Source organism: Solanum verrucosum, unplaced genomic scaffold (assembly GCF_900185275.1).
Source record: "Solanum verrucosum unplaced genomic scaffold, falcon-dt-bn FXZP01000115.1, whole genome shotgun sequence".
In the NCBI taxonomy this organism is placed as follows: Eukaryota; Viridiplantae; Streptophyta; class Magnoliopsida; order Solanales; family Solanaceae; genus Solanum; species Solanum verrucosum.
This window is the reverse complement of record NW_026020680.1, coordinates 2,409,970-2,530,527: the sequence shown is the minus strand read 5'-3', so window position 1 is coordinate 2,530,527 and position 120,558 is coordinate 2,409,970. Positions and strand designations below refer to the sequence as shown.

At 34.5% G+C, this 120,558-nt stretch overlaps 4 protein-coding genes and 1 non-coding gene across 5 annotated transcripts; all 5 read right to left on the bottom strand.

Annotated features, from left to right (window-relative positions):
• Nucleotides 1-845: 845 nt before the first annotated feature.
• Nucleotides 846-7,109, bottom strand: LOC125812306 (uncharacterized). The gene is made up of 9 exons (XM_049491817.1): nt 6,981-7,109; nt 6,678-6,799; nt 5,818-6,309; nt 2,871-5,161; nt 2,520-2,789; nt 2,367-2,447; nt 1,465-1,576; nt 1,301-1,367; nt 846-1,070 (listed from the first exon to the last, which is right to left on the bottom strand). Exons 2-9 carry the CDS (start codon nt 6,787-6,789, stop codon nt 974-976), a joined length of 3,522 nt encoding a protein of 1,173 aa, XP_049347774.1. The 5' UTR covers nt 6,790-6,799; nt 6,981-7,109; the 3' UTR covers nt 846-973.
• Nucleotides 7,110-12,850: 5,741 nt separating this feature from the next.
• Nucleotides 12,851-12,922, bottom strand: TRNAP-UGG (transfer RNA proline (anticodon UGG)). The gene has a single exon. It is a non-coding gene; the product is annotated as a tRNA-Pro (tRNA).
• A 3,074-nt stretch (nt 12,923-15,996) lies between these two features.
• Nucleotides 15,997-18,865, bottom strand: LOC125812271 (uncharacterized). Its single transcript, XM_049491784.1, has 5 exons — nt 18,832-18,865; nt 17,549-18,735; nt 17,363-17,459; nt 16,677-17,314; nt 15,997-16,452 (listed from the first exon to the last, which is right to left on the bottom strand). Exons 1-5 carry the CDS (start codon nt 18,863-18,865, stop codon nt 15,997-15,999), a joined length of 2,412 nt encoding a protein of 803 aa, XP_049347741.1.
• Nucleotides 18,866-23,591: 4,726 nt separating this feature from the next.
• LOC125812296 (uncharacterized) lies at nt 23,592-30,721 on the bottom strand. The gene is made up of 2 exons (XM_049491806.1): nt 30,613-30,721; nt 23,592-26,472 (listed from the first exon to the last, which is right to left on the bottom strand). The coding sequence occupies exon 2, from the start codon at nt 26,346-26,348 to the stop codon at nt 23,595-23,597; it is 2,754 nt and encodes a 917-aa protein (XP_049347763.1). The 5' UTR covers nt 26,349-26,472; nt 30,613-30,721; the 3' UTR covers nt 23,592-23,594.
• A 24,939-nt stretch (nt 30,722-55,660) lies between these two features.
• LOC125812270 (uncharacterized) lies at nt 55,661-57,421 on the bottom strand. Its single transcript, XM_049491783.1, has one exon. It carries the CDS (start codon nt 57,419-57,421, stop codon nt 55,661-55,663), a length of 1,761 nt encoding a protein of 586 aa, XP_049347740.1.
• Between the last annotated feature and the right edge of the window lie 63,137 nt (nt 57,422-120,558).

The window sequence follows — 120,558 nt, the reverse complement described above, 5'->3', positions numbered from 1 at the left end:
AGCATCCCGTTTGTTGATTATGCCCTTCTTGGTGATGATATCCTAATCACCGACAAGAAGGTGGCCAATGAATTTTATGCATAAATGTCATAGGATTTTCAATAGAAGTCATTATCTTTCTTATGATTTTCTCCGGTGAATCCTCTTGCGAGTTTGAGTAAAAATCATGAACTTTAAGTTAAAATTATTAACTTTTCGGTGGAAGTCAACATCTTCCCCGCTACTTTTTATTTCTTTTTAGATTTCCTCTGTGAGGGTAGAGTACTAGATATGCTTCCATGAGAATAAATTGAAGAAATCATCAATGGTGACAAATGACAGTGAATTGTCGAAGAACTCAAAATGAAAAATGTAAAAGCTTTAAAAAAAATTGGAGCCACTAATAAAAAGGTAAAAATAATTTTTTTTGACATAATTAATATATTAGAAATTATAATACTTAATTATATAATAACCAATAAAATAGTGTCATGTGTTCAAATTTGTCATTTTAATATATATTCTCTTCTTCTCACACGCCTTAAAAAAGGTGAAGACACTTTCTCTACCATGCCACCTTCTAAGAAGGTAATAATATCACTTTGAATAAAATTAGGTGTAATAGGTCACTGCAATAGTTTAAACATGTGATTTGAATAGCTTGCAATGCTGGTCATTATCAGAGCACACTGAATATGCCCAAACTCCTAAGCAACAAACTAGTGATCGAATGGCATTTGAATCAAAGTGGATGAAAAATCATCTGACTAGAATTCTCTTTTTGGATGTTTCATTATTAGTCTGATTCTGACGACAGTTTTCAAGATCCAACAGAACTTTTGGGTGGGGAGGGGGGGGGGGGGGGTGAGGATCCTAGATTAAACTTGATCACTATACATTAGAGACAAACTATATTTACAGATACCTACACTTATAATACACATGCCCCTAAAACGAATTAGTAGGCAACAACACTCTAAGAGGCAACTAAACCTCATTTGCATTTTGCAACAGCAAGGTATTGATTGTTATTTTTCTTCACCCATATTGTTGAACGAGTTCTCTTAACATGATCTGCGAAAAGATGGTACCTGCAACAAAAATATAGCCGGTTACAAAAGGATAAGTGGGATCAGATGGTGCAATATTATGACGGACCACTTATAAGAAGATTAGATTAGAATTTACGAGTCTCGTTTTGATCTTATGCAAATGGTAATCAGATTTTAGAATGAACTTTTCATACATTCACATCCCAAAATACAAGGACTTGTCATTAGTATCATAAGAAGTGTAGATGCTGTTGAAATTAAGAAACCACCTGTCAAAATCTAGTCTCTGAGTGACTATGCCATTCAGCAGCAGTTCCGAACTATACACTGTTGATCCTGTAAATGTAACGAGGGATTTGCATGATTATTCAAATTTAATACTACTATAACTTCTTGTTAAGAACTATACTAGGCAAAAGAATAAGAAATTCACCTTTCTCAAGGAAGGGGATGCAAACTTCATAGTCTTCTTCACACGATAAAACTAGAAGATTGTCAGGAATAACTTCCTCTTTCATAGCAGATCTACAAAGTCGTTCAACTGCCTGAAAAACATTTCGAACAGGTGTTAACAAGGAGGGAAAAAATATCAATCAAACACATACAATTATGGAGAGAGGTCTGCCTGCAAATTTACAGATTGATTATGAAATTCTTACATGGATGATGTTATAACAAGAAAGACAAGACATGCTGGTAAACACTAACTTCAATTTATTGGATGCCCAAGATGTTTGGTGTACTTCTACAAATAACCATACGGTAAGAGTTTCAAGAATTCAAATCCATCCAACTTTAGTTTGGATTATACTCCTAACCATTTGTTTTCCCTATAAAGAAACTTTCAACAAAATTGGTCATAGGTATTTGCTTCAGCTACTGTAAGTCAAACTAATGATTTTTATATTCAAAAAGGTCCAACTAATGATCATCACATCGACATTTATCACCTTACCATGGACATCATCTTGAGCACACCTCACATATATATGATATCCAACATATTTATTGAAGCTGGTCCTGATCTATCATAACTAAGCATGTTGCATTTAGAGCAGATTCCTAGTCTATCATATCCTCCTTACCATTCTAATAAAAATTAGTTCTATATCAGGTATTCACAAAGGTACAAATCTATGAGAACACAGACTGAACATTTTAAATCACTTGCTTTGGACTTGACTCAGACCATTTTTTATTTCAAAGAGGAACTCGGTATACTACCAAATTCCAGCATCAAAGATCATTCAGGTTAGTGGATGAGTATATAGAATGCCTTGTCTAAAATGGCTGAATCACAAAGTGAAATGAGTGGTAAAGAGTAGAGGTACTCACCAAACCATGAACTGCCTTAACCAAACTTGCCAATATTTCTTTACCAGGCTTTGTATTCGGAGTGATAAAAACTTTATATCCCTGAAAACAAGTACTATGAGAAAAACAAGCATTACAGCTGCATCTAATAGCCACCAAAGGCTGCATCTTTACCTGTAAAATGGGATGTTGGCATGCTCGTGCTAATGAAACTGGCATGCTGAAGCCAAACTCTTTTTCTTTTCTTGCATCTCTCAGTATATAATTTTTCTCATCGATAAGACAGCTCGCTTGTCCACAACACTCAAGCCATAGATGTGTCACCACAGATTTCCCTGCAGCAATAGCTTCTAGCATATTTCTAGTGCGAACAAATTCATCAGCCATAAAATGAGTGGCATCGGACATAGATGACGCACTTGAGGCCCCTAACCGTGCTAATATCTGGAGAAAGAGATGACAAGGTGATTCCAGTTGAAAACATAGAATTTTAGCACAAACAAGGTAAATTCATATCCAAATTACCTTTTTTTGCTGTTTGATTATATCTGGATCAAGGTGCTGACTGAACAAGACTCGAACATTAGTCATTTCTCGCCTCTTCCTGGAATCTTTTAAGGTGGAGTCAACTTGCGTTCCAGTAGTATGTAAGGAAATTATTTCTCTCAAAAGAGCGGACCTTGACATATTCTTCCTGCACGATTGCTTTTGATACTCATCACCCATACATATAGGTGACACAGAACTCTTCAGGATTTTTGAATTGGTGGGAGTGGTGCATGCTGAAGCTGGCGCTTTACACTGGTCTCCTGTTGAAGATTCTGCTCCATGTGCTTCATCTACAGATTGTTTTGTCCCTACATCAGCTTTCCTATTAGAATCTTCTGGCGACTTATATCGAAGTGCTTTTGTATTTCCATCAGCAAAAGCATCATTAATGTTGGTACCCTCCGGATGTCCTTTATTTATGCCTTCATTTGATAGCTTCTTCTGAGACCCTCTTCCTGAGGATGCAATACCAGAGGGAGTTTCAGGTGAACACTTTCTCTTTTTTGCACTGACATCAATTGAAGTACTTGTCTGGTCACCACTTAATCTTTTTGACCTTCTACAAGATTGAGTAGTGGCCTCTTGCCCCATGGCAGGTATCTTTCGATGACTTCTTTTTCCTTTGGGATGGTCTACAGCACAAAGGTCGCCCCACATTGATTTCATATTTTGGAGATTGGCAGTATGACTGGCAACGAATGTACCATGATCCATCAAAGTCTCACAAGCATCTCCATCAGTCCCACTTCTATTTGAAGTGGCAGCAGCAGACAGACGACTTTTTGGTTGACTTTCTGCCCGGTTGTGCCTAGTTCGATGAGCTACAGGTGTAAATGAGCCATGCTGCTGTTGCAAATGACAATTCTTGACAGACATGGAACCTCTGCTTTCTTTTGGTGGTCTTTCTTCTTGTCCCAACTCTTCTTCTTTTCCCCTTGAAGCATGGGATTTCGTCATATTTGCCTTGATCATTCTCAATCTGGCTCCTTGTTCATCATTGCCTTGCTTCTTGCTACTTTTCTGTTGCTTCACTGTTTCTCTACAGTGCACTTCAACTAATTTGGCATCCTTCTGCACCGACAATCGTGTAGCAGGTCGAGTGTCAGAAGATCGTACTTTTTTCTTGGAGGACCTTTGCTTTAACAGACTCTCATCATCAACTCGACCTTTGCAGAAACTGTTCCTCAATGTCTTATCACCTTTCTTCTCATTGCTACAATCATTTTCCAGCACAGGAACTCCGAAGCATAATGTTTCCATAGCTTCAGCAGCCATTTGAGTATCTAAACCAACATTTAGCAAGTCTGGAACATTGTCTCCATTACCATTATCAACCATTCCATCACCAGCCCCCACAGTGAATTGTTCATCCAGCTCCTCAACAAACTTCTTTCTAGATCTAGACTTTAATAGCTCACTTTTAACTCTCGCTTTACTTGACATGAACTTTGAATCAGAACAGGGGGAACCCTTAAACTTTTTGCTGTTCAACAGATGCTTTTCCTTTTCTCCACAACTTTTATCTCCCCGTCTTAAGGGGACAAGTGAACCACGCTTCAGAGGTTCAGTAGCAGGTGTCCTGCCAAAAAGAAGTTCCTTTTTCTTCTGAAAAAACTCTCCACCTCCTTCATCTTCGCGATTGTCATCCCAATCAAAAATCCCACCTTCTGCATCAGCTATTCCAGCTGCTCTCCGAGCTAAATGTTTTGCCCCGTTTGCAGCAGAGACACATTTTGATTTTCCACTGGAGGACTTCCCAAAGTCAATATGTTGATCAAAATCAAAAGGATTGAGGTTAAGAAACTTGTCAACAGCTTCTAGTGCATTGGCCTGAGTTTCCTCTCCGGGTTCTTGAGAATCTAGATAACTTAAACCTGCCAATACATTATCAGAGTCCAACTGAGGCAAGACCTCTGTCTTCTGAATATCATACTTTCCATCTTCTGGCGTTTTTTCAATAAGTATCTCATCTCTGAAAAGTTTCCTCGCAGCTGAACTACCAACCTTACACCGGTTTTCATTACCTACTTCCTTCAATTGTTCATCGTACTCCTCACAAGCATTCAGGTTAAGCTCTTTCCTGACTTCAGATTGAGGTCCAACCACGGATGTTCCATTATGGTCTGCACCTTCCTGCTCCAGAGGATTGTCACTCTTAATAGACCATGTACTTCCTTTTGTCCCTTTACGGCTCATGTCATAAGCAGCCAAACCAGAAGCCCTGATAGATGCAGCACGGATTGAAGTAAACCCTCTTTGCAAAGATCCTGAAAAAATACATAAATGTCAGAGATCCAAAATTCTGAAGCAAATTTGTTCTATAACGAATATGGACAGAATATAAAAGTTGAGAACAGAAAAGGAATCCATCAACCACCTAAAAGTACTAACAATGAAGAGTATATTAAGCACTTCCATGTAGCGAATAGGAGAAGAGAAATCTAGAGTCTACAACATAAAGCAGCGAAAGTGAAGCCAAGCCTCTCTTTCAATAGCAAAACTTTTTCTGGACAAAGCAGAAATGACCAACTGTAGTCGCATAGTATAAAAACCAAAGTCAGCAATGTCATACTAACAGTGATATCAAAATGCAAGATTGTTGATACACTGGCAAAGGTTATACAGATCAGGCAAAGTGAAGAGGCCTATTTACTGTGAATTCTAAAAACTGGATGACGCAAAATGTCTCGTCCAACTTTACACTTGTAGAAGAAGATTTGGATTAGTTGCTTAAATTAAGGTATGGATAAAGAAAGGAAAACCTTTTGCTCAGGTATTGTTCCATTTAGATCCTAGATACTTAAAAAGGAAAAAAAGAAGCTAATATGATAACTTTAGCCTACATGTATAGCATTGGAACTTAATCAAAATCAATCATCTCGTGATAGTAAAACCAATTCACCTGAAAGATGCTTATCATTACTCTGAACATCTGATTGTGCAATTGAACTCCTCTCACTTGTGTTGGAGTTGCTGCTTTTAGGCAACTTCATCTGGTCAATTGAGCTGTAGCTGTGTTCCATTGAATCATCATCTGATAACTCTTGAGTATCACACAAGACCTCAGTTCCATCACTTCCTTCAGTATCACTATCTACGGCAACTTCGATATTGCAATTTTCAAAAGTCTGGATGCGTTTACTTTGTAGACCATCATGATCATCAACCAATTGGGTTTCACCAACTAAATCCACCTGTTGAGTTTCACCACCTAAATCCACCTGTTGAGTTTCAGCACCGAAATCCACAAGTTGTGTTTCAGCACCGAAATCCACCACTTGTGTTTCACCACCAATATCCAAAATCTGGTTTTCACCGCAGAGATTTACTAATTGGGTCTCAAAGGCATCATTGAAGAAAAGATCGTCATCAGCAAGAGCCATATTTTGGTCATTGTACAACTCATCATCCTCACCTTTAAATATAAAACAAATTGTATTGTTAGGGAGAGAAAATTCCAATCTCATTTAGTGGTCTTGCTTGAAAATTCCCTCTGAAGAATGGTATCACAGTGTTAACAGTACACTTAAATAAAATAACTTTTTTCAATGAAGTAAAAATCCAAACTTGAGCATAAGTCCTCTTTCATTCTTTAGCAGTTAACTAAACACTGACCATAACAATCAAGGCAACTGAGTGAGAGCAATTTAGACAGCCTATAAACGTTCCTTTTCGCAGTGTGATATTTTTCGTTAGTAAAAGACTCAAACTTCTCTTTTTCCTAAACAAGTTAACTTCAAAGTGAAACTCTTACACTACCAAAATCCAAAAAAAAAAACTTGCCTGGTAATGTCTCGGGTGAAATTTGAGTGTCCACTGTCTGTGTATCGTCAAAAATTGAAGTATCCTTTTCCGGGTAACACTTGTTCGCGTTCTTTCTACCGCCGCCAACCATTTTAATTCATCTGCAATAACATTACAATAATCACAACAATGTCATAATACACAATGAAATTAAGAGCAAGCCGAATCAAAACGTTGATGATTTTGAATCTGAAAGTAAAAAGATTATGCCTTTAAAGCACAGTACAGCAATAGGATAAAAACTTTTCCGACGCAAATAAAAAAATGTGAAAAAATACTAACAGCATCGAATCGAATCAGAACGTCAGAGAAAGCCGTCGGAGAAAGCCGCCGGAGAAGGTGAGCGCGTGGGGTTAAGGGGGGGCGAGTATAGGGTTACAGTTTAAAGGAGGGAAAGTAGGGAGATGTGGAAAATACCTTTTGATTTGGAGGGAAATTTTAGCCCATTTTTATATTTTCTACTCGAGAATGTCTACTCTTTTTATAAAAAAATCAAATTGTATAAAATAATATAGCATTTTATTTAGAAATTATTATTTGTACTACATATGAGTATGTGCAAGTACAAATCCAATATATGCTATTTTATTTGTTTCAATTTTATATGACACGGATAAAATCAGAAGAGTAAATTATTTTTTTTATATAATTTTAAAATATTTTAAGTTGTTAATTATTGTGATCCCTTCTACAAGATTATTTATATAATTTTAAACTAATATATGTTACTCTTTTTATCTCAATTTATATGATACATGTAAAATTCTGAAAGTCAAATCAAAATTTTAATATATTATAACTATTAATTATCATCAACTCACCTAAACCTGCTCACATTTTCTTCTCTATTAATATATATGTAACTTCCTTTGTCTCAATTTTATAGTTGTACATCTGAAATTTCGAAAAAGTCAATATCAATCTTAATATGTTTAAAAATATTTAAACTTGTTAATTATTATAATTTATAGTTGAATTTTTAAAATATAGAACATACTAAAAAGGAAAATAATACAAATAAATTAAAATAGAAAAATTACTAAATATAAATAGAGAAAGTTGAAGTAGAAGGGAAAATTGATTAATTGATTGACTGATCTTAAGTTGCTCAACATTGGCTTCTCTATATAAGTGTAACTCTCTATGTTTCAATTTATGTGACATAACTAAAATTTCGAAAGTCAAACAAAATTTTAATATATTTTAAAACTATTTTAAGTTATTAATTATTATACTTTACAATACTATCTTTTTAATAATTTTTAAATACATAATATACTAAAAAGTAAAGTAAGGAAAATAAATTAAAGCAGAGAAAATACTAAATATAAATTTAAAAAAAATGAAATAGAAGGACAAATCGATCAATTGACCGTTTGACTTTGACCTAAGCTGTAGCATTCGCTCTTCTAATATAGAAAATAGAGTAATAACTTTTTATTATTTTTTCTACCTCAATTTATAAGTAATAGTAGTTCAAAATTTTAGGATTAAATTTTATTTTAATATTTTTTTAAAATTAAAATATTTATCATATATATATATAAATTACAATAAAATATGTGTTTTAACTCTTCAAATCCGAATATCACTATATGAATTGGGACGAACTGTGTTGCCTCAACTCAAGGAAAAGCATTTGGTAAAAACATTGTTTTGAGGGAGGTATGTTTGGTAGAAAGAAAAATATTATTCACGAAAAATGATTATTGAAAAGCAAAATGGATTTCTTACTTATATTTTAATGTTTGGTAAGTAAGCATAAAAATATTATTCTATAGATATTTATATCTTATCTAGCAAAATTAAATGGAAGTGGTGAGGTGGGGAGTGGGCATTCGGAGTGGCAGATTTGGGATCGTCAAAGGGTGTGGGTTGGGGGAATTGAGTGACTGGGAGGAGTTGAAAGCTTACTTATGTAACTTGTTTTCACTATATTTATTAGAGAAGTCATTTTCTTCATTTTTAAAGAACTTATTTTTCTATAAAGATCATATTTTTAAGACATTCTGACCAACCAAACATAAAAAAGAAGGGAGAAATTTTTTATTTTTCATATAAAATCAGTAAAATTTACATATTTGAAATTGTACTAATATAATGTATACCCTGACTTTCTTTTAAGAAAAAAAAAGGAGCTGGAAATGCACGCATTATTATAAGTATCTTTATTGCGGCCAATAAAGTGAGAAAATATTGCTGGATTTTCTTTTTAGTTAGAAGTTTATAAAATAGGCAAGTGAATATTAATGTGAAAGGAAAATCAATAATCGTACACAATTACTGCCTCTTAGTGGTTCACTTTCTCTTTTATATCATCCTTATGAAATTAAAATGGAGTTTTACAAATTTACCCATTAAGAAATTTTTTTTGAAACTTTGTAAACTTGTTACATTTTTAGAGAATTAATATAAGAATAAATATGAACATGTAATTAATTCTAGCTTGATTTTATAAATTGACAAGTAACTTAGGATAACTATTTTTAGTAATGTAGACCAATACTTGGGGTGCAAGTTAAGTAAGGTGATGTATGAGGATGACGTGGAAGTGAGACTTGATACACAAATTATTCAAAAGAAAGATAGTTTCAAGTATCTTGGATCAATTATAGATCTAGGAAAAATGGATAGATAGACAAGGATGTCTGTTAGCGTATTGGTGTAGCGTTGATGAAATAGCGGTTCGCATCCGAAGTCTTGTGTGATAGGAAGGTACCCTATAAACATAAAGACAAGTTCTACAAGTGGTGGATAGTCAGCTATATTGTATGAAGCAAAATGTGTTGCCAATTAAAACTCCTTGAGTGTTTAAACCAATCCCCAATCTCCCAGTATCAATATTATTTCGGCTGCTTAAGCCAATATAGGTACAAAAGTGGCTACAACAGAGCACCTTACTCCTGAGGTAGATTTATCGATTAAATTGGATTTACCCGACTTTTCACCCGTTTCCTTAATTTTGAAATTGAAGTTATATATAAAATGAATTGACAAAAGTGTATGTTCACCAAAGAATGTTGTAGTTTTCGTAATTGCAAGAATTCTCCATGGTTGAGTTAGTGTGAAGTCTACCGCTTCTCTAGCCTACACATTTAGAAGATGAAGGTGTTAGAGATGAGGATATTTGTGATGGATGTGTATATTTTCTAGGAGAGAGAAAAAATGAGGATATCCAAGACAAGGTGAAAGTGACTTCGGTGGAAGATAAGATGCAGGAAGCAAGGTTGAGATGACTCAAGCATGTGATGAGGAGATGCATGTATGACCTAGTGTGGATGAATTCATAAAAAGCAGGGGGGAGAGAAGAAGAATTGGAGAGAGGTGATTAGACAGAACATGATGCAGTTGCATCTAACCGAGGACATGGCCTTAGATAGGTATGTGTGGAGGATGTGATTATGTTAGAAGGTTAGTAAGTTTGAGTGCATTCATGCTAGTAGGTAGGAGTATATTGTCTAGTTTCCTTTACTCGACGTGCTACGCTTGTAGTCACTTGTTTTTCAATTTTTGTTGATATTTGTGGTCTCATGTTGTTCAATTGTAGTAATATTTTATTGTAGTGTTGTTATGTTACTACATGTTGTTTTGTCTCTACCTATTATCTCTTATACCCCATTACACTTTTCTCTGATTTGTTTTGTCTTGATTTAATGATTTATCGAAAATAATATTTTTACCTCACCTTTGAGGTAGAGGCTGTAAAGTATGTGTATATTCTAGTCTTTCAGATCCCACATTATGAGAATACAATGCGTATGCTATTGTTAATTTTTAATAATGTAAACAACTACTATGGAATCGAGGAAGTAATAGTTTAATAGAAGTAGGGTGTCCAAAATCATGCAAAGAAATTAGGCATGTTAAAACTTCTCACCTCACTTTGTGGGGAATACACTGATATATTATTCTTGTCGATTTTTTTTAGTAGCGTAGATAACTAATATGAAATTGAGGGAGTAATCTATGGAGGCGTTTGATCATAATTTTTTTTCACTTTTTTTTAGAGTTGAACTTCGAAAATCACATTTGGCCATAAAAATTTGGTTCAACTTCATTCATGTATTCAACCTGAAGTTGACTTCCAAATTTTTCAAGAATTCGAAAAACAACAAAATATGTTTGTAGACATTAAAATTTTGTGGGACTCTACAAGACACGTTCAATTCTAGTTGAGACTCTACAAGATGTATTTGATTCCAGTTAAGATTATTGAAGGCTACTCAACCCTAAACCCTAACTCATGTCTATATAAAAGGTAATATATTCCCTTGAAGAGACATCTCGAATATTCCGAAAATTCATGAAATATTCACAAAGAGAGATCAAATTCAAATCATCCTAGTTCGAAAGATACGCCACTAACAGTCGCGGAATGATGGATAAATCTTAAGAGAGAAGAATCAAGGGAGAAACAAAATTAAATCCATATTGATTTATCACTAAAATATTCTTGTTTCTTCAGATTTCGCTTGTGATTGATTTATTTTTCATACGTTTATAATTTGTTGCAAACAGTGTTTTAACTCCAAATTACTCATATAAAATCTAAAATAACTTCAATTTATATCCGTGGGCACACACATATTAATCACAAAATAATTGAAAATTTTACATAAATACACAATTTAAGATATCATAATCTCTAAAATTTCCTACCATTTAAATAAATTACAAAAATCCTTTTTTCCTTCTCTCTCTCTCTCACACTCCCTCTCACTCCCTCATAATCTCAGATACATCCCTCTAATTATGAATCATGTTCATAGTTATGTATCTGATACACAATTATGACAAATTTCATTATATTTTAGTACCCAATACATACACCTACTGTTATTTATCTGAAAGGCTATGTATCTAGAGACCAATGTGTCCAACAACAGAGTAGAGACCAATGTATCCGATAATAGAGAAATGTATCTGACGCAACAAAATCTTAAGCAATGTATCATTTGCAATGTATCTGACAATAGAGGAATGTATCCGCGAGCGATGAAAAATAAGGTATTTTTTTAATTGAGCAAACTTTCAGAATAAGATGTAATTAGCCTCAAATATATGAAAATTTTGAACTTTGCCCAAAATAATTAAGGGAAAATCACTTACGTGTACACTTTTTAAAAAATATTTACGACATTTGTCAACATTATTCTTTTAACCATATATAACAATTTGGCTGAATGACAATATTGCTAAAAGTTGCGAATGACAACACTTTTTGTTAAGTTTAAAGGAACAAAATTATTTTAAGTAAGTATTGCTAAAAGTTGACAAAAATAGTAATAAATTAAAAGTATACTTAAAAGTGATAATTATTAAATAAAAGACGTTTAGTTATGTAATTTTTCCAATAATGATCAACCAAGAAGAAGTGTTTTCGGCTAGAGCCTACAACCATAAGCCCATAACCATGCCAAATTTTCAAATATGTCATTTGAAATGTAAAAATTAATAGTAGTATTTATATTTATAATGAAATATATAGGAGAAATATCCCACTATTAAACAACCTATGCATTTGAAATTTGTAAAATATATTCTTATTCAATAGGTGAATAAAGGCTTTTTTTTTAATTAAAACGCCACAGCTTTTACATGTTCACCCAAATGAGTTATGAATAAAGGTTTGTTTTAATAAAACATAAACATATATTTCTTTTCATAAACTTATATTGTAGGTCCAAAATCCTGCAAAGAAATAAGGTTTTTAGTAGGGAGGGCAATGAGGCGGTGCGGTGTGGGGTGAGACGAATTGAGTTTAACCTGCAAATTTTTTAATTCATCCTGGTCCACCTTGCATAAAAAAAATTTCATTTTCAACTTGCCCCGCATAGTTTTTTAATATTTTCTTTCTAGTTAAGTTTGATACTAAAAATAAAATTCATAAAATAAATTTATTTTATATTAAGTTGTATTAATTTAATAGATAATGACTTAAAAATTTATTTTTTAGAGGTCAATTGAGAAACATGTAAGAGATTGTATTATTTTTTATTGAAGCATTTTCATTTACTATCTTAAATATTTTAGTAGATTTATCACTCTTATAAAATATAAAAAATTAAAATTAAGTTTAAACCCACATAAAATTTGCCCCGCCCCTCATCCACCCCATTGCCATCCCTAGCTTTTAGTGAGGGCGACAAAAAGGGGCATTCCGAGAATCGAACTCGGGACCTCTCGCACCCAAAGCGAGAATCATACCACTAGACCAAATGCCCAATTTGTTTACTAAATTACTATTTTGTAGTTTAGTTGTCTAAAAAAGTATTTGAACTTCACATCTTGTTTTGTGGTTGGTCACAATATCTTTCAAGGTTGTCAGGATGAATTAGAAAACATAATGTATGTATTAATTTTGTGTATTATTAATACCTTATTTGATATATTTGTTATTATATTATGTACAACTAATACATGACATTAACATGGTTAAAGACACAATTATTGCTTAAAACTTTTTCCATGAGATAAGAATCATAACATTCTCATTTGTTAACAAGATTTTTTATAGAATATAACATGTTAAAATCTCCTGTCCACTCACCACCATGGATCATTGGAATGAATGGAATGGACACAATTCCCATACACTTGAAGCAAATTAATTCTCTTAATATATCCTTCAATGTGGTGATAATGGATGATTAATTCTTTGCCTCATCTTCATATTTTACCTCTCCATAAATAAGCTTGATGTCCTTTCTACCCTTTGTTGTGTAGATATATAAATAATATTTGAAATTTGGTTGGATGAGTTTGTTGGTTGTATCATGTATGTTTAAATTCATTATTTGTAAATTATTAGCTTCATAAGATATTTTAGTTAAATTTCAGCGAAATATATAAGAAATTTTAAAATCGAGAAAGGTAACATGACACTTTTCCTTTGGCAAGAATATAATTATTTTTGAGCTTTTTATCCTTATACAACCAAAATAATTATTACTCTAAACATAATTGTTTGCATGACGTTTCAATTATAAATTCTTCGTTATAAGGTTTAGAAAGATGAAAGCAAACTTTAATGGGAGAAGGGACGGATTTACCCCCGAACTTTAATAAATGGTACATATATACCCTCCGTTATACTTTGCGTCCACATAAGCCCCTTCCGTCCAATTATAGGTACACATATACCCCTCTCACTAACGGACCCCTAATTGCTTACACGTGTCTTATTCCTATTGAATTACCTGTTTGACCCTTTTTTTTTAACCCATAACCCAACTATCCACCCCATAACCCAATACCCACCCAATTTCCTCTAAAAGGAATCTTAATTAAAACACCCAAATTCGTCCCTTTTCCTTAGTCGGAGGTCACCGCGTATCTCACACACCAAAACCCTAGTCCTCGCCCGTATCCAACTATCCGCCGCGATTCCAGTTTGTCTTCGTCGATTCTACCTTGTCTTCGTCGAATCTGTTGTGTGTTCTTCAATATTTTTGTAGTCAATTTTTCATCTATCTGTCGTCTCCCTCAAATCAGACCTAAAACCATGTCTGAAAGTTCTTGTGATTCAATTAGTAACTCCATGATAATGACTTGTTTTTGTGGTGAATTGGCTCGTTGTTTCACTTCAAGGACTTCATTGAACCCCGGAAGAAGATTTTATAGATGTTCAAAACCTAAGGTACATTTTTCGCTAAATGTAAATTAATATGATTTGTGCTTGTATTTTGGTGATTATGAGTTCTTCTCTGTTATTTTTATTAGATTGAAAATTGTAAATTTTGAAGGTGGGAAGACAGTTCTTCAGAAAATTCTTCTATTGAAGTTAATTTATTGAAGTCTAAATTGGAAGTTGCTACGTTGAAAATGGAGAATTTGAGAGAGTTGTTAAATGAGATTGAAAGAGACAATTTGAGGAAAAAATTGGAGAATTTAGAGAGTTTAAACTACTTCGAGGTGAATAAATCAAGAAATTTGGAAGCTAAAGTGTTGAAATTGAACATGTTGTGTATATTGTCATTTACTATGTTTGTGGTATTTGTTGTTGCAATTTTCAAGTGATTAACTGGAAGCATGAGGAATATATGTTGTTGAATTGTAGTTTCAAGGGTTAGTTATTTCAAGTATTTGTAGTTTCAAGTGTTAGTTATTTCAAGTATTTGTAGTTTCAAGTGTTAGTTATTTCAACTGTTCCTATGTATTAGTGAATCTTATGTTTGAATGTTGGTCATTATTTAGTGTAGCTATTGCTTCAAACGTATTGTGAATTTCAAGTGTTGGCTTTGAACATTATTTTGTGTCTTTTGCCTTAAAGTTTGTAGTATTTATTTGTGTTATATTAGTCATTATGTTGAAGATGGATAAATTTTCTGGTATTGCCATTATGTTTTCCTTGAATTTAGAGAATCTGAAAATGAAATGAAAGCTTGTCTTACCATTGTTTATGAAACGTGTTTTCAGGTTTTATTAAACTTGCACAAAGACACTATTAAACTGTCAACATGAAAATCACTAACTAACTTTTTTTTTTAAGAGAAAAAAAATTCCATTACTTATCAGACAACATCAGAAACTCGGTTTAACATCATCCATGAAGTCTTAAATTTAAAAATCGTGCTTTGCTTGCTGTGACTGCTTGGTGATTCTTCAACTCACAACACCAGCTCTGTGACTGCCATTAGCTCTAATAAATCTAGGACTTGGAAAGCCATTCAACATGGATGGCAATATTGCCAAATTGGACTTCTTTGGAAACCTGCAAACAGCATACACATTAATTTCTGGAATGCCTCTTGGATTCGATCAAATACCCCTCTTAAATCACCATCATCATCTTATCGCAACAGTCAATAAATTTACCTTTGAGTAAATCATCATCTACTTATCAGTTCAATATAGAACCAAAAGGAAAAGAAATTTACCACAACAGTCGACCATTGACAGAGAAAATGGTCTCAAAAAATGTATACCACATCAAAATACTATTGTACATCAACAAAACCCAACAGATACAAGACACTATATATAACATTCACTTGGTCATATATAAACAAAACGACAGTTAGTTTTAGCTGATACACTCAACCTATACAAATAATAGAAGTAAAATAGAGTACCAAAACTACAATTTTAACCTTAAAGGCATCAGCCTATAGTACAACCAAAACATCACAAAAACATCATTTAAGGCACCAGCCTACACAAAATATACCAAAAAAAATAAGTTTAGCCTTAACATCATTTAAGGCACCAGCCTATACAAAACATAGCAAAAATATAAGTTTAGCCTTAACATCAATATAGGCACCAGCATATACAAAACAGTACCAACACAATAGCATCATCCCCTTCTTGGCCTCAACTTTTGTAGCTGGTTTGTAGTAACTGCACCTTGTCCATTCCAAGTTAAGACAGTCGGTCCTATGGGAAGATTTGTAGGTTCACTAACACCAAATTTGTCACCTCTGAAGCCTATTACTCTACTTCCAATTGGTTCTTGTGGATTCTGTTTCTTTTTCAATCTTGTTAGAAAAACTTCTTCTGAGATTGTTCTTGGCCTTAGCCTAGGGTCTTCATCATCATCCTCAGCTACTGGAAAATAGCTGCTAGAAGAAACATATCCAAACTGACTTTCTTGTGTTGGTTGTGGGGCTATGCAGTTGATGTCTTCCTCAGAAGCTTCATCTTCATCAACTAAACCTCTCCTAAGCTGCCTCTTTTTCCCCCTGCCAGATTCTTTTCCTTGCTTAGCAAGTTGCTTCCCCTGCTTCTTAGTAAGTTGTTTCCCCTGCTTTGCCTTATTAATCATAATAAAAGATATAGAATTAAATAGTAAAATAGAATAATTATTTGATGAAATTAAAGATTAAATGAAAATTACCTTTTCACATCCTCTTGCATTATGATTTTGTTCTCCACAATTACTACATATCATCACTTTTCCTTTTCTTGTTTGCTTCCATACTCCTTGCCTCTTAACAACTTCATCCTTTTCTCTTTCCCTCATAAGCTTAGATCTACCAACAAGCTTGACCAATTCAGGTGGTTCAATGGCATGTAAAGGATCACATTTTCAGAATGGTTCTCCCCTAACAGGTTGTAACTTGTGTTTGTAAACTGCCAATGTTGCCTCCTTACTAAATACCAATGAATTTCTTTCATTGGTATCATTTTCTTGTGCTCCATGGCCTTAATTACATGTGGACATGGAATTCCAGTCAGATCCCATGTTTTGCATGTGCATTTTTTCTCTCTTAAATTGACAATGTGTCTATCTGCACCTTCAATAACCTCATAGCCATTATCCCCATTGCCACTCACCTTACAAACCTTGGAAATCTTCAAATACTCAATAAACAACAACTCACTTTTGGGACTAAATCCATCATCTTTCCACTTCCTCACAGCAACCTCTTTTGCTGCCAACCTCTCCATTATTTTGACCCTGATGTCTTCCAACATTCCAATAATTGGCTTGTACCTTGCTTCAAGTATCCAGGCATTGAATGATTCAGTAAAGTTATTGTCAACAGCCTGATTTTTGCACACTGTATCTAAATAGGCTCTGCACCATGCTTTGGGAGGATACTTGTCTATTAAATCTTGTCCAGCCTCTCCATTAACTTCCTTGATCTCTTGAAGTTGGTCCTCAAACTCCTCTGTAAATGATGACCATGCAGCCTACCATAGCAACTTTTTTAGCTCACCTTTACCCCATCTTTTGCACCAATTTGCCTCAATATACCTTGCACAATATCTCTGATGTGCTTCAGGTAAGATTGTCCTTATTGCTTCAAGCAACCCCTAAGTATCAAATTAAAACAACTAAAATTAATAAAAGAAACAGTATCAAGCAAAGGTAAATAAATTACAAATTAGTAGTATAATATTACCTTCTGCATATCTGATATAAATGTCAGTCTTTCACCATTTTGAAGTTCAAGTGAATGTTGCAAATGTTGCATAAACCATGTCCAAGTCCTCTTAGTCTCTTTATCTACCACAGCCCAAGCTAGAGGGTAGAAATAGTTATTACTGTCTTGACCAACAGCACACAATACCTGTCCCTTAGTTTTTCCTTTAAGGAATGTACCATCTAACCCAATAAGTGGTCTTAACCCAGACTTAAAACCCAACTTCATTGCCTTGAAGCAGATATACATCCTAAGAAATTTTCTCTTACCATTAGATAGTGCCTTTTTAGACAAATCTATCACAATGTCAGACCCTGTATTACACCTTCTCAATTCAGTAGCATAACCCTCTAATTTGTTGTAAGAGTCTACAAATCTACCTTCTAAACTCTCCAGTATCTCCTTTTTGGCTCTCTTGCACTTTGCTTCACTTACATTTAGCTCAAAAACTCTATGTAAATCAGCCTTCATTTCTTTGACTTTGTACTTGGGGTCACTTTGCAATTTGTCCTTGAAATACAAGGCTATTGTTAAGTAATCTACTAAAGAGTTATCATATGCTATTCCACACTCTATATGATCTACAAGTGTTTTGACACTAACTCCAGGAGTGGTCAAATCCCCAGAAATAAGAAGTAAAAATGGACAGCCATCAGCAACACATGTATACCTCAATCTTTTCTTATCACTCTTCAACACAACTAGTTCTACCTTCTTAGCTAGAGCATAAAGTTTACAAAACTGTTTTGTTTCAGGTATGTCCTTGAAGGCCATACCCTTAGCAATCTCCTTATAATCTTGCAAACCATCAATTATATTCCTCTTTTTTTTAGTAACAAAATTTTCTAATTCATCTGTATCATAATCTGAGCAACTAAACACCATTCCATTATTATTGTCATCTTCACTTTCACTACAGTCTGTGCCCTCATTAACAATTGGTGAAAGTAGAAATGACCCATCATGCATGACAATATCAATTACATCAACAGACAATTCACAATCTTCAGTAGCAAACAAGTGAATAAATTTATACTCAGTAGAGATAAAAGATGTTAAGGTCCTAACTCCCTCATCACCTATTATTTCAAAATATTTCCCAGTTGGAGCAAGTACAATAAGTTCTTGCACACCAGCAAAACCTAACTTATTAATGTACTCATTCACTAAGTCAATAAAAGATATTAGGTCAGGATCATACCCTTTCCAATAAGTCACACATCCTCTATCATAATGTGGTTCTGGACTGGTTAGTCACTCACCACCATGATGAAAGTATATGGTAACTTCAACCATGTTAATGACCTACAAAGAGTTATGAAATAACATAAGTAACAGTGAGTATAAGTCACATTAGTAAATAAGTCACATTGAGTCACATTGAGTTAAGAAAGTCAATTAATAAGCATAACTAAGTAAGTTAATTAGTAAATAAGTAACATTGAGTATAAGTAATAGTGAGTATAAGTCACATTAGTAAATAAGTCACATTGAGTTGAGAAAGTCAATTAATAAGCACAAATAAGTAAGTTAATTAGTAAATAAGTAACAGTGAGTATAAGTCACATTAGGATTAAAGTAAGTAAGTTAGTTAATTAAGTCACATTGAGTAAGTTAAGAAAGTCATAATAGTTAAGTAAGTCACATTTGGATTAGTAAGCACATTAGGATTAAGTAAGTCAATTACTTAAGCAAGTCACATTTGGATTAAGTAAGTTAGTCACTTAAAGTAAGTTAGTCACATTAGGATTAAAGTAGGTAAGTTAGTTAATTAAGTCACATTGAGTAAGTTAAGAAAGTCATATTAGTTAAGTAAGTCACAGTTGGATTAGTAAGCACATTAAGATTAAGTAAGTCAATTAGTTAAGTAAGTCACATTTGGATTAAGTAAGTTGTCCACATAAAGTAAGTTAGTCACATTAGTATTAAAGTAGGTAAGTTAGTTAATTAAGTCACATTGAGTTAAGAATTTCAATTAGTAACATTGAGTATTATCTCTTATTAACTCAAAGTGGTCCACAATTAACAATTAAAGAAGCATTATCTCTTATTAACTCAAAGTGGTCCACAACATAAAGGCATGAATACAAACAAAAAATCCCAACAAAAAATAAAGTAGTGGAATAAAGTAGACAAAGTCGAGGGAATCTGAAACTACACTTTTCTAAACCAACAAATCATAAACTAAAGGTCCACAACAAAAAGGCATGAATACAAACAAACAAAAACATTTCTTTAACACAAAAACTGGAACGTGAACTTCATTTTCTGGTAGTGAAACCCTATAAAGTGTACTTCATTTTCACTCTAAAACAAAAAAAAAAAACATATCTTTAATCCAATAACTAGAAAGTGAACCCTAGAAAGATTTTCACTATAAAATGCATATCTTACACAATAAATAAAGAAACAACAAGAAAACTACCGAAAAACAGCAACAACAAATTTATTTACTGTATATGAAAGCAAATCGAAAACAACAAAACAAGAAAACTATGAAATCGAATGGGATATTTGGGTACCTTTGATGAACACAAGTCGAATCGAAGAACACATGATAGATTCGACGAAGACAAGGTGGAATCGATGAAGACAAATTGGAATCGCGGCGGATAGTTGGATACGGGCGACGACTAGGGTTTTGGTGTGTGAGATACACGGTGACCTCCGACTAGGGAAAAGGGACGAATTTGGGTGTTTTAATTAGGATTCCTTTTAGAGGAAATTGAGTGGGTATTGGGTTATGGGGTGGATAGTTGGGTTATGGGTTAAAAAAAGGGTTAAACGGGTAGTTCAATAGGAATAAGACACGTGTAAGCAATTAGGGGTCCGTTAGTGAGAAGGGTATATGTGTACCTATAATTGGACGGAAGGGGCTTATGTGGACACAAAGTATAACGAAGGGCATATAATTACCATTTATTAAAGTTCGGGGGTAAATCCGTCCCTTTTCCCAACTTTAATATATCCCATCAATATTCAGGTAAAAACATTTTCTTCATTTCACTTATTTCATGACATTTTTGTATACACATTTTAATTTTAACTCACGTATCTTTAATTACTTCGGTGATTTTTTTCTTCCCAGCATTTTACTTATATAGAAAAGACAGTTTTGAGCAGTTTCGACATGGCTGTTTTTTGCCATTTTTATAAAAGAATAAGGGTCTTTTGGTCATTTACACTACCAAACTGATCAGTAAAGGCTGCATACGTCTTAATACTGCTTTGGAAGAGACACGTAGCAATGTTGTCAAACTGATGTGTATTTAAGACATTCTATGAGAGTTGATGCTCTGTCTCTCTTCTTCTTTATTTTGCAAAGCAAAAAAAATCAAGTTTTTCTGCATGTGTTGTTGTTGTATGGGTAAATGATTATATTGTATTATTATTAAGAAATGTGCAGTTTTTTGTTATCTTTTTATGCTTTTTGGTTATATTTTTGGGTTGTGGTTTTGAAATTTCTCTCCATTTTCCATAAATTTTAATGAAAATCAAGACCCAATTTGATTCTTCTGTTTTAGATCTGTAGGGTTACCGGTTGGACTATAAGAATTGCGTCTTTGTTAAATTCAAAAATTTGAGATGCTCTTTGCTTCTCTGTTTCGCCTCAAATTTGTCTTCGATGTTGCCGTTGATTTTTAATAAAAACAAGTGAACACCGTAAGTGATTGCATATACACTATTAGTTAGTCTAATCAATAAACTTGCACCATGAAAAGGTTAATTACTTCCTTTCATCATTATATGTTTTATTTTTGTATTCTATTGGGGTAAAAGGAGAGTTGAGAATTGCGGATGAATACAATAAGCCTATCATTGTTGTACTTGCGTATAATTAAGTAGCAATATCATTCCTTTTAACTTATTGATTCTAAGCTCTTGGGATCTCCCACACAATTTTTTTTCCGTTGTTCAAGTTAGATTTGAAAAGAGGTAAAACAGGTTAAAGTGTTTGACACCTTCAAGACATAGTTCAACAACGGTTCAATGTAAGTTTTTTTTTTTTGAACTCTTGAATGTATCATTTGAAGCGATTCTCGGTATGTGCAGGGTGTCTTTACTTTGGGCAGTATAATCTATTCCTCAAAAGGCCTTCGGTTAAAAGAGCACAAAACTATGATAAAAGACTATAAATCTTAAGCCACAATTGAAGTCACAAAACTAGACTATTCCATTATAGTACAAAAAATCTTCCATTTTATAGATTTTGCTGGGGCCATATTTATATATATATCTTGGCCCTTGTGTAGTTGTGATTGATAGTTTGTTGCATTTACTTATATTACTAGCAGTGGAAGTAGTTTGATTATTGTGATCAATATATTGCCTTAGAGCTCATATAGTTTTTGAGAGTATTATGATAAATGAGTGACTTGAATTGTGTAAAACAACTACGTTTGTCCTTTTCATTTATTAATCGATGCATTGGAGATAGTTTTCTGTATAGTCAATCACTTCTTAGTTTAGCAATAAAGAGGTGAATGATGAAGGAACTTGAAATCAAAGTAGTGCCAGTCTGCGGTCATTTTCCTAGATGAACCACAAGAAGATTTGTGCTTGTGTTTTCTTTGTGTACTTAAAGAATAAACTCGATAACTTTACTTGTATTTGTATTTATGAATTTGTCTCTGTTGTGGCCGACCTCGGAAACAATAGCTATCTACCTAGCCTTATATATATATCAGCCTTGCACTTGGTTCTTAAGTCATTATATTAAAGTATTTGTACACTTGCTTTCATGTATGTACATACCTCCTATATATTTCAAGCAACTGTGATTTGGTTCTTTTTCCAATCTTGTAATTTATGAATAATAATTTTTCTTCTTCTCTCATATGTATCAGGTCTTAATCTTTCAATCAAAGATCAAAACAACTCAATCTGCATCTCACCTAACTTTCTATACAATGTATCACATTTTGTTATTATGTAAAATAAGTGTACATAACTATCTTGTAAAACTTAGTTCCTTAAAATATCAACAAACGATTAATATGTAAGGTTATCTTACGGTACATACTTGTAATCCAACTTTTAATTGATATCAAGTTATGATATTTATTATAGAAATCATTTCTTCATTTCAAAAGAAAAAAAATATTATTTTCTAGAGAAAATATGTCAAAAATTTTAGCTCATCAAATATAGAAAATTAACATTTTACAGAATACACCGATAGATTCATCAATTTTTTTTCTCCAATTTCACGTAAAAACAAATTTAACAAAAAAAAAGGAATAATACATAATAATATTGGGCCCGTGCTGGCACGGGCCATTACTTTCTAGTTTTTTTAGAGGTACTAGTTCATCCTTGAAGATTATATATTATAATAATTGATTTGTAAAATTTAATTTGGGTTGAAAAGATTAGTTTAACAAGAGAAAAGAATTTGTAAGTTATTAATCTAATAAACTCATTTCCTTATTTCATAGTAACATTTTTATGTTAATTTACTCTTACTTTGAAGTGTTCTTATGCAAATTTACACATGCAGATTTTTATATTCAACATACAATGTTTTCACAAATTCTTTCCGTCAAATAGTTTATACATAAGTTTAACTTATGAGTTCGATCATATTTTAAAAGAAAATTCTATAACCGTGCTTCGTGTGGACAAGTACTAGTGTCAAATAAGTTAATGTTTTTAAAGATAACTTTGAATAGAATGCAATTAGTCTGAAACAGAGAGTTCAAAGTAGTTTTGTTTTTCCAAAAATAAGAACTCCACATTTATAAACTATCAGTACACAATAACTTAAAAAGGAAAAAAGAAAGATGTTAAAAAAAAGCATTATCAGAGAGAAGAAAGTATATATAGTTTAGATCTTTATATTAGCTAGTTTCTAGTTATGAAAAGCATAACTCATATCCATAATGTACAAAAAGCTTCAAATACTGGGATAGGAAATAAACTAAGAAAATATATCATAATTGGCATGGCCATGATGTACAAAAGCTCTTCACAGTTTGGTCAACAAAAGAAAACTTGGATGCTTCTTCAGGTTGCCTGCCTCTGTTCAATCTGTGCACAGTAAATAAAGAGGCATTGCTGCTGGATCAAGCTCCCAGAAACCTCGAAGGCTACCACCTCTCTCTTCTGTCAGGCGAAAAGCAGGGATTCGATGAGAGAACTTGAGATGCTCGGATACAGATATTTTCTCTGTTCTGTGAGCCTCTTCTTCTTCCACTCGAGGCTTGTAGACAGACTTGAAGCCGTTTACCCACACTAAGAACTTCACTTCTACATAACTATCGGAAACATCCACTATTTCAACAATCTCATATTCACAATCTTCTAGTTTCTTACCTTTTATCTGAGCACTCCAGTTTTTGTATACTGCCCAAACTTCACCTTTTCTGGGGAAGATCTTGTATACACCCTTCTTCAAAGGTTCTGCTGCTACTTCATGTGAAAAGGTGTCGGTTCCAGTATATGGGTTCAGCTTAGTGTTTCGAAACTTAAACAGTCCACAACCAATTGGCATTGTTTTATCATGCCACTGTATTGTACCTTTAGGGGGTGGACAGGCATACAACCATGCCACATGCAACACAAAATCAGGGAGAAGATCTATCTTCTTTATCTGCCCATAGTACCTGGGTAAGGCATCTTCATCACTGTACATCGCCCAACATTGACCAATTTGAAACTTCTCCGGTGATCTCTCAGCATCAAAGCTGTAGAATTCGGGTTCAGGAACCTGATTAGATGCTGATTCAACACAGTTTTCTGCAGAATTTACAGAATCCATGTGATTGTATGCCATGAAATTAGCTCTCTTCCTCTGGTCTATGGATGAAGCAGAAATACCTACTTGGTCAGTAGGTAAGGAAGCAGGGTCTAGTTCAAAAGATCCTTCAGGAACATCATTCCTCTCCATCCCTGTCATCTTAAAAGAAGGAATCCTATGAGAGAATCTAAGCATCTCCTTTGCAGGAACTAGAAATGGGTCTCCTGCTCGATGGAAAAGACAAGTGAAGCCTTTTGCTTTAACCAAGTATGCAACATGCACACCAATAGCATCAGCATAGTCTGACAAGACCTCAACAAATTCATAGTTGAACTTCTTCTTGCTTTCAAGACGAGAACACCAGTTCATATCCCAATCTTTAAAGATGGCCCAAGTTTCTCCTTCCAGTGGAAATATCTTTATGGCACCATAGTTATTTCTATTTATTGCACATACCAAATGTGAGAACATAGGAATGTCTTCAATGTCTTCTAAGTTTCCCAGTCTGAACCTACCACAAGAAGCTGGAAGGCCCTCAGATAGCCATTTGGTTTCATCTTCATTCAGCGGATCCGGCTCTAACCAAGTTATGCACAACTTAAATGCAGGAGATAAAATCTTCCTGATGACTGCATAGAATCTAGGCATGGCATCTAGAGTATCATAAACAGCCCATACTTGCCCAACCTTAAAGCAAGATTCTTCCTTGTCCTTGTCAAAATCACTAAAATCTGGATCAGCACATTCAAATGTTTTTGGCTCAGTCACAGTAGAAGGCCCTACATCTGAGGGAAGATCAACACTTCCTTTTAAAGGTACATCCACTCTTTCATTTGCAGTCTCAGCTTCCTGCTCTGTGTTCTGCAAGCCCTCTTCAGAGGACAAACTGTCCTTCAATTTCTTCTCCTTCCCCTTGGGAATTGCTGCATGAGACAAATGCTGAACCTCGGATTCCTTAGTAGGAGAGGGATATCCAACCCCCTTAGATCGCTTAGAAGGACCTTCTTCTTCATCTTCATCAATTAGATTATCACCGTAAGTGACACGCTGTCTACACCGCCTAGATCTTCGCCGGTTTTCCTCACTGAGACATTGAGATTTCTGCCCAGGCAGATGAGTGCCCACTTCAAAATTTGTATCTTCTTCAGAGTCTATGCTTGTTGATAAATCACATTTTTCACTATATTCTGTTGATGTCTTCTTTCTCTCTGTGTTTTTCTTTTTATATTTCCCTGATAATCCCTCCTTATTCATTTTTCTATATGCATTTTCCGAGTTTCCATTTCTATTAGACTCCTGACTAACTTCTGAGGGAAACTCTGGCTGTATAAATGGATTCCTGGCTAGGGTCTCATCAGCACCTTTCTTCTGACTGGAAGTAGGCTGACTCCTACTGGATCCGGGTGTTGCATCTGAATCTTTCAGTTCATGACCTGTGTACGACTTTTTACAACTGTGGCACCACAAAATTTTATTTAGCACGGTCTTATAATACTTGTACTTAACAGAACAGTATGGGCAGGCAGTCCAAAAGGTTGGTTGGCTTCCTGGAGCTCCTGATTGAGTACCTTGTACCCAAGGATGTGTCCTGGTATCTGGCTGGCAGCTTTTATGCTGCATTGGTACTTGAAATCTTCCTGAAGGAATGTGTCTACTGTTGTACAACATACGTTTAGGTCGATCCGAAAGCACCGATAGAGCTTCACCAATCAGTGAAAAGGCATCAGCTGCACCAGGGAACTTGTTCTTATCAGGATGTAGCATGAGAGCAAACTTGCGATATTGCTTCCTGATAAGAGCATCATCAGCTGTTGGCTCTACTTTAAGAATACCATACCAATCTTTTTCATTTCCAAAAGACTTATTCTCTGCAGAGCAATGCACTTCACAAACCAAAACCATCTGTGTAATGTTCTCCAGATCAGGAAAGAGCTTCTGGGCTTTAGATGCAAACTTTTTAGCTCCAACGAAATCTCTATTTCCCATCATCACTTCAGCAATCCCTCTAGCCTTAATGGCCTCTTCTTTGTTGCAGTCCATCACTAGTCTAGAATTTGATGGCCCCACTTTTATGTTTACCCTAGGCTTCAGATGGTAGATTCCAGTAGAAAGCAAAGATTTAAGAAACTGTAGTATTCACCTCAGCTGTTCAAGTTCATGTACCCTGAAAAGGATCAGCATCTCAGATTAACTAAGAAAGAGAAAACTAAAATGATTATTTGTTGAATATTGACGTTCATGCAGCTACACATTTCCTTTTTAAGAAAAAAAATAATGAGAACAGGCAAGGGTAACACTCTAAGCAGTTTAAATCGTAAAGGATTAGCATTTGGCAGTGGAAAGGACATTGGAAGGGATTGCCAAGAATGGATTAGGTTTGATATCATAATAAATGATTGTATCATTTTATCTAATGAAAACACAATTCAACCCCAAAGTGATCAACAACAACAACATATCCACTATAATCCCACAAGTGGGGTATGGGGAGGGTAGAGTGTACGTAGACCTTAACCCTACCATGGGAGGTAGAGGGGTTGTTTCCGATAAATCGTTGGCTCAAGAAAAGCAAAACAAAGCAGTCCAGAAAAAGAAATAACGGAAGTGAAGAAGCCATCATAAAGTGCTATATAACGCATAATAAATCAATATGAAAAAAAGGGAACAATAATTATCACAAAATTGTATGATAATAGAAGTACAAGAAACACCATATAATAACACAAATAGAAGGACAAGAATATACTTGAAATTACTACATCACATCTAATCTGGAAGCTTTATTCTATTCAATTATCTCTTCACACACATTGCCAAGTTAATAATTTTCATTAGCAAAATATTGTCGCACTAAAATAGATACTCATCCTCTTTCCAACTTTCCTCGATACCCAACAAAGCCTACGATTTAACTCAAGGAGCTGTTAATTTCAATAATTGCAGCATCTGAAATATATTCTCTACATCTCAAATTTGTGATAGAGAACTTTTCGATCTTAGATACTCAATTTAAACAGTTGACACACTTTTTACTGAAAAAGTGAATACATCAAGCACAAAATTGCTTTTTACTAAAAAAAGAGTATGCATCAAGCTCATTTGACCTACCTACATAATACACACATGTAAATATGTGTGTGTACACATACATATGCGACATCATTATCATAATAATAGCTGCAGGAAGTAGTATATCAAGTATTAACCAGCTTTGTCAATCCCGTCCACATATTATCTTGTAATTATTTGGATATAGTATCAGTTAACCGGCTATATAGAGGAAAGACGAGTTGAAACCTGATCCAGAGGGATGTCTATGATTGAAGTCTAGCCATAAAGTTAGAAAAGCATTTTACTTCTATACTCTTGGTATCAAAAGGAATGTCCATGTTTGTTCTTGTTAGAATAAAAATAGGTTTATACAATCATATTAGAATAGGAATAGGTTTACACAATCCTATTAGAATAGGAATAGGTTTATACAATCCTATTTAGAATAGGAATAGGAATACAAATAAGAACAGGAATAGTAAATAGTATCCTACTTAGTAAAGGATTGTATTCTAGTGTCTATAAATAGGATCTCAATGTAATAATGTAGACAACAACAACAATTCAATAATATTCTTCTCCTATATTTCTCACATGGTATCAGAGCCTCTACGATCTTGGTAAACAATCAAAGAGCTTCCACTGCCGACGGGTGGCTATTATCCATATATGTCGCCCGTCCGGCCAATGATTATGTTAGCAAAAGTTGGGTCACTGTGTATCTTTCTGGTGACTATTTTCTCATATCTAATCTGTGTAGCACTGTCATCCTTCCGATGACTACCTCTTTTTGTATATCTTATTTGCGTAGTACCGTACATCTCTCCGGACTACTTTTCATATTTAATTTGTGTAGTACCGTGGATTTTTCCGAACTACTTTCTCATATCTGAGTTGCATATTTGAGTTGTGTCTTTTCAGTGACTCCTCAGATTTGATTTGCATAGTTCCATTCGTCTTTCCGGTGACTCCTCAAATCTGATTTGCGTAGGGTTGTGCTATCATTCCAACCCTACCCATATAATTTTTCTTTTTCAGTAGGGTCGTGCCATCATTCCGATCCTACCCATATTATTTCTTTTTCAATGGGGTCGTTCCATCAATTCGAACTATCCTATATAATTTTTAATTTCTAGTTAGATCGTGACATCATTCCGACCCTACCCATATAATATTATTTGTTAGATTGTAACTACTTTTAGCCATCAAATCTAATACTCTGGTGTATGAGCATGTTCCGGCCAATTTCGATGACTTTCTTGTCTAATATCAACTCGCCTATTGATTCCAACATGATCCATATACTTTATACTAGATTTTGAGCACTTACAACGACCGCTGCAGTGTGAAGAAGTCTATATGGAGCAACCACCTAATTTTGTTGCTCAGGGGGAGTTTAATAGCCTTGTATGTTGATTATGTAAGTCACTATATGGTTTGAATCAGTCTTTGCAAGCTTGGTTTGGGAAGTTCCAACACTGTGTTTTTTCGGCATTATGCATCAAATTCAGTATTTCATGAGAAGACTAAGCACATTGAGATTGATTGTCAATTTTGTGAAGTCGGTTGATCAACTTGCAGATATCTCACCAAGCCCCTCATCGGTCCTCGTGTTAATTACATTTGTAACAAGCTAGGTACATGAATTGTATGCACTAGCTTGAGGGGGAGTGTTAGAATAAAAATAGGTTTATACAATCATATTAGAATAGGAATAGGTTTACACAATCCTATTAGAATAGGAATAGGTTTATACAATCCTATTTAGAATAGGAATAGGAATACAAATAAGAACAGGAATAGTAAATAGTATCCTACTTAGTAAAGGATTGTATTCTAGTCTCTATAAATAGGATCTCAATGTAATAATGTAGACAACAACAACAATTCAATAATATTCTTCTCCTATATTTCTCACAGTTCTTAGCTTTTTACCCATATTATGTGCTAACAAACAAGCTTCTACACATACAACCATTATACTAGACCAAGAGTTGCTGCAGTCCCACCTGTACTTCGCTGTACAGAACATTTTCTCTTTACTATTCTTAAAAAAATAAGTAGAAGCAACTTGTATTCCTCATGCTTCCTTGAGTTTGAATTCCTCGAGTAGAAGGGTCATTTAACATTAAACTTAGAAGGAAGTTACACCAATAACGAGCATGTGTCAATTATAAACTAGTTGGACTCGATTATATGAATCCTCTACATCCATTGTGTTCTACTAGATCCCATAGCATCTTATTGCACAATAGATTGCCTTTTAAGACAAATTATGGTTTCTCTATCCCAAGACTTAAGTTCAACAGCACAGATAGTTCAGCACGAGATGTATGGCAGGTATACATCCAAGGTTCTCAAGTATGTAATCTTTCATTTAATTTTCTTCCCTGTGCATTATCTCCCCCCAACCTCAATCATAGAAGTTTTAAACCAGAGGTTCTTTAAATGTCGCATTTATAACATACAATTATCCAACCAAACTGAAAAGACTCCTATAATGGAGTGCCAATAAACTAAATCAACCAACTAAAATTAAAACATGGACAATTTACTTGTGCGTATGTCAGCCCCCAACACTTTAAGTTTAATGGTAAGAGCATAGCTTATGATGTCTAGGTTAGGCAAAAGTAGCAGATTACAATCCTGCCGCAGACAAAAGCCTGGTATTTAACTGTATAGAGAGGGGCAAAGCCCATTAACCTTCAAGTTTCGATCAGTGATTTTCAACAAAAAAAAAGTTTACTTGCATGTCTGTCACACCCAAAAACCCAACACTAATGTTCAAAAGAGTCTCACTATTCATGAATTAACAAGATCACAACTTACACAGAAACTGATTAACACACATAAGAATGTAAACTGCCTCCATACCACAATTTTACAACAAACAAACAGAAAGGGCATATGCAGAAACTAAAAGCGACAGAAAAAGACGCCCCTTGTGCGATTCCCAGCAACATGCAAACGCCAAAACACAGGATTCTCAGACAATATAATTCGTCAAATTCAAGAAACAGAGAGGCAAAAAAAAAAACCCTTCTCATCTAAAACCCAAAACTTGTTTAAACTTGCACAGAAATGTATCATTAACCATAAAGATCAAAACTTTATACAGAAATCAAACCCCAAACCATCAAATAAAACAACCCCACAACCAAAAAACACATAAAAGATCACTCTTTGATGGAAACAAACAAGAATTTGTCTTTATTTCTTTACAAAAAAATATAGAGTTGATGAAGAAACTTACATTGGTTTGAACGTGAAGTTGATGAGTTGTGTTGTTTGAGGTAAAAGGATTGGAGGCAAAGGCAGAGTGAGGAAATTTGTATTTACAGGAAGATTCTGAGATTAAACAGTAGTACCAAAAAAGTATCAAAATGTTCTTAGAGTTGGGTTTAATTACGGCTGTGGGCCTATGGTTCTTTTGTTATTTTCCTCAATTTTGTGGGTAAACAAGGTTAGGACAGTTTTTCCAAATATGCCCATAGGGGAACCATTAATGTGTGAAGTGTTAATTCACAAGTACTTATTTTAATAAGGGATAAATGTCTGAAAAATACCTCAACTTTGGTCGAATTTGTTGTTGCGATACTAAACTTTAATGAGGATCTATTACCTCCTTAAACTATTTAATACCATATTTTTTACCCCTTGAACTATTTAATAGTGTATTTTAAAAGTATATATGTGTCCACGTGGACACATTACTATTTATAATTTTGCATTACTTTTTATGTTCACGTGGGCAAATATATATGTTTAAAATACGATATTAAATAGTCTAGGGAGGTAATAGGTCCTTATGAAAGTTTAGTATTACAACAACAAATTCAACCAAAGTTGGGGTATTTTTCAAACCTTTATCCCTTTTAATAATCACATTCTTAAAATAGATTTTGAGAAAAATACTTTTGAAAAAAAGGGTTTGATATACATTGAAATTTGTTAGTTTAGAACTTATATATCTCTTCTTACAAATGTGACTCATATATAGAGTTATACATGAACCACTTTCATAATAAGATATATATCAGTTCTAAATGACAAAATTAAGGGGTATATACATGCCTTTTCCCTTTGAAAAATAATAATTTATGGTTGATTAATTCATTTGAAAAACTCTTTTGATTAGAGGTGTGCATCGGTCAGTTCGGTTTATCAGTTTTTAAATATGACAAATCAATAAGATATTTTTTATTGATTTTCAATTTTTCGATTCTGGTACTTAACGGTTCAATATTCAATTTAACTAGTAAGAAAATGCTTATAAAATAAATATATGACTTCTCCAACAATTTGACTTGGCAAAACAATAATATAACTTTTCAGAACATTCATAAAATAGAAACAAAATTAACTAACATGAAAAGAATTATACAAGTGCAACACAAAGAGAAATTAAGAGGAATATGGTTCTTACTTTGGGTTTGATGTTTTATATAATGTGAAGTTGTGAACTCAAAGTCATTGTGGAGTAAATTAAAGGCTAAAGGGCAAAAATAGTAACTTGTAAAGTACTGAGATTATTATTTAATATTTATGTAGGGGTAAAATAATAAATGACTATATCCTTAATGGGTTATCGGCTTACCCAATAATCCAATATTATAAAAATAAAAAATGAACCGATAACCCGATAATATTTTTTATAAAACCATTAAAAGTCTGTTAACCCAATAACCCAGTGACAATAAATATACAATATGTTTTTTGTTCGATTTTTGCATACTCCAACTTTTGATAAATAACTTGTGGTTGACTAATCTTTTTTGAAAAGTACTTTTAAGAGTCAAATTATGAAAAAAGATAAGTATCAATGCACTTTTAATATTGGATTACGAAAATGTCCTTCGCTAATTTTTTTAATTAAAAAAATACCTTACTAACTTTTAAATTCAAATAAATAATGACAACTAAACTATACCAAATACATGATTCAGATGTTACAACTTATCATTTTCCACTTTTTAATGTGGTTTAATTGTTAGTCCTTTTAGCTTTAAAGCCAATGAAATATTGAATAATTCTTTTGTCTTTCAAGCAAATATTATATCAAGAACATTTTTGTGTAAAAATATAAATATACATTTTATAAACATGATAAATAAATAAAAAAGTTAATACAAACCAATATAAAAATGGGAGTTGTATAGCCACAATAGATGAAAGGCAAATCAATTAGTTCATGCAATCATTTCTTTTATATTCATTTGAATTGATTTCCTCCTTTATTGCTTATGAAATAAGTGTCTTTTCTTTTAAGTTTTCCAATACATTTCTATAATAACTCCTTATGTTCTTCATTTTTCATTCTTCCTTTATTAGCAAAAAATAGGAGATAAATTTATTAACAATATTTTGGTTTTATTTCGTCAACACAATCATATCCATCTTCAAAATCAGGTAAATTTATCTTTTTTTCTCTATTACTTACGCATTCTTTCACAAATTTTGATGTACACAATTTTTCCTTTATAACTTGGACATAAAATGTTAGTCAACTACACTTCATCATCTTATGATTCTTATGTAATTTTTTAATTATAGGTTATTATTCTTTCTTATTTTGATTAATATTGTCACGATTCGAGTCTACATCCTGGACGTGGCCGACACTCGAGAACCATTGTTGGTCCCCAAGCGAACCCTCATCCTGGCTGACTACAAGCGGAAGACTAACTCAAGCATACAAAAACTTAAAAACTGAATAAAATTCATGAAACTCAAATACAAAGCTTTAACTCAAATGATTTACTCTGAATATAAATAGAATATTCAACTAGCCAACAATAGGCAACTCAAGTCTTTAAAACATTTAATAAGATAAATGAAACAGACTTCTCAAACTCTACTGTCTATCTATGAAGCCTCTACTGTTACATAAGAATATCGGGACAAGACCCACGACATCTCAAAACTACTAACTGTAAGGTAAAGGTAAAGTCCTCCGAAATATAAGAAGGCTCACCAAAGCTGACTGGAATATCCCATGACCTCAACGAAACATCTATTGATGATCCTGAATACCTGTATCTGCATCATGAAACGATGCAGGCCAAATGGCTCAGTACATGGAATGTACGAGCATGTAAGGGGAATTCTAAAGCATAAACATAAGCTTGAACTTGATAAAAAGGAAACATACTTACCTCTTCTCAATTCACTCAACTAAACTCTGTAACACCCCATAAATTTTTTTGAACTGAGACTCAAATCATCCTTTGTTGTGAGTAGTATTTTTACCAAGGAATTGAAATTTCTTGAGTGTTAAGGTCACTAAAGGTAGCACCTTGAGTTCCAAGAAGAACTAAAGAGAGTTCATTCAAGTCATTCCTAAGTTCCTTTAAGTTTTGAGTCAACTTTAAATGACCATAACTCTCAGTATAGGATGAGTTAGGAGACCTATAAGATATTAAATTAAATCCCTTCGAGTCCTCTTTCCAACGCCACTGAGTTTGCTAAATTTCGAGCTCTGAGTAAAAAGTTATGATTGATTTACTAACGACGCTCAAACCTGGCAGCATCTCCGCGATGGCTCCGCGTTACGGAGCTAATACGGACCTCACTGCCTACTGAAAAATTATTCCGACCCCCAACTCATTTTATTTATTTCTTTAAGGGTATTTTAGTCCTAAAAATCCTTAGGAGGTCATCTAAATCTCCCTAAACGTGTAGAAAATCAGTTTTCATAAATCAAACCTTCTCATCCACTCCAAAAAATTCTACGCTCAAGTAATTCAAGAAACGCTAAGGCTAGGGTTCTTCTTCCAAGATTTTCCTTCAAGTTCTTCAAGAAGATGGTTCTTTTAGGTTTGTAAGCTTCCATAGTGTTGGGTTTGTACACGTCAACCATGCTAATTTCAGCGTTAAATTCGTTCTAGAAAGTTGAAAGTTTGGTGTTCTTGATATGTATTCTTGAATTTTCTTTCGTTCTTGAATTGGGCTGAGATTGAGAAGTTCTTGAGATTATTGCGTTGATTTATAGAGTTGTTTTGAGTTAGATTCTAGTGTACAAGTGTTGGGTATCTGAATCTAAAGAGAAGTTGAGTAAAAGAATCGAATCTAGGCGAATTGGGGTTAGAAAATGAAGAAGGAAAAATTCGGGTGAATCTGGCACCTTGCTCCACGCCGCGGACCTGCCTATCCCTTTCACATAATTTTTTCTTCGCGTCGCGGAGTGGTCACGGACCCCTCTGCCCTAAAAACTTATTTCACAACCAAATATTAAAATGCATCTCCGTGTCGCGAACTTGCTTCCAAATAGTGATTTCTTGATCGTTTCTCATGTTTAACTATCTAAAAACACTCTTAAATATCATGAGATCTTTCCTATCACAAATCACAACCTTGAATTCATAAATCTCATTCAAGGTAGAGTTGAGAATCAAGTCTTGAGAGTTCTCTCAAATACTTTTTGAGAAAGTCCCTTTGAGTCCTTTGAGGAGTCTTCTACAATTCATAATAACTTGTTTCAAGACTCGAGCAAGTGATTATGAGAGTGAGGAGAATGTATTCATAACTCTATTTTGTCGTCACGAGATCCTTCATATCATGAACCATAACTCTTGAATTCATAATTCACATTCAAGAGAGAGTTAAGAGTACAGTTCAAGGAAGCCTTTGAGTTCAATTGTGAATCCTTTGAGATCCACCATCGATTTGAGTTAAGTTTTGAGTAACTAAGTACGAGAATGAGAAGAGTCGTATACATAAGTTCCTTATTGATGTTTTGACCTTTAAGTCGAGTCGTTCATTCCCATAACTTCCACATGAACTCCATCAGTTGATTGCCTTTGAGAGAAGTAGTATCTTCAAGTTCTAAGTCTTGAGTATTGAGTTCCTAATCCCCTTTGAGATTATATTTCTAATCATTGGACTATTACATGTTACCCATGAAGTCCTTGAGTTGAATTATTCATGCCCATAATTCCGCATGAACCTTATAAGTCGAACAATCTTGAGATGAGAAGTATCTTTGAGTCCTTGAGTTGAGTAGTTCATGATCATAATTCCGCATGAACCCTATGAGTTGAGCATTCTTGAAATGAGTAGTATTATTGAAGTTCTTGAGTCCCAAGTATTGAGTTCTATCTATGGTTATTGAAAACCTTGCATTGCGTCGTTCACGTCCATAATTCAACATGAACCGTATTTTGAGAAGTCTTTTACAAATGTTTTAACTTTGTTTTAAGACTTAAGCTTTGAGTTGAGTAAAGAGTAAGAGTAAAGTTCATTTCTTAAAATGATATATGGGAACTAAGTATTCCCAAGAGTAAATATTTTCACATCTAAAAGAGGAGGAAACTGAGATTTTCAAAAGAGTTTTGAGCAGTTTGAGTACATATCTTTTTAGAGAAAGATTTTGAGTAATAATCTCAAACCACAAAAAGAGTTACGTTTTTAAACATATGAGCTGAGTATTTTGGGAGTAGTATCGAGCACCGATATGGGGACGAGTTTGGGTTCAGCTAACTCACGTCTCCATAAACCATGTTGCCATCATGGGTAGAAAGGATCATACTTTTTTGATGTCTTCTTAGTGCTTTTTAGCATAGACTAGTGGATCCACTTAGTTAAAACGTTCTATATGACAGCAAAGTATATGACAGTTCTGGCAGCGTGGGCAAGACGTTGTATCATCACTTAGGCTCATAGTTGTGGTTGTCGGTTAGAGAAACTCCCACAAAGTTATATTGTATTTTTATATACACATTGAGTATTATTGTATTTTTCAATACGTTGAGTTGCTATCTACAATTTTACAACTTTCCATATATATTGCATCTTTTACTATTGCTTTATCCTTGAGTGTCATGAGTTGAGTCTTTCGAGTTGAGTATCTTGAGTTGAGTACCTTCGAGTTGAGTATCTTGAGTTGAACTGTGCTTCATTGAGTCGAGTACCTTATTGTTAAGTTGAGCCCCATTTTACTGAGTTGAGAACCTTATTGCTGAGTTGAGTATCTTATCCTTGAGTACTTATGAGTTGAGTAAGTTTTGAGTATCCTTGAGTATTCCTTGAGTTGAGTAAGTTTGAGAAGAGGTAGGTATGTTTCCCTTTTTATCAAGTTTCAAGCTTATGTTATGCTTTAGAATTCCCCTTACATGCTCGTACATTCCATGTATTGAGCCATTTGGCCTGCATCCTTTCATGATGCAGATTCAGGTATTCGAGATCATCAATAGGAGCTTCGTTGATACCACATGGAGTTCGAGTTAGCTATGGTGAGCCTCTTTACTTCCGAAGGATTTCATTTACTTTTTAGTTATATCAATTGTTAGGATGTCGTGTGTCTTATCCTGACTTTCATCTTTGTCAGTTAGAGGCTTCATAGATAGATAATAGAGTTTGAGAAGTCTGTTTCATTTATCTTAGTTTGTTTCATTTATCTCATTAAATGTATTAAAGACTTGAGTTGCCTATTGTTGGCTAGTTGAATATTCTATTTTTATTCAGAGTTATTAATTTGAGTTAAAGATTTGTAAGTTTCATGAATTTTATTCAGTTTTTAAGCTTTGTATGCTTGAGTTAGTCTTCCGCTTGTAGTCAGCCATGATGAGGGTTCGCTTGGGGACCAACAATGGTTCTCGAGTGCCGGCCACGCCCAGAGTGTAGGCTCGGGTCATGACAAACTCAACTCAAGAATAAGATACTCAACTCAAAGATTAGTTACTCAACTCCAAGATATGATACTCAATTCAAAGGTACTCAACTCAAGATACTCTACTCAAGATAAAGCAACAATAAAAGATGCGATATATGGAAAGCTTTTAAAACAATAGATAGCAACTCAATGTATTGAAGAATACAATAATAACTCCATTTTTATATAAAAATACAATATAACTCTATGGGAGTTTCTCTAATTGACAACCATCACTATGAGCTATGTGATGATACAATATCTCGCCCACGCTGCCAGAACTGTCTTATACCTTGTCGGGGTATATAACCTCTCAACTAAGTGGATCCACTAGTCTATGCTAAAAAGCACTAAGGAATCATTTAAAAAGTATGACCCTTTCTACCCACGTTGGCTACATGGTTTATGGGGGCTTTGAGTTGTCTGAACTCTCCCCCATATCGGTGCTCAAAGCTACTCCCAAAATATAGATAGCTTATATGTTTAAAAACATAACTCTTTTGTGGTTTGATATTATTACTCAAAGTCTTTCTCTAAAAGAGAGATGGTACTCGATTGCTCAAAGCTCTTTTAGAAATCTCAGTTTCCTCCTCTTTTAAATGTGAAAATATTTACTCTTGGCAATACTTAGTTCCCATATATCATTTTAAAGAAAATGAACTAAACTCTACTCTTTCTCAAACTCAAGTGCTCAAGTCTTAAAACAAGTTTAAAGTGATTGTAAAAGACTTCTCAAAATAGGCTTCATGCTGAATTATGGACGTGAACAACTCAATTCAATGTTTTCAATAACCATATATATAGAACTCAATACTTGAAACTCAATAACTTCTGAACTCAAGGACTCATTGATACTACTTATTTCAAGAATGCTCAACTCAGAGGGTTCATGCGGAATTATAGGCATGAACAGCTCAACTCATAGACTTCATGATACTACTCATCTCAAGAATGTTCAACTCATAGGGTTCATGCAGAATTATGGGCATGAACAACTCAACTCAAGGACTTCATGGGTAATATGTAATAGTCCCATGATTAGGAATAAAATCTCAAAAGGGATTAAGAACTCAATACTCAAGACTTAGAACTTGAAGATACTACTCTTCTCAAAGATGCTCAAATTATGAAGTTCATGCGAAATTATGGGCATGAACGACTCGACTCGAGGGTCTACATAATAATATGAAACTCGTGTATATGACTCTTCTCATACTTGGTTCCTCAAAACTTAGCTCAAATAAATAGTTGATCTCAAATGATTCACAATTGAACTCAAAGACTTTCTTGAACTCTACTCTTAACTCTCTCTTGAATTTGAATTATGAACTCAAGAGTTATGGTTCATGATATGAAGAATCTCGTGATGATAAAGTAGACTTATGGATACAGTCTCCTCATTCTCATACTCACTTGCTCAAGTTTTGAAACAAGTTATTAGAAGTTGTAGAAGACTCCTCAAAAGACTCAAATAGACTTCCTCAAAATGTTCGAAAGAACTCTCAAGACCTAACTCTTAGCTATACCTTGAATTTGAATTATGAATTCAAGGTTATGATTCATGTTATGAATGATTTCTAGGTGTTTAGAAGTAGTTTAAAGTAGTTAGAATCAATAGGGAGTAAAGGGACACTTTAAAGGGGCTCAAATGGGATAGCCGACGGAAAAAGAGCGGGGCAGGCGACCCTGGCGCACTGCTGGCGCCCCTAAACTTTAGAGGCACTATCTTGGCGCACTGCTGGCGCATTTGTGGCGCGTCGTTCCACTATTCCCCTCATACAATTCCAACGAATTTTTCTACTCATTTTTTGACCTTAATTCGACTAGAATCGAATGGTTTCTTCCCCAATCACTTAGAAACGAATACTCAACATATGTACACACTAATCCACTCAAAGCAACCCTCAAATCACTAACTTTCATCTCAAGAATTCATCAAAACCCTAACAAAATAAGATTTAGAATGATTTTCAAGAACTTTATCAAGAACTCAACATACTCAAACTTATGGATGAAATTCGTAAAAGAAACTCATGATTGACGTGTGGGTGAATGAACCCAAAACTATGGAAGCTTACATACCTCTTAGGGATCAAACCCATGGGGAAAATCCTCAAAGAAACTCAAGAATCTCGACGAACGCCTTGATCTTTTCTTTTTTTCTCTTCTTGAACTCTCAACTAAAATCCTAGGTGTAGATTAGGATTATAAAACTGAAACAAATCAGTTTAGACCCCTAAAACCTTACTAAAAATAAGTTAAATCTGATTGGGTATGGAAAAGACCAAAATACCCCTCACTATTTTCGGGTAACTTTCCTTAACTGGACAACCTGACTTTAAAAGGGAATATCTCACTCATCCGAACTTGAAACTTAAAAACCTTGACGGCGTTGAAAAGATAATTCAATGTCCTTTTATTTAATATCTTATGGGCCACCTAACTCATCATGAAAGTTATGGTTATTTGAAGTTGACCCAAAACTTAAAGGAACTTAGAAATGACTTGAATGAACTCTCTTTAGTTCTTTTTGGAACCAAGGTGCTACATCTAGTGACCTTAACACTCAAGAAATTTTAAATTCGTCGGTAAAATCCTACTCACAACGAAGGATGGTTCGAGTCTTAGTTAAAAAAAATTCCTGGGGTGTTACAGATATATTGCTTTCTTTAACCCTTTTCATTTTGTATGCATATGATGACATGTATATTTCTTTATTTTATTAAATTTTGGATTTATATTACAAATGTTTTCTATACACGAGTTAGGCCTATATAAATTTTGTACAATAATAAAGATCAAACGTGAGTTATGCAAAACTTCGATGCATGAAATCTGTCATTGCCATTTTCCATCTAAAGCCAAAAGTGGAGCAACAAAATTGGAAAGACAACATTTCAGGAAGCAAATTCCTACTATTGCGGTTGAAGAAACTGAATTTTAAGAATTCCAGTTATAGTTTTGTTTTTTCATATTAAATTGTACTCACTTCCTTTAAAGATAACCTAGCTTTTTGTTACTATCAAAATAGTTAAGAACCATTGATCTCAAAAATCATATACAACTTAGATCATTGAATTTTTCACCCTTGATAAATTATCTTGATTATCCTGCTCTTGATATTGTTACTAAAATTTTTAAGGTTGACTTGTAAGTAGAATTCACAACAAAGTATATTTTATTAATTAGGAAAATAATACCGTACGCTACATGTATGTAATGGATCTTTCACCAAATCAATTAAGTGGTTAAATTCTTATTAAGTTTGGAAACGTAATTTCCATACAAGTTTTAAATCTTTTACATGACAACCTCATTGGAGAAATTTCAAAACATTATTCAATTTGTATGAAATTGAATGCATTTATTTCCTACAATAAAGATCCTTTAGTCACTTTCATAGTTCCTCCTTCGCTCATGTACTTGTAGCCTTGTTTGTCTAGTGTTCAGGGAGATCAAATTCTTCTTCAGATCAGGAACATGATGGACTTGTAATAGTTCTCACGATCCTATCATGCCAATGAACCCGAACTAAACCAATGCCAACTATTTTACAAGTTGCATTATTTCCCACTATTACGATTCCTCCACTTGCCTTATAACTGCTGAACCAATCTCTTTAGAATGTCATATGCAAAGTACAACCAAAGTCTGACACCCATTTGTTGTCATAAACTCCCCAATTGCATGATGTTGTTAGTACATATTCATCATCAGAATCATGACCTGCTCAATAATGGATGCACTCACCTTTTCTTTGGACTTTGACATAGGACAATCTCAAAAGTGACCCTTATTGTGACAACTCCAACCCTCCACATTCTTCTTGTTCACACGAGACTTTGATCTGTACATTGATTTGCTCCTTCCGTGTTGGCTAGTGAAGCCTCATGGTCTTGCAACAAAATACCGGACTCTATTTTAAATATGTGATGACGTTGTTGGAACAACATCCTTGTTGTCATTGACCGGTCTTGGTAAAGCCCTTCAAGCCTTTCCCGTAACTATTTGGTCGTCTCCATGGTAATTGTACTCACTTCACAAAGTACGTTAAGTGCAAGGGACACATGGATTACGACACTCAATGCATCTCATTCAATCTTCTCCTTATCGGAATCCGACGTGTCATCGAGGTACTTTCCGTTAATAGCATGGATTAAACCTTCCCTCCGCAGTAACTCCATCATATGGATCTTCCAGATATTGAAGTTGTTGCGCCCACTAAATTTATCAATTTCAAACTTCATGGAACTTATTGTTAGTTGTTCTTCCTCTTCTACTACAAAGTATTTGAAAATACAGAAAACCAAAGTAATTCTTTTCTAATATGCAAGTTCAGACCGTGCTGCAACCATAAAGTATACTCAGACAGAACCTTGGTTCATGATAAAAATTGTTAGAGGAAACGTTAAAATAAAGAACAAGGAAGAAAAATAATATTTAACGAGGTTCGGATCAGAATGATCCTATATCAACCAGAGAACAACTGCATGTATTTTAACAAAGAAATGAGAGAGATCCCAAATACATCTAAGATAATTGCTCTACTAATTCTCTACTCTTCTAATGTATTTTGCTATGGTTTTAGGATGATTTTAAAAATGAAGAATGATCATCCTTAGTGTAATGTCTAATTTCTTGTGAACTTGCGTTTAATTGTAAAGTGACCATTTAGCCCTTTATTTTAGATTTTTCATGTTAGTTTCGATGGCGGGAATGGTTTGTGTGGTCACCGATGCGTTCAAGTGTATTTTGGGGATTTTTCCCCTTTTGAGTTGAGAATTTTTTATATGGTTGACTTTGGTCAATATTATGAGTTCCAAGCGTCGTATGGGGATGCCATCAGTTTCATTGATTTCGGACATTAAGTTTGGTCTATTAAAGTGATTGGTTAGAGTCTCGAGACCTTAGATTGTGATTTGGATACTTAGGTAAAAAGTTGAATTTTTGGCCTAAATGGGTTCCTAGGGAGTATTTCGGTCAAAACCATTTTTTTTGAAATCCGATGATTCCATTGGTTCCAAATCATATTTTATGTTGAATTTTTACTATTGGTTTGTGTTGATACGATCTCGAATGAGTTTCAAGGGTCAAAAAGATGTTTTCAAGGTTGCTGGTGCGCTTTTTAAGTGGCGAAAAAATAGACTTGTAGCGATGAAAATGGGTTTTAGTGATGAAATCGCTGATTTAAATATCTATTCAAACCCATTTAGTATATTTGACATTTTGGGAGCTAGAAAAGTCGGTTTGAGGTAATTTTTGATGTGTTTTTCTTTCATAATCATTGGGTACGTATTTCTAACCATGTACTCTTTCTCAAGAATATCCCTTTCATATTTCATGATTTCTATCCATTAAGTTGAGATTTTAAACTCCAAAGTAGAGAAATAAAAAAATTGTTGATTTGAAGGTCGATTTGGAATGAGTTTTTATTGATTTTCAGAATTTAAGGTCCTTGCATTGTGGGTAAGCTGATTTTGACAATTATTTTTTTGAAATTTCTCATTTTGATCGCATTTCAAATGTAGGTTTTAGGGTTGTTCTCCCAAAGTTGGAAAAGTAGTAAATTCTTGATTTATAGCTCGATTCTTGCTTGTTTTTAATGAGGGTTTCAACCACGAACTCCTCTTGGCTTTTAGAACTTGATTTGCAAGTAAAAATCTGATTTTATCCGTTTGATTTCAGAAGTGATTTTTGAATTATTTTACCCCCGATTTCAAATCATATCAATATGGGTATCACAGGACTCCTTTTGATGAATTCTTTCCATTCTTGATAGTTGAGGATCATCCTAGTCAGCGTATGGTTGAGGACTTTCTCCGATAGAGTTGTTCAAGTGAGGTTTCGACCTTGCGACAATTTTGGCTATCCTTCTCCTATATTAGGATTGGATAATTAATCATTAATTCTTATGTCTTAGGCAATGCGATGGGATCATAGCAAGATTTTGGGCTGTGAGTTTTATTGTGTTGCCCATGTTGGGGCTTGATTATATTGTGTTGCCCGTGTGGGGGCTTGTATGTGTTGTTTTGCCTGTGTTGAGGCCTTAATTGTTATTCTATTTTCTTTGAGAGCATATGATTCATGAGTTGCCTATGAGAGAGACTTGTAATGCTATTTTACTTGTAATGCCCGAGTGAGGGGCTGAGTTGGAAACTCTATAATGCTTTGAGTACACAAAAAGCTTTCTAAATGGAATTCAATTATTTTAAATGAACTCTTTCCTACTATTTTTCATATGAGGATGTAAATCATGATTTGATTGAGTTCTGATAAATTTTGACCATTCATACATGTTGAGTTGATTATTACCTCCATGTTATATATGTGTTGTGATGCATCCATCCTCATTCATCGTATCATGTTCTTGAGAAATTGAGAAAATGTGGAGATTCCTTTTTGAGAAAAAAAATAAGACACCTTTTTATATCTTTGACCTCGCTGAGGTGACAAGTTGATGAGATATGAAGACTGTGATTTGGTATATGTATTGTGAATCCCCCACGGGTCCTTGTCTCGAAGCCTTAACTCAACATGGTGTACACGACAGATTATGAGACAACCTTGATTCCATCGTACCACCACATCATTACATCATCTCATTGCATTACATTAATCATTTTGGATTGCTTGACTTGTATGTGATATGGGAACTGTTGTGACCTTATATGCTAACTTTACTCGCGACGTTCATTATAAATTGGCAGCACCGGTGTCAGAATGGGACTTTTCTGTATACAGGTGGAAGCGTTCCTCAATATATTTCATAAGTTGATTCATTCTTTTTGCTCAATCGTCCAAGCCTACTGAGTACTTGTATATTGTACTCACCCCTACTTCTGTATCATTTTTTATGCAGATTCTAGTTAGGGTACTCCCCGCGATGGCTGATCGTTTCTAGCTTTGGAGATCTTTTCGAAGTGGTGGTGAGGTCATGTTTCCGGATCACCATTAATTCCATCCTTTATTTTTTAGTCTTTGTTTATTTTTGGAGACTTGAGATGTGTTTCATATTCTAAAGAAGTATTAAATGTTATTTATACTTATGCTACCGGGTTTTGAGATATTATTTGTTGTTCTTTTCTATTGTTTGCGGCTTGAATTCCTTTTAAGAGTCTCGTATGCATGTTATTTTCAGCTTACACACCATTTGGGAGTGGGGGTGGGTTGGTGTGTGTGTCATCATGACCTTGATTTTTGGATCGTGACAAATTGGCATCAGAGTGCTAGGTTTATCGATTCCATAAGTTAAAAAGTTGGGCGTCTAGTAAAGTCTTATGGATCGATACATAGACATCCGTACCTATCTTTGAGAGGCTACAATATGCCTAGTAGGATAAATTCATTTCCTTTGATTCCTTATCGTGCGAGTTATTCATATCAAGTGTTGTAAACCTCAAATTTATTCTTTGCATGTGAAGAGGTGAAGATCGAGTTTAAGAGGAAAGTTCCTGCTCGTGGATGAGATAGAAAGGCATTTCCCGATCCCGTATTTGAGCATTGTGATGTAATTGAGTAGAAAACTGAGGTGAGGGAACCAACCCAACCTTATGTGGTTCTCGACAACGCTCCAATGCTTCAGGAGTTGAACGTCAGGTTATTGTCTAGATTGGATAGTGCCCCTACTTTTGGTATCCATCCGGGCAGTGCAGGTTCTCCTATTAATTAGTGCTACACCGCTAGTTCAGGGCCCTAGTTTGGGATTTCAAACTCCTGGTTCAACTTCAGTACCATCTTTGGCACCTCCAAGATTATCAACAATTATAGTCAACCCTTAAAAACTATAGTCATTTTTGTAAGTTTCTCATAAAAAAGTTGGAGACAAGATTAATGAGGCCTAGAGATATGACTTTTTCAATTGCTGAATTCCTTCTCACAATGTTTGCTATAATTTGAACTAATCTCTATTGATCATACATATGGTTTTTGCCAAAAATATCTCTCGACTAAATGTAGTAATTTTCAAACATTTTTTTCTCTCGAATGAACCTTAGTTAACCAATTAAGATTCACTTAGATTGCGTCAATAATTTTGTTATCTCTAACCTCCACTTTTAAATTTCAATCATTAATATCTTAATTCTTCAGAGTGATGTTGAACTAAAACTTAATCTCATAGTCTCTGTGGAAAACAACAAGCTATATACTGACACCATTGAGCAATGGTCCTTCAATTAACTACTATCAATGCGTATATACTCAAATTACTTGTAGCTTATATGCTTGTGAATCAGAACTCAAGTTTCTCGTCTTTTTTTTAACATGATTAATAAATGGTATATGCTGCGAACCCTGTTGGATATTTTAAAATAATTTAAGACATATTTTGGACTCTATTAATTTGTGTCATAAGCACTTATGTCATTAAGTTGATGACTAATGTTATCACGACCCAAAAATGGATGTGATGGCACTCGTCTTATCCCACCAAGATAAGTCAGCCTAAAACTCAACCATTACAATAAAATGCGGAAATTTTATAATTAACTCAAAAATATCCCCAAAATCTGGTTGTCACGTATACAGGCCTGTAAAGTATTACAATTGATTCAAAAGAAAAATACTAGTCTCAAATGACCTTGTTTCTAGAATAGAACAAGATCATAATTAAGGAGAAAGAGGGTCTGCTGAGTTGACAAACAGCTACCTCACAAATCTCTAAGAAGTCTCGAAAAAAAAGAGAATATATCACAAAGGTCCAGGCTAGCAACCTACAAAAAAAATGTAGTAGCAAGGGGTGAGTACCAAACCACACGGTACTCAGCAAGTAAGCCTCTAAACACAAGCTAAGGGGATAGAATACAGGTACTCCTTACACCCTAACCAAACCTCCTCAACTACAACCTGCATAAACCAGGCCAACCTAACAGTTCACAATTTACAAGCGCATATCTCAACAACAACATTCTAACAATCACATATTCTCAACAACAAGCTCAATATTCATCAATTACAACCTCCACAACTACAACATGCTTAGAATCAGCCCAACCTAACAGTTCATAATTCACATAGCACACAGCTCAACAACAACACTCTAACAATTACATATCCTCAACAACAAGCTCAATATTCATCAATCAAAGTTCCACAGAAAGGCACTCACAAGATCAGCAAAACACAATATCAAGTTCACTAATGATAAATATATGCAATGCAATGTCAAGTATCGTGATGCATGTCTGACCTAGTGATACACACCCGGTCTCTCTCAGTCCGTGACCCATGGGGGACATATCTGTCCATGCATCCATCGCGGCGTGCGATACGACCCTTGATAATAGTAACCATCGCAGCACGCGATACGTCCCTCAAAATATAGTATCCATCGCGGCGCGCGATACGTCCCTCAAAATATAGTATCCATCGGGGCGCGCGATACGTCCCTCAAAATGGTACATTCTCTTTAATTTTTTATTCTTTCTCAATTCACATAACACTTGTCACAACCATGTCTCAGAACAATGCAAATGACATGTTCACACAAATAATGAGGAGATGACCATTTTCATAACATTGCACAATTCACAAGCTCCTAAGAAGTGGCATGAAAAATTTGATTAAGTCTTGATGAAAGATGGGTTTTCTTCTATCGAAGTGGATAAATGTGTTTATACTAAAATGGTAGACAATGATTATGTGATAATATGTTTATATTTTGATGACATGCTTATATTTGGTACAAGTTTAAATATTGTGCAGTGTATAAAATCATTTTGTCTACTAATTTTGATATGAAAGATCTGGATGAAGTAAATATGATATTGGGAGTTAAAGCTATACAGAGTGAAGATGGTATAATGTTGTCACAAGAGCATTACGTGGAAAGACTTCTTAAAAAGTTTGAATGTTTTGAGGTGACACCTGTGGCCACTCTTTATGATGCTAACTCTCAATTGAAAAAGAATAAAGGTGGCCCATTGCTCAGTCTAAGTATGCTCAGATTATTAGGAGTCTGATGCAATTAATGAATTTTACTAGGCCTAATATAGCCTATGCTGTGTGTAGACTGAGTAGATATACTCATAATCCCAATAAAGAGCATTGGTTTGTATTAAATAGACTAATGAAGTATTTGAGAGGAACCATGAATTATGGTATCATGTATAGTGGATTTCCTTCTACATTAGAAGGGTATTGTGATGCAAACTAGATCTCTGATTCAGATGAGACAAAATCCACTAGTGGATATGTGTTCACCTTAGGTGGTGGTGCAATATCGTGGAAATCAGCTAAACAGACGATCATTGCTAGATCGACTATGAAGTCAGAGTTTGTAGCTATGGAGCTGGCTGATCTGAGGCTGAATGGCTAAGAAATTTCTTAGCGAATATCCCTTTAATAAATGATGAATTGTCTCATGTGTTTATGCATTGTGATTGTCAAGCCGCAATTGCTATTGCGAAGAATAAATCTTACAATTGTAAGAGTAGACACATGAAATTGAGACATGATGTCGTTAAGCAGCTGTTGAGAGATGGAGTAATTTCCATTGATTATGTGAAGTCAGAATTGAATTCGGCCGATTCCTTGACTAAACCCATGGGAAGAAAATTAATTCTTCAATCCTCGAAAGAGTAAGGTTAAGGCTAATATGATTGTCAATAGAGATGGTAACCCAACCTATGTGATTGGAGATCCCATGAAGTAGGTTCATATGGATAATAACAATTCGATATTAACACTGCGCACTAACTGAGAGTGCTTGAACTGCTACTAAAAATGAGGGATGAGTTATTAACTCTTAATGAATTCATAGTCCTTAATCAAGGATGGTGTATTTAAAGCAATATACACTTGATGAATTCACCTAAATGAGAAGTGGAGTGAAGCCGCTCCTATGAGATTTTGGCCTAGTCTCTAGAGCTCTCATGAATAACCAGGCGTATGGCTTATTGGCGCAAAACCGCATTGAACAACAAAATATGAGGATTAAAAGGTGATTGGTAGAATCACTGACTTACATAAGAATAATTGGTTCATAGAAATTTTATATTTCATCAATAATTCTGTAAGTTAAATTTTACTGGTCTACGTTTGGTTCATAGTCTGAAAGACACCGACCCTATAACATTTTGATCATACAAAATAAAGCAAGTCGAGTTCTTCTATCTCAAAATTATTTTAAAATATATGGGGGATTGTTGGATATTTTAAAATAATTTAAGACATATTTTGGACTCTATTAATTTGTGACATAAGAACTTATGTCATTAAGTTGATGACTAATGTGCTTATGTCATTAAACTTAATCTGCAAGTATTAATCTACTTTGTCCCCAAGTTTAACTCCTTTGTCCCCAAGTTTAACTCCTTTGTCTCCAAGTAATGCTCCCTTTGCCTCCAAGTAACACTGTGTAATATGTTTTACTCCACTGCCAATGCTCCTCTATGTATAGTAGTTGATGGAGTTTTGAGGAGTGACAACCAAGTGAAGAGTAAGACTTGGGCAAAAATCTTAAGTATACAACTTAAGTACCTTAATTACTACTATATAGCAATAGTTTTTTTCCCACTTATATAGCAATAGTTTTTTCTCAAAACTAAAATTTATAGTTAAAAAAAAAACCTAGAAATAGTCAGCCACACTTATCTCATATTTCTTGATTTTCTCCAATTATTTTACCTTCCACGATTACTCAGATTTGTTATATATTCTCTCTCATGAAGAAAGATTTTTAACAAAAATAAAATTCTCTTTCTACTCATTCTGATCGATTGTTGAAACATGGATACCAACAATTTTTGAATTCTAATTCAACACAATGAACGATGGGACGCATCATGTATTTAAACAACTAACGATTGAATTGGTGTTTTTTATGGGATTATTTTAATATATTTGTGATTTTTTTTCGTATGATCGTTTTCCTTACAATCTATATTAGGTCGTTTGGTATTTATTCGTTTGTTTAAATTGTATGTTTTTGTGGTTAGGTATAAGATTCATATGCTTTGGTAAATGATATGGTGCAACGATTGGCTGGTTTCAATTCTTGAATAAACAATAAACATTATTAATTGTTTTTGGTATATTATTAGGTTCAATTCTATAGTATGTTTTTATAAACACCATTATTCATCATTTATTTTTGGTGTGAGTGATATAAACGCCAAATTACTTGAATATTATTTTGATAAAGACTAGGTGTAATTGATAGTGTATTTGGTGTAGGTGATTTGATGTAATTGATAGTGTATATTGATTGTTAATAAACACAAAAAATTGGGATTGTTTTTTGGGTTTATGTTCTGATGTAATTATATATTTTATAACGTATTTAAACACCAACTAACATGATATTTTTTTGGTTCATCTATTGGGGTAGTAGATAGTGTATTTTCTGATATAATTGATATATTTAGGTCGTATATAAACACCAACTTTCATGGTAGTTTTTTGGTTCATTTATTGGTGTATTTGTGATGTATATTCTGGTATAATTGATATATTTAGTTAGTACATAGGCACCAATTTTCATGGTAGTGTTTTGGTTCATCTATTGGTGTATATATGGTGTATATCCTGGTATAATTGTTAATTTTAGGTCGTATATAAACACCAATTAACATGATAGTTTTTTGGTTCATGTATTTGTGTATATAGTGTATTTTCTGGTGTAATTGATATATATAAGGTCATATATAATCACCAACTAACATGGTGGTTTTTTGGTTCATCTATTGGTGTATTTGAGGCTTCTACATTGATTCAGGGAAAAAGGGCTCGAGTTGCAGCACTTCTATTCTTAATGGACAGCAAGTTACCACAAATGATAGCCTTTTTGCTAGGAATTTAGATAGTGTATTTTTTGGTGTAATTGATATATTTAGGTCGTATATAAACTTCAATTTTCATGGTATTTTTTTTTGGTTCATCTATTGATGTATTTTATAGTATATTTTGGGTTGTTCAAAATTGTTTTGGAGATTGATTAACAATAAATTGTAATCTAACATAGGTAAACGTGGATTACAATATGAGATTTCTTGTAGTCATACAGTTTCTGCTATCAGATACAGAAACAAACACCGCGAAGATTATTGTTCAGCTTATTATAGTTCTAAGACTTTTCAAGATACTTATGCAATCTCAATTGATCCAATGCCTTGCGAAAGCACTTGGTATATTCAATCACATATTATGGGAGAATAGTGTTACCATCAATTGCAAGAAAACAACAAGACAGACCACCAAATAATGATCGTAAGAAGGAATTCAAAGAAGGAAAATTCAAAAGGTGTAAAGTTTAAATAAAAGTATGTGCATATATTGTTAATTAAAGTCTTAAGTAGTATATTATTGTAATTTTTCCAATTTTAAATGGTATGTATATTATTGGATTTTCTTTGTGCTATAAAATAAAAATAGAAAACATACCAATTTTTTTTTATAATAACTTGTGTAAGTTGAGATTAGTAAATCTTGCAAACTTTATGCTATATGAATCTTGTTTCAACTCAAACACATGAATACTAAAAAGAAAGTAAAAAGAAAATGATTCAATAGCAATTATTGAAAGGCATATATAAAAAAATGCAATATCGAGCATGAAAATATTAATATTGCAATCAAAAGCTAAATATACGAGAGAATAAATTACCAATTGTTATGCTTCATAAAGTACAAAAGATGATCGAGACGAAAAAGTGAGTCAAAGAGACCAGTGGAAAGAGCAAATAAGAAAAATCAACTTAACACTATATATGCAAACCAAAAAAATTTAAATAAAAGTCATGATTCGGAGACGCCTACAACTTAGGAAATCAGCAAATTTATAAGCTTATCAAATGGATTCAAGGTACAGTAAAACCTCACTAAATTGATACTCGATTAATTAGTAACCTAAGAAAAATAATATTTTTTTCTGGTCCTGACTTGGGCTAGTTGAAAAAATCACTCATTTCGATAAAAAAATAAGATAATATATTTTCTGAAGACCCTTGTATAAATATATGGTTCCATTAATATTATAAATTAATAATTTGTTAAACGTATAACTATATCTAAGACAATTTAACGAAACATGATTATATTGTGTTCTATTATTTTTTTGTTAAAATCTAAATCTTGTTGAAGCTCATCTCTAACTTTTCTTATTACATCGAATAGTTTCGTTATTGTCGTTCTGAACTGCACCACAAAATTGCAAAGAGCTCTAAATGTAATAAGTGCTTCCTGACCCGTAACTGGTCCAAAGTATTGTATCATCTTCTACATTATCATCAACATTATTCTTTTTCAATGGTATCCACAATTTCTTTTAAGCTCTAGACCTATGAACATGTATCATTTTCACCCATCCAACAAGTTATTAACATCCATTTTATTGCGGTAACCGAAATCATTAATCATGATCTCAAGTTTATGTGTGACGTTTTCACAAGTGGATTCATTTAAATTCTCTGAGATTTCATCCCAAACGAATTTTGCGGTGTCGAAACACTCTTTAAACTAATAAATATTAATTTATTGATTAAATAATATCTCTATAAAATAATAATATTTCATGGTCCCACCGATATTAATTTAGTGAGGTTTCACTGTAATTAATGGTGATGAACTTTTCAAATTATGTCATTTTGTCTTTTTAATTTACAAAACAGTAGTAAAGTTATAACCGTAAGAATCCTTTTAGATACCTCTCAGAAAGGAGAAAATAACGTAACTATTGATATGCACTAACTTTTAATTTATTAGATGTTGGGATTTATGCAGTTTTGATGATTGACAAAGAAAGATGAAACACGTCAGTCAACATGGTTCAAAGGTACACTGTACGAGCAGTTGAATTTGAAAAAGCTTTTAAGACGAATAAAGACAAGAGTGTAGAAATAAAGAAATGGATAATACTAATTTCGTGAGAAAACCCAAGGAAATAAACATCTGATGAATTGAAGAGAAAAAATCAATGAGTTTGATTTGAAGAAGGAGTCTAAAGAGGCAAAAAGTTTTAATTGAAGAAGGAGTCTCACTTAAAGTAGAACTCTTCAAGTTACTGCTGAATTGAAGTGTTGGAGTTCGACTACAATACAAAAGATCAATGAATGTAATTTGAAGAAGAAGTCTAAAGAAGCAAGGAGTTTGAATTGAAGAAGGAGTCTTACTTGAAGTAGAAATCTAAGTTAAGAGAGTTCAAGTCATTGAGGAGTTTGAAGTGAACAATGACTCTATGAAGAATTGTGCTAAAATAGAAGTGAAGTCGTCCAGAATACTTGTGCACTTACAGAGCAAAAAGAGCAATTGAGGAATTGACTTCGCAAGTGCTACCAGCGAACTGAAGGAACACATAGAAGGAACACATCGAAGAATCTGATCCTTTTACAGAGTTTATGTGTTAGGAGTTTTTCTTTGTGAATGAATTTTGATGTAATATTAGTTCAATGAGTTATAAACTGAACTAGGAGTGTTGTCTTCAGGTTGTGATAACTCGAAGAGTTGGGAACACATACCTTGGGAGGTTTGTGTTGAAGTTGAGGAATTAGAGTTAGTTCCTAGGATTACAAGAGTTGTAATCTAAATCCATAACTTGAAGTTAAGGAATTAGACTTAGTTTTGTAGGTTACAAAGTTTGTAATCTATTTTCTGTGGAGGCTCAGTGATTTAGTGAAGTTGGTGTTAAATCCTCTAGGAGTACAAGTCGTGATTTTTTACACCTTTTGAGCCGAGTGTTTTCCACGTAAAAATATTGTGTTTTTACTTATTATCCTTACTCCTTTGTTGGAACACGTTAGGTAACCTGTTTCACATTTAGGCGAAAAGTTAAAATACATAAAATTACTAGGTCGTGCAGACTAACATTAGAGAATAAAAAGATCATCAATACCTTATAGATGTTATTCCAATTGGAGAGAAAAGAATCAAAATTGTCCGTTATCTTTAAGTAAAGAGTCAAAGTAATCCTTGTCTTTTAACATGGAATACTAATAGTCCCCGTGTTTCAAGAATTGGTACACTTTTGATATTCTTCCATGTATTTGTTTATATTTTACCGACACTTCTCTTTGCACGTGAGAAAGGCCTTGTCTATTTCCACCATTGTTAACCATATCTTTCCTATATAACTCTGTTTCCACCATTGCTAAACAAAATTTTCCCTTCTTTTTCTCTAGTCATTTATAATTTCACAACTCTAATTACCCTATGAGACAAACAAAATAAAACTAAAAAGACTAATATTTGGAGAAGTAAAACTCATTCATCGTTGTTTTTGAAGAGTATTATCTTTTTTTTTTTTGTGTATCTACCATGGAAGTCTGCGGCAAAAGCAAACTTTTCTATTATTATGGATAGAAAGAAGTTTTTCTATTTTTATGAATACAAAGCAATGTTGATCGAGCCTTCTTTGATATCTGTTTAATTTCAAGGAGAAAAGGGCTATAAGATTTTGAGATTATTGTTTAATTTCAAGGAGAAAAGGGCTATAAGATTTTGAGATTATGATGATCATTGGGTGTGTTTCGCTGTTGATAACACATTAATTAGAACTCCTAATTGACTTTTGAATTTTATTAGGAGGGTACTACATATTTTGGTATCTTATAAATCTGCAGAAAAGTTTCTTGCACACAAGGTGCTTAATCAATTGTCAGTGATCATTTCACCTCATTGTCCATTCTGATATTTGATTCTCTGTCATTGTTGCGCCTTAACGACATAGTTGCTTCCGAAAATTGGTCAAGATTTTAATAAAATTCAGAACAAAAGTTTGATTACAGGGTTTGATTTTAGGAAAAAGGGAAAGAGATAAATCAGAAGTCTGATTTGATAAGGTATAAGAAGAAGCATGGAAAAACGAGTTTTGGAGGGGAAATTTCTCACGTGCAAAGAGAAGTATCGTTAAAATATAGACATATGTTTGGAAGACTATCAAAAGTGTACCAATTCTTAAAACATGAAGGACTATTAGTGCTCATAAGAATTATTTTGACTCTTAACTCAAAGGTGTAATGGCTAAGGAGCATCAGTACTACATGAAATTTGTATAACTTCTCTAAAATAGTGAAAGTGGTATTTCTCAATCATCCGTTCAATGTATGTATACATTTGTTTATTATTTTATGAGATATAAATTTAATTTTTGAAGAGAGCTATAAAGAGTATTTGTAGTTTTATCCATAAATATTATAATATTAATGTTTTTTTTAATATTTAATAACAACGTTATAGGGGTATTTTGGTATTTCAATTTTCAACTTTATTTTTTGTTCTATATACGATGACTAGTTTCTGAACACGTGCATTGCATGTGTGTCCCATGCAATATTTTATAAATTCGTTAGGATGATTAAAATTCAATGAAAACATGCGTGTAATGAGGGATGGAAATGGGAAGGGGCAGGGCAGGGCGGGTGCGGGGCAAATCCGCAAAAACTTTTCCCCGCCCCACTCCACCCCGCATAGCACAATTTATTATTTTTGCCTCGCCCTGCTCCAGCCCGCTTGAACCCGCCCCACACTCAAATATTCTTTTGCATCTAACGTTTTATGTGGCGACAACCATTTTTATTTTTCATTCATATAAAAAAAAAGTGAATTGTGTCAATTTTATTAGAATAACAATATAATTTCATTAACGGGTATGTAAAATCTTTCTCTAGCTACTACCAAGTGTAACAATCGAACAATTTTTTATAATCAGAACTACAACTGGGATCAAATAATGAGAAAAACTACATACCAGAGACAATGAAGAATTTGAAGGATTGCCTAAAACTTAATAGGGTATGTAAAATTGGAGTTAAAAGATAGAAGAAATTTATCAAGAATTTTGTATCCGCCCTGCTCCGCTCCTCCGCCCCGCAAAATCTCTAACCTGCACTGCCCCGCAAATACTGTAAGCCGCCTCGCTCCATTGTCATCCCTAGTAAAATATGATATGATGTTTGGGTATTTATGTTGAAAATTCAAATTTGTTTCATTGGTGCTTTCATCCAATAGAGAACCAATATTGCAGAAAATCACAAGTTATCTCTCCCTCATCCTATCTTGACGGGAAAGCTTTGCAATGATACCAATGGCTTTTCCAAAACAAACAATTGGCAGATTGAGAACATTTTACTGTGAAAGTATAGATTCGCTTTTGTAAACAACATCTCAAATTGCCAGAAGTTGGCTCGGCAAATCTCCAACAGTGGCGCAATATAGCCAAATTCACCTTTGCACGATGACAGTCCCATAATACGATTACTATGGGATCAAGAAAGAAAATGCCGATGAACATGTCCTCCTGTAAAACTTTTTTCTGGTTTTCTTTCGAGAAGCAGCTTGAGGGACACAAGCAACTCAAGAAACAGAGTCACAAAGGTTTCGAGAAGATGGAGACTGACCGGATTCAACACAAAACAAACTTGATAGTGACACAGAAAAGATGAATGTGGCCACCAAGCGTCTATAAGTTGCTCATCATAAAAACAACTTCTTTCTAACTGTTCACCACAGAAACATAGCTATGCACCAATACAAAATGAAACACAAAACATCAATGAAATGAAGAAATTTGAATCAAGCATGAGGAATGTTAAGCCATTAATCCTTGGTCAATGCCCCTTAATGCTGCAAAATAATTTCTTTTGAGACATAATTGAGTTTTAGAAATCTACAAAACTCTTCACATTTTGGTCTAGGATTAACAAAAGAAAAGTTTGATGCTTCAATCTGTAGACGGTAAATACAGAGGCATTCCTGCTGGATCAAGCTCCCAGAAACCTCGCAAACTGCCACGTCTCTCTTCTGTCAGGCGAAAAGCAGGAATTCGATGAGAAAACCTGAGATGCTCGGATACACATATTTTCAACACTCCGTCAGTCTCTTCTTGTTCTTCCACTCGAGGCTTGTAGACAGACTTGAAGCCTTTTACCCACACCAAGAACTTCACGTCTACAGAATTATCAGAAACATTCACTATTTCAACAATCTCATATTCAAAATCTTCTAGATTATTACCATTCAGCTGAGGACTCCAGTTTTTGTATACTGCCCAAACTTCACCTTTTCCAGGGAAGATCTTGTATAGTCCCCTCTTCACAAGTTCTGCTGCTACTACATGTGAAAAGTTGTTGGTTACAGTATATTTGTTTAGCTTAGTGTTTCGAAACTTAAACAGTCCACAACCAATTGGCATTGTTTTATCATGCCACTGTATTGTACTTTTAGGGAGTGGACACGCATAAAACCATGCCACATGCAACACAAACTCAGGGAGAAGATCTATCTTCCTTATCTGCCCATAGTACCGGGGCAATTTATCTTCATCGCTGTATATCGCCCAACATTGACCAATTTGAAATTTCTCCGGTGATCTCTCAGCAGCAAATCTGTAAAATTCGGGTTCAGGAACCTGATTAGGTACTGATGCAACCAAGTTTTCAGCAGAATTTACAGAATCAATGAAATTAGCTGTCGCTCTTTGGTCTATGGATTCACCAGAAACGCCTACTTTTTCAGGAGGTAAGGAGGCAGGGTCTAGTTCAAAGGATCCTTCAAGAACATCATCCCTCTCCATACCTGTCATCTTAAAAGAAGGAACTCTATGAGAGAATCTAAGCATCTCCTTTGCAGGAACTAGAAATGGGTCTCCTGCTCGATGGAAAAGACAAGTGAAGCCTTTTGCTTTAACCAAGTATGCAACATGCACACCAATAGCATCAGCATAGTCTGACAAGACCTCAACAAACTCATAGTTGAACTTTTTCTTGCTCTCAAGACGAGAACACCAGTTCATATCCCAATCTTTAAAGATGGCCCAAGTTTCTCCTTCCTGTGGAAATATCTTTATGGCACCATAGCTATTTCTATTTATTGCACATACCAAATGTGAGAAGATAGGATGATCTTCAACGTCTTCTAAGTTTCCCAGTCTGAACCTACCACAAGAAGCTGGAAGGCCCTCAGATAGCCATTTGGTTTCATCTTCATTCAATGGATCCGGCTCTAACCAAGTTATGCGCAACTTAAATGCAGGAGATAAAATCTTCCTGATGATTGCATAGAATCTAGGCATGGCATCCAGAGTATCATAAACAGCCCATACTTGGCCAACCTTAAAGCAAGATTCTTCCTTGTCCTTGTCAAAATCACTAAAATCTGGATCTGCACATTCAAATGTTTTTGGCTCAGTCATAGTAGAAGGCCCTACATCTGAGGGAAGATCAACACTTCTTTTTAAAGGTACATCCACTCTTTCATTTGCAGTCTCCGCTTCCAGCTCTGTGTTCTGCAAGCTCTCTTCAGAGGACAAACTGTCCTTCAATTTCTTCTCCTTCCCCTTGGGAGTTGCTGCATGAGACAAATGCTGAACCTCGGATTCCTTAGTAGGAGAGGGATATCCAACCCCCTTAAATCGCTTAGAAGGACCTACTTCTTCAAAGTCATCACTTAGATTATCACTTCCTTTTGCAGTTTCAATCTCCATCGCTTAGATAATCTACTAGGCAATCTTATAAATGGAAATTCACCTTACCGAGTATCGATCTCCAACAACCACCAGAAAAAACAATGAATCTGTGAATCAGGAACTCAGATTTAGAAAAAGAAAAATATCTAAGAGTGAAGAATGTTCTTGATATTCAAAGACTACTCAGTACAAAGAAAAGAGGTGCTATATATATCTCTTCCTCTTGTGTTAGTAACTAAATTCTTCTAACAAACTAACTGACAATTGGTTATAACTAACTTTATGATAACTCTAATCTACCCTTATCCCTTTTAACAGCTTTAACATTTTAACTAAACTGTATTGATCATAAATATTTTCTTACCACAAATATCTTTCGATCAAGTATAGTAATTTTCAAACATTCTTCTCTCGAGTGAACCGTAGCAATTAATCAATCTATTCACTTAGCTCGCGTCAAAACTTCATAGCGACACAGAAAAGAAGACAAAGCAACACAACCCTACTCAACGCAGGATGGGATCAACAACAGAAAAGCAGTGCCCCAGTGGTTTAACCAAGAGCATTCAGGCCACCGAGAGTGTACAAGTTGCTCCTCATCAAATACAACTCCTTTCCGATTTACTACCACAGAAACAGAGCAACTGCAGTGTAATTAGAAGATCAATCTGTTGTAAATTTCACACAACAGTACTCTTTCTTTTTGTCTTATAAATTCTGGACAGTAGTTTCATTCACATGACTACTATTTTTTACCAGATATAACATAGTTGCAAATTCCTAAATGATGTTCTATTCATGCTTTGAACTTCTGTTATATATAACTCAGAATTTCATTGTTGTCTTTTATCATATTAATTTGCCTCGACCTAATTCACCATGCCTAACACCTAGATAGGAAGATCCTTTCACCCCAAAATAAATTAGGTCATGCGGAAAAGAAAATAAATTACCATAAAAGCTCTCTAACACTTTAAACTTCATGAAAACAACAAACTTTAATAAAACCTTTCATTAGACCAAAAACACTCCCTAAGGAACTAGTCTAATTAGGTATAAGAACTACTAAATGAGTACAGTTTATACAAGAAAATAGAACACAACTCCCACCAATAAGAGAGGAAAAATGAAAGTTGTTGGAGATCATCATCGTTTTCACCTATGAAGCATCACTGACCCTCCAACCAAACGATGCCAAGTGTCATAGCAAGAACAATATCAATACAAAACACATATACTGTATCTGGTAGACATCATCGATCGATCGAACCTACCACATAATATAAAGTAGACATTCAAAAGAAACATGCAATATGAAAGTTACCCCACCCCAAGTCTCTATCCACATACTTTTACCCTCCCAGGTATAATGCCTATAAACTAATGCACCTCGATCCCATGACTCCCTGTTGTACCACAATAATATCAAGTCCTAGCCTAGCCCTTCTACAACATAGAGATTCACGAATACAAGGCCACCACTAGCCCTATCTGCCAACCTACTACTCTCTCTCAAGTTCTCATGTCAACTCTGGCCCTTTCGAAATAGTACCTGAAACTGGCGCCTTAGATCAACACATCCATCTTGACTAACATCCTTATTATCATGTAAGTTCTAAAAACACTGACAACCATGAACACTTAAGCCATGCACTAGAAGCCTAGCATAGTCCGGACTCCGACTTAATAGTAACCCGCAACATGTTCCACATGGTCAAATGCAAGCCATACCTAAGATGAACTCACCTTTCAGGTAACTCGAACCACTCAAGGATCCAACATACATACATCATATCATACAAGGTTAATCAGGTTCACTCATGGAACCATAAATGCACATACACAGTTCTCTCAAGGAACCCACACCACAATTCATTAGATAAAGAACCCCATATTTGTGTTGAAGTTATAAAACCCAATTCATTAGATAAATAACCCCACAAACAAAAAAAAAACATAAAATATCATCTTTGATGGAATCAAACAAGAACTTGACTTTATGTCTTTACAAAAAAATAAATAGAGAGTTGATGAATAAACTTACAATGTAGTTGATAACTTGTTTGTTTGAGAATGCAAATGAAAGAGGAAAATTCTCAAGTGAAGAAAATTGTATATATAGGAAAATTTTCATGATTGTGGTAATACATTATTTCTTGATGAGTAGGATACAAGAGGATTAGTAGTTTCTATCATTCATTACAACATTTTAAATGATTTAATTTGATGAGTAGGAGTCTAAAAGGATAAATTTTAAATTTTGATTCTTCTAATATTTTTTAAGCATTTAATTTGGTGAGTAGGTGGTGTGAGAGTAAAATTGAAATTTTATTTAATTTAAAGGTGCTTAATAAAATATTATAAATATTAATATCACAATTATTGATATTTCAGGAGCAAAAAACAAATATATTATGTAACAACATAAAGTCAAAATGATCTAAAATATTTGAGTCTTATAAATACTTATTTTACAATGAATTCAAAACCAAAAATATGAAGGTCTAGATTTGAAAGTAAAATCACTTATACAAAAGTTCTAAACTGGAAATGTAATAAATTATTGTACATATAAGGAAAATTAGAATGTGATTCTTAAATTTCATGATTGAAAACAAAAGAAGGGATCCAAAATATTCTAATACCATTAATGGCAAATTACTTATTGTGCACGAGTTCACTCTACCAAACAACATGATAATTGATCACTATAATTATACTCATGATAAAAATATTCTACATCATATTTAAATTAAATTAAATTTAAATACACCCTCTACACTCTTACTCATCAAAGTAAATTAAATAAAATTCTAATTTTACTCTCTTAGCTCCTACTCATCAAATGAATGGTTAAAAAGTATCACAAGGACTTTTAAAATTTTGTTATAAAACTAAAGCAAAATAAGACAAGAAATATAGAAGATGAAAGCAATAGAAATAGGGAGACAAGAGAAAAAAAGTTTTTCTTATTCTTTCAAGTATTCAATTGTTAACCAAATCTTCAAGTGTATCCAATATGAACTCCAATGCCTCCATTTAAGTTATTACATAGAGGCATATAAAATGTTAGTTATAAACATGACATTAACCATGAAAGTTATAGAGACAGTAACCATGTAAGTTATTGTCACATCCCAAGCCTACACCCTGGGCGAGACTGGCACTCGAGAACCATTGCTGGCCCTAAGCGAACCCTTGGCCTGACTTACTTACTTAGCGGAAGACTTAGATATAAGAAAGAGAATCCAAATACAAGATAACTCAACATGTCTCAAACTGAACTCATAATGTTTTAAAAATAAACATTTAACTTAGCCAAAATGGCAACTCAAATATGAACATAAGTTAATAACAAAATGATGACGAATGAACTAACATCTGACTGACTATCTATGAAGCCTCTAAAACAACTGAGATGGATGTCGGGATAGGCCCACGACATCCTAATGAACTAAAATGATAAAGTAATAAAAAGGGGAATCCTCCGAAATGTAAGGAGGCTCACCAACAACTCTGAAGCTTAACTGGATCAACGATGCGCTGGATGCTGATCCTGGTTACCTACGTCTGCATCATAATAAGATGCAAGCCAATTGACATCAATACATTGAATGTACGAGTATGCGAGTTGGCTAAACATAACTTAAGCTTGAAAAAGATCTGAAAGAAACACTTACCTTGGCTTTACTCAACTCCTGAATAACTTAACTCAACTTACTGAACTCATTTCAATATAAAGCAGTTTAAAAACAAGTGCAATATAAAGAACACTGTTTAAAACATGATGTCAACTCTGTCTGTATGCAAAGATACAAATAACTCTGAGATGTATGTAATAATACAATTAAACTAATGTATATAAAAATACAAAATATTGCTGTGGGAGTTTCTCTAACCGACAACCATCACTTAAGAGCTATAGTGATGATACAACGTTTCTTGGCCCCACGCTGCCAGGGCCATCCTATACCTTGCCGGAGGTATAAGACCTGAACTACTAAGTGGATCGACTAGTCTATGCTAAAAAACACTAAGGGTTCATCTAAAAAGTATGACCCTTTTCTACCCATGATGGCTACATGGTTTATGGGGGCTGGGGGTTCTCTGAACGCTCCCCCATATCAGTGCTCAATACTACTCCCAAAATATGATACTAGCTCTTTATGTTTAAAAAATATAACTTCCTGCTGTGGTTTGAGATAATTTCTCAAAACTTAACTCAAAGGCTATCTTGGAAATCAAAGTTTCCTCTCTTGTTTCATTTAGAAAGCGATTACTCTTTTCTGCAAACTAGCTCGAAGGCTCTTTGGAAATCGAGGTTTTCTTTCTTGTTTAATTGTGAAAATATTTTAAACCCTTTGGGAATACATAGTCCCCTAATACTTTTGAAGAAATGAACTTCAATCTTTACTCTTTACTCAACTTGAACTTTAAGTCTTAAAACAAAGTTAAAAGCATTTGCAAAAGACTTCTTGAAAAGACTCTAAGAACTTCCTAGACTTGGCTCTTGACTTTCCTTGAATTTGAATTTATGGATTCAAGGTTATGATTCATGTTTATGGATGATTTCTATATGTTTAGAAGTCATTTAGAGTGGTTAGAATCAATGGAAAGTGTTAGTACACTTTAGAAGGACTTAAATAGGCTAAAAGACGAAAACTGGTGAAAAATGACAATTTGGGCGCATCCCGGGCGCGCCGCGCCAGCCCCAACTTACTGGGGCTCAAATCTGGCACACTGTTGGCGCGCCGTGATGAGTCCACAAATTGGACCCATTTAGGGCTTTATTTTGATAAGAATAGTGTCCTCGAATACTTAATTTGTCTCAATATCTGATGAAAACTCTTAAGTTTAAGGTATTTGAAATTTTATTGAAAGCATGGACACTTAGGCACAAAAAAGAACACAAAGGCTGAAAAGAACGAAGAAGCTGAAGCCTGAGCATCGCTAAGCACACTTAGTGATTCGCAGAAGGGATTCACTCCGCCCTTTGTTCCAGTGCACGAAGCCCTGAAGAAAAAGGATCAAAAGGAGATGAAAGGAGAAGTCGGCGCTTTGCCGAATATTTTCGCGAAGCAGTACTATACCGCCCAATGGTCCAGAACGTGAAGATGCTGAAGGCAAGCACGGAACGACGATGAAACAGAAGAAGGGCGAGTCGCCGAGTCATTCAGCGACATCGATTAACCTCGTCGAAAGATCCGCCAGCACTATTTTCTGAAGTCTATAAATACTAAACTTATTATTAATTTTAAGGAGTCGAACATTTATTTTAATTTCCATAATAGAATAGTACTTTTTGGGATATTTTCTCTCAAGTTTGGAGAGGGTTTTGTGGGAGACTTGAAGAGAGAATGATTTCATCTTCCTCAAGTTGGAAGTGGGTCTTCTCCATTCTTCTTCCTTTGCTTAAATCAAGGTTTAATTTCTTATACCCATTTGATTTTAGTATCATTTTAGGTGTATTTTGTTATTTCTTGATGTGTGACTAAAAACCCTCATTCTTGGGGTGTGATTTAGCAAATATGTGTTGATATTGTTGTTGGGTCTTGCTTGCTGATAGGTTAGATGTATTTTAATGGTGATTTCACCTAGTGGTTGTGGTTTAATTTAATGGGTTTGTAGTTGCAAATACAAAACCACCCATGTATTTTCGGCTTGCCCGAGAGGGAGGTCGTGAAACCGAGACCACTAGACTGATGGCCTAAGGAGTGGGTCGACATGAGGTTCGGCCCGAGAGGGTGAACCCTAGTCCCATATTCTCACACTTAGTTCGAGAGAGTGAGTGAGGTAAGGCGTAGGCTAGACTTCATGCGGCAAGTGGGTGTCCGAGAGGAACCCATTTGAAACGGGGTAAGTTGCCCGAGAGGGAACTTATTTCCATCTAAAGCTTAGCCTAGTCACTATTATCTTGTAAATTTCCTATCGAAAGCATGTACCCAATGATTTATCTCAACTTGTATTGCGGTCACACCCCAAGAACTTTCTCCCATACTTGATTTTCTTGTTAATTTTTGCTGTCTTTACTACTTGTGACAAAACCCCCAATTGATATTTGACACTTTTGTGTCACCCCCTTTAATTTACAATGTTTTTGTTCGTTAATGTCTTTAGCTACGACTAATTAGAACTAAATTTTATTTTTCTATTAATTCTCAAAACCACTCCCTTGGGACACAACCCCAACCTTTAGTTGGGTTACTATATTATCGACGATCGTAGACAATTGTACCGTAGGTTAGTGTCGTTGGTCACGATAAGCATCACGCCGCCCCAACCTTCCTAGCACTATGGGGGCGCGTCTCGCCAGCTTCCCACAGATGCAATCTGACGAATTTTTGACCTCGTTCTTTGATCCTAAATCATTTTAATCCGATTCTTTCTCCCAAATTCACTTAAAATTCATGTACCCAAATCATATACACAAAATCTAACCCAAACAACTCAAGGAAACAACACTTAATCATCAAGAAACTCCTTAATCCCAACTCATATTCAAGAACGAAATCAATTCAAGAACAACTATCAAGAACATCAATTTCTCAATATTTTTAGGACGAAAATACGCTGAATTAAACATGTTTGGCGCGTGGGTGAACTAACCCAATGCTATGTGATATCACATACCTTGTAGGGATCACCCCCGACGAAATCCACGATCTAAGCTTGAAGAACTTGACGATTTCCTTCTCTTTCCCCTTCTCTTTTCTCCTCTTCTCTAAAACCCTAACTCTTTTCCAAAAGCTAAAACTAAACAAGTTCAGTTTAGACCCTTAATTAATTCACTAAAACAAATTTAATTAATTGGATAAGGAAAGGACTGAAATACCCTTCAAAATCCGGATTGGACATTTTCTTATTTGAACAACTCAACTTCCAAAGGGCATAAATCACTCACAAACTCGAAATCGCGCAAACTCAGCAGAGTTGGAAAGATTATTCCAAGATATTTCCAACCATATTTGGAAGTACACCTAACTCATTTTGATCTAGGAGTTATGGCTATTTGATGTTGACCAAAAACTCACTCTTCCTAACTTAAACAAATTTTCAGATTTTCATTCTTTCCAAAAATGACTATTTCAAATTTTTAGCTTTTTCCTAGCTATTTCAAATTGCGAGATGTTACAGTTATGGAGGACTATCAAGGGGGAAGGTTATGGAGGTTTGGGAGTTACTATACATTGTGATGTAATTACACCTTGAAGTTATGGACATCCACATAAATATATTACAACACTCTCTCTTGAATGTCTGATAATATGCCTCATTAAAAGGTTGCTAATAAGTGCCTTATCTTCAGTCACATTCCTAGTTTCGATCAGTTCGCTGACACTCTCACTAAGTCGCTTTCCAAGAGCTCCTTCCATCGCCATTTTTCCAAGCTAGGTATTGTTGCACCCCATGTAGCTTGAGGGATGTGTATTAGAACGTTATTATTGTTACTGCACTCGACACACATTGTTACTGCTTAGTGTTTTACTGCATAGATTGTTAGATATGTATCCACCAGTTTAGGAGTTTGTTTTATTTGTTTCCTAGTTTGTTGGTTAAGTTTCCATAGTAGGAAGGACTCTCTAATAGAGACTCTGTTAATAGAGTTCTTAATCGATTAATAATAGATCTTTTGCTTCATCTTGCTCAATTACTTATACCTTTTTTTTTTTATATCAATTTTGTTGCATAGGATCGATCTTTGCCGGTCCTACTAACTCTTGAAATGCTGCCAGAACAGTTGCTGGGGTTTCAACATTTATGTAAGGCCTCAGAGCATTTGTTGCCTCCCTTATTCTTAGTTGCTGCCAATGTTTTCAAAATTGTTTATATCAACTCAAAATAGTTGAAAAATCATTGGATTTTTCTCCATTGATAAATTATCTTGATTATCCTGCTCTTGATACTGATGGTAAAATTTTTGAGATCGACTTGAAGTAGAATTCACAACAAAATATATTTTCTTAATTATGAAAATAATACCGTACACTCTACACATGTATGGAATTGAAACATCCACAATTTCAACAATCTCTTAAATATAAATTAACAATACAAAATTTAATATTATACATGAATAATGAAATGATTTAATAATTAATAAATTTTAAAATTTGTGAAATTCTCACATGCAAAATATCACAAATGTGTATTTCAATTAATTAAAAATTAAAGGTTCTTAATAAAATATTATAAAGATTAATATCACAATTTATAGATATTTCAGGAGCTAAGAACAAATATACTATGTAACAACATAAAGTCAAAATGATTTAAAAATAATTTTTGAGTCTTATAAATACTTATTTTACTGTGAATTCAAAACCAAAAATATGAAAGTCCAAATTTGAAAGTAAAATCACTTATACAAAGGTTGTAAACTGGAAATGTAATAAATTATTGTATATAAAAGGAAAATTAGACTATGATTCTTAAATTTCATAATTGAAAACAAATAAGAAGGGATCCAAAATATTCTACTACCATTAGTGGCGAATTACTTATTGTGCATGAGTTCACTCTAACAAACAACATGATAATTGATCACTATAATTATACTCATTGTATCAATATTCTACATTATATTTTCTTACATTCTCAATATAGAAGTTTTGACATGGAAAAAAAGATCAAGGTCATTTACTCAGAAAGGATGCTAAAAACTCCCATTAAAAAATTGAAGAATGTTTATCTTCAACAAATGAGTGAGATTGTAAAGGCAAAATTGGATGAAGTTAAAAATGTGGCGAAGCAACAAATGGAGCGTGGCGTGGTGTTGCATTTCCATATCAAATCCTTGGAAATGCATTGGCTCCTTCTAAGGATGAGTAAAAATCTTCATCAAGTTTCGATGTTGGACCAACTAGGTCTTATTAAATTTACCATATTTATGATTTGAATTTTACATTTCAGTATGTTTATCCTAATATGAAATGAAATAAAACTTATGTCTTTCCAACTCAAGTTCCTCCATTCAATTATGAATCACTAATGAAAATCATAAATCCTGGCCATAGAGATTTCAAGAAACTAATTCAAGAATCTCAAGAAAGGTTTTCTTGATTGTTTACCTTCAAGCTAGGGTTTCAAGGCTTCTAATCAAGTTCTTCTTCAAGATCCTTTCAAGATTATTCAAGAACCTAGTTCTTCCAGGTATGTAAAGCTATCATAGTGTTGGAATAGTTCATCCTCACGCCCTACATCTACTTTCAAATTAGTAAAAGAGAAATCTAGGATTCTACCCCTAGATTTGAATATTCTTGAGATAAGTTGATTTGAGTCCTTAAGTTAAGTAGTTCATGCCCATAATTCCGCATGAACCCTCTGAATCGAGCAAGTGAGTATGAGAGCGAGGAGAATATATTCATGAGTCTACTTTATCATCACGAGATCCTTCGTACCATGAACCATAACTCTTGAATTCATAATTCACATTCAAGAGAGAGTTAAGAGTAGAGTTCAAGAAAGCTTTTGAGTTCAATTGTGAATCCTTTGTGATCAACTATCGATTTAAGCTATGTTTTGAGGAAGTAAGTATGACAATGAGAGGAGTTGTATACATGAGTTCCATATTATTATTTAGACCATTGAGTCGAGTCATTCATGCCCATAAATTCCGTATGAACTCCATCAGTTGAGTATCTTCAAGTTCTAAGTCTTGAGTATTGAGTTCCTAATCCCTTTGAGATTGTATTTCTAATCATGGGAATATTACATGTCACCCATGAAGTCCTTGAGTTGAATTGTTCATGCCCATAATTCCGCATGGACCTTATAAGTCGAACAGTCTTGAGATGAGAAGTATCTTTGAGTCCTTGAGATGAGAATTGTTCATGCTCATAATTCAACACGAACCCTCTTAGTTGAGCATTCTTGAAATGAGTAGTATCATTGAAGTTCTTGAATTCCAAGTATTGAGTTCTATTTATGGTTATTAAAAACCTTTCATTGAGTCGTTCACATCCATCATTCGGCATGAACCCTTTTTTGAGAAGTCTTTTACAACTTTTTCTAAACTTGTTTTAAGACTTGAGTACTTGAGTTGAGAAAGAGTAGAGTCGAGTTCATTTTCTTTAAAATGATATATGGGAACTAAGTATTCCCAAGAGTAAATGTTTTCACATTTAAGATGAGAGGAAATTGAGATTTCCAAAAGAGTTTTGAGCAGTTTGAGTACCATCTCTTTTAAGAGAAAGATTTTTGAGTAATTATCTCAAATCAAAGAAAAAGTTATGTTTTTAAACATATGAGCTGAGTATTTTGGGAGTAGTATTGAGCACCGATATGAGGACGAGTTTGAGTTCAGATAACTCACATCTCCATCATGGGTAAAAAGGATAATACTTTTTAGATGATTCCTTAGTGATTTTTAGCATAGACTAGTGGATCCACTTAGTTAAGGCGTCCTATATGATGGTAAAGTATAGGACAGTTCTGGCAGCGTGGGCAAGACGCTGTATCATCACTTAGTCTCATAGTGGTGGTTGTCGGTTAGAGAAACTCCCACAGAGTTATATTATATTTTATTATATAAATTGAGTTGTTATTGTACATATTCTTCAATACACTGAGTTCTATTATTTTAAAAGCTATCTATATATTGCATGTGTATTGTTGCTTTATATTGAGTTGAGTATCCAGAGTTGAGTATCCAAAGTTGAGTACCCAGAGTCGAGTATCATATCTTTGAGTTGAGTATCTAATCTCTGAGTTGAGTATCTTATCCTTGAGTACTTTTGAGTTGAGTAAGTTGAGTAGTTTTGAGTATCCTTGAGTTGAGTACGTTTGAAAAGAAGTAAGTACGTTTCCTTTTTTTTATCAAGTTCAAGCATATGTTATGCTTTAGAATTCCCCTTACATGCTCGTACATTCCACCTACTGAGCCATTTGGCCTGCATCATGAATGATGCATATACAAGTATTCAGGGTCAACAATAAGAGCTTCGTTGATACCACATGCAATTCTAGTTAGTTATGGTGAGTCTCCTTGCTTCCAGAAGATTTCATTTAGCTTTTAGTTATATCTGTTGTTATGAAGTCGTGGGTCTTGTCCCGAATTCCATATTTGTCATTTAGAGGCTTCATAGATAGAATGTATAGTTTCAGAAGTCTATTTATTTATTTTATTAAATGTTTTAAAGACTTAAGTTGCCTATTTTATGGTGAGTTGAATAATTTATTTTTATGAAGAGTTTTTCCTTTGAGTTAAAGTTTTGTAATTGAGTTTCATGAATTTTTATTCTGTTTTAAGCTTTATATGCTTGGGTTAGTCTTCCTCTTGTAGTCAGCCAGGATGAGAGTTCGCTTGGGGACCAACAATGGTTCTTGAGTGCCGGCCACGTCCAGGGTGTAGGTTCGGGTCGTGACAATATTCTCCTCTACTTCCTTAAAGAGTTTTATGTTTGAAATTGGTTGGTCTATCACGCTTTTGGTGTACCATAAATTCTATCCTTCAAAGACCATTTATTGAAACATTTGCAGCTTAATTACAATATTTGGTCAGGAAATATATCTAGCAAATTATTTGCAATATTTAAATAAATTATTTCTTGAACTTCAAGTTCACATTTTTTAACGAGGATCTAGATAATTCACCCCACACATAATTTTCAGTTGCTAATTATATATCCCCATAATGTTAGAAAATCTAACATTTACCCCCAACCTCATTTGGGGATTCATCTTTGTGCATGGTAGAACAATAAAATCAGATGTGCACATATCAAATTTTTAGATGAAAATTATTTGGGTCCTAACCCTGAACCAATTGTGATGGGAGAACCTTGTTGGCTTGATGCATACATGTTAAATAAACTCATCTTTTACCAAATTTTATTTGTTAGATTTGTTCTCATAATCAATGGTCTAGTTATAATTGGAGGCATACAATTTCTGCTAAACCAACCATCATTATTAACATAATTTTATACTTTGGAACTTTGCTCTTAATTTAACAATTCGAGCAAACAACTTTACAAAACCAATCTGTAAGTTGATAACAAACGCACATGTGACCATACCATAGATGCATCTATTAATTCATAATAATAAGTGGCCCACATTGCAGGTGAACGGGCCCATGTTCATATTTTTATATGATCCAAATAATTTCAGGGGATACAATCCCAACCTTAGCTGGTACAGTGATCATTTTACCATGAGAAAAATCAGCACAAGAGAATTCTTGAAGAATCTTTATGTTTTCAACATAAGCCACGTGAATTCTCAATTTCTTTTGCGTCACATTTGAATTGGAATGACCAAACGGTTATGCCAACTGATATGTATTCTAGTAAACTTTTAGTTTACTTTTGAAGGTGATTCCATCATCATGCCTATATTTGTATACAACTATAATGACCTGTTCCTGACGTTATGGAAAAGCCAATGGGGAAGGAATTTGGGCCAAAATACTTCTGAGTAGTAACTTAGAAATTTCTAGCCTAGGCCAGAATTGGATGAAATCTGATTCAGGTGGGGCCTAGGGAAATCTGGTAATTAATGTGGATCGAATTCGGGCGAGTAGAATCTCAAAATTGATCTTGGCATGAAAGGATAGTTTTAAAATGTCTCGATTTGAAGGTGTGTTGTGAAATAGGAGTTTGGAACTCAAATTTTGTGCTTCTGTCTCCATGCAAGCCGCTGGGGCGGGATTAATGCCGCTAGGGCGGGGCCGGTGTGATGGGATGGGTCCGCTGTGGCGGGCCAGTCGTGAATTAAGTCGGGGAAAAACTCTAATTTCCTTATTTTCTGTAAAACTTCGTTCTTAAGAGCTAAGGGATGACCAAGGGTAATTCTTGATAGTTTTCCACGATTTTTAGCGCTAAAGGTAAGGAAATTACTCTCCTAATGTCACGCCCCGAGCTACCCCCAAGACGCGGACACGGGACCTAGGATTACAAGTGATCCCAAGCTAACCCTGCTGGCATGATCATGAGCATCCTAAAGATAATAAACTGATGCGGAAGCTAATTCATAAATAAATCTGAAGAGATGGGAATACCCATATACTATAACTGAATATATCAAATCTAAGAGTTTAATACAAAAGAAATATCAAACTCAAATACTAAGCTGAATCTAACTATGTCTGAAATAAGCCTCTAAACTGACTAGAAATGCTGGGACAGGCCCCAGCTAAGTCTAGCAAAACTGAAACTAAAGGACTAAAATACTGAAAAGAACTTATGACTATTGTCCTCGGAGAATGAGGACTCACCACTGAATCTGCTGAACTGGAGATCGGGAACCGATCTAAGCGTGATCTGGATGCTGAGAACCTGAACCTACATCACGAGAAGATGTAGCGCACGTATGCGTCAGTACTTGAAAGGTACTGAGCATGCAGGATGGAGTAAAGCTGAAAGAACATATAACTGAACAAAGCAATAAAGCAATGAAATAATCTGAACATGATATAGATACTGAAAATACTGAATACTGAGCTAACTGATGCAATGACCAAATTTATAACATGCTGAGACTGAATACTGACTGTACTGAAATATGGTCAATGCAATAGAGTCTGACTGAACTGTGGGAGCTACTAATAACCGACATAAAACCACATGAGCTAAATGTGGAGTCCGATGTATACGCCCCATCGAGAGGACCCAATATACCCTGCCAGAGGTATAGAGGCATGCTGGCGTGATCACTAAACTGATGTTGCCCACAGAGGGGACTTACACCTACGTGGCTCGTAGTTCTGGGACATATGGGTACGCTGAAACCCTAGTCCAACTCGGTATTATGCTACTCCCAATGAATTAAGTGGTTAACTAGTTATACTGAATTTCTGTAAATACTGGATAGCTCGAAACTGAACATGCAAACTGAGAATGCAACAATTAATCTGATAATGTTGCATTCATAAACTGAGGCATGTATAACTGAATACTGAAATATCAGACCTAGCATGTGTAATTCAAGAACTAAAGAAATACATAGCTAGGGTTCTGAAATTCATGCGATAAACTGAGCAATAACATGATAATCTGATTTGGAACATTTAAATAACTAATTCATGATGATCTGCTATAATTCTAGAAACCCTAGGTCTGTTCATAATAAGGGAATCAAGAATCTGACTGAATTCTAGGGACCTAATGGGCGAAAGGAACCCACTAGTGAAATCCCACATACCTGGTGACGAATTCCACGGAGAAATCTTTCGATTTCGGGGCTGGAACTGATGGAACCTTGCTTCGTTCTTGAACTAGGGTTCTTGGCCTTTTTCTCCCTTCTTGCTTCTAATTTTATAAGTTTTGATTAATGAATTTGACTTAGGTAAGTTCTAGTTATGTTTCTAGGTTTAAACTAATTAAAACCTCATGATTTAGGGTCTAAACGACGTATCTTAGGGATTAAACGAAATAGGAAAAGACCAAAAGACCTTTAAATTAGCTGCTGTCGGAGTGACTGACGGACCTGACTGACGGTCCGTCAACAATCGACGGTCCGTCGATTGGGTCCGTAGATGGAGTCTGCCCGACAGGGCTTCACTAAAAGGGCATAACTTTTTACTCGGATGTCGAATTTAGCAAACTCGGTGGCGTTGGAAAGATAATTCAATTATCTATCTAACCATAGGTATGGGACACACATTCGTTTTGTAATAAAAGTTATGACCATCTGAAGTTGACCCATTAGAATTTTCAGCTAACTGGCTGCTAATCTTCGATCTACGGTCAGACCTACGGACCGTGGATCAAACAACGGTCCGTGCTGGTCAACCGTAGTTCGTGTTAGAGGCTGGGTAAAGGAGGTCTTGATCCACGGACACAGACCACGGACCGTGGTCTGATCTACGGACCGTGGGTCTGTCCGTGAGTCAAGACTTAACCAATTTTTCTGAGCTGGCTGAGGAGGGGTTGCAGTGGCGAACCACGGACCACCAGCACGGGCCGTGGTCTGACCTACGGTCCGTGGATGGTGACCGTAAGTTGCACCTGCAACTTCTCAAAATCTGCAGTTTCGTCTATCTTGAAGACGGGGTGTTACACCTAATCCGTATTTCTATTCCTAGAACTTAGAATCTTGGGTAATTATCGCTGGGGAGGGTTTTGGCCTGAAGTTGATGGTGGGAAAATCCCTATTTCAGTACTAGGATCTTATGTTTGGCCTTGGATTGATAGTTTGATTATTATCTGGGTAAATTAGACCTTGTTTATTTATCCTTGCATTAATTACTTGTTTATAGACCAATAACAAGCTGAAAGACTTCGGAAAGGGAAAGATCAAGTGTCTTAGGAGTATTCAGGCTTGATTTCAAGGTAAGTGATGGTTTGATTTCTTGTTTGTGTGATATATGCTGGTTAACTGCTTCATTGTATGCATGCATATATGTGAATAGTGAAATGTGAATTGAAGTTAATAAATGATTATGTGCGAACAACTACATGCCATGAACTGTTACTTGACCATGTGACTATATGTACTATTCATTAAGGTGTGGTTATGATTGTGGTTGTGCTTATTGGATCAGGTGTCATGTTCCGACACATATATTAGATCGGGTGTCAGATTGCGACACATACATTGGATCAGATGTCAATGTTCCGACTCACTAACAGTTTGGGTGTGGGTTCCATGAGAGGACCACTTGTGATTAATTACGTTCATATCTAATTGCCATTGATATTGGGAAATTGTATGTTGCTCCTAAAATGATAAATAAATTGTGCATTCGGTATATGTGTGTTTACTGTGTTGGAATTGCTTGTGTATATTGTGCTTACTGGAGTAGCGGTGTGATCTTACCAGTACACTGTGGTTGTGTACTGATACTACACTTGCTCATTCTTTGTTGAGTACATGGCATCTTTAGGTGGCTACTGAAAGACCTCAGTTAGGAGATCACTGATCGAGACCGGATTCAAGGGTGAGCCAATTCTTTTAGGCTGCCATGGATCCTCTATTGTTTAGTCCATTCTTTTCAGACTCAGACTCTATGATTAGATTTATTCGTATGTTTATTTTCGGGGTTGCACCCCCTTTTTCCTAGACTTGTTGATTATTAGAGTTTTGGTACGATAACTTTCAGGTTCTAGGGATTGACTTCCACAATAGTTTGTTTAATTGTTTATTTAAAACTTTTGGAGTTTATGAGAACTCCATTTTTATCCATCATTTAAACCTGCTTCCGTATCTTTAAATGTTTAGTTTTTCGGTAAGTTGCTTAGTTGGGTTGTAATAATGGTTCTCCCACCGGAGGGTTAGTGTGGGTGTCAATCACGGCGGGCTCGATTGTGACAACAACAAATAAATATTTATAATCCTCTTCGGTTGTAGTAATCTGAAGATATTAACTCTTCTCATAATTTATAGTCTCAATATAATAATTTTTTTCTTTTCAATTCCTTCAAAACTTAAAAATTTTCTTTTGAGACTTACTATAACCCCCGTACTATGGACAATTTCATTCTTCCGGATAGTAACAAATTAGCCTTTTCAAAATTCTCAATTGATTTTGTGTACTCCCACAAATTTTACAACACCATTCTTATGGTGACCGTCTCCTTCAAGAGGGCAAATTATTACTATTGTTATAGTTAAAATTACTACGGGCAAGACTTGTTTCTTGACAACCAACGACAAATTTGTGTCGCCATACAACAATATTTATTTTGGTCATGGCCACAACCTTTATAGCAAATAATTATTTCTTTATTTTGTCCTTGGTAGTTCATAATAAAATATACCACAATATTTGTGATGTACAGAAAGTACGTGACCAAATAACCATTTATGTCGAAGTATTTTTTATTTTCTTTTTATTCTCTCAAATCTCACGTAGAGGTGGGATGTGACATTTATCCAACCATACATGAACATGTCCTTATCCATACGAACACAAGTCACATTTTCTTCAAGAAATGGACCATAACCATTTGTACATTCTCCATAAGTTATATTAGAAACTCATTGTTATGCTTTGACATTACCAAATTTATGTGACTCACCTCATTATCACTTTAAAAGGTCAAATGTACTAAATGTACTACCATTTTGTATTCCTTTAATTTGATGGAGGAATTACAAAAAATTTCAAATTGGATTGCACCAGCAACAATGTGCCCCATAACCTTTTATACCATTTTGACGACTAAAAAATACCTTCACATTTGAAGGACCATCTTAAGAACCCATAATGTTCTTCCTTTTAATTACCACAATGATGACCATTAACATTTGACCACACTAATATTCAAACATTCAATCACTTGTCATCTTTCAAACATATTATGCATTGCTACCACATTCACATAAGAGAATGAAGCAAATTTATTGGGCAGGTTTCATGACTTTTAGTCAAAAATATATTAGTTTGTGTTAGTCTTCCCCATAGCATCACTATGGTGCATTAAGACATAAAACTCAATGGCTTACCCATATAAAGAATTCATATGCCATAAATTAATGGGAAATGAACCCAACATCTTGGTCTCATGGTATAACAAGACTTGAATCTGATCTTTTACCCCTTTTTAGTGCGATAAGATTTAAATCTACCGTCTTATCCTTAAACAATGATATAATAGGCCAAGTGTACTTGAACTCGCCTTCAAACCTTTAAAATATTACCCCACTTTGTAAATATTTGCACAATTAAGTTTCAATAACATATGAAATATAACCAAGGAATTAGAGGAGCAACAAACTATTTATATTCTATTTTTATCCTCCAATAAAAATAATATTCAATGCACCAAACCTTTTTACTGATTCATCAACTTATTGACACACTAAGATGCTAAACATTTTTCACCATAAATAATAAATAGATTAAATGTAGACAAACATACACACAAAATAATTGATTACATTTGTCAACTCCAAAATGAATTCACTAGTGATCAACTTTGTCATTTACTATATTCATTTACAATTTATTCCTATTTTTGAAAGAGTACCTCAAAAATTTATCACCATTATTTTATGTTGAAATTTAAATTGATAGTTTACAACAAATATTCATATCATCAATTGAAAGTTATAATTTATCCATAAATTTTAACATGAAACGGGATGACAAAAAAAAAACATAAATCAACAAGAGGAAAATTAAAACATACTAAATGATTTGTGTCAGGTAATTTGCACTTCACAACATCTTAAGCCTTGAGATACTATTCACAGCAGTACCCAGGAGATGATAGTAAATATTATGTTTTGTTCTTCTACGAGAAGAACTTAAAAGTAATCACGAAAATAATATTAGAGACTCATGCTGATAATGTGTTATAAAACAAAAGCAAAATAAGACAAGAAATATAGAAGTTGAAAGCGATAGAAATTGGGAGACAAGAGATGAAAGCTTTTCTTATTCTTCCAAGGATTCAAGTGTTCATCAAATCTTCAAATGTATCCAATATGAACTCTGATGCCTCTATTTATATATTATATAGAGGCTAACTGAACAACATAATTTTTTAGATTTAGACTGTGTAGTAGATATAAATAAAACAATCCAATTATGGATGGGATATATATCAAAACAATTAATAGATAACAAAATAGGAATGACAGAAACACCAGGATATATAGAAAGAACACTTACAGGAACAGTAAAATTATGGCTACAAAATTTATTAGATGAAAGTTTGAAAACTTTAAGAAGTAATAAAAAATTTGATGGTGAAATAGCTACTACAACTATGAAAGTATTATATAAATACGAAGTATCTATAAGAAACAAATTTAGTAGTATGACAACAGAAGTAGAAGAACAAAATAAAGAAAAAAATTATAAACCGGAATCTAATGACAAAATTAGCAATATGTAACATGTGAATATACATGTGCATTTAGAGAATACTATTATAAAGGAACATATAGCATAGAAGAAAGTAAAGAAATAAGAAAATTATATTTTACAAAATTACTAGAACATTTCAATACAAAAGTAATAAAAAGTTGGAATGAAGCAGGATTAACAGATACCTTAGGAAGTAGAATGAAATTCTTACAACGATGGTTTATAGAACTATGTGAAAAACATAAAGAAAAAATAGAAATGGAAAAAATATTGGTAAAAAACTTAGCATGTTGCAAAAATAAAACAACACCCCAATTTGGTTGTACAAAAAATACAGATCAAAATATAAATATAAAAAACCAAGAAGAAGATACTATGTAAAAAACTATAAAACTAAAAAACCATATAGACCAAAGAAAAAATTAACAGAATGTACTTGTTACAATTGTGGAAAATTAGGACATATAGCAAAAAATTGTACATTACCTAAAAATCCAAAGAAAAACAAATATCAGAAATACTGGTAGACAATGAAAAATATTCACAAATAGAGTACGTAGATTATGAATTAGAAAGTGAAGATAATATATATGAATTATCAGAAAACGAAATAGACGAAATGGAAAACAATTCAGTAATAGAATCAGATAATGAATACTATATCAATGACTGAAACAGATATACAAATAATAACTAAAGAAAAATATCAAGATGAAGAATCGGCAGAACAAAAAATAATATTTGATAATAATATATTTGAACAAATAAAAGGAAAAGAATCAAGATATTAAGGCTTAAAATCCGATTAAATATGTACATTTAGGAGGAACTGAGATATTAATAAAAAACATGTTTTAGAGAAGGAATAAATACATCCATAGAAATATGATTAGTAGATGATAGGATCATACAACCTATAGAAAAAAATATAATAAGTGCAGTCAAAGGTAACCTCATATACCAAAAATTTAAATTCATAATAAGTGCTAACTACTCAGTAGCAATAAATGACAGGAATATAGATAAATCACTAGTATTATATTGGAAAATGTCAGGGATAGAACTAGCCCCAGGAAGTAAAATAGTTACAGCTAGATGTAAAAACTTGTATGTTTTAACAACAAACCACAAGATAACAACAAAAAATAAAATAAAATAAATAAAAATAGAAAATCCTTTTGAGAGAATAGTTACAATCATAGATAATAATGACTATAGTTATAATGAGATTGACATAGAAGAAGATTTAGAAATAGTAAAAGAAAGATTAAGTACATCAAAAAGAATAAACTATGAAATACCCCAAATATCATAAAAAATGAGTACCTCAAGAAGAATAGATAAAACTCTACAAAAATCAATAGAAGAAGAAATAAAACCATATCACTATTACATAACAGGAGTAATGGAGCAACGAAAATATCTAATATTAACAAATACAGGACAAGAAGAAAACTATATTACAAGAGAATCAGTAACAGAAGATGAAATAATTACTACTGAACAATTATGCCCTGAACTACCAAAGGCATTAATATATACCGAAGAAACTACAGAAAAGGAAATAGTCATTGGAGGAGTACCAATAGTAATAAAGTTAAAGTATATCAAGGAGATAAAAATATCACTTTAGGAATAAAATGGTTAGAACAAGTAAAACCATATAATTTAGAAGACAAACAGTTAACAATAAATTATAATAATAAGAAAATAATAATAAAAGGAACTTTCTTATGATAAAAACATGAAAATATATATACTTGCAAAAATAATAATAGAAGGATATTAGAACATATATTATACACCAATGATAGACACAGGAGCAAAAGCTAACATATGTAAATACAATTGCTTAACAGAAGATAAAAGGGAAAAATTAAAAACACCGATAGTAGTAACATGATTTAATAATGAAGGAAGCATGATCACTGATAAGGCAAAAAATATAAAAATACAAATATGAGATAAGATATTAACTATAGAAGAAATATATAACTTTGAATTGACCACAAAAGATATGCTATTGGGAATGCCATTTTTAGAAAAATATTACCCACATATAATAACAAAAACACACTGGTGGTTCACAACACCATGTAAACAAAAAATAGGAGCAAAAAGAGTGAGTAACAAAAAACGGAAAACAACAGAATGGATAAAAGGTAGTGAAAAAATTATACAAAAATTAGAAAATATAAAAGAAGAAGACCCTAAAATAGAATTAATTATATTCTCTATAGATAAAGTAAAAATAATCCAAGATAAGTTAGAATTATTATATAGTGAGGATCCTTTACAAGGATGGGAGAAATATAAAACAAAAGTAAAAATTGAGCTAATTGATAATAATAATATAATAACCCAAAAATCATTAAAGTATAATTTTAATGATTTAACCGAATTCAAGATACATATAAATGAATAACTAGAAAAAGGATATATACAAGAAAGCAATAGTAAACATACAAGCCCAGCATTTATTCTAAATAAACATAGTGAACAAAAAAAAGGGAAAAGTAGAATGTTTATTGACTATAGAAATTTAAATACAAAAACTAAAACATATAATTACCCAATACCCAATAAAATATTAAAGATAAGACAAATACAAGGATATAATTATTTTAGCAAATTTGACTGCAAATCAAGATCCATTATTCATACCACCTCAGCTAAATACATATAAAGAAAGCCTAGGACAAAACAAAAAGACTTATAACCATATAGCCAGAGCCTACATAGAAAACATCCATAAAATACAGACTTTTCTGAACCAGAATCCAAGATCCAAAAATACAAAAAAAACCCATGAAGATTATATTACACAAAATCTACAGGGATATAATAAGCTGATTGCACAACCGGGAATAAGTACCAATCTAGTAGGAACTTGCTACAACTATGGACTATTAAATACCGTATATACCCAAACAGGAGATGAGATATCAGCAATACCAGAGTTACACAAGGCATTTATGCATTATAAAAGGATAACTAAAGGAAAACTCTTTTATATAAAGTTCTATTCAGCACCAGCAGAAATATTGTATGATGAAATTAAACCTATCATACAAGTTACAAAAATCAGATTAACCAGGGAAATGATAATACCAGAAAAAATAGAACGATAAGACAAGATACAAAAAGTAGAGATACCAGAATTTTATGCCAGAAAGCGGATTATTGGAATAGCTACTATTTTAAATGAATTAACAACCAAATATTTAAATGGAAATTCAGTATGGAGCTATTATGCAAGAGAGCAAACTATGATATATTCAAATTCTAGAGAAGTTAGAGAAGCAGATATGGAAGAAATACGACAATGGATATTAAGCTTATTAAAACCAGAGCAACAACCAACTACAAGAGCGATACGAAAGAATTTTATTTCACTAGAGATAATGACAAAATATCGCAAGACTATTGGACATAGATACCCAGATCATCAATGTTCAAAATGCTATGGAGAAGATAATGTAATTCCAGCTGTCGTCCAGCTAGAATAAAGCCGACAAGATAAAAGGCGAATACTGACAAGATAAAAGAAAAATAAAGTTGCTTGTCTTATTGTAAAAGTAAGATAGTGGATAGGAATATGTAAATTAGTGCAGACAAAGTGGTAGGTGTACATTATTAGTGGACAAATGTAAAGTGGTAGGTATGGTAGGTGTACATTATTAGTGGACAAGTGTAAAGTGGTAGGTGTGCATTATTAAAGTAAAGTAGTATGCAGTAAATATAAAGTAGAAATAGTATAGGACATATGTAAAGTAAGTAAAGGCATCTCTACTTGTATAAATAGAGAGCCATTAGGCACATCTAAGGCAAGACTTTCTCGACGGAAAGCAAGCCTCTTTGTAAACAAAAATATTTCAATAAAATATCAAGTTTTCAATCTAAGATATGGATCAAAACACAACAGAAATTACACTCATAGAAAAACAGGTATATCTATTTATGATTATGCGTAGCTAAATCTATTGATTCCTGAATATCATAGCATGATAATATAAGTTTATATTAGTTATTATATACTAGAATTATTTGAATCATGTTTCTAGTTTGCTAACATGAAAAAAAAGGGAAAAACTTTCAGAACTATGCCATCCTAAGGTTGAAACCGTAGGCAAGGAAAGCCGTGAGGGGAGTAAACAAAGTTGAGGCGCTGTTTAGGAAGAAAGTACCTTTGAAAGTACGGTGTTAGTAGTGACGAGAAAGCATGGTTGAAAATAATCTAGTTTATAGTAATCTAATATGAATAATATTTACTGTGCATATGATATGAGGGTATTATTGATTAAACAACGGAACATCAATATGGCTACTTACCTACATGATAAAATGATATTAGCTTATGAAACATTGATTTTATATATTCTAAAAGATATAGAAATAATTGAATTAAGAAGAATAATATGGGATAAAATATTTAACTTTGAAGAATTAGAACTAGCGACCCAAACCTGGTATGAAATAGATGAAATAGATATAGACATGGAACGAATTGATATTAGCGATCTAGAATTAGAATACTCAGACTAATGATAAACTACGAATACCTCGAATATTGGCAAGCAACTATTGAAAATATAACCTTATTAGGAGACCTAATAAAAGAAATTATAGAAATATATCAAAGAACCCAAGATATACAATATATAGAATATATTCTAGAAAATATAAAAGAAATAATCAGATTAATACCCTTGAAAAAAGAATATTATGATAAAACCTTCTATACCTAAAAGCATGATGAATTCCGCCCCAAAAAATGGTAATATAAATGAAAAGGGATTGGAGGCAAAGGGAGAGTGAAGAAATTTGTATGTATAGGAAAATTCTCAAGATTATTGTAATACATTATGTCTTGATGAGTAGGATACGGGAGGATTAATAATCTTCCTCATTCTTCACAAAATTTTATTTGATTTAATTTGATGAATAGAAGTCAAAAATGATAAATTTGTTGTAAATATATTTATGTGGATGTCCATAACTTCAACGTGTAATGACATTGTAATGTATAGTAACTCTCAAACCTCCATAACCTTCCCCCTTGATATTCCCCTATAACTTACATGGTTAAAGTCTCCATTACATTCGTTATTCTCGTTATTCATTGTATCTTTAAATATTGAATATATTTATATTCTATTTTAGATATATTATCTATTAATTGATCAAACGAACAAGTTATCTACGTCATTGTAAGTTACTTCATCATATCTATAGTTTTTTTTGTAAAGAAATAAAAGTCAAGTTCTTGTTTGTTTCAATCATTCTAAGAGTCATCTTTTTATGTTTTTGTTTGTTTTGGGGTTCTTTTTCTGTTAATCTCTTTATTTCCATTAAAATTTACACTCTTGCATCAATTTTTTAATGGGAGTTTTTAGAATCCTTTCTATGTTAGTGATCTTGATTTGTTTTTCTATGACAAAACTTCTACTTTGAGAATTCAAAAAAATATGATGTACGTAGAGTATTGATACCTCGAGTATATTTATAGTAATCAATTATCATATTGTTTGGTAAGACTGAACTCATGTATAATAAGTAATTTTTCATAAATGGTAATAGAATATTTTGGATCCCAATATAGTTAAATAATAAATCAATAGTTGAATTTTCTCTCTCTATGCATTCTCTCTCAGCGCATGTTAACTAATGTGCGCTGGCCATGGGAAAGAGTTAACGCATACCGACCTTGAAGACACAAATGGCATAGGAAACAACGGTAGGCAAAGCACATCATGGAAAGAAGGCTCAGACAACTGTACTTCGAGAAAACATTCAAGTTGAAACCGAGTTATTTAACCTAGAAACACTGCCAAAAGGTGTCACGATCCGAGCCTACACCCTGGATGTGGCCGCCACTCGAGAACCATTTCTAGCCCTTAAGCGAACCCTCATCCTGGCTGACTACAAGCAGAAGACTAACTCAAGCATACATAAGCATCAAATTGAAAGAAATGTTTAAAAAAACAGTTTATTGAATCTCAAAAGTTTGCTGTATATACTAAGTATGAAATATAAGTTTTAAATAAAATATCTGAAAACTGAAAGACTTTTTAAAACTGTCTATTAATGAAGCCTCTACTGTACAAAGATGAGCGTTGAAAAAGACCCACAACTACTCAAAGTGCTACTAATCACTCATAAATTTGGAGTCTTCCAGAAGCAAGAAGTTCTCACTCAAAAGCTGACGAGTGGATGAAGTGATCTCAACCGACTCTTGTTGAGGATCCTAAGAAATTGTATCTGCATCATTAAAAGATGTAGGTCGAATGACATCAATACATTGAATGTACGATTATGTAATATAGCTGAATAACAAATAACTGAAAGAAAGGACTGCAATAGATAACAATGTACTCAAGCTGAATGTAGAGAAATAAATGAGTTAAATCATTTAAAGCTTTACAAAATACTTTCTCATCTATGAACTTAACATAATAAGTGATATATAAAAATACACTTTAACTCTATTGGGAGATTCTCTAACCGACAACCATCACTATGAATTACGTGATGATACAAGATCTCGCCCACGTTGCTAGAACTGTCCTATACCTTGTCAGTGTATAGAATATCTCAACTTCCACTAAGTTATGCACAAAAGCAATAATGAATCATTTAAAAAATATGATCCTTTACCCATGTTGACATACACGGTTTATGAGGATTTTGAGTTGTCTGAACTAGTCCCTATATCAGTGCTCAATACTACTCCCAATAATATATATAACGCATGCTCATAACATAACTCTTCCTCAGGTAACTGCTCTTGAAATATCTTTTGAACTCATAACTCATTTAGAAATCAAAGTTTTTTTTTAAATGTAAAAATTGATACATTTGGGAATACTTAGTTCCCTTATACTCTTGCTCAATTCATACTTAAGAACTCTTTCTAAAAAATATATCAAAATCATATTGTGATATGATCATTGATGACTCGGGAAGTCATATTTCATAAAAATTGATGGCATAACTAGATACCATACTGCTTAAACATTGATGACATACTCGATTGTCATACTAATCATGTTTTAGAAATTCTTTCTCAAAAATATATCAAAATCATATTGTGATATGATCAAACTATTTTTAAGTGTAATTAGTGGGTAGATTTATAAAGAATTAGTATATCAATTATATTCCTTCACTACTATTGCCGAGAGAAAATAAGACTCAAGAAGCCTACAAAAATAAATAAATTGTTTTATATAGAATGTATATGTTTATGGGGTTCAACCAAGAGCCAGGCACCATCGTTGATGAAGATGAATGTGGTTACCAAGCATGTATATGTTGTTAAACTACTTTGTAATTATTCACCAGAAAAAAAGAGCTCAACACCAATGCAAAAAGAAACACACAACATCAATGAAATGAAGAAATTTGAATCAAACAAGAGGAAAGTTAAGCCATTAATTTTAATCCTTAATGAATGCCCCTTAATGCTGCCAAATAATTTGTTTGGGTACCATTGACAGGGATAGCTATGTTACTGTTAGTTATACAATTAATAATTTTTGGAGAAAATTCAAAGAATCGCTAAGTATAATAAACAAAGGATCATTCAAATCGATCAAAAGCTTCCCCTTCTTCCTTTTGGAAACATTAATATGGATTATCTATGGGTTCCCATTTGTTGCATTAATAGCTCACAATCATTAATAAGAAAAGTATAAGCAAATATGGATTATATTTAAAACAAATGAACTTTTAAACTCCCATATCTTAGATGCATAGTGGTTGTCCATGTGCGCATGGACCCAATATTTTATCTATTTTGTATAAAGTTTTGTTTGAATGCAAATTTAGAAATTGTCGAAACTTGTTTATTGGCTAGTAATAGCATGTTGTTAAACTGTTAATGTCATGACCCGAGCCTACACCCTAGACGTGGAAGGCACTCGAGAACTATTGCTGGTCCCCAAGCGAACCCTCATCGTGGCTGACTATAAACGAAAGACTAACTCAAGCATACAAAGCTTAAGACAGAATAAAAATTCATGAAACTCAATTACAAAACTTTAACTCAAATGAAAAACTCTGAATAAAAATAAATTATTTAACTCGCCATAAAATAGGCAACTTAAGTCTTTGAAACATTTAATAAAATAAATGAACCGACTTCTAAAACCCTACAATCTATCTATGAAGCCTCTAAATGACAAAGATGGAAGTCGGGAAAAGACCGACGACCTCCTAACAACTGATATAGCTGAAAGCAAAAGTGGAACCCTCCAAAAGCAATGAGGCTCACCATAGCTAACTCGAACTCCATGTGGTATCAACGAAGCTCCTGTTTGATGACCACGAATACCTATATTTGCATCATGAAATGATGCATGCCAAATGGCCCAGTACATGGAATGTACGAGCATGTAAGGCATAACATAAGCTTGAAGTTGATAGTAAGGAAACATACTTACCTCTTTTCAAACTTAATCAACTCAAGGAATACTCGAGGATACTCAAAACTACTCAAACTTACTCATCTCAAAAGTAGTCAATGATAAGATATTCAACTCAGTAATAAGGTTCTCAACTCAGTGAAACTCAACAATAAGGCACTCGACACAATGAAGCACATGTCAACTCAAGATACTCAACTCGAAGGTACTCAACTCAAAATATTCAACTCATGATACTCAAGGATAAAGCAATAGTAAAAGATGCAATATATATGGAAAGCTGTAAAACTGTAGTAGCAACTCAATGTATCGAAATATACAATAATACTCAGTATGTATATAAAAATACAATATAACTCTGTGGGAGTTTCTCTAACCGACAACCATCACTATGAGCTATGTGATAATACAATGTCTCGCCCACACTGCCAGAACTGTCCTATACTTTGCCAAGGTATAAGACCTCTCAACTAAGTGGATCCACTAGTCTGTGCTAAAAAGCACTAAGGAATCATCTAAAAAGTATGACCCTTTCTACCTACGTTGGCTACATGGTTTATGGGGGCTGTGAGTTGTATAAACTCTCCCCATATCGGTGCTCAATACTACTCCCAAAATATACTCAGCTCATATGTTTAAAAACATATCTCTTTCTGTGGTTTGAGATTATTACTCAAAATCTTTCTCTAAAAAGAGATGTTACTCAACTGCTCAAAACTCTTTCGGAAATCTCATTTTCCTCCTCTTTTAAATGTGAAAACATTTACTGTTGGGAATACTTAGTTCCCATATATCATTTTAAGAAAAATGAACTCTACTCTACTCTTTATCAACTCAAGTGCTGAACTCTTAAAACAAGTTTAGAAAAAGTTGTAAAAGACTTCTTAGAATAGGGTTCATGCCGAATGATGGACGTGAACGACTCAATTCAAGGTTTTCAATAACCATACAAAGAACTCGATACTAGGAACTCAACAACTCAAAACTCAAGAACTTCAATGATACTACTCATTTCAGGAATGCTCAACTCATAAGGTTCATGCAGAATTATGGGCATGAACAACTCAATTCAAGGACTCAAAGATACTTCTAATCAAAAGACTACTCGACTTATAGGATTCATGAAGAATTATGGGCGTAACTACTCAACTCAAGGACTTCATGGGTAACATGTAATAGTCCCATGATTAGGAATATAATCTCAAAAGGTTTAGGAACTCAATACTCGAGATTTAGAACTTGAATATATTACTCCTCTCGAAGGTACTCAATTTATGAAGTTCATGAGGAAATTATGGGCATGAACGAATCGACTCGAGGGTCTATATAACAATATGGAACTCATGTATCTGAATCTTCTCATTCTTATTCTTACTCCTTCAAAACTTAGCTCAAATCGATAGTTGGTCTCAAAGGATTCACAATCAAACTCGAAAGCTTTCTTGAACTCTACTCTTACTCTCTCTTGAATGTGAATTATGAATTCAAGAGTTATGGTTCATGATATGAAGGATATCGTGATGATAAAGTGGACTAGTGAATACATTCTCCTCATTTATATACTCACTTGCTCCAGTCTTGAAACAAGTTATTAGGTATTGTAGAAGACTCCTTAGAAAGACTCAAAGGGACTTTCTCAAAATGTTCGAAAGAACTCTCAAGACTTAACTTTTAGCTCTACCTTGAATTTGAATTATGAATTCAAGGTTATGATTTGTGGTAGGAAAGATATCATGATGATTAGGAGTGCTTTTAGATAGTTAAACATGAGAAACGATCAAGAAATCACTGTTTGGAAGCAAGTCCATGACGTGGAGATGCACTTAAATATTTGATTGCGAAATAAATTTTGTGGCAGAAGGGTCTGTGACCTCTCCGCGATGCGGAGAAATTTTTTGTGAAATGGGGGTAGGTCAGCGATGCAGACTGGGTTGCTAGATTCGCCCAACTTTTTCCTTCTTTGTTTTCTAACCCCAATTCTCCTAAATTCGATTCTTTTGCTCAACTTCTCTTTAGATTTAGTTACCCAACACATGTATACTAGAATCTAACTCAAAAAAACTCTATAAATGGATACAATAATCTCAAGAACTCCTTAATCTCAGCCCAATTCAAGAACGAAAGCAAATTCAAGAACACATATCAAGAATACCAAACTTTCAACTTTCTTGAACGAATTTAACGCTGAAATTAACATGATTGACGTGTGGGTGAACAAACCCAACACTATGGAAGCTTACATACCTGAAAGAACCATTTTCTTGAAGAGCTTGAAGAAAAATCTTGGAAGAAGAACCCTAGCCTTAGCGTTTCTTGAATTCCTTCAGCGTAGATTTTTTGGAGTGGATGAGAGGGTTGATTTATGAAAACTGATTTTTCTACACGTTTACGGCAATTTAGATAACCTCCTAAGGGTTTTTAGGACCAAAATACCCTTTAAGAAATAAATAAAATGAGCTGGGAGTCGAAATAATTTTTCAGCAGGCAGTGAGGTTCGTATTGGCTCCGTAACGCGGAGCCATCGCGGAGCTGTTGCCAGGTTTGTGCGTCGTTAGTAAATTAGCCATAAATTTTTAATCAGAGCTCAAAATTTAGCAAACTCGGTGACATTGGAAAGAGTACTCGAAGACCTTTAATTTTAGATCTTGTACCCCACCTAATTCTTCATGTACTAGGATTTATGCTTGTTTGAATTTGACCCAAAATTTATGAAAAACTTAGGAATGACTTCAATGAATTATCTCTAATTCTTCTTGGAACTCAAGGTGCTACATCTAGTAACCTTAACACTTGGGAAAATTTAAATTCCTTGGTAAGAACTTGCTCACTACGAAGGATGATTCAAGTCTTAGCTCAAAGATTTTTTGGGGTGTTACAGTTATTATACATACACACATACATTAGGTGAAGCATCTGTTACACAATCTGTGTTTAAAACAATACTACTGTTTACAACGAACTTTGTAGAAACACAAAGTTACCAAAGTTTAATGAACCAGTGAAGAACAGAAGAACATAAACTAATTCACAAAACTAAAATCTGTAAAAACATACCAGAATCTGGAAAAACAGAATGGAAAGAAAATCAAGCCCACCGAATGCATAGTGTCCTCTTAAGGAAATTATTTCCCTCTAGTATCCGAGGTTTGATTTGGAATATGTCCTCCCAGGATAGAATGATCTTAATCACCAGTGTATTGATACCCAAAACGCTGGTGTCAGCGAGCCACTCAACGGTAGTAAAGTACACAAAGAAAATTTGTGTAGAAGAAGAAGAAATTAGAAATTTTCGTAAGTAAAAAGTCTGAAGAATTATGGGTATTTATAGCCAAGAGGAATTGGTTTCGAAAGGTTGCAACCTTTCAGAATCCATACGACCATTCATGAAAGTTTGCAACCTTTCAAACGGTCATGGCTGTCCCGAAAGTTGCCACCTTTTAGAACAGTCATTTCCAACGGCGGGAAATTCAAAATAAAATGGGAAAGAATTTAAATAAAATGGGTCACGCGGATCTGAGTCGGGTAAGAACGTTTTGGTTAATTAACTAAATAATTAAAACAAAACTTTGTCCAAAGTCGAAGCCGAGTCGAGAGAGCGACGCCAACGGCGGTGCAAAAGGGATCCCTCTTTCCAACCCTTTTAACAACTAATAGAAATATTTCTCAATTTAAACACATCTATTTTTCTTTCCACTACCAATGAGGTTGAAATGTCTTTTCTTAAAGCATAAGAGAATCTTTTCCAATTCCTCTTTTCATCTTCCCTCCATTTCCCATTTACTCTTGCTATACCCAACAATTGTTATACCCAACAAACCCCCACATTAATGGGGAATGGTCATAACATAAATGAATGCACAGACGAGTGTGTACTTTACAAGTAAGGATTAATTGCATCTGGATAAGTAGGTTTCCACTTGGACTTTCAGTAGTGAACATATGTCGGATATACTTGGTCAATCGGTAGATATCTTTGAATCGTCGAGCTTTGGTGTATACCTAGACAACCATATGTCACACAATTAACCCTTTACCGTTTATGGTTCTTACGATTGTGTTCGTTTCAGCCATGAACACCTTCTTGTTTCATGAGTGTATAGAGAATAAGTTTTTGACAAAAAAATCTCTTTGAAACGGCTTACACTTCACACTCACATAGGTGATTTCTAACCGTGTCATTGCGTAGATACACTATTTGGTCAAATCTGCCAAACTTAGCAAATCATTAAAAACTTTAAGCTTTATTAACTCATTAACAAGCCTTAAGGTCTTCGCCTTGTTCCTGAGCATTGTCTTCATCATGAGAATGGATTGAGTTGATGACAATGTCGAACCGTCAGTCACAACTTTGTTTTTCTCCTTGAATCTAGCTCTTGGGATCTCCAGTCTGCTAGGTAGAGTTACCGCCATGCTGACTTGTCCTAATCCATAAACTCATTCCCTTATATGATCTTTCAATTGCCTTTCTCACTAGGCCTTTCGTTAGTGGATCTGACACATTATCACTTGACTTCACATAGTCAATTGTGATAATTCCACTAGAGAGAAGTTGTCTTACAGTTTTATGTCTCCGTTGTATATGACGAGACTTTTCGTTGTACATGACGCTCTCTGCCCTACCTATTGCTGCTTGACTATCACAATGCATGCAAATAGGTCCCACAGGTTTGGGCCAGAATGGAATATCCTCTAGGAAATTCTGAAGCCATTCAGCTTCTTCACCGGCGTTATCTAAAGCAATAAATTTAGATTCCATTGTGGAGCGAGCGATACATGTCTGTTTGGACGATTTCCAAGAGACTGCTCCTCCACCAAATGTAAACACATGACCACTTGTGGATTTTACTTTATTTGACCCGGTGATCCAATTTGCATCACTATATCCTTCAATCACGGCAAAATATTTATTATAATGCAAAGCATAGTGTTGTGTATGTTTCAGATACCCCAACACACGTTTCATTGCCATCCAATGAGTTTGATTAGGATTACTAGTGTATTGACTCAGTTTTCTAATACCACATGCTATATCTGGTCGCGTACAATTCATAATATACATCAAACTTCCCAACACTCTGGCATATTCCAATTGAGAGTCACTTTCACCTTCATTCTTTTGTAATGTAAAGCTTAAATTAATTGGAGTTTTGACAACATTGAAATTCAAGTACTTGAACTTATCCAATACTCTTTCAATATAATGAGATTGAGATAATGCTAGTCCCTGAGGAGTTTTGAGAATCCTGATCCCTAAGATCAAATCAACAACTCCTAAGTCCTTCATATTGAATTTGCTGGACAACATGCACTTAGTAGCATTTATATCGTCAATATCTTTACTCATTATTAACATGTCATCAACATACAGACAAATAATTACTTCATGATTCAGAACGTTTTTAATGTAAACACACTTATCACATTCATTAATCTTGAATCCATTTGTCAACATTGTTTGGTCAAATTTAGCATGCCATTGTTTGGGTGCTTGCTTGAGCCCATAAAGCGACTTCACAAGTCTGCACACTTTCTCTTCTTTACCAGGAACCACAAACCCTTCAGATTGTTCCATGTAAATTTCTTCCTCCAACTCTCCATTTAAGTAGGCTGCCTTTACATCCATCTGGTGGATTTTAAGATCATACACTGCCGCTAGTGCTATTAACATCCTAATTGATGTTATCATTGTTACTGGAGAGTATGTATCAAAGTAGTCCATACCTTCCTTTTATCTGTATCCTTTGACTACAAGTCTAGCCTTATATTTGTCAATAGTCCCAACGACTTTCATTTTCCTTTTAAAGATCCACTTTGATTCTAAAGGTTTATTTCCTGAGGAAGATCAGTCAATTCCCAAGTATGATTACTTAAAATTGATTCGATCTCACTATTGACTACTTCTTTCCAATAGATTGACTCAGACGAAGACATAGCTGCTTCAAATGTTGGAGGCTCATTTTCAAGCAAGAATGCTACAAAATCTTGTCTGAAAGAAGTGGATATACGTTGGCGATTACTATTCCTAGGATCCTCATTAGGTACTGTATTTTCCATTGATTCTTTCCGTGGTCGTTTAGGTCTTTCACTTGTTGACTCATATTCAGTTTTATACGGATAAATATGTTCAAAGAACTCAGCATTATCTGACTCAATTACCGTATTCACATGAATTTCAGGATTATCAAATTTGTGAACCAAAAACTGATATGCCTTACTGTTCAAAGCATATCTAATAAATACACAATTCACTATTTTGGGTCCATTTTTCACCCTCTTGGGTAAAGGAACCACTACCTTTGCTAGACACCCCTACACTTTGAAATATTTCAAGTTGGGTTTCCTTCCTTTCCATAACTCATATGGAATCAATTGCGTTTTGCTATGGGGTACCCTATTGACTATCTTGTTAGCCGTAAGGATAACTTTCCCCCATAGGTTTCACGGTGAACCAGAACTGATTATCAAGACATTCATCATTTCCTTTAATGTTCTGTTCTTCCGTTTAGACAAACCATTTGACTGTGGTGTATAGGGTGTAGTAGTTTGATGGATAATACCATATTCCAAACATATTTCTGCAAAAGGAGATCCGTATTCTTCACCCCTATCACTCCGAATCATTTTTATCTTTAGATTCAATTGATTTTCCACTTCATTTTTGTATTGCTTAAATGCATCAATTTCTTCATCCTTACTATTAAGCAAATATACATAACAAAATTGAGTGCAATCGTTAATAAAAGTTATAAAATACTTTTTCCCACCACGAGATGGTATCAACTTTATATCACATATATCTGTGTGAATTAAGTCTAATGGTTTTGAATTCCTGTCAACAAACTTATAAGGATGTTTAACAAACTTACTTTCCACAAAAAAATCACATTTCGATTTATCACATTTGAAATCAGGCAATACTTCTAAATTAATCAATTTTCGCAAGGCTTTGTAATTTACGTGTTCCAAGTGTGCATGCATAAATCATTTGACTCCAATAAGTAAACAAAAGCATAATACTTATTAATATTGTCAACAACCAGTATATTCAGTTTGAAGAGCCCCTCATTGAGGTAACTCTTTCCTAAGAACATCTCATTCTTACTTAATAAAGCTTTGTCACTAACTAGGATACACTTAAACCCGTTCTTAACGAGCAATGCAACAGAAACTAAATTCTTCTTTACAGTAGGAACATGCAGAACGTTGTTCAAAGTCAACACCTTGCCGGATGTCATTTTCAACATTACTTTCCCAGTTCCTGCAATCCTTGTTGTTGTTGTGTTCCCCTTGAACAAATCTTCTTCGAACTCAGCATGAGTGTACATTGCAAAGACTTCTTTCGCAGAACAAATATGTCGAGTGGCACCTGAGTCGAGAAACCACTCCTTGGGATTTCCAACTAAGTTGCACTCCGAGATCATTGCATAGAGGTCATCAGCATCTTCCATCTCTTCCACGATGTTTGCTTGACTTTTGCCTTTGTCTTTGTCTTTGTCCTTTCTTGGAGCACGACAGTCAGAACACTTATGACTAAGCTTACCACAGTTGTAACAGTTGCCCTTGAATTTCTTCTTGGCTTGTTCTGACTTCTGTCCGGTGGACTTCTTTCCCTTCTTGCCTTTGGTAAGAGCTTCTTCAACAACATTAACTCCAATTATTGTTGAACTCTTATGAGACTTCTTTCTTGATCCGAATCGCAAGATCTTCAAGCTTCATTTCCTTACGTTTGTGCTTTAGATAATTCTTGTAGTTGTTCCACGAAGGAGGTAACTTCTCGATCATTGCAACCACTTGAAAAGATTCATTTACTACCATATCCTCAACAATCAGATCATGGAAAATAAGTTGAAGTTCCTGCACTTGTGATCCAACAGTTTTACTATCTGACATTTTATAGTCTAAAAACTTTGTGACCATAAATTTTTTCAAGCATGCATCTTCTGTCTTATATATCTTCTCAAGGGCATCCCACAATTCTTTCAAAGTTGTAATTGCACTATAGACATTATATAAGTCATCCTCTAAAGCACTAAGAATGTAGCCCTTACATAGGAAGTCTGCCTGTTTCCATTCTTCAATCATCATGAATTTTTCTCTATCTGGCATTTCAGTAGCAGGCACCGGAGTTTCTTCACTGGTAAATTTCTGCAAACCAAGAGTGGTAATACAAAAAAATACCTGTTGCTACCATCCTTTGAAATTCACACTAGAAATTTTTTTCGGTTTCTCTTCTGGTGGTACAACAATTCGGGTTGGTGTAACAACAGCCACCGTGACATTATCATTTACCATTTCAAAATATGTAATAAACAAAAATCGTTACAAATGACTCAGTAAGCAATAAATTAAATTGTAAACTTAATAGGAGTATAAAACCACGAAGGTTTTTGTCTCCACCAAAAACACAGATTAAAAAAAATATAATTTCCTTAAGCTTGTTAGATAACAATCTATGTTTAAAACAATACTTCTGATTACAACGAACTCTGCAGAAACATGAAGTGACCAAAGTTTAATGAACTATAGTGAAGAGCAGAAGAACATAAATTAATTCACAAAACTAAAATCTGTAAAAACATACCAGAATATGGAAAAACATAATGGAAAGAAGATCAAACCCACTGAACGCACAGTGTCCCTTAAAGGAACTCTAGTATCCGAGGTTTGATTTGGAATATGTCCTCCCAGGATAGAATGGTTGCAGCCTTTCAGAATCCACACGACTATTCATGAAAGTTTGCAACCTTTCAAATTGTCATGGCTATTCTTGAAAGTTGCAACCTTTCAGAACAGTCATTTCCAACGGCGGGAAATTCAAAATAAAATGTGAAAGAATTTAAATAAAATGGGTCACGTGGATCCGAGTTCAGAACGTTTCGGTTAATTAACTAAATAATTGAAACTCTCGATCGATCATTTTTCGAAGCTGAAGCCGAAGTCGAGTCGAGCGACGACGACGATGGCACGAGGGTGGTCCCTCTTTCCAACCCTTTTAACAACTAATAGAAGTGTTTCTCTATTTAAACACATCTATTTTTCTTTCCACCACCAATGAGGGAGAATTGCCTTTTCTTAAAGCATAAGAGAATCTTTCCAATTCCTCTTTTCATCTTCCCTCAATTTCCCATTAACTCTTGCTATACCCAACAATTGTTATACCCAATAACATCTTGTTTGAACTGTTGGTATACACACACATATCATGCATATGTAAACATTATTTATATATGTAAAGTGGTAATGCATCATTCGTAGTCACTTGATTATTCAAAATATTATTTTAGCCATGCAATGCCGTCCTTGACAAAATATTCGTCTACTATGTTGTTGACAGTCATTTATTATTGATAATTATCATTGTAGACGTGTGACATTACTGTGCTTGTCAAAAACCTGAAGGAACATTAATCATGGGTTGCTTGTTAATGTAACGACTTGTTCCCATCGTTATAGAAAAGGCAACGGGGGAAAATTTTGGGCCGAAAAACTTTTTTGTAGTATTTGAATTTTCCCAACCTTATCCAGATTTGGATGAAATCGGAGTCTTTGAGGTGTAGGGAAATCTGGTAACAATCGGGGGAATCATTTATGATTTTGATTACATGAGTAGTTAGATAACCCGTTAAAGAATCCGTATGACTTTACGTAATTGAATTTGGGTGAGTAGAACTCCCGAAATTGATCTTGGAGTAAAGGGTATTTTCTGAGCGTCGTTGGTTAGAGGTGCATTGTGAAATGTGAATTTTAAACTTCTTGAATTAGCTATCTTCCCCGTGTAACTTGCTTTGATGCCGCTTTTTGCTGTTTTTTTGGGAGCGCTAAAGTGGGGTGACGACTGCTGTGGCGCTCGACGCGAATTAAAGTCGTTAATAAACCCCTAAACGACCTCATTATGCACTTTTCGACTTTTAGAGCTAAGGAACAAACCCCAGGCCACTCCTACTTTTTAATACCATTCTTGATGCTAAAGGTAAGCTTTTCACTCCCCGAATCCATTTTTTGATCCGTAGAACATAATAGAATGGGTGAATATTGATAGGGGAGGGTTTTGTTATAGATTCTATGGTGGAAACAACCCTAAATTGGATAATTGAGATCATGTGTATGATCTAGGGTTCATAGAATTGTTAGTAATTCGGGTAATTAGTGATTGTTTATTGATTCCCTTGTTATATTGATTGTTTGTAGACCAAGAACAAGTGGAACAAATCTGAAAAGGGAAGGATCAACTTTCTTAGGGTTTCAAGCTTGTTTCGAGGTAGGTGATGATTGTGATTTTATGATTGTGTGATGTATGCTTGTTCTTGCTTCATTATGATACTTGTATATGTATGAATGTTGCAATGTTGATCACACTTGATTGTAAATGAGATTGATGAATGATGATTACCATGAAATCATGACTTGAATATATGATCTTGATGATATACTTGTGATTATGATTGTGGTGTGTTGAATGGATCGGTTGCCATGTTCCAGTATAACTAACTTGGATCGATTGCCACGTTTCGGCATAACTATGGGATCAGTTTCCATGTTCTGGCATAATTATGGGATCAGATACCACGTTCCGACATAATTATGGGATCGGATACCACGTTCCAATATGCTAACTGTTTGGGTTTGGGTTCCATGAGAGGACCAATGAATTGATATAAAATGTGAAGTTGTTCGTTGTTCGTAAATGTTGATAATATTGTATATGCTGATATATATATATATATATATATATATATATATATATATATATGCATGTGATTATAATGTTGTCTTGACTTGCTAATGTTTCACGTAGTGGGATAGCCGCGTGATCCCACTAGTACACTGTGGTTGTGTACTGATACTGTACTTGCTCTTAGTTTTGTTGAGTACATGGCATCTTCAAGTGGCTACTGACAGACCTCGCTTAGGAGATCAATGATCATTCGAATTCAAGGGTGAGCCAATTCTTCCGGGCTGCCATGGAATTCTCTTTCGTCTATGTCTACCATTTTCAGACTTAGACTTATGTTCTAGTTAGTTGATTAGTTCATTCGTTTGGGGTTGTATCCCTTCTTGCTTACACTTGGTTCATTGTTAGATGTTTTGGTACATTGACTTTCAGGTTCTAGGTTATTTCTTTTGTATTGTTAGTTGTTAGATCTTTGGTTGAAGTTTATGAGAACTTCAGTTTTTAGCTATTATTTTTGCTTTCATATACTTAAATGCCGCAATTTTGGTTTAGTTTCTTGGTTTGGGTTGTAGTAGTGGTTCTCCCTCCAGAGTGTTAGTGTGGGTGCCAATCACGATTGTTTGACTTGTGACAACGTTGGTATTAGATCCTAGGTTCGTTGATCTCGATGTACCGAAACGAGTCTAATAGAGTCTCGCGGAATGGTACAGGGACACCTTTACTTTTCTTCGAGAGGCTATAGGACTTTAGGAAATCTCTATTTTGCTAATGTCTCCTTTTTTGCTATAAGTTGATTCCAATTAGTATCTGTCGATTCAAATTGGTATCTAACCTCCTTCACTCTTCTGTCTGCAGATGGTTAATACTAAATTCAACGGTGTTAGGCCAGTTGTTCTCGTCAATGCTCCGATTGAGGAATTTGCAGCGAGAGGTCGCGGTCGAGGCAGGGGCAGAGGAAGAGCTAGGGGTAGAGGTCATGGAAGAGTAGCGCCTGTTGGACATGAAGCGCCTGCTGGACATGAAGCTCCTGTTGAGAATTCTCATGTGAACGAGAACCCTCATGTATATCATGAAGAGATTGAAGAGGAGAATGTTGATGTTGAAGATGTTGAGGAGTAGGACAAGAGGAAGAGGTGCAGGCTGGGACTACAAGTGTTCCTCCTTTGGATCCAGTGTTAGCTCAACAGATCATGTCGTTCTAAAGGGATTGGTTGGTCCTGGAGTTCTTCCTTTTGCTCATGCAACTCAAGCTCTTACTAATCCTCCTGTTGCTAGCACTACGCCCAAGGTGGGTGGGACTGTAAGTAATGATGCTTTTTTTCATCATTTGTTGGGTTCTGTTATGACTAGTAATGAGCATGAAATGTTGACTAAGTTTCTGAAGTTAAAGCCTTATGTGTTTCTTGGTTCTGAGAATGAGGATGCTTATGAGTTCATTCTGGATTGCTATGAGAGGCTTCATAAACTGGGTATTGTTCATCAACATGGGGTTGAGTTTGTGTCCTTCCAACTTCAAGGTGAGGCTAAGCAGTGGTGGAAAGCTTATATGGAATGCAAATCTTCTACTTTACCTCCACTTACTTGGACCCAATTTCATGCTTTGTTTCTAGAGAAATATATGCCTAGGACTTTGAGGGATCGCAAGAAGGATGAGTTCATGGCTTTGGAGCAATGTGGTATGACTGAGGCTGCTTATGAGGCCAAGTTCCATGCTTTGTCTAGATATACTACTCAATTGGTGACGACTGAGGAAAAAAGAATTCGGTTATTTATTAGGGGATTAAATTTTGATTTGCAAGTATTATCTGTTCATATGACTTATGCAGGGAGAAGCTTTAATGAGGTAACAAACTATGTTAAGAAAGTGGAGGGGGTGAGGCGAGACGGTAAAGCTAAGGCATGGGCAAAAGGGCCAAGAACTCGGGTAACTTTCAAGTTTCTTATTCCAAGAGGTCCGGAAGGCCAACGCTTGCAGCCAAGCCAATTCAGTCTGTTAGGCTCACCTCTATAGGTAGTTACTTGGAAACTCCATCTCATAATTTTCACGATAGCCAGAGAGTCGTGCCTTCGACGGGCGGCATACCATCTTTTGATCATACTTGTTACAATTGTGGGGAACCTGGGCATATGAGGAGAGATTGTCCCCACCCACATATGTTAGATTCTGCGCAGCAGTAGTCTAGAGCAGTGGTACTCGCGAGGAATGGTAATAATGGTAGAGGGTGTCCACAAGGTGGGCGAGGAGGTAACCATCGAGGCCGTGGAGGTAGAGGAAATGGTAATGCAAGCAGAGGTAATGTGCAACCAGGCAGGGAAGCGGTTCGTCAAGATGATAGGGCTCAGTGTTATGCCTTTTCGGGCAAGAATGAGGCAGATGAGTCTGACGCGGTGATCACATGTACTATTCTTGTCTATGACCGGATGGTTAATGTGTTATTTGATCTGGGTTCTACTTATTCTTATGTATCTGGGCGATTTGCCTCAGAGTTTGATATGGTTTGTGATGTACTTGATGCCCCTATCCATGTTTCTACCCCAATTGGAGAGTCAGTCATAATTACCTATGTCTATCGTGCTTGCCCTATTTTGTTTATGGAATTTCAAACTTGGGATGATTTAGTGATTTTGGATATGATTGATGTTACATAATCTTAGGCATGACTTGGTTGTCCCTCTATTATGCTATGTTTAATTGTAATACTAAGTCTGTAACTCTAGAAATTCCGGGAAGGGAACAATTAGAGTGGGAATGGGTGTCTAAGCCTAATCAAGCTAAGTTTATATCCTCCATTCGGGCTAGTAAACTGGTAGAGCAGGGTTGTTTGACTTATTTGGATCATATTAGGGATGTTGAGATTGAGGCTCCATCCGTTGAGTCTATTCCTGTGGTGCCTAAATTTAGTGAAGTGTTTCCTAATGATTTGCCTGGTATGCCTCCGGATAGAGATATAGATTTTTGCAATGATTTAGAGCCTGGTATGAGTCCCATTTCTATCCCTCTATATCGCATAGCTCTGGCAAAATTAAGAGAGCCTAAGGCTCAAATCCAATAACTTCTTGATAAAGGATTTATTCGTCCTAGTGCTTCACCATGGGGTGGTGCTCCAATTTTGTTTGTTAAGAAAAAGGATGGTAGTATGAGAATGTGTATAAATTATCGACAATTGAATAGGGTCACTATTCGAAATAAGTATTTCTTGCCTCAAATAGATGATTTTTTTGACCAATTGCAAGGTGCATCAGTTTTCTCTAAGATTGATCTAAGATCTGGTTACCATAAATTAAAAATTATGCCTGAGGAAGTGCCCAAGACGGCATTAAAAACTTGCTATGGGCATTATGAGTTTTTGGTTATGTCATTTGGTTTGACCAATGCGCCTGCAACTTTCATAAGTTTGATGAATGGGGTGTTCAAACCGTTTCTTCATTCTTTCGTCATAGTCTTTATTGACGATATTTTGGTCTATTCGAAAAGTGAGGAAGAGCATGCCGACCATCTTCGTAGTGTTTTGGGTGTTCTTGGGAAGCAAAAGTTATATGCTAAATTTTCTAAGTGTGAATTTTAGTTGAAATCGGTTGCATTTTTGGGGCATGTAGTTTAAAAGGAAGGAGTAATGGTAGATCCCCAAAAGATTGAGGCGGTTAAGAATTGGGTTCGACCAAGTTCTGTGACTGAAATTAGGAGTTTTGTGGGGCTCGCTAGCTATTACCGTCGATTTGTGTAGAACTTTGCTTCTATTGCTATTCACTTGACTAATTTGACCAAAAAGAAGATACCATTTGAATGGACTGAAAAATGTGAGGAGATCTTTCAAAAGCTCAAGACCCTTTTGACCACCACACTATTCTAGCATTACCGGTTAAAGGTAAAGATTTTATTGTTTATTGTGATGCTTCTCATTCTGGGTTGGGTGCTGTGTTGATGTAGGATAATAATGTTACAGCTTATGCCTCGCATCAATTGAAGGTGCATGAGAGGAATTATCCAACGCATGATTTAGAGTTGGTAGTGGTAGTGTTTGCTCTTAAGATATGGAGGTATTACCTCAATGGTGTTAAGTGTGAAGTGTTTACTAATCATTGTAGTTTGCAGCATGTGTTCACTCAAAAAGATCTGAATGTGAGACAACGAAGGTGGATGGAGTTACTTAAGGATTATGATGTGACCATTCAATACCATCCAGGCAAAGCTAATGTGGTGGCAGACGCTTTGAGTCGAAAAACGGTGAGTATGGGTAGTTTAGCTTGCTTCAATGTATCCAAGCGACCTTTGGCTAAAGAAATTCAGACCTTAGAGTCTAAGTTCATGCAATTGGGCATCTTAGAAAGAGGTGGGGTGTTAGTTAGCATTGAAGTGAGGGCCACATTCATTGAGGAGATCAAGGCCAAACAATTTGAGGATGAGAATTTGGAGGAACTTAGGAAGAAGACTGCGAATGGTAAGGCACAAGACCACTCTTGATACAGATGGTTTGCTAAGTTTTAAAGGGAGAATATGTGTTCCTAGAGTAGATGACTTGATTGAGAAATTGTTGGCACAGTCTCATGGTTTGCGATATTCTATTCATCCGGGCGTGACCAAGATGTATCGAGATTTGAAGCGAATTTATTGGAGGCCGGGCATGAAAAATGATATAACGGAGTTTGTGGTGAAGTGTCAAAATTGTTAACAAGTGAAATATGAACATCAAAGGCTTGCAGGTTTACTTCAAAGAATGCCAATTTCAGAATGGAAGTGGGAAAGAATAGCCATGGATTTTGTGGTTGGTCTTCCCAAGACTTTGGGGAAGTTTGATTCTATTTGGGTAGTGGTTGATAGATTGACTAAGTCAGCCCATTTTATTCCGGTAAGAATAGATTATAATGCTGAACAATTGGCTAAAGTTTATGTGAAAGAGATAGTGAGGTTGCGCATGGGGTGCCTCTCTCTATCATCTCAGACTGTGGTACCCAATTCACATCCAAGTTTTGGAGGAAATTGCATGATACATTGGGCACACAACTCAGTTTTAGTACAACCTTCCATCCACAGATAGTCAGGCAGTCGGAGAGGACTATTCAAGTATTAGAAGACATGTTGAGGGCATGTGTGCTTGATTTTGGAGGGCATTGGGATAAATTCATACCTTTATGTGAGTTCTCCTATAATAATAGTTACCACTCCAACATAGATATGGCACCATTTGAGGCATTCTAAAGGAGGGGATGTAGATCACCTAGAGGATGGTTTAAGGCTGGAGATGTGAAACCATTGGGGGTTGATTTAGTTAAGGATGCTCAAGATAAAGTTAGAAGTATTCAAGCTAAGCTTCTAGCAGCCTAGAGTAGACAAAAGAAGTATGCAGATCATAAGGTAAGAGACATATTTTTCAATCCGATGAAAATATTCTTCTTAAGGTATCACCCATGAAAGGGGTGATGAGATTCGGCAAGAAAGGTAAGCTAAGTACGCGATACATTGGCCCCTTTAAGGTTCTTGAATGTGTGGGATCGGTAGCGTATAGATTAGCTTTACCTCCTAATCTATCGGGTGTTCATTCAGTATTTCATGTATCCATGTTGAAGAGGTATCATGGTTATGGGGATTATATCATTAAGTGGGACTCAATTGTGTTAGACAAGGACCTCTAATATGAGGAGGAACCGGTGGCAATTCTTGATCGTGATGTGCGCAAATTGAGAACCAAGGAGATTAAGTCCGTGAAAGTCCAATGGAAGCATTGTCCAGTTGAGGAAGCTACTTGGGAAACCAAGAGGGATATGCGAGAAAAGTATCCCCAATTGTTCGTCGATTCAGGTACTACTTCATCCCTTCCTTAGCCTATTTTCCTAAGTTTTGTCACTCGGGGATGAGTGATGGGTAAATTGGTATCTATTGTAACGACCTGTTCCCGTCGTTATAGAAAAGCCAATGGGGGAAATTTGGGGCCAGAAAACCTTTTCGTAGTATTTGAATTTTTCCAACCCTGTCCAGATTTGGACGAAATTAGAGTCTTTGAGGTATAGGTAAATCTGGTAACAATCCGGGGAATCATTTATGATTTTGATTGCATAAGTAGTTAGATAACTCGTTAAGGAATTTGTACGACTTTACGAAATTGAATTTGGGTGAGTAGAACTCCCGAAATTGATCTTGGCGTAAAGGGTATTTTCTGAGCGTCGTTGGTTAGAGGTGCGTTGTGAAAGGAGAATTATGGAATTCTTGAATTATTTCTTTGCCTCGCATAACCCGCTTTGGCGCCACTTTTGGTCGCTTTGGCGGGGCCGCTACAGAGGGGTGACGACCGTTGTGGCGAGATCGACGCAAATTAAAGTCGTTAATAAACCCCTAAACGACCTCATTATGCACTTTTCAACTTTTAGAGCTAAGGAACAAACCCCAGGCGACTACTACTTGTTTTTTCACCATTTTTAGGCTAAAGATAAGTTTTTCACTCCGCGAATCCATTTTTCGATCGGTAGAACGTAATAGAATTGGTGAATATTGATGGGGGAGGGTTTTGTTATAGATTCTATGGTGGAAACAACCCTAAATTGGATAATTGGGATCATGGGTATGATCTAGGGTTCATAGAATTGTTAGTAATTCGGATAATTAGTGATTGTTTATTGATTCCCGTGTTATATTGATTGTTTGTAGACCAAGAACAAGCGAAACAAATCCGGAAAGGGAAGGATCAAGTTTCTTAGGGTTTCAAGCTTGTTTCGAGGTAGGTAATGGTTGTGATTCTATGATTGTGTGATGTATACCTGTTCTTGCTTCATTATGATACTTGTATATGTATGAATGTTGCAATGTTGATCACACTTGATTGTAAATGAGATAGATGAATGATGATTGCCATGAAATCATGACTTGAATGTATGATCTTGATGATATACTTGTGATTGTGATTGTGATTGTGGTGTGTTGAATGGATCGATTGCCACGTTCCGGCATAAATAACTTGGATCGGTTGCCACGTTCCGGCATAACTATGGGATCGGTTTCCACGTTCTGGCATAAATATGGGATCGGATACCGCGTTCCGGTATGCTAACTGTTTGGGTTTGGGTTCCATGAGAGGACCAATGATTTGATATAAGATGAGAAGTTGTTTGTTGTTCGTAAATGTTGAAAATATTGTATATGTTGATATATATATATATATATGCATGTGATTATAATGTTGTCTTGACTTGCTTATAATGCACTTAGTTGGATAGCCGTGTGATCCTACCAGTACACTGTAGTTTTGTACTGATACTGCACTTGCTCTTATTTTTGTTGAGTACAGGACATCTTCAAGTAGCTACTGATAGACCTCGCTTAGGTGATCAGTGATCATTCGAATTCAAGGGTGAGCCAATTCTTACGGGCTGCCATGGAATTCTCTTTCGTCTATGTCCACCATTTTCGGACTTAGACTTCTGTTCTAGTTAGTTGATTAGTTCATTAGTTTGGGGTTGTATCCCTTCTTGTTTAGACTTGGTTCATTGTTAGATTTTTGGTACATTGACTTTTAGGTTCTAGGTTATTTCTTCCGCATTGTTAGTTGTTAGATCTTTGGTTGAAGTTTATGAGAACTTCAGTTTTTAGCTATTATTTCTGCTTTCATATACTTAAATGCCTTAGTTTTGGTTTAGTTGCTTGATTTGGGTTGTAGTAGTGGTTCTCCCACTGGAGTGTTAGTGTAGGTGCCAATCACGATGGTCTGGGTCGTGACAATTAATTAACATATAAGTGTTTAAATGACGGGTGTAGAGTGTAGTAGTAGTACGTAGTAGTAGTAGAGTTGTGGCAGGTTTGTGACGTACCTTTTGAAGACATCAATCATGTATATTCTTGATTTTCTTTGATCCAGATTTTAAAAAAGACAACGCAATGTGAAATCTTTTTCATGTCAATGATTAAAAATTACACTTTCAAAGATTGATCAGAGTGTAGATAATTTAACTCCGAGAAGAGAAAGCAAACACTTGGGAATACTTCCTGGTTTTCAGCCTTGAATAATGTTAATTAGACTCTTAGTTTAAGCACTGCCTCCATCTCTGCAACATCCTTTCTTATCAATATTTTGCATAAGATTGATCTATGTCGGTCCTGCTAACTCTTCTAACTCTTAAAATGCTGCCAGAATGGTTTCTGGTGTTTCAGCATTTACGCAAGGCCTCAGCGCTTGTTGCCTCCTTGATTCTTGATTGTTGTCAGTGTTTCCAAAATTGTTTATTTCAACTCAAAATAGTTGAGAATCATTGGATTTTTCTCCTTTGATAAATCATCTTGATTATCCTGCTCTTGATCTTAATGGTAAAAAATTTAATATCGACTTGAAATTAGAATTCACAACAAAATATACACATGTCTTAATTATGAAATTAATATCATAGAATCTACACATGTATGGAGTTGATCTTTCATCTAATCAATTAAGTGGTTAAATTCTTATTAAGTTTGGAAACTTAAGTGACATACAAGTTTTAAATCTTTTAAATGACAACCTCATTGGAGAAATTTCAAAAACATTCTTCAATTTTATACGAAATTGAATGCATTTATCTCCTACAATAATTTAAGATGCCCGATTTGGAACATTCTTTTCACTTAAATGGTAAAATACAACATGAGTTACGGTAGCTTCAATAGTTATTTCTAAGCATAAAGATCAGTTAAGTACATTTGATTAGAGCAACTTTTTCCTTTGTGAACTAGAATTGCAATTTGCATATTAGTTACAATAGTACTCAATTGGAAAATTCTTTCTACTTAAATAATGAACTAAAAAAAACTTTGATGCTTCTTCAGGTATTCCTACTGGATATGTTCTGTAACACCCCGCAACTAGAAGGAACTAGAATTAGAAAGAATCATTTTTTTTTTTGGAAAGAATGAAAAACTGGAAATTTGACAAATTTAAGTTAAGTATGAGTTTTGGGTCAACTTCAAATGACCATAACTCTTATCTCAAGATGAGTTAGGTGGTCTACAAGATACCGTAGGAAAGATCTCTCAATTATCTTTCCAATGCCTCTGAGTTTTCTCAATTTCAAGTTTGTATGAGGGAGATATGCCCATTTGAAGTTGGGCTGTCTAGATAAGGAAAATCAAAACCGGATTTTTGAAGGGTATTGTGGTCTTTTCACTACCCAATTAATTAAATACGTTTTTGGTAATTAAGTTGGGGTTTCAACTGATGGGATTCAGTTTACACTATTGAAAACAAGTTAGGGTTTTGAGAGAAGAGAAAAGAAGAGGAGGAGAAGCAAGGAAATCGCCAAGTTTTTGAAGAATTGCTTGTGGATTTCGTCAAGGGGTGATCCCTACGACGTATGTGAGATCACATAGCGTTGGGTTAGTTCACCCACGCGCCAATCATGATTTATTTCAGCGAATTTAGATTCTTGAAGGTTTAGAAATTGAGTTCATGATGGAATTGTTTGAAGTTTCTGTTGGGTTCTTGATTATTGGAGTTGTTGAGGGGTTATTCATTTTGATTCATAAAATTAGGTGTCGTTTTGAGTAGATTCTTGCATATTTTGATTATTTAGTCCAATCTAAGTGTTTGGGGGAAAACCCAATTGAGTTTAGAGGGTTTAGAGTTGAAAAACGAGCAAGAGAAATCGTCAAAAACCTGGGGAGGGAGCTGGGACACCACGCCACTCAGAGCGCCCCAGAAGATGTTCTGTAGTTGGGGACCTGGGGCACCACGCCAGCCAGTGTACTCCAACTTCAGTTCTGATGTTTTGGGTCTGGCACCTCGCGCCACTCAGAGCGCCAGGGACGCCAGGTCCTCTACTCTTTCCTACTTCTTTCCGTACTAGTTCCCTTGAAACATACCTATGTTTCCTAGTTGATTTTTACACTCTAAGGTACGTCTAAACAACATGAAATCATCCATAACATGAGATCATGAGCCTTGAATCCATAATTCAATTCAAGGAAAGTTAAGAGTCAAGTCAAGAGAAGTTCATAGAGTTTTCCAATAGTCTTTTATAAACGTTTTAACTTTGTTTTAAGACTTGAGTTTTGAGTTGAGTAAAGAGTAAATATTGAAATTCATTTGTTCAAAAGAGTATATCGGGACTATGTATTCACAAAGAGTAAAATGTTTTCACATTTAAACAAGAAATGAAACATTGATTTCCAAAAGAGCCTTTGAGCTAGTTTTCAGTAAAGAGTAAATGCGTTCACAATTAAGCAAGAGAGGAAACTTTGATTTCCAAGAGGAGCCTTTGAGCTAAGTTTTGAGCAACTATCTCAAACCACAGAAAGAAGTATGTTTTTAAACATAAGAGCTAGTATTATATTTTGGGAGTAGTATTGATCATTTGGGGGAAAGTTCAGACAACTCCCAGCCCCCATAAACCATGTAGCCACCATGGGTAGAAAAAGGGTCATACTTTTTAGATGATTCCTTAGTACTTTTTAGCATAGACTAGTGGATCCACTTAGTAGTCAGGTTCTATACCCTCGGCAAGGTATAGGACGGCCCTGACAGCGTGAGAAAAAATGATGTATTATCACAATAGCTCTTACGTGATGGTTGTCAGTTAGAGAAACTCCCACATCAGTATTTTGTATTCTTATATACATAGAAGTATTTTGTATTTTTATATACATTTCAGAGTTCACATTGTATCTTTGCATACATACAGAGTTAGTATGGTATTTCTAAATACACAGAGTTGTTATCCATATTTTTTTTAAAACTTTTCTTTATACTGCACTTGTTTATACTGCTTTATTTTGAAATGAGTTCAGTTCAGTTCAGTTGAGACCAGGTTTGTTCTTTCAGTTCCTTTCAATCTTATGTCTTATTTTAGTTTTTCCCTTGCATGCTCGTACATTCAATGTACTAACGCCATTTTTCCTGCATCATTTTATGATGCAGATATAGGTAACCAGGATCAGTATCTAGCGCATTGTTGATTCTAGTTGAGCATCAGAGTTTGCTGGTGAGCCTCCTTACTTCCGGAGGATCCCTTTTATTGCTATTGGTATTTTAGTTCATTAGGATGTGGTGGTTCTTGTCCCGACATCCATCTCAGTTTTAGAGGCTTCATAGATAGACAGTTAGTTAGATAATTTGTCATTATCTTGTTATTGGCTTATCTTTTGAAACTTGAGTTGCCATCTTATCTAGTTGAATGTTTCTTTTAAAACATTCTAAATTATTTCATGAGTTCATCATTTGAGACAGTTTTTCTTGTTTTTAAGTCTTCCACTGAGTAGTAAGCCAAGCCAAGGGTTTGCTTAGGGGCAGCAATGGTTCTCGAGTGCCAGTCCCGCCCAGGGTATAGGCTCGAGGCATGACATGTTCAATTTGTACACAGTAAATAAAGAGGAAGGGTCTAGCTCAAAGTATCCTTCAGGAACATCATCCCTCTTCATCCCTGTCATCTTCATAGAAGGAATTCTATGAGAGAATCTAAACGTATCCTTTGCAAGAACAAGAAATGGATCTCCTGCTTGACGGAAAAAACAAGTAAAGCCTTCTGTTTTAACTAAGTATGCAACATGCACACCAATAGAATCAACATAGTTTGACAAGACATAAATAAACTCATAGTTGAAATTTTTATTGCTCCCAAATGAGGACACCAGTTTATATCCCAATCTTTAGAGAGGGCCCAAGTTTCTCCTTCCAATGGAAATATCTTTATTGCATCGTAGTTGTTTCCATTCATTGAACATGGTGAGAACATAGAGAGATCTCGAATGTCTTCAGAGTTTCCTAGTTTGAACCTAGCACAAGAAGCTGGAAATTTCGTAGATAGCCATTTAGTTTCATCTTCACTCAGCGACTCTGGCTCTAACCATGTTATGCTCTATTTAAATGCAGGAGACAAAATCTACCGGATGACTGCATAGAATCTAGGCATGGCATCCAGGGTGTCATAGGCAGCCCATACTTGCCCAACCTTGAAGCAGGACTCGTCGTTGCCCTTGTCAAAATTGCTAAAATTTGTATTTGCATATTCAAATGTTTTCAACTCAGTCGTTGTAGAAGGCCCTACATCTGAAGGAAGATCTACACTTCCTTTTGCAGTCTCAGTTCTATCTTTGTGTTCTGCAAGCTCTCTTCAAAGGACAAATGTTTCACATCAGAGGACTCCTTAGTAGGAGAGGGATATCTAACCCCCTTAAATCACTTAGAAGCATCTTCTTCTTCATCACTTAGATAATTGACATGATGTCTATGCCGTGTATATCTTGGCTGGGTTTCCTCATTGAGACACTGAAAATTCTGCCTAAGTAGATAAGCACTTTCTACACAATTTTCAGTAGATTTTATTGATGTCTTTTTTGTATTTCCCATCATATCTTCAGCAATGATGGCTTCTTCTTTGTTGCAGTCCATCACTAGTTTACAATGAAAAAGCAATGTATCATTCACCATAAAGATCAACGTTATACAGAAATAAAACTTCAAACCATCAGATAAAAGAACCCCGCCAAACAAATAATTGTTGGGTTTTAAAAGGTGTGAATGGAAAATGAAGAGTTGCAACTTTTATGAAGAGTTATGACTTTGATGAAAAGTTGCGACTTTTATGAAGAGATAAGACTTTTATGAAAAGTTGCGATTTTTATGAAAAGTTGTGAATTTTATGAAAGGTGGTGACCTTTCCGATAGATTGTAACATTTCCAAAGGTTTGTGACCTTTCCGGTAAGGCACAATAAGAATCTTTTCACACTACCCTTTGTTTTCTATAAATTGAGGAATTTCCTCTCATTTTAAAAAATAGAATTTTTTTGGACTTCTTCTACTACTAAATCTACTATTCTAAGTGTACTTTACTGTCGTTGAGTGGCTCGCTGACACCAGCGTTTTGGGTATCAATACACTGGTGATTGAGATCATTCTATCCTGGGAGGACATATTCCAAATCAAACCTCGGATACTAGAGGGGAATAATTTCCTTAAGGGGACACTGTGCATTCAGTGGGCTTGATCTTCTTTCTGTTTTTCCAGATTCTGGTATGTGTTACAGATTTTAGATTTGTGAATTAATTTATGTTCTTCTGTTCTTCACTGGTTCATTAAACTTTGGTAACTTCGTGTTTCTGCAAAGTTTGTTGGAATCAGTAAGATTCTTTAAACACAGATTGACAACAATTCTTCTTTAAGAAAAAAAAAATATTTCGTATATTTTATCTAATTTGTTTCTGATTCTAGTTTCTCTACTAGTTTTAAGTTTCTAGTTGTGAAAATATTCTTAAACTTTATTGTGTATTACCAAGTTCTTCAAAGTTTTGTTCTAAGTATCTTGGGAATACAAGACGAACAACAATAATAACTTGTTTGTTTGAGAATGCAAATGAAAGAGGAAAATTCTCAAGTGAAGAAATTTGTAAATATAGAAAAAATCTCAAGCTTATGATAATACATTATGTCTTAATGAGTAGGATTCATGAGGATTAGTAGTTTCTCTCATTCTTTACAACATTTTAATTGATTTAATTTAATGAGTAGGAGTCAAAAAGGATAAATTTCAAATTTTAGTTCTTCTGATATTTTTTAAGCATTTAATTTGGTGAATACGTGCATGTGAGTGTAAAATTGGAATTTTATTTAATTTAATTTGATGAGTAGGAGCCAAGAGGATAAATTTTGATGTTGAGTTCTTGTATTTTGTTAAACATTTAATTTGATGAGTAGGAGCTAGGAGAGTAATTTGGAGTTTTATTTTATTTAATTTGATGAGTAGGATCCAGGACCAAGAGGGTAAATTTGAATGTTACTTTTAGTGATATTTTCTCAAGTATTTAATTTGATGAGTAGGAGCCAAGACCAAGGAATGTAAATTTAAATTTTGATTTAATTTAATTTGATGAGTAGGAGCCAAGAGGTTAAATTTTAATTTTAGTGATGTTTGCTGAATATCTAACTTGATAAGTAGAAGCCAGGACCAAGGAGGGTAGTTTATAATTTAATTTAATTTAATTTGGCGAGTAGAAACAAAGAGATTAAATTTTGAATTTTAGTTCTTGTAATATTTTCATAAGCATTAAATTTGATGAGTAGGAGTCAAGATAGTAAATCTAGAGTTTTCTTTAATTTAATTTGATGAGTAGGATCCAAAAGAGTGAATTTTAATTTTAATTTAATTTAGTTTGATGAGTAGGAATCATGCAAATTTCAAATTTTAAATTCTTGTGATACTTTCTTAATCATTTTATATAGAAATTACGGTTCTATCTAGACAGTTTTTAGAAATTACAATACTCTTAAATATTATGAATTAACAATACAAAATTCAATATTATACCTGAATAATGAAACGATTTAATAATTAATAAATTTTAAAATTTGTGAAATCTTCACATGAAAAATATCACAAATGAGTATTTCAATTAATTCAAAATTAAAGGTTCTTAATAAAATATTATAAATATTCATATCACAATTTATTGATATTTTAGGAGCTAAGAACAAATATACTATGTAACAACATAAAGTCAAAATGATTTAAAAATAATTTTTGAGTCTTATAATACTTATTTTACTGTGAATTCAAAATAAAAAATATGAATGTCCAGATTTGAAAGTCAAATCACTTATACAAAGGATCTAAACTAGAAATGTAATAAATTATTGTATATAAAAGGAAAGTTACACTATGATTCTTAAATTTCATATTTGAAAACAAATAAGAAGGGATCCAAAATATTATACTACAATTAGTGGCAAATTACTTATTGTGCATGAGTTCACTCTACCAAACGACATGATGATTTATTACTACAATTATACTCATGGTATCAATATTTTACATCATATTTTCTTACATTCTCAATGTAGAACTTTTGACATGGAAAATAAAGATCAAGGTCACTAACATAGAAAGGATGCTAAAAACTCCCATTAAGAAATTGAAGAATGTTGAGCTTCAACAATTGAGCGAGATCATGAAGGCAAAATTGAATGAAGTTGAAGATGTGGCGAAGCAACAAATGGAGCGTGGTGTTGCATTTCCATATAAAATCCTTGGAAATGCATTGGCTCCTTCTAAGGATGAGTAAAAATCTTCATCAAGTTTCGATGTTGGACCAACTAGGTCTTATTAAATTTACCATATTTATGATTTGAATTTTACATTTCAGTATGTATATCCTAATATGAAATGAAATAAAATTTATGTCTTTTATTCAATATGTGTTAATTTTTCATTTATTGACATTGAAATAAATGAAAAATTATCACACACTAAATAAATGACATAAGTTTTATATCAATTCATATCATGATAAACATACTGAAAAGTAAAATCAAATCATAAATATGAAAAATTTCATAAAACCTATTTGGTCCAACATCGAAACTTTACGAAATTTTTTACTCATACCTAGAGGAGTAAATGCACTTCCAAGGATTTGATATGGAAATGCAATAACACGCTCCATTTGTTGCTTCGCCACATCTTCAACTTCTTTCATGCCTCCAAGATCTAGCTCAGTTGTAGAAGCTCAACAATCTTCAATTTTTTTTAATGAGAGTTTTCAGCATCCTTTCTATGGTAGTGACCTTAATCTTTCTTTACATGGAATAACTTCTACTTTATGAATGTAAGAAAATATGATGTAGAATACTGAGACCCCAAGTATATTTATAATGATCAATTATCATATTGTTTGGTAAGAATGAACTCATGTATAATAAATAATTTTCCAAAAATGGTAGTAGAATATTTTTGATCTCTTCTTATTAGTTTTCCATAAATGATAGTAGACTATTTTGGATCTCTTCTTAAATATCCTTTGTATAAGTGGTTTCACTTTCAAATTTGGACCTTCATATTTTGGTCAAACTTATTGAATTCATAGTAAAATAAGTGTTTATAAGAGTCAAATATATTTTTTAAATCATTTTGACTTTATGTTGTTACATACTATATTTGTTTTTAGCTCCTAAAATATAAAAATATCATGATACTAATCCCTATAATAGTTTATTAAGCACCATCAATTTTTAATTAATTGAAATAGTCATTCGTGATATTTTGAATATGAAGATTTCACAAATTTTAAAATTTATTAATTATTAAACTATTTAATTATTCATGTATTATATTAAATTTGTATTGATAATATATATTTAAGAATAATAACATTTTTAAAAACAGTCTAAGATTTAACCTACTTTCTATATGAAATGATTAAGAAAACACCACAAGAATTAAAATTTGAAATTTACTTGGTTCTTACACAATAAATTAAATTAAATTTAAATACACCCTCTATGCTCCTACTCATCAAAGTAAATTAAATAAAATTCTAATTTTACTCTCGTAGCTCCTATTCATCAAATAAATGGTTAAAAGTATCACAAGGACTAAAATTTTGTTATAAAACTAAATAAAAATAAGACAAGAAATATAGAGATGAAAGCAATAGAAATAGGGAGACAAGAGAAGAAAGCTTTTCTTATTCTTCTAAGTATTCAATTGGTAATTAAATCTTCAAGCGTATCCAATATGAACTCTAATGCCTCTATTTATAGTATTACATAGAGGCATACAAAAGGTTAGTTAGAAACATGACATTAATCATGAAAGTTATGGAGACAGTAACCATGTAAGTTGTAGAGGAATATCAAGGAGGAAGGTTATGGAGGTTTGAGAGTTACTATACATTATCATGTAATTACACCTTGAAGTTATGGACATCCACATAAATATATTGGAACATTTGCAGCTTAATTACAATATTGGGTCATCAAATACATCTGGCAAATTATTTGCAATATTTTGTAAATAAATTATTTCTTGAACTTCAAGTTCACATTTTTTAACGAGGATCTAGATAATTCACCCCACACATAATTTTCAGGTTCTAATCATATCTCCCCCTAATGTTAGGAAATCTAGCATTTACCCCAACCTCATTTGGGGATTTATGTTTGTGCATGGTAGAACAATAAAATCAGATGTGCACACATCAATTTTTTAGATGGAAATTATTGGTTCCCGACCTTGAACCAATTGTGATGGGAGAAGCTTGTTGGCTTGATGCATATATGTTAAATAAATGTATCTTTTACTAAATTTTATTTGTTAGATTTGTTCTCATAATCAATGGTCTAGTTATAATTGGAGGCATACAATTTATGCTAAACCAACCAGGATTATCAATATAATTTTATACTTTGGAACTGTGTTTTTAATTCAACAATTCGAGCAAACAACCTTACAAAAACCAACTTGTAAGTTGATAACAAATGCACATCTGGCCATACCATAGATGCATCTATTATTCATAATAGTAAGTGGTCCACATGGCAGGTGAACGGTCCCATGTTCACCTTTTTATATGTTTCAAATAAGTTCATGGGATACAATCCCAATCTTAGCTAGTACAATGATCATTTTACCATGAGAAGAAGCAGCACAAGAGAATTTTTGAAGAATCTTTATTTCTTCAACATAAGTCACCTGAATTCTCAATTTCTTTTGCATCACATTTGAACCGGAATGACCAACCGGTTATGCCAACCGATATGTATTCTAGTAAACTTTTGGTTTACTTTTGCATGTGATTCCATCATCATGCCTATAATTGTATACAATAAATAAATATTTATAATCATCTTCGGTTGTAGTAATATGAAGATATTAAATCTTCTTATAATTTATAGTCTCAATATAATAATTTTTTTCTTTTCAGTTCCTTCAAAACTTAAAAAAAATTCTTTTGAGACTTACTATAACCCCAATATTATAGACAATTTTATTCCTCCTGAGAGTAACAAATTAGCCCTTTCAAAATTCTCAACTAATTTTGTGTACTCACAGAAATTTTATAACACCATTCGAATGGTGACCGTCTCCTTCAAGGGGGAAAATTATAATTATTGTCATAGTTAAAATTACTACGGGCAAGACTTGTTTCTTAACAACCAATGACAAATTTGTGTTGCCACACAACAATATTTATTTTGGTCATGGCCACAACCTTTATAGCAAAAAAATATTTTTTTCTTTTGTCCTTTGGTAGTTCATAATAAAATATACCACAATATTTATGATGTACACAAAGTACATGACCAAATAACCATTTATGTCGAAGTACTTTTTATTTTCTTTTTATTCTCTCAAATCTAACGTACAGGTGAGATGTGACATTTATCCAACCATACATGAACATGTCCTTATCCATGCAAACACAAGTCACATTTTCTTCAAGAAATGGACCATAGCCATTTATACATTCTCCATAAGTTTTTATTAGAAACTCATTGTTATGCTTTGACATTACCAAATTTATGTGACTCGCCTCAACATCACTTTAAAAGGTCAAATGTACTAACTGTACTACCATTTTGTATTCCTTTATTTTGATGGAGGAATTACAAAAAATTTCAAATTGGATTGCACCAACAACAATGTGCCCAATAACCTTTCATACCACTTTGACGACTAAAAATTACCTTCACATTTGAAGAACTATCTTAAGAACCCATACTGTTCTTCCTTTTAATTACCACAATGATGACCATTAACATTTGACCACACTAATATTCAAACATTCAATCACTTGTCATCTTTCAAACATATTATGCACTGCTACCACATTCACATAAGAGAATGGAGCAAATAAATTGGGCAGATTTCATGACTTTTAGTCAAAAATATATTGGTTTGTGTTAGTGTTGCCAATCTGTGTTTAAACCAGTAGCACTGATTACCAGAAACTTTGCAGAAACATGAAGTTAGCAAAGGTTACAATGAACTAGTGAAGAATTAAAATTAATTAACAAAATTAAAATCTGTAAAAGGTACAAGAATCTGAAAAAATAGAATAGGAAGAAGATCAAGCCCACTGAATGCAGAGTGTCCCCTTAAGGATTCCCCTCCAGTATCCGAGGTTTGATTTGGAATATGTCCTCCCAAGATAGAATGATCTCAATCACCAGTGTATTGATACTCAAATCTCTGGTGTCAGTGAGCCACTCAACGGTAGTAAAGTACACGAAAAATATTTGTGTAGAAGAAGAAGAAGAAATAAGAATTTTTCGTAAGTAAAACGTCTGAAGAATCAGTGGTATTTATAGCCAAGAAGCACTGGTTCCGAAACGTTGTAGCCTTTCAGAAACCACACGACCATTCCAGCAAGTTTGCAACCTTTCAAACGGTCATGGTTGTTCTGGAAGCCGAAGCTGAGTTGAGCGAGCGATGACGACGATGGCGCGAGGAGGGTCCCTCTTTCCAACCCTTTTAACAACTAATAAAAGTGTTTCTCTATTTAAACACTTCTATTTTTCTTTCCACCACCAATGCGGGAGAAATGTCTTTTTACTAAAGCATAAGAGAACTTTTCAAGTTCCTCTCTTTTCATCTTCCCTCCATTTTCCATTAACTCTTGCTATATACCCAAAAATCCCCCACATGAATGGGGAATGGTTATAACATAAGGAATGCACGGACGAATGTGTACTTTACAAGCAAGGATCAATTGCATCTGGATAAGTAGGTTTCCCCTTGGACTTTCCGTAGTGAACATATGTCAGATATACTCGGTCAATCGGTAGATGCGATATCTTTGAACCATTGAGATTTGGTGTATACCTAGACAACCAGATGTCACAAAATTAACCCTTTACCGTTTATGGTTCTTACGATTGTGTTCGTTCAAGCCATGAACACCTCCTGGTTTTATGAGCGTATAGAGAATAGGCTTTTGACAAAAAATTCTCTTTGAAGCGGCTTACACTTCACACTCACATAGGTGATTTCTAACCGTGTCATCGCGTAGATACACTATTTCGTCAAATCTGCCAAACTTAGCAAATCATTAAAAACTTTAAGCTTTACTAACTCATTAACACGACTTAAGGTCTTAACCTTGTTCCTAAACATTGTCTTCATCATGAGAATGGATTGAGTTGATTGTCAATGTCGAACCGTCAGTCACAACTTTGTTTTCTCCTTGAATCTAGCTCTTGGGATCTCCAGTCTGCTAGATAGAGTTACCGTCATGCTGACTTATCCTAAGCCGTAAACCCATTCTGTTAGATGATCTGTCAACTGCCTCTCTCACTAGGCCTTTCGTTAGTGGATCTGACACATTATCACTTGACTTCACATAGTCAATTGTGATAATTCCACTAGAGAGCAGTTGTCTTACGGTGTTATGTCTCCGTCGTATATGATGAGACTTTCCGTTGTACATGACTCTCCCTGCCCTACCTATTGCTGCTTGACTATCACAATGTATGTAAATAGATCCCACAGGTTTGGGCCAGAATGGAATATCCTCTAGGAAATTCCAGAGACATTCAACTTCTTTACCGGCCTTATCTAAAGCAATAAATTCAGATTCCATTATGGAGCGAGCGATACATGTATGTTTGGACGATTTCCAAGAGACTCCTCCTCCACCAAGTGTAAACACATAACCACTTGTGGATTTTACTTCATTTGACCCGGTGATCCAATTTGCATCACTATATCCTTCAATCACGGCAGGATATTTATTATAATGCAAAGCATAGTGTTGTGTATGTTTCAGATACCCCAACACACGTTTCATTGCCATCCAGTAAGTTTGATTAGGATTACTAGTGAACCGATTCAGTTTGCTAATAGCACATGCTATATCTGGTCGCGTACAATTCATTATATACATCAAACTTCCCAACACTCTGGCATATTCCAATTAAGAGTCACTTTCACCTTCATTCTTTTGAAATGCAAAGCTTAAATCAATTGGAGTTTTGACAACATTGAAATTCAAGTACTTGAACTTATCCAATACTCTTTCAATATAATGAGATTGAGATAATGCTAGTCCCTGAGGAATTTTGAGAATCCTGATCCCTAAGATCAAATCAGCAACTCCTAAGTCCTTCATATGGAACTTGATGGACAGCATGCGTTTAGTAACATTTACATCGTCAATATCTTTACTCATTATTAACATGTCATCAACATACAGACAAACAATGACTTCATGATTCAGAACATTTTTAATGTAAACACACTTATCACATTCGTTAATCTTGAATCCATTTGCCAACATTGTTTGGTCAAATTTAGCATGCCATTGTTTGGGTGCTTTCTTGAGCCCATAAAAGGACTTCATAAGTCTGCACACTTTCTCTTCTTTACTAGGAACCACAAACCCTTCAGGTTGTTCCATGTAAATTTCTTCCTCCAACTCTCCATTTAAGAAGGTCGTCTTTACATCCATCTGGTGGATTTTAAGATCATACACTGTCGTTAGTGCTATTAACATCATAATTGATGTTATCCTTGTTACTGGAGACTATGTATCAAAGTGGTCCAGACCTTCATTTTGTTTGTATCCTTTGACTACAAGTCTAGCCTTATATTTGTCAATAGTTCCATCGGATTTTCATTTTCCTTTTAAAGATCCACTTTGATCATAAAGGTTTATTTCCTGGAGAAAGATCAACCAATTCCCAAGTATGCTTACTTAAAATTGAATGGATCTCACTATTGACTGCGTCTTTCCAATAGATTGACTCAGACGAAGACATAGCTACATAAAATGTTGGAGGCTCATTTTCAAGAAAGAATGCCACAAAATCTGGTCCAAAAGAAGTGGATTTTCGGTGGCGATTACTACGCCTAGGATCCTCATTACGTAGTGTATTTTCTATTGATTCTTCCTGTGGTCGTTTAGGTCTTTCACTTGTCGACTCACATTCAGTTTTATACGGATAAATGTGTTCAAAGAACTCAGCGTTATCTGACTCAATTACCGTATTCACATGAATTTCAGGATTATCAGATTTGTGAACCAAAAATCGACAGGCCTTTATTGTTCAAAGCATATCTAATAAATACACAATCCACTGTTTTGGGTCCAATATTCACCCTCTTGGGTAAAGGAACCTCTACCTTGGATAGACACCCCCACATTTTGAAATATTTCAAGTTGGGTTTCCTTCCTTTCCGTAACTCATATTGAATCGATTGCAATTTGGTATGGGGTACCCTATTGATTATCTTGTTAGCCGTAAGGATGGCTTCCCCCCACAAGTTTCGTGGTGAACCAGAACTAATTATCAAGGCATTCATCATTTCCTTTATTGTTCTGTTCTTCCATTCCGCCAAACCATTTGATTGTGGTGTAAAGGGTGCAGTAGTTTGATGAATAATACCATGTTCCAAACATATCTCTGCAAAAGGAGATTCGTATTCTCTACCTCTATCACTCTGAATCATTTTTATCTTTAGATTCAATTGATTCTCCACTTCATTTTTGTATTGCTTAAATGTATCAATTATTTTATCCTTACTATTATGCAAATATACATAACAAAATCGAGTGTAATCATCAATTAAAGTTATAAAATACTTTTTTCCCACTACGAGATGGTGTCGACTTCATATCACATATATTTATGTGAATTAAGTCTAAAGGTTTTGAATTCCTGTCAACAACCTTGTAAGTGTCATGCCCCGAGCTACCCCCAAGACGCGGACACGAGACCTAGGACCACAAGTGATCCCAAGCTAACCCTGCTGGCATGATCATGAGCATACTAAAGAAAATAAACTGATGCGGAAGCTAATTCATAATTAAATCTGAAAAGATGGGGAATACCCATATACTATAACTGAATATATCAAATCTGAGAGTTTAATACAAAAGAAATATCAAACTCAAATACTAAGCTGAATCTAACTATGTCTGAAATAAGCCTCTAAACTGACTAGAAATGCTGGGACAGGCCCCAGCTAAGTCTAGCAAAACTGAAACTAAAGGACTAAAATACTGAAAAGAACTCATGACTATTGTTCTCGGAAAATGAGGACTCACCACTGATTCTGCTGAACTATGATCGGGAACCGATCTAAGCGTGATCTGGATGCTGAGAACCTGAACCTACATCACGAGAAGATGTAGCGCACGTATGCGTCAGTACTTGAAGGGTACTGAGCATGCAGGATGGAGTAAAGCTGAAATAACATATAACTGAACAAAGCATACTGAGCAATGATATAATCTGAACATGATATAGTTACTGAGAATACTGAATACTGAGCTAACTGAATGCAATGACCAAATTTATAACATGCTGAGACTGAATACTGACTGTACTAAAATATGGTCAATGCAATAAAGTCTGACTGAACTGTGGGAGCTACTAATAACCGACATAAAACCACATGAGCTAAATGTGGAGTCCGATGTATACGCCCCATCGAGAGGACCCAATATACCCTGCCAGAGGTATAAAGGCATACTGGCGTGATCACTAAACTGATGTTGCCCACAGAGGGGACTTACACCTACGTGGCTCGTAGTTCTGGGACTATATGGGTACACTGAAACCCTAGTCCAACTCGGTATTATGCTACTCCCAATTAATTAAGTAGTTAACTGGTTATGACGGAATTTCTGTAAATACTGGATAGCTCGAACTGAACATGCAAACTGAGAATGCAACAATTAATCTGATAATGATGCATTTATAAACTGAGGCATGTATAACTGAATACTGAAATATCTGACCTAGCATGTGTAATTCAAGAACTAAAGAAATACATAGCTAGGGTTCTGAAATTCATGCGATAAACTGAGCAATAACATGATAATCTGATTTGGAACATTTAAATAACTAACTCATGATGATCTGTTCAAATTCTAGAAACCCTAGGTCTGTTCATAATCATGGAATCAAGAATCTGACTGAATTCTAGGGACCTAATGGGCGAAAGGAACCCACTAGTGAAATCCCACATACCTGGTGACGAATTCCACGGAGAAATCTTTTGATTTCGGGGCTGGAACTGAAGGAAACTTGCTGCGTTCTTGAACTAGGGTTCTTGACCTCTTTTCTCCTTTTAACGTTCTAATTCTTCTAAGTTTGATTAATGATTTGACTTAGGTAAGTTCTAGTTATGTTTCTAAGCTTAAACTAATTAAAACCTCATGATTTAGGGTCTAAACGACGTATCTTAGGGGTTAAACAAAATAGGAAAAGACCAAAAGACCCCTGAATTAACTGCTGTCGGAGTGATCTACGGATTGGACCTACGGGCCGTAGGTCAATCTACGGTCCGTAGATTGCGTCCGTAAGTCAAGCCTGTTCGACAGGCCTTCACTAAAACGGGCATAACTTTTTACTCGGAGGTCGGAATTTAGCAAACTTGGTGGCGTTGGAAAGATAATTCAATTATCTATCTAACCATAGGTTATGGGACACATAATTCATTTTGTGATAAAAGTTATGATCATCTGAAGTTGACCCATCAATATTTTCAGCTAACTGGTTTCTAACCTTCGATCTACGGTCAGACCTACGGACCGTGGATCGAACGACGGTCCGTGCTGGTCAACCGTAGCTCATGTCAGAGGCTGGGTAAGGAGGTCTTGATCCACGGACACAGACCACGGACCGTGGTCTGATTTACGGACCGTGGGTCTGTCCGTGAGTCGAGACTTAACCAATTTTCTGAGCTGGCTGGGGAGGGGTTGCAGTGGTGAACCACGAACCACCAGCACGGGCCGTGGTCTGACCTACGGTCCGTGGATGGTGACCGTAAGTTGCACCTGCAACTTCTCAAAATCTGCATTTTTGTCTATTTTGAATACGGGGTGTTACAGTAAGGATGTTTAATAAACTTACTTTCCACACAAATTTCGCATTTTGATTTATTGCATTTGAAATCTGGCAATATTTCTAAAGTAATCAATTTTCATAAGGCTTTGTAATTTACATGTCCCAAATGGGCATGCATAAATCATTTGACTCCAATAAGTAAACAGAAGCAGAATTCTTATTAATACTGTCAACAACCATTACATTCAGTTTGAAGAGTCCTTCATTGAGGTAGCCCTTTCCTAAGAACATCTCATTAGTACTTATTACAGCTTCGTCACTAACTAGGACACACTTAAATCCGTTCTTAACGAGCAGTGCGATAGAAACTAAATTCATCCTAATAGTAGGAACATGCAAAACGTTGTTCAAAGTTAACACCTTATCGGGTGTCATTTTCAACATTACTTTCGCAGTTCCTACAATCCTTGTTGTTGCTGTGTTCCCCTTGAACAAATCTTCATCGAACTCACCAGGAGTGTACGTTGCAAAGACTTCTTTCGTAGAGCAAATATGTCGAGTGGCACCTGAGTCGAGAAACCACTCATTGGGATTTCCAACTAAGTTGCACTCTGAGATCATTGCACAAAGGTCATCTGCATCTTCCATTTCTTCCACGATGTTTGCTCGACTTTTGTCTTCATCTTTGTTTTTGTCCTTTCTTGGAGCACGATAGTCAGAAGACTTATGACTAGCCTTACCACAATTGTAATAGTTGCCCTTGAATTTCTTCTTGTCATGT

Bases quoted from the DNA above. Each gene is read 5' to 3' on its own strand.
- LOC125812306 (XM_049491817.1), bottom strand. From the start codon at position 6,789: ATGGTTGGCGGCGGTAGAAAGAACGCGAACAAGTGTTACCCGGAAAAG. The intron at 2,448-2,519 runs GTAAAGATGCAG...ACTTGTTTTCAG, and splicing joins GCCAACATCCCATTTTACAG to GGATATAAAGTTTTTATCAC. The intron at 1,577-2,366 runs GTGAGTACCTCT...AATGTTTTTCAG, and splicing joins TTAAGGCAGTTCATGGTTTG to GCAGTTGAACGACTTTGTAG.
- LOC125812270 (XM_049491783.1), bottom strand. From the start codon at position 57,421: ATGGAGATTGAAACTGCAAAAGGAAGTGATAATCTAAGTGATGACTTT.
- LOC125812271 (XM_049491784.1), bottom strand. From the start codon at position 18,865: ATGGTTGAAGTTACCATATACTTTCATCATGGTG. The intron at 17,460-17,548 runs GTAATATTATAC...TTTGATACTTAG, and splicing joins TTATATCAGATATGCAGAAG to GGGTTGCTTGAAGCAATAAG. The intron at 17,315-17,362 runs GTGAGCTAAAAA...CATCATTTACAG, and splicing joins GTGCAAAAGATGGGGTAAAG to AGGAGTTTGAGGACCAACTT.
- LOC125812296 (XM_049491806.1), bottom strand. From the start codon at position 26,348: ATGGACTGCAACAAAGAAGAGGCCATTAAGGCTAGAGGGATTGCTGAA.